Source organism: Ictalurus furcatus, chromosome 29 (genome assembly GCF_023375685.1).
Source record: "Ictalurus furcatus strain D&B chromosome 29, Billie_1.0, whole genome shotgun sequence".
Lineage (NCBI taxonomy): Eukaryota > Metazoa > Chordata > Actinopteri > Siluriformes > Ictaluridae > Ictalurus > Ictalurus furcatus.
Genome location: NC_071283.1, coordinates 4,282,634 through 4,420,342, shown reverse-complemented (window position 1 = coordinate 4,420,342; position 137,709 = coordinate 4,282,634). Strand labels below are relative to the sequence as shown.

Below are 137,709 nucleotides of genomic sequence, written 5' to 3'. Positions count from 1 at the left end.
CATGTTACGATATACGAGTATCTTTCGTGGTGTTAAAGCTTAAGGAGAATATACACTTCGTAGTGTTCAGTGTTCAATGTTTTCCTGAAGACGAGATGGCGTGATTGTAGTCCTCTCCCGCGTCGTAACTGAACCAGAGGACAAGGACCAAGTTTTCTCAAGGACGCAACTTTTCACCAAGAGCCAAAGCTCCAGATGAGTTGAATATTTTTTTTTTTTTTTTTTTTTCGGCTCCATGTTTGCCATTATTAAACTTTAAAAAAAAAAAAAAAAAAAAAAAAAAAAAAACGAAATGCAATTGCAAAAACTCTAAACATCAGCCTAACGTGTCAATTCCGCAGATTTTATTTGCATATTTCTAATCTCCTCCTGCTTAGATTAACCCCCCACCCCCTCCCCACCCCCGTCTTCCATGCAGTGCCAGGAACGTGAACAGTCCATACGCGGGCCTTTTTGATGTTTCATGTAGAGATGAATCACTTCCGCAGTGTGTTTCATCATGTGATAATGACCAAATATCCATTTTTATTGCTTTTTCTTTTTGACTTTGTAAGAAGTTGATGTGAGAGTTTCTGCGATTCGATCCATCCAGTCGACGTGAGCACAAGTGAGGCCTGTCTTCTGTTATTTACCTCTTATTTTGTAGTAAATGTAAATATTTTAGAGAAATAATCTTATGCTTTTTTATTTTCTTACTTTTGTCGTGAGGGGAAAAAAAATAAAAAATGTCTTGTGAGAATACAGGGGTATTTGTGGAACGTTTTTTTTGTTTTGTTTTGTTACAAATAAACTGGCAACAAATGTGTAAGTGTCTTTGTTTTGTTTTTACGTACAGTTGGCGGAGAAGAAATTCATTCCTTCATCTTCAGTAAGAGCTTTATCTTTGGTCGGGACCTTAGACAGTCCTCCTCCGGGAACATCTTCAGGAGGAAACTCACATGGACACGCGGAGAACGGTGCAGGATTATTCAAACTAATTAACCATTGCACCTTTAAATCGCAGACCATCCCATCTGCCTAAGATTAATAAAATAAAAAAATTATTTTTAAACTACTGACCTGCTTAAAAACTGACCATTTTTAACAACAACAACAAAAAAGTTCCAGCTAAGTCATTTTTGTAGTTAAAAATGTCATTGTCTCTGCTTTTTGGCACCATTTATTTATTTATTTATTTATTTGCTGTATTTTAAATATTGAGTCACCACGCCCTCGCTCCAAAACACACACACACACACTGAGCAGCGGTTTCAGAATAATAGTCATGTTTACTATGACACTAATGCAGGCGGCAGGTATAAAGACCATTACTCAATCACAAAAACATCAGGCACAGATGAGAAACCATTATATATGAAATACAGCTGCATTCCCATCATCATCATCATCATCATCATCACCACAGCAACTCGACAGCTCGCCCCTTCCCGCCCTCGCGCGCCTCCTCTTTCCCTGACGCCGTCCGTCCATGCAAGAGTTTCGTTTTAGAAACGATCATAATATACAGACACCGCTTTATAGTGAATTTGAGATATCCCATAATATTCGTAATAGCAGTCAACATCGGGTAAAAATGCTATGTGTAGCTCTATAAATATTTCCTCCCACATTCGTGTTTTATTTTTATTTCTTTTCGTCACTGCACGAGTTTAAAACTGAACGAGAAGGCATTGTGAGGAACTGCTCCGAGTAATCGCGAGCGGATTACAAAACGACTTTCGTACTCGTCGCATTCGTCTTTTTCTCTTTTCTCGGCCTGTTGCTGATGCGCAAATCAAATCGAAATGGCTGCCGTTTTTGATTTGTCGTGTCGTGATGACTCGTCGTCGCGTTGTCTGAACCTGCGCTCCGATACAGCTTTAACACGCCCTGGTCGACTTCTGACGATCGCTCGGAAGGGTTTCGAATAAATTCGGTGCTGCTGAATTCTGGCTTCTGATTCGTCAGAAAGTGTTGATTCAATACGCAATAGCGCCGGCTGCAAGACCGATCGCAGGTGTATGTTGATGCGCGGGACACCACACCAGGCGCCACGTGAGCGGAGACTAATAACGAAGTAAAAACGTGTCGTTATTTGACAAAGAACGGCGTGTAACAGTTTTCTGAAAACGTTTACAGAAGGAGTCTCCAGTGTCGGCGCTTTGTAACAGTCAGTAAGTTTTGCGCTCTTGGTTAACGTGACGATCCGCGTTGGCTACGTGGCTGGCGGAGGAACGACTGTTTACAGCTGCTATAACGTGTGTGCTAACAGGGAGAACGGATTAAACGTACAGTATAACACGCCGCTCGTTAAGAAATGAGAACATTTCCGAATCGCTGCGGTATAAGAGGAATAAAACAGTTCTGGACATGCGCTTGTGTCCAGCACCGAGTGTTTTCATTCCCTACGTGTTACACGAGTGTGTAGCGATCGGCGAGCTGGCTTAGCTTCCTGTCTAACCAGGACGTAGATTTAAAGGGATTGCCCCTAAAAGGTGAAGGGAAGCTGACACGGGCGTGTTTAAGAAAGCGTATTGGAACACAGCCTCTCCAATTTAATGAATACTATTAATATGTTCTGGTCATTATTAGAACTGAATAACATCCCGAATTAGCAGGTTTCACGTACAACCCAAAATGTAGTTTTGGCGCTCTAATGGTCAGAGGAAACCCGGACAAAATCAGTCAGCAACAGGCATTCTGGTTTCAAAACAAACAAACAAACAAACAAAAAAACCAACATAATTGTTGATAGACATTCTTCTTTAACTCCCAAAAGCTCGACAGCAAAGTAACATGTTTCCAGAAGTGGCATGAAATCAAAGTCAGTCAGGTGATTTAGTTAGCTTATCAAATTCAAACATTTTGTTTTCTTCTTCGGCCGTACCGACACACGGATCTCAAATACTGCTGAAGTTGTACAGACATAAATAAAATAAAAAAATGTAAAAGAAACACAAAAAAAAACCCGGACTATAATACAGGCTGTTGTACGATACAAACAAACTGCTGAATGAAAAATATGACGAACTGCCAGAACAGAATAATAATAATAATAATAATAATAATAAAAATAATTGACACCAGGACAACAGCAAATATACCCCTGAGATTATCGAATATAATCCTCGTACGCGTGTACGTACGAACGTACGCAGGATGCAGTTCTGCTCTTGGAACGAGATTCGCTTGCGATACTTGAAAGCTTGAAGGCACAAATTAAACCCCGGGCTCTCTCCGAGCCCCGGGACTTCACACCGCACGACCGCCGGCTCCGTCCCAATCCGCCTGCACCTCAGGGTAAGAGTCCGTAAACTTCCACCGTGATGGTAACGCAGGACGTCAGACTGACACGAGGCCGTGCTTTAGGGAGGAGGAAACGAGCAGGAAGAAGGGTCCAATTACAATTCAGCACTTTTTTTTTTTCTTTTTCTTTTTTAACAGGCAGTGATACGAAGTTTAAAGGCCACTATTTCCCAAGTCGTCTAAGAACGAGGAGATCGGATCACGACGATGATACTTCGCATGAAATGTGTAGTTTGTCATTTAAAAGAAAAAAAAAAAGAAAAAAACGTGATTCGAGACCTGTAATAAGCATCGTTTTCAGAAAATAAAATAAATAAATAAACATGTAATGGATCTGGCTAGTTTCTTCATTTCTGCTTCTGGTGATATTTATTTTGGCCCCTAAAATAATTTCAATCTAATGATCTAATCTTAATCTATTCAGTACATGCATGTCCATGCATTTCACACCTTTTTTTTTTTTTTTTTTTTAAGGTTCTTCAGGTTGTAACACACATTTTCACATTTCAAACCTTAGAAGTTTCCTTTAAACATATTCACTTTTGGGTTGTTTTTTTTTTTTATATATATATATATATATATAAGGAATACACCGCACATTGACCTTTGATATCAACAACAAGATTCGGGTTAACCAGACAGAACCTATTTTTAAAAAAATAATAATAATAATAATCATTTTTAAATCTCCTATTCCTGGTCACTTTGAGAACATGAGCCCTGGATTCAAGGCCGATCGAGTGATAGTCATCAAGTAGAGAAATGAAAAGGATGAAAATATGCAGGACTGGAAGTAGCGTGATGATATTCTAATCTCTTCATCTTATTCTTCTTCCCCAACATACATCTATACATATATTCATTTTTATATATATATATATATATATATATATATATATATATATATACATACATACACATACATACATATACATATACACACATATACATATATGTATATATATACACATACATACATATACACACATATACATATATGTATATATATATATATATACACATACATACATATACACACATATACATATATGTATATACATTATATATATATATATATATATATTTTTTTTTTTTCTAAATAACATCGAGTATTATATTAAAACAAGATTTTTTCCCAAAGATTATTATGCACAATATATAAATGTATCTTACAAGACTATACAAGGTTGAAGTCACAATGATCATTACAGGTACATCCAAGCATTCGACGCGTTACCTTTGGTTTGAAGGTTAGTTTTCGATAAACGTAAGAATGATAATAAAGGGGGGAAAAAAAAAATAAACGGACCCAGTTCGCACGCAACTTACCATGGTGCTGTGATGGAGAGAGAAAGAAAAGATGAATCAAGTTTGAACACTTTCACACTATAAGTGTGAGACAAACCCCCGAGTTACACGAGACCGATATCAGAATATTTCTGACGTCTGGACTGAGAGAAGGGGAGAAATAAACGGGGCAAGCTGCGGAATAGTTCAAGTTTCTCGTTCGCTGTGTGAAAGTCGGTTATTTTTTTGCGACAGCTCATGCACCAAGCCACGCCTCGCTGAAGGGGATCGCAAAGTGGCAGGTCGAGTGAATCCTCATCTCTGCTCCTTTTCTCTTACTTCTCCCTGCCTTTTTTTTATATATATATATATATATCTTCTTCCCAGTAAGGGGACAAAAAAAAAAAAGGCGAGTAGGAAAGCGGCGCTCCACCTGCGCACACGTGCCTTCTGGACCAAAAAAAAAAAAAGAGAGAGAGAGAGAGCATGAAACTCTCTCGTTTTCTTTTGGCACCTTGATTCTTACGCTCTCGGTCACTCGCTGTCCGTCTCCAGCTCTGTGTCGGACCACTCGACAGGTGCCAGGCGTCCTGTTTGTTGTGCGTACTCGATCACGGCTCGGTAGCAGAAATAATACTGGTCCCACGTCTGGATGCTGAAGGCACGCTGAGTGCGCATGCGCCGCACCGTCTGCTTCACGTCCACCGTGGCGATGTCCTCAAGGCGCGAGAGACAAATGTCCAGCGTGCAGAAGGTACCTGAGAAAAAGAGTTGCAGGTTAAATGACGGATGAACAAAACTTCAAAAGAAGTTAAAAGAAGCTAAGATTTACATGACCCGTGCTGTTGCTCTGTATATGAGCATGTATACACGGCTGTTGATGAACCTACCCGTCCTTCCAATTCCAGCACTGCAGTGCACGACTATCGGAGGACCTCCGGGAGGTCCCGTCCAATCAGGAAATATCGTCCGCAACGCCAGATCCTGCCTCTGCTTCACCTCTGCCCGGAAATCCAACATGGCCGACGCAGATTTTGGAACCCCGAAATCCGGCCAGCTCATGTACAGGTAATGAGACACCTCTCTACACTCACCGGTCTGTGTGTGTGAGACAGGACAAAAGATGGAAAATGTCAAAAAGGCACAAAGCTTAATAAGGAATAAGACGCTCAGGGCGTGGTGAAGGGGCGGTGCAACACGGCCAGATGCCACGCGGCCAGACGCCACGCGGCCAGACGCCACACCAAGTTACTGTTAGTGTCCCACGTTCACATTCTACAAAAGCACATCCTGAAATGTTTCATTCCTCTTGAACCAAAGCAATTAGTCTAAGCTAAAAGTTTAGATTCATTTAAAACCAACAGGTTATACGTATGATCCACGTAGTTAGTTAGTTGTAGGTAGGTATATAGGTAGGTAAATAGTTAGGTAGGTATGTAGGTAGGTAGTTAGGTAAATAGGTAGGTATGTAGGTAAAGAAGAGATGGTAGGTAGGTAGTTAGGTAAATAGTTAGGTAGGTAAAGACGAGATGGTAGCTAGGTAGTTAGGTAAATAGTTACGTAGGTATGTAAGTAGGTAGTTAGGTAAATAGGTAGGTATGTAGGGAAAGAAGAGATGGTAGGTAGGTAGTTAGGTAAATAGCTAGGTAGGTATGTAGGTAGGTAGTTAGGTAAATAGGTAGGTATGTAGGTAGGTAGTTAGGTAAATAGCTAGGTAGGTAAAGACGAGATGGTAGGTAGGTAGTTAGGTAAATAGGTAGGTAGGTATGTAGGTAGGTAGTTAGGTAAATAGGTAGGTAGGTATGTAGGTAGGTAGTTAGGTAAATAGGTAGGTATGTAGGTAGGTAGTTAGGTAAATAGCTAGGTAGGTAAAGACGAGATGGTAGGTAGGTAGTTAGGTAAATAGGTAGGTAGGTATGTAGGTAAAGAAGAGATGGTAGGTAGGTAGTTAGGTAAATAGCTAGGTAGGTATGTAGGTAGGTAGTTAGGTAAATAGGTAGGTAGGTATGTAGGTAGGTAGTTAGGTAAGTAGGTAGGTAGGTAGGTATGTAGGTAGGTAGTTAGGTAAATAGGTAGGTAGGTATGTAGGTAGGTAGTTAGGTAAATAGTTAGGCAGGTAGTTAGGTAAATAGGTAGGTATGTAGGTAGGTAGTTAGGTAAATAGTTACATAGGTATGTAAGTAGGTAGTTAGGTAAATAGGTAGGTATGTAGTTAGGTAAATAGGTAGGTATGTAGGTAGGTAGTTAGGTAGGTAAGTAGGTCAAGAAGAGATGGTAGGTAGGTAGGTAAATAGGTAGGTAGGTAGTTAGGTAAATAGGTAGGTAGGTAGTTAGGTAAATAGGTAGGTAAAGAAGAGATGGTAGGTAGGTAGGTAGGTAAATAGTTAGGTAGGTATGTAGGTAAAGAAGAGATGGTAGGTAGGTAGGTAGGTAAATAGTTAGGTAGGTATGTAGGTAAAGAAGAGATGGTAGGTAGGTAGTTAGGTAAATAGTTAGGTAAGTAAATAGGTAGGTATGTAGGTAGGTAGTTAGGTAAATAGTTAGGTAGGTATATAGGTAGGTATGTAGGTAGGTAGTTAGGTAAATAGTTAGGTAGGTATGTAGGGAAAGAAGGGATGGTAGGTAGGTAGTTAGGTAAATAGTTAGGTAAGTAAATAGGTAGGTATGTAGGTAGGTAGTTAGGTAAATAGTTAGGTAGGTATGTAGGGAAAGAAGGGATGGTAGGTAGGTAGTTAGGTAAATAGTTAGATAGGTATGTAGGTAGGTAGTTAGGTAGGTATGTAAGTAGGTAGTTAGGTAGGTATGTAGGGAAAGAAGAGATGGGTAGTTAGATAAATAGTTAAGCAGGTAAATAGGCAGGTACTTTACTGATCCTGGAGGGAATGTAGTTACATTTAATGTTTAATGGAATATTTGTAAAAACAAGTTAATTCCTGTTATCAGTTGTTACAGCAGATATGGACAGTCTTTCCCTCTCTAGCTTCTCCTTTTCTTCTTCTAGAAGTTAATAAGAGAATAAATGCTCATCATGTTACTGAGAACATCAACACTTTTTAAATACCGCATTATCTAATTATTCACTCAGCGTGTTTTCTGATTAGCAATGAGTGGGATTTGTTCTGTTGTGGGCTGCTTTTGTTGTTGTTGTTGTTGTGTTATGCAGTAACGGTTGTGTATCTCTGGATTAATGGGCTAAATCTACAGATTAATGAATTATCAACATAGTTGATAGTCACACAACTATTCACAGCTACACACAACTGGGAGAAGATACAGAGACAGACAGACAGACAACCAGAAAACATAATGCCTCCATCACCTGGTGGAGGACGTATACAAAAGAGAAAGTATGTACGTACCTGACTATTATAGAGCTCCAGATGTGAAAGTTTAAAATCTTGAAAGATCTCAATGTGGACGTTCCTCACCAGGAAGTACCCATACTCCTCTGTGCGGCCTGCTTCCAGAGGCCAGTACTGTCCGCACTTCACTCTGCCTCGTTCCACAACTCTGTGTGTGTGTGAGAGAGAGAGGGGGAGGGAGAGAGAGACAGAGAGAGAGAGAGATGTAAAGATATTTCTCAGAGATAAGTGTGGGAAATAAGGGAATAGCATAAACAGTACAATGTGTGAACGTTGGAAAGGAAGATGAGAGGTGTTTCAGCCATATTTACCTTGTCGTCATGACGATGATTAACACCACTTGCTCCCATACCATTCGCCAGAAATCGCCAAATGTTTTTGGCAAAGGCCCTGAAACCGCAAACGTAAAACTCATCATTAGGGCAAACACTATAACGTTCACCATCACTTACTGATACCAAGCACTTCAATATCTACGACGTCTTAAAATATACGTCCTCTTCATAAGCCATAATGTCCGTATAGGGAAACTAAGCTTCAAGCAGAGTCCCCGAATTCCTCATCGTTGTGATGCCACTACCATGAACAGATGTGCACATGATGATGTGGGAATAAAGGCTAAGTGTTGTGCAGTTCCAGCCTGACACGAAGCGAAAAGAAAAAGCCAAAAAACGTTTCCAAAAGATCTAGATATTAACAAGGAAGTGTATCTCTCCCCCCACCCTATGTCCCTGAAAAAGACCCCTGAAGAAGCAAAGACTGCTTTTTTGGATGAGGCGTAATATAATTCAGACTTTGTCCAAAAAAACATGAATGCTGAAGAACAGACTGCAGATGGAATGAGGATGATAAAGAGTGGTTTCTTACCCTGAGTGGCAATGTACGCGTTCGTCATCTTGTAGCCGTCCATGAAACTCGCGTTAATGTAGTCTGATGTCTGGAAGGAGAGAAAAAAAAAAAGTCAAAAAAATTTTTTCAGACAGACAAAGAGCAGTTGTGCACATTTGAAAGAATTATGTTAAGATAATAATAATGATGATAAAAATAAAGCACATCTACAAAATACAGGCGGGAATCGAACCCCCAACCCCAGAGGTACAAGGCGAGCATGCTAACCACTAAACCACCGTGCCCTTCTTCACGTTATTAACAGACCCAGCTCGTCTTAACACACACCCCGAATATCTGATCTTTCACATAACTTGGCAGAAAGTTCCTCAGTTATTAAGAGGCTGCGAGAACTCTCTTTTCACTGAAATATACTTACTGGGAAAATCAAATAATCAATTCATATATGGTAAATGTTGAAGATGCCGCTGACCTCATCGTCGTCGTCGTTGAACGGGCAAAGTCGGACACGGGATTCGTCCAAGCAGAGCACGTCGCTGTAGCGGTTTTTGACCTGGTTCGCTGGGTTCCTGTTCAGACAAACATCACACGGTTATTCGAGCTGTTTACACGCATCCAACACTGGGGGGAAAAAACTGCAATTACCTGGCAACATAAACAATCACCCGCATCTCATTGTTTTAACCGTTCTAATGCGCCCGTCGCCCCTGCTCCGACCCGCCTGTCCCATCGCCCCCGTTCTGACGCGCCCGTCGCTACTATCCTAAACATTCATCACTAACGTACTAATGCACTCATCACTAACATCTTTAATGCACTCATCATCATCATCACGCCTGTGTTTAAATGGCATTAATGTAAAAGATGCTTCCAGTATCCTTATGTCTTGGTTTTATTTATTATTTATTTACATTACTTTCTGATTTTTCATTCCTTACTTTCAATAATTTTCAATATTTATTTCAATATTAATGAAGTTTATCTTATTCCAATCTACTCATAATAATCCTAACGTAGGCCTCCTCATAATCCTCATCATCGCATTACTATACCCGTCACCGAGTGGTAACTCATCATCACGACTGACCTAATGTACTCGTCATCATCAATCCAATTTATTCATACTCATCATCATCATCATCATCATCCTCACTTGGAGTAATCAAAGGTTCCAGCAGGTGGCTCTTTCCGGATCTCCTCGTACTCCTGGTAGATGCCTTTCTTCTTTTTGGTTTTGACGTGCTGCACCAGCTCCTGCACCGTCATTCCCCCTGGCTCAGCTGTATGTACCGACGCCGTTCCAAGTGGCCAGCTTGTCTCGTGGGCTGGGCTACGCGACAGGGGTGTCGGCCTCGACGACTTCTGAGGAAGGGGCGGGACCCCATCTCTTGCTTCCGCTTCCTCGCCAAGAAAGTCAGCTTCCTGCTCCGCGCCGTTGCCGTCTCGCCGGCAGTCATTCAGGCCTCCCTTTGGTGCGGACGGTGTTTCTGTATTGTTTTTGTGGTGCAGGGGCGTGTCCGGGGGCGTGTCTGACTGAGGGGGTGGAGCCTGACGGCCATTGGCGATGTTGGCGTTCGAGCCAAGTGGTGTCAGGCCATTCCAATGGGTGTGCCGGTGGTTCTGAGGATTAGCGTTGCCGTCGTCAAGACTGTTCCCGAGCAACGTGGCACCTGGGTTTGCGTTGGCTGTCTGGTTTTGGTCCTGGCAGTAGGAGCGCAGCAGACCATCCAAGCAGTCTGTGTTGCCATCAGTGGAGTTGTTCAGGGTGGAATTAACACATGACTGGATCCAGGCCATGTGGCTGTACTGTGATGAGCCACCCAGGTGCTCTGGGAGCGAGCTCACCGGGATGTGATTGGCCAGTTCATGACCTTTTACTGTACACACCTTAGATGAAGAAAAACACACACCAGCAACCAAGTGGCCATGGTAAATAATATTGGCACAGAGTATTAGCATAACATTAACTAGTCCCAGAAAAAAAGTTACATTACTTTTATATTATTATAACTATTGTAGTGTATCTTTATGAACTTTATATCTGCCACACACGTGCCATATAAAGTTTATTATTATAATTTATTTGCATTTTCTTACCCGTTATGCCTTCCTTCACAGCTCATTTGATGAACCATTTTTTTAAATCCTCTAATTAGAGAGTTATTCAAGCAGGGTGCGAATACTTACCCTCTCTCGGAGTTTCTCTCGCACAAAAAGCCGCAGTACGGCGAACGGCGCTCGAAACCAGAGTGGCGACGACACGATGAACACGCACTTTAACCTGGCAGGAAACGCTCCCTGGATCAAACGGACAGAGTCAGTGTCGGTATCGACGATCAAACAATACAGACAGCTTGCTCTTCTTCGCTGGACAGAAGACGCTGTCAGTTGTTATGCGCTGTGAGTGCAGGTGAACACCGAGGCACTTACCTTGAGAAGGTTTAAAATTTTGACACAGAGTTCGTAGTCGAAGTTGGCGTAGGTGGAGTTTGTCATGTCGTAGATGAATATAAGACCATCTCTCTGAGTCTGCAGGCTAAAGAGAAAAAAGGGGGAGGGGCAGTAATCATAAGACCATGAAGAGAATGATTTAAAAGGGTTGTATTATGCTTTTTAATCTTTTCCTTTTGTATCTGCTTGTGCATGTATAAGATCTACAAAGCTCAGAGTCTCCCACAAAGCGATTTATTCAACCTAACAGAGAACACTGCTCCAGACCCGCCTAAAACGCCTCCATCCAAGTCCAGATGTTACTTCCATCGACATCTACGTCACAATTTGAAATATCAGCGTAACGCCGCCGTGATTTTTACATTTTTAATTAATAATTTTTTTTAAACTGTATTTTATGTTGTCACTTCAGGACATAAAGGTTGTTTCAGTGAAGAAGACAAATTAACGTCGTATCTGAAAGGTAAGAGAGTTACAAAATAAAAACTTACCGCTGTGAAACGTTCTGCTCGAGTCGCGCTCGCAAAGTTGCGTCCGATCGATCTGCTCGATCGTCCGCGTTTTCAGAATCTGACTCGGGCTCGAGTAAAACCCGCGAGGTTCGTTTAGAATTGCTTTATTGTTCAGCCTTCGGAAGCTGAAGCTCGCGATTAAGTAACGCTAAGGGGCGTTACATTTTTCCGACAAGCGCTTGAGGTTTTCAGCCAGTCACGACGCAGTGGGTCAGCTGGCCAATCAGAGCAACTCTGGGCTTTTCGGAAGGCGGGGCTTTGGAGAAACCGGAGCGTTTCAGACAGACTGGGAATAGAGGTACTGCAATAACGTACAGTATGTGAAAAAATAACGTGGTTTTTTTCAACATTAAAGCATGTTAACCGATTCCATTACACCCAACAAAGAAAATAATGCACTTTTAAAATAGCATCATATGACCCCTTTAACCGAGTGCTTTAAATAACCGGTTTAATGATCTGTCTGGTGACCTGTTTAATAACTCCACAGTTATTTACGACCTCTTTCGAAACGGAATACGCGGACAAAAATGTCGCAACGACCGAGACGGAATCGGATCGATGTTTTAAACGGGGCACGGTCCGATTCACCCCGAGTTTCAATACTTAATCTGATCACCTGCTACACTTCTGATAAATACTGATAAGTAGCTTATTTGTTGGTGCAGCATAATCCCTATCCCATAATATCCCACTTGTCCTAGCTGAGAGATGCATCCACACCTTTTTCAGGAAATGCAGTCATCAAAAATGGCTGATTATTCCCCTACAAGTTCCCCTCCATTTTAAACATTTGGCTTATTTTTTTTTCCTTCCTTCAAAACGTCTTCGGTAAACAAGTTAGTTTGCTTGTTTACTGGAAGGAAAGAAAAAAAAATTAAGCTCTGTGCAACTTTATTTCTAGTGCACTGAAAACAGTTTCAGTCTCTACCTCTCTATGGCTTTGTCCAGCTGATAGATGATGGCTTGAAGAACAGCCTTATGGGTAGTGAAGTCAGGACGGTGGAGACGAGCAGTGAAGAGCGCCAAGGCTGCACCCTTAGCGTCACGCCCTGGCTGCAAGTGCACACACACACACACACACGAGCGCGCTTATAAACACAGGACCACGCTGCAGCTGTTTACTCATAATGCACATGAACTGGAAAGATGAACACAAACACGTACAGCATGAACCGAACAAACGCTTCTGCTGTACATGACAACACCATTAAACTGCAAACAATAACAATAACTCAAACTCAACATGCATCAAACGTTCAACCGAAACATCACAACGAACACTTTATGACTTTGGTGCGTTCGCTTATTAACGATGTAAGAAAGCAAGGTGAATTTCATTTTCAGTTTAATTTCGACAGACAAGAATCGCTAGTCACAAACGACTCACCAGGACCGTAAATTTGCCACTCAATAACTCCGTCCTCAAAGGTTCTTCATGTGGGTTAATATTGTAGATACCTTCCTTTATCCTAGTATTCTGAAGAGACAGATATGACACACACACACACACTCCAGTTTGTCCTGCTGCATTTGTATTTAGAAAACGATATCAGATACGTTGTGTATAATCTACGACAGTCTATTTATATTCAACAGTAAATAACGTCTGGAACAATCACACACATGTTGGAGCAGCGTTTTCCATCTTGGGATTTTTTTTTTTTATATCCATTTTTAGACCGGCTGGCATTCACACTGTTTGGCCCAAAATAAACCGCGGGATTAAATTACTCCGAGCCGCCGGAACGCTGTCCTGAACGCCACAATTCACAGAATTCGTGTTTAGTTAGTGTTACTAGTAGGACATCAGCCATTTTAGGAAGCGTTTCCAGGCTGCTGAATCCAGTGAAAGGATTCTTAATAGGATTTCCATATTCTGTCATCTCGGTTGGCATCCAAGGGACTACCCACAATGCACAAAGAAACCCTATCCCCATGATTTTTTGTGTTCCCCGCCTTACCCACTGAGTCTGATGGGTATTTTCGCCAACTGGTTTGCACAAACAAATCTTCTAAATAAACAAATAGGGAAATGTTTGGTGTGAAAAGGCACTGAAGCTGTTTTATTACCCCAGGAAAGAGCAACGAACATGTTTTCTTTTAAAAATAAATAAATAAATAAATAAATAAATAAATAAATAAATAAGCTGCATTACCAGCAACACTCGTACTCCGTACGGAGCGAACCACTAATGATGTCTAAGTCTTGTATAACTCTGCCATCAGGGATGCAACTCTACACTAAAACCTGTAGACCGACACCGTGAGTAGGACTTTACCTTGTAAGCCTGGAAGAGGTCTATGGCTCTGGAGACGTCGAACTTTCGTGCCATGAGAAACTTGACGGCAGTGATCTGACTGACGAGGGTGGCGTTCTGCGACTGTTCCCTGCATCTTAATTCAGCCAGGAACTCCTCCACCGCCTGACACACACACACAATATTCAAATATGTTCATGACGTGCCGTGATGCCATTCATGACCAGCAGTGTTAATGTGAGTGATGTGCTGTCCCGTTTCGTTACTGTGTTAGTCCATGTGCTGTGAAAAAGACAGCGGGAGAATCCTGAGAACCAATCCCGGTATGTGTATTAGACGTCGACTGATTAATCGGCACTGATAACCGATCACTGGAACTATTGTTTATCCGCAAAAATCCACACCAACAGTTTTTCCCCAGTTGCGTCCGTTGCGGAGCGGCTGAAAAGCGTCCTCTGTCATTATTATACGGTACGAGAGCGGCCTCTAGAGGCGAAATAAAAACCATCGCTGACTAATTTTGTTGTGTTATTTGAAGTGTTTTTTTCATTCATTTTGGATCTCTACTTTTATTTGTTATATGGAGTGTTACTTTTTGGTTCAGTTTGGATGTATATCTTTTATTTATTTAAATATTTATTAATATTTATTTGATATATATTAATATTTATTTCGTTTAAAAAAAAAGTACAGTACATTTTCACAGTACTGTCAGTACTGTTTATTTCTGTAATAAAGTTCAGCAATATTTTATTTTGAGTGTTATGTTTACATTCAGCATCAGTTTGAAAATCTATCGGTTGATTAATCGGTTATCGGCAGGTTGGTACCGCCCGACTCCGTTATCGGTAAAGTCCGCCTCTAACGTGCAACGTTTCAAGGGAACACGTTCCAAAAACGACTACATTCTTAATCAAAAGGCTTTCATTTTGACGTTACGAAAAGCACAAATTTAACACAGTAGTAGTGAAGGAGAAGCACAGTTTGTATTTTGTAAATCCCTGTGCATTTTCAATACCACTTATAACTGAGTTTCATTTCTAAAGCCTAAGAATGTAATCAAGTGCTTATAGCAACTAAATGAGACGTCAGTCTGTACATTTCAGACCGGTTCTGCTGCAACTAGATATCTGACCTGCATTTCAAGCCCTGATTCGTCCGATTCGAACCAGACAGATTCTAAACAAAGGCAAAAAAAACAAAACACCACCACCACCCGATTCATTTTGCTTGCTGTGTGTGTGTGTGCACGAGGTGAACCGTTTTCCGTATGACAAATCGGCTCCAACCAAAGCTTTGGGGCCGACTCATAATTTTTTAACTCCCTGGAATCAGTGACTCTTTTTCAGGACGTGAACCGAAAGTCATCGAGTCTCCATCGGACTTGACGACCTGACCCACAAAATATATTCAAATGATATAATGGTTGAGTCAAATGAAAACCTTTTTTTTTGGTTTGTTTTGATTTTGCAGTGTTTATTACGAAAAGGTGTCAGAAAAGTGCTTCAAGGTGTTCCAGCGCTTAATAAGAGTTTTGGTTCAACTCGCGCTCATACACTGTGTACGCTAAAGCTAAACAACGGACCATTGATCAATACATCTCACAGACTAACCGTTCGTTTCAGACCATGTTCATTTTCAAGTCATCAGACTGTCGCACAAAGGACAGAACTGTTTGGCCAAAGGACCTACAGGAGAGCTAGAAACCGCTAGAGAAGTTGGGAAAATGAACACACAGCAGGTAGTAAGAATGATTATGGGACAAACAGAGGTATTGACTTCCTCCGTTTCCTCACATTCCCACATCAAATGATCATAAACTGGAATATGACGTGGCACGTCATGACGCCAGCAGCGTAGTGTAATATGAAGAGTTTCCACACTTCAGAGGAGCTTGTGGATTCAAATCTGATCAAAATAATACAAAAACAATCCCGTGTAAAGCTATTATAACTAAACCGTCAGAGCAGCAGATCCGTCCGCTTTTTCTTTCACGACGTCTCATTAGGAGAAACCGGGGATTCCTGTTGCTGGGAAAGATACACGCCGTGCCTTAGAAGACGATCCTCATCATACCGACTTCAAATACAGGAGCTAGGAACTGTATATAGGAACTGAGCAAAAAAACTCAAGTCCGACGCAAAGCCGTCGTATAACTCGTGGTTCTGCCGATGAGAAAATAAAGACGCTGATCAGACTCGAATCTTTTGCGTGCAATGCGAGAACAGCATACGCCACCACGTCTCCTGGCCACTGACGGTGCGGACGTGATCATGCACTCTTAACTAGCTCGCCATATGTTGAAGGCAAGCTGAAGATAAGGAGGATAAGGGGAAGTGATCGCTCGGTAGTTACGAAATTAACGCCGCATTTACACTACATGGTTCCAGTGACCCGATTCTGATTTTTTCCTCCCATGTGGCGTAGATCAGATATGACCCATGAACGTGTGAGCAGGGGAAAAAAAGCACACGGATTCCGATATTCTCCGATCCGTTTCAGGCATCGTTTATACGTGGAAATAAATCTGATACGTGAACCGGATACGTGCGTTTGCGTCTGCCATGTAAGCGGACAGATCGGATATTCCTCCGTCAACTGCTTGACGCCATGGCGTCCGATGCGTGTAAATACGTGTATCTCTCCTACTATACAGTAGGTAAGTACGCGGTTTCGGACGCAGCTGTTCTCTCTCGTTTGCCGTCAAACGGTCGAGCGCTGCAGTGTGTGTACGTGTCCTGTCGCAAAATGCGGTGAAAACTCTCACACGACGTTAATAGTGTGATTAAGGTGTTTACATGTCAGTAACGCACGTCGATAATGCGACTAAAACAGGAATTACTCCACGTGTCTTAATTCCGTTTGTGTTTACTTCGAGTAGGACTTTAACCGGATTAAGGTCATCAGTAATCTCTGTTTACATGCTAGTTTCTTAAGCAGAGTATCGTCTTAATATCGGATAATCGTTGTCCGTGTAAACGTACTGAATAAGTCTGTTTGTCGTGTGCTTTGATTTTTTGACTCTTTGCAGACTTCATATATATCTATCTATATATTTTCTAGTCAGTATTGTATAGGTACGTCCCTAATTATTTCTCAGGAATAGAACATAAACCTTGTGCACCCTTCTCTCAAACTGAAAACATAAATATGTGCCATGAATATCGTGATGAATTGTAGAACCGAGTATCAGGACAGAACCCTTTATTAAAGAGAACCAACCAAATAAATAAATAAATAACAGTGAATTCTCAGGTACTGAGCAGAGGAATTACACAGCATTCATTAAACAACTACACGAGATTTGCAAGAACAGCACTGCTAGCCTGTTTTAATCTTCTATCCCTGGACGTTAATGACAAATGAAGCGTTATAACCGGCTGATGTGCTGTACAGACGAGTATACATGAGTGAAACATATTTATAAATAAACACTATAACTGAATCATTAGCAGGAATGTTCATGACTAACACGCAGCCTCCGGTCTCCATCCCTGACTCAGGGTCAATCCTGATCCGCCTTGTGTTCGATGTGTAGTGCACTAGATGAGACGTACTTAGCGTTACTTTACACCCTATTTAGTAAACCTACACAGGGTGTAGAGAGGCATTTGGGATTCAGCCTTACTAATGCAGACACGCTAACAGGCTAATTAGCTGTTAGCTGGTCCAGGAGAGTTACATAGGTCTCACTTTTGAGAGCACGTTTTGCGTCTTAAATCAGAGGAATATTATATCTGCGTGTCGAGAATTATTTAACAGCTTAACTATCAAATATATGAGCGTGCTATTCATAGGAGAGTAGTTAGCCTTGTAGCAGGCGCGCTGCCGAACACAGGTAGCTAGGCTAATGTTAACGTTACCGTTACCGTTAACAGCTAGAAAACAGCAGCTGGGCCGCGTCGTTCACTACAAACTATGAACCCCGTGAAGGAAACAGTTAGCCGTCGTACTGGTCAGTTACAGTGCGACTTAAAAACGCTGATGAACCGTAACCGCAGAGCACGACGGATGCATAAAGCGTGCATGGAAAAAAAACGTGAAGGTGTCTTACCACCTCTTCTTGGGTTGTCAGGGCTTCCGCCATCTTGAAGCCTGAGCAACGTTTACGGGCGCGCCCTCGACTGTCGTGAACGCGCCGCCTTCGTGTGCTGTCAAGTGAACGCGCCGCTCACTCCCGAGGAAAAAAAAAGGAGCGCGCCTAATTCATCCAAATCAAAAATTACTACAAATACACACAGAATACGAATTCAACTAAACGCTGTTTCAGTACCAGAGCATCCCTTTATTAAATGTTAGCGCGAATATGCGAATTTTTAGGTCGTGTGTTTTTATATACTGATATAATGAACGTGTTAACGGCCGGTTAGCTCAGTTGGTTAGAGCGTGGTGCTAATAACGCCAAGGTCGCGGGTTCGATCCCCGTACGGGCCATGAGCTTTTTTTTTTAATTATTATTTTTAAAAAATAATTATAATAAACTTTCTTTCGTCCTAAGTAGCACTTTTACAGAGCGGACCTAAAGAACATTCTGAACAAATTTGGGCCAAGTGCTGCCAACACTCTAGCGCCACCATTGGGTCAAATTTGGGCCTAGGTCATAAACCCCACCCTCTCCATGTAACCTAATGGGACGTGAGACAAACTAAACAATCAAATTACACTTCAAAATTTTTTTTCCAAAGACGGTTTCTGTCATTTTAAGTCGTTTTTATCACGCTGATGCAAGTTCAAGTGTTTGTTTTGTTAAATAAGTTTGATTTTAGTGAGTTATTTGATGCTATAAAAACAGGGCCCAGATAGCATCCGGATCTGGGCCACTTCAGGCAGTGATGCAGCACTGCTGGCCTTCTTCTGGCCTGGACAAAATGGATACGAGCCTGAGGTGGCCCCCATGTGAAATAGCAAATATGGCCCAAATATCCCAACTCACAAGTGGGACTTTTTAGGCAATGATGCGGTGCTCATTGGTCCAAATATCACAAAACAAATGTGGGCCACCTTTGGCAAAAATGTTGCATATGTGACATTCCTATGGCATGCTTGTGGCCCTAATCTGGCAAACAGGAGCAGACCGCCCAAATGCAATCATTCCACACGGTATGTGGGCCAGATGAAAGTCTCAGATGTGGGCCGGATCTGGGCCACAGAAATTTTGTTGTCTGGGGGGTGTGATGTCATGATTGACAGCTTGTCTGAGCAAAGTAGTCACTGAGGCACCGATGTACTTTTTTCAGGATCTTCGGGAGGAGATTTGAGCTTTAATCTTAATTTCTACATTTCCATAACTGTTTATTTCACACTGACATAATGAGTCGGAAAAGTTCAGTGCTTGCGATTGATTCTGCGGGAGTGTGAGCGGGACCTTGATACCGCAGCTCGACTTCACGCTCATTACTGTGCAGACTCAGGCTCCAAGATGTCAGCGTCATATTGGGACACTGGCGGCTTCACTTTTCTACAATGGAAGAGTGAAGGTACAGCCTCATTAGAATTCCCCCCATCTTGGATTTTTTCAAAAACTGAATTTTTTTTTCATTATTCCTCCTACAAATTTTGTCCAATCTGATTTGAGGCTATGTAACAAATTTCATGACACCGCCACCTACTGGGCAAAATTTACAATAACATGCTAAAAATGCTTACATCTAACTGGAATTTTTTTATTATTCCTCCTCCAAATTTTTCCCAATCTGCACCAAATTTGGCTCACATCATCTTGAGACCTGTCTGAACAAACCTATCAAAGGAACCTTGATATTCAAAACCGTTCTCTTGTAAGAAAAAAAAAAACAGGATCTGAAGGTGTATCTCAGCAATGCATCTACATTAAACTTGATGAGTAACTTCAGGACCATGTCCTGCACGAACCCAAGATGTTTCGTGACTGTGCCACCTTGTGGTCAAGAACTGTAACAACTTTCATTTGTTCCTCTTAAACTGTCTGAAGAACTTTGTGAAATTCCCAGGTCATTTTTCCTATAATTCCCTGGAGTATGCTGAAGTGCACACACCCCAACATCTGAAATCCAAGTGTACTTCCTGTCGACCATCTTGGATATTTTCAAAAACTTTGTTGTTTCCCCCCCCCACTAGCCCTCCTACAAATTATGTCCAATCATCACCAGATTTGGCATACAACGTCGTGAGACCTGTCTAAACAAATGTTATCAAAGGAACTCTGATATTCAAAAACATTCTCCCATAACAGACTGGCAAATGTGTGGAAACTAAAAGTCTTGAATCCCTTTGCCTATGGTTATGGCTCTGCTTTCCTGTCATTGCTTATGCAACAATTGTAGTGCGTCTGTGAAAGTTCGGCTCACCGTGTCTGGGCACGTGGCATATTTAATAATTAAATATATTTTATTATTATTGTTATTATTATTGCTCTAACATTTGTTATTGACAGTATTCAGATACATTTCCAGTGTATTATGTTTGTGTTCCCCAAAGCAAAACCATCCCGCATACAGTGAATCAAACAGTTTTAATTAAAAAAAAAAGGAAACATTTATTTAACTCTTAATGTTTTGATACACAAGAAACGATCAATTTGATCAGTCTAGAAGATACTGAAGAGAAAGCCAGCTTCTTGTTGTTATTCTTGAGTTCCTGAGAGGCTGGAAACACTGAGTTGGAATCTAAGAGGTTACAAACACGGGGAACGGGCTTCTTTCTTTCAGTTTTCCTCTTCAGGCTTACGAGCGTTTGCTTCTGGATTTTGTGTGAAAGAAAACAAATTCATTAGTTTACACTTAAAATGAGCACTTGAAAATATATCCACCTCAGAATTTCTGACCTCCAACTAGGTATAACTAAAGAAAACACCCCCTTCGAATTGGAATGTCAACATGGCCACTCATACCATAAAGAGTAAATAAAAGATCGCTTCACTACTTTATATTACTGTGGATGAGGATTAAATTGTACATTAGTTGGTTAAATATATAACACTGAAATATAGTTCACTTTGTAGGTCGATATCGCAGAGTTTGACAACGATGTAATTACCACTTTGAATTTTCACCGGAATGCAGCGTTCGTACCAGAATCCCATTTAATGTGTTTCAGGGTGGAGGTTTTCTTTTAATATAGTGTAACAGACGGACATATCCTACTGAACTGAAGGCAAACTGTATACTTACTGGCCTGCTTGATTCAAAATCACAACTTCTTCTTCTTCACTGTCTGAGATGACCATCACTTCATCTGCAAGACAAAACAAACACTAAGGTATACAGAATAAATAAAAACATTAAGTCGGTTCTGGACTGTCTTGTACTGCGGTCTTTTAGAAATTTCAGCAATACTGAAATAAAATAAAAGACTGGGCATTCATTCAACACCATTGTTTCCACACAGAGTACGAGTACATGTATTTTGGTGTTTGTCAATATCAAAATAATACTGATATCAAAAGAAGTCAAACGAGTGCACAAGAAAGGACATGTGCACATACACCAATCATATATAGACATAACATTAAAACCACTGACGGGTGAAGTGAATAGCATTGATTATCTCGTTACAATGATACCTGCCAAGGGGTGGGATATATTAGGTTGATGTGTTGGAAGCAGGAAAAGTGGGCAAGTGTAAGGACTTGAGCGACTTTGGCAAGGGCCAAATTGTGCTGGTTAGACGACCGGGTCAGAGCATCTCCGAAACAGCAGGTCTTGTGGGGTGTTCCCAACATGCACTGATTAGTACCTACCAAAAGTGGTCCAAGGAAGGACAACTGGTGAACCAGCGACAGAACCAGGTCATGGGCGCTCAAGGCTCATTGATGTGGAGAGAGAAGGCTAGAGAGAGGACACCTGGTCGGATCCCACAGAAGAGCTACTGTAGCACAAATTGGTGAAAAAGTTCATGCTGGCTCTGACAGAAAGGAGTCAGAACACACAGTGCATCACAGTTTGCTGTGTGTGGAGCTGCGTAGCTGCAGAATGGTCAGAGTGCCCATGCTGACCCCTGTCAATCTCCAAAAGCCTCTACAAGGGGCACGTGAGCATCAGAACTGGACCATGGAAGCAATGGACGAAGGTGGCTTGTCCGATGAATCACGTTTTCTTTTACATCATGTGGAGGCTGTGTGTGTGTGTGTGTGTGTGTGTGTGTGTGTGTCGGTTACTAGGGGAAGAGAGGTCACCAGGATGCACTATGGGAAGAAGGCGAGCCAGCGATGGAAGTGTGATTCTCTGGGTAATGTTCTGCTGGGAAACCTTGAGTCCTGGCATTCATGTGGATGTTACTTTGACACGTACCACCTACCTAAACATTGTTGCAGACCAAGTACATCCCTTCATGTCAACGGTATTCCCTAATGGCAGTGGCCTCTTTCAGCAGGATAATGCGCCTGTTACACTCCAAAAAATTTGTTCAGGAACGGTTTGAGGAACATGACAAAGAGTTCAAGGTGGCCTCCGAATTCCCAGATCTCAATCCGATCGAGCGTCTGTAAGATGTTCTGGACAAACAAGTCCGATCCATTGTGGCCCGACCTCGTAAATTACAGGACTTAAAAGATCTGCTGCTAACGTCTTGGTGCCAGATACCACAGCACACCTTCAGAGGTCTTGTGGAGTCTCGACAGGGCAGAGTTGTTTTGGTGGCACAAGAGGAACCTACGTAATATTAGGCAGGTGGTTTTAATGTTATGGCTGATCTGTGTACAAGTGCTCTCTGCATGCTAATTTCACTTCCCTACACGTATGAATACGTTTCTTTCACTCATTTTTAACGACCATACTCACGAACACTGCTTTGCACGCTTAGATCGGCCTTCCTCGTACACTTTATTAAGGATGATGTTTAAAATGTTATAAGATGTTTTATCAGGTTAGCTGTATTGTAAGTTTTCAGAATGCTTTGCTTCGACCCCTAATCAAGCAATCACGGTCAATTCCTGTCGTCTGTTCATTAGCAAGGCAACATATACTGGGCTTAAATCGTACGGTATCACATGGTATCGAATGGTGGGATCAGCACAGTTTTATGAAAGTTGCTATGATACCTGTGTCTGTATCGCTGCATCCCTAATATGGATCGTCCGTCACTCTGCTAGTTTGATTAGCTTATAACAGATGTACCTTATAACAGACACAGTACCTTTCTTCTTCTCTCGCTCAGTTAGATCAGACATTTCCTCTTCCTCGTCGTCATCGTCTTCCAAACCCCACGTGTTCTGTAGCCCCTCCCCCACTTGCCCAGTTCCCGTGGCAACAATGACAGGGGAGGGCACACTGATCAAAGTGTCAAGGAGACTAGACACTTCAGTCAATCAAACGATAAGATAAACTGCTTCCGTCTTTGCTATTCGTTGTTTTTTTTGTTTTGTTTTTTTAAATAACCCAAAAGAAGATTCTCTGATTCAGTCTATAAATCTGATAAAGATACACTTCAGGAGGAGCGTCCGCTTTGCTGATGATTTCATCAGCCGTCGCCTGGACGTCCGTCATCTCCAGCGGAGCTTCCTCTCTCGTCAGGACCGTGATTCGCTCCTTAGCTACGGACTCCGCGAAGCCGAACTTCCCGCCTTCTTTCCTATTGGTTAAAAAGAGAACGAAAATTAGGATTCGAATCTTTAACTTTCAATGCGTTCAACAAGCAGGGCTTAGTTTAGTTTAGTTCAGTACAAATGCAAGCGGGAAAATCGTGCAGGTGACTGTCGGCTTACTATTTATTTATTTATTGACTTATTTTTAATTAAGATATGAGAAATGGAACAGTTTGGGGCATGCTGTTGTTGGAAAATCATCAACAAGGGTGGCAGAAAGGGTTTTATTGCTCATATACCACCCTGCGATTTCCAACCATTACAATTTTGTTCAATTAAAGAATGACACCTCCGATCGCTACCAGCTATAAACAGACGTCCTCTCGCCAGACTCTCGTTTTTTCCTCTCTCTTGAAGCGAGGAAAATAAATCACAGCTTGTCACAGAATGGTGTCGAACAACAAGTTGAACAAAAGGCAAATTGAAAATGACACATTGTCAGTTCTCGCAAACAGCGATTATAGGAGGTGGTGGATTCCTGTACTCAAATAGCAGGTTATAACAGCCTCTCACTCACACACACACACACACACACACACACCTTTACTTTACCTGACTCGTCTGTCATTTTCCAAGGCTTTAGAGATGAGCTCAGTGATTTCTGACACTTTCACACTGGCTATTTTGCTGCACCTCAGAACCTACATACACACACACACACACACAATTTCAAAGCCTAAACTAGGTATCAAAACCATATATTAAGTTAATAGTCTCAAACATTCAAACATTTGTCCCTCTCTCCCTCCATCCATTCCTCTTTCTCCCTCAGTCTGTCTCTCTCTCTCTCGGTCTGTCCATCCGTCCATCCATCCGTCCCTCCCTCCCTCTCTCTGTCAGTCAGTTTTCCCTCTCTCTCTGTCAGTCAGTCCCCCTCCCTCTCTCTGTCAATCAGTTCTCCCGCCCTCCCTCTCTCTCCCTCTGTCCATCCATCTTTCTCTCTCCCTTTATCTCTGTCAGTCAATATTCCCTCCCTCTCTCCCCGTCTGTCCATCTGTCCCTCTCTCGCTCTCTGTTCATCCTTCCCTCTCTCACTCTGTCATTTTGGTCCCCCCTGTTCATCTATCTCTCAGTTCATCTGTCCTTACCTCCATATCTCTTTCTCTCTCTATCTCTCACACTCACACTCCACACACACACACACACACACACACACACACACACACACACACACCCCTCCTCTACCTGGTCTTTGAGTAGCATGATGCCTCCGCTGGACTGAATGAAGCAGATCTCTCTGTGTTTGTTCATGGCTATGACCAACAGACCGTCCATGACCTGCTCCTCTTTCTCACACGGATCCACCAGCAGATACGTGCTGCAGGACAAAACGGCAAGGACGAGGACATGTTTAACCATCTGCACATCTACACGATACAGATTGAAACGTCTATAAATTCTTACGTGTGATGAAAACACTAGGAAGAAAAATACAAAGTTACAATTTATCGTGACCAAAAACACAGAAATCTTTTTTTTTTTTACCCCTGCTGGAAGAACGCGAAGCTCACACAAATGGGCATGTGGTAAACACTCAGCGGAACTGGATCCCGCTCTTCCGGACTGAACTAAACACACACACAACATCTCAGTCATCCAGTGTAACAGCAGTAAGACTCATCTTGACGTGTCGCTACTTCTCTCAGACATCGCAGGTGTTTATTACACAGTGTTGAAATGCTGAGAAAGTTCAGCAGATACTGAAGAAGCTTCTCCGATGACTTTATGGTATTATGAAGCGTTATAAAATATTGCAGTCCTGACTGGTTAAATATATACTCAACCGATTCGACAATTTCTTATAAAACTAGAATACGTTCACACTCACCACAGTGACGTCTCGGCCCTGGATGGCGACCTCTGGCCTTTTGAAGTGACTCAGGGCCGATATGGCCGCAACGCTCGCTGCGTCCATCAAATTCCCGTCATGGTTCAGAACGTGAACGTCCACTCGAATCTGCCACACCTGCCGATCGAATCGAGAACATGACGATCGCGGTTAACCAACGTCGACCGATCGGGACCACGCTTTCGACAGGGTTCAACGTGCCATGATACACCGTAGTGTCAATGTGAAATACGTGAAGACGGCCCTGACCGAAATAAAATCGCTGCACGCGTCACCTTTTCTCCTGAGATGACGCACAGAGACTCCGTGTCGATGCATCTGGAGTTCCTGAGACATCTCTCCAGCTGCCTGTTCAGTGTCACTAACAACTCCGACTGCCTACAAGAGACGACACAATGGTGAGCGCCAAACATGCAGCTGCAATCGAAATGATTCAACCCCCATTGCAAATCGGGTTTATTGTCAAAATGTACAGACTTTCGGCTGTTTGCAACGAACAAACAAAAGCAAATGAAATAGTTCAACACAACTATTGTTCAAGTGATTTCCCCAAATTCAACTGAAAAGCAACTTATAATGATCATATACTTATAATCAACTCTACGACATTTCTACAAGAACGAACGCAGTTTAGGATACATTTACGAGCATGCGCGCGTAGTCATTTTCATGCTGAAGTGACGTACCGGTTGGACTGAAAGCCGGGCGACGCCATTGGAGAAAGCTCCAAGTTAAAAAACATGAGGCCCTCGGTGGGACGTGCATCTTTTGGTGGGACCAACTCACATGACACCTGAGCCAACACTCTGAGGGGAGACACACACACAAATACACACAAAAATACAGTTGAAGTCATAAGTTTATATGCCAAATAAAGAGCAATCATAAAAATGTATGCATTTAGTTTTTTTTATTATTATTATTTAGCTCTGTTCTGAAAAAGCGATTTCACATAATAGATGTTTACATACTGTATAGTCCACAAGACACAATAATAACTGAATTTACACAAATGAACCAGTTCAGATATTTACATACGCTCGATTCTTAATCCTGTGTGTTGTTACCTGGATGATCAACGACTGTTCTTATGTTTTGTGAGAGTTGTTCATGAGTCCCTTGTTTGTCCTGAGCAGTTAAACTGCCCACTGTTCTTCAGAAAAATCCTCCAGGTCCTGCACTTTCTTTACTTTTCCAGCATCTTCTGCATGTTTGAGCCCTTTCCAACAGCGGCTTTATAATATCCAGATCCGTCTTTTCACACTGAGGCCGACTGAAGGATTCGTACACGACTATTACAAAAGGTGCAAACGTTCACTGATGCTCATGAAGGCAACACGGTACACTAAGGGCCAGGGAGGTGTAAACTTTAACAGGATGATCGCTGTAAATTTTTATTTTGTTTAAAGATCTTATTCCCCCCCCCCCTTTTTTAGTACTGAAGGGGGTCAAATATGCAGAACCTGGTGGATTTTTCTGAAGAACAGACACACATTAAGAATCAAGCGTATGTATGTAAACTTTTGAACTGGTTCATGTGTAAATTCAGTTATTATTGCACCTTGTGGACTATACAGTATGTTAAAGTGTTATGTCAAATAGCTTATTCAGGGCAGTACTAAAGAAAAAAAAAACAAAATGCTATTTTTATGATTGCACTTAGTATTTAAAAAAAATGATTAACATTTTACAGATTCTGCAAGACATGTAAACTTATGACCTCAACTGTACATGCATCAACGCTCTTTATACACCATATACAGAGATATAAACGGACTGTAGCTACTCGGTTGTTGTATATAGTTCACAAGCAAATGTCTGCCGCAGTACATCACCTCGTTTTCCCCAGACAGACCGTACAGCAGCCGTAGTCTGTCCCAAATGTGATTTTTATATTGCGGTAGTCGTAGGTTTGCCTTCCATCCAAGCGCTAAATCCAGACCAAAATAAATAAATAAATAAAATTTTACTGACTTTTTCATTCATTCGCATTTTGGTGTATTTTTTTTTTTCCATAAAGACGATTTACAAAGTAAGTCAATTTACAACATTTTTATATTCAGGGACCCCATTCACTCTAATATAAACAAAAACAAATAAAAAATTTACAGAATGTAAAAATGTTAAAAACTTTTTTTTAATTTAATTTTTTAATTTTTTTTACAAACAAACTACTCAAAAATTAGGTATATTACTTAAACGTGTACAATAATATCTGTACACAATTTTTTTTTTTTTTTTTTACATTTCTCAACTTTAATTGAAATAAAATTCAATAAAGTAAAACTGTTGATATTGTTCATAAGCCATCATAAGTTCATAACTTTGATAATAGTTACAAAACAATTTAACAAAATTAGACAATCACAAAACTTTCTGAAAACCATTACTCTTGTCTATTATAAACAGAATCTCAATCGACTCCCCATTGAACACCTAGGGCACTAAACAGAGTGTGAAAGCTGTTATTTCATGCCCTATGTAGTGCGCTTATATAGGGAGCACGAGGCCATTTGGGACTAGGTTTATGTTCAGAGCTAAGCCGGTTAGCTAGCGAGAAAATTCCGTTAACTGCTGTCACTATGCGAAAACCCACGCAAAGTTGTATTGTATTCATTTATTTTTTACCTTTTTTGCCTCGATAGATTTAAGAAGAAAGACTCTCTCGCAGTTTGATAAAGGAGTTTCTCGCATATTTGCGGCTCGAATGAAGCAAATGTATATATCGTTTATAAAATATGTCGCTTACGTCCCTCTACTAAGCATGAGTAGCCTCCTGCGCGATTTAATGACGACAGCAAGGCAAAACAATGGCGCGCAGTAATGACGTCAGTTCAGGCGTCTGCTTTCTTTTAGCCCAAGAATCCCTCATTATATATTATAAGAGCCCACATTCGGATCGTTATTTGTTAAAACGTATTACACCTATAGCGTATTGTAATAGCAGAGATGTGTCATATTAATACGACGGTTTGTTTGACTGAAAGACGCTGAGCTGTGAAATGTGTGATTTCAGGGAGCCATAACAGTTTGATCCATGATGGAAAACATTGACGGAATTAACATGGCCCCTAAAAATGTATAGCATATTTTGCTGTACATGCAGACTTGCTGCATTAAATATGAACTGAATAAACATGGCGTCTCAAAAGATGATTTTAATTCATGGAGCTTTTCTGAGTCTGTATACAACCAAAGCATATAGATGAATAAATCATTATTGTCAATTATAACCATTATAGCTACTTATATAGTGCTTCTATATTGTAGGTACTTACAGTCAATGTAGAGCATTTTCCAAAGGGAAAAATCAGACAAACCCGATTTATGTATAATTCATTGTTTATAATCAGACATCATTAATCACCAGCCTGCAGGTTATTTTCATGAATCATAACCTCAGTTTATGAGCTGAATGGAAAGGCACAACATTATCTTTTTATCCATTCATGTTGTTTTATGACCTCTGATTGTCCGTGGGCAGAATTAGCATTTAGGCAGATGTCCTTTTTAAACCAGACTCCAGCCTCCGGTTTTACACCTCACAATGGTGGTTATTGTGAGCTTTATAACGCCCAGCTCGAGCCTCTCATATGAGCGTTATGATGGATAACATGGCCGGATGCAGGCACTTTGAGGTCAATCATCAATCATCTTAATTGACTGTTTAGTATCATTCATCTTACATATAGCAAACAGCTGAAATAAAAAATATGGATAGAAAAAAAACATAGCTAATAATTAAGATACAACATATAAATATATTTATACTAAACGAGAAGTAGGCTTGAAATATAATGTGTGCATGTCACATTAATAAATATATAGTTATATACACAAATAATTGTGTGTGTGTGTGTGTGTGTGTGTGTGTGTGTGTACTGTATAGTCTTTTACACTTCAGCAATTTACCCGAGACTCACCATAAGCATTTCATTGTACATACAGTTCTGTGAAAACAAATTAGGCACACTGTTATTTATTTATTTATTTGTTTGTTTGCTTGTTTGTTTGTTTGTAGATTTGTTATAGATGCTCATTTTATGACTTCTACATTATTGAGTCAGTACAAAAACATTTTATATTTCCGTTGCATCACAAAATGAAATGTTAAGGAAAAATGTTTGTATGTCAGTAAAGAAAGCGACATATTACATTTTTATGACAAAAAAAAAAAACAACAACAATTTTGCATAAAAAACTGCTGGGTTTTTTATGCAAAGAAGAAGAAGAAGAAGAAGAAGAAGAAGAAGAAGAAGAAGAAGAAGAAGAGGAGGCAAATGTGACAGTCAGAATCTGCAGAAGAACTGTGGCAGATTCTCCAAGACGCTCAGTAAAACTTACTAGCTTTATAAGCTTTACTTAAAACTTTATAAGTTCTTTATAAAACTGCACAAATTGTACCTGAGACTACTGATAATATTTTTTAACAAAAGGTTGTCACACCAAATATTGGCTTTGCTTATTTTAATTTAGAAACATTTATATATAATTTTTGAAGGCATCATTGCCTCACAGCACTTCTTTGTATGTGCCAAGACTTTTGCACAGTACTGTATGTCTCAACATGCAAAATGCAAAATGTAGTTGAGTTGGTCATTAAATTACTACTACTACTACTACTACTAATAATAATAATAATAATAATAATAATAATCAATTCATCCATCTTCTATACCGCTTATCCTACAGAGTCACGGTGAACCTGGAGCCTATCCCAGGGAGCAGCGGGTACAAGGCGGGGTACACCCAGGACAGGGTGCCAATCCATCGCAGGGTACTACTACTACTACTACTACTACTAATAATAATAATAATAATAATAATAACAATAATAATAATAACAACAACAACAATACTACTACTACTACTACTACTACTACTAATAATAATAATAATAATAATAATAATAATAATAATAATAACAACAATACTACTACTAATACTACTAGTACTACTACTAATAATAATCCATTCATCCATCTTCTATACCGCTTATCCTACAGAGTCACGGTGAACCTGGAGCCTATCCCAGGGAGCAGCGGGTACAAGGCGGGGTACACCCTGGACAGGGTGCCAATCCATCGCAGGGTACTACTACTACTACTGCTACTACTACTACTACTACTACTAATAATAATAATAATAATAATAATAACAACAACAATACTGCTACTACTACTACTACTACTACTAATAATAATAATAATAAAAGTCTCATTTCAGTATCCATAGCTGCCAATCTGATCGACCATTCAAGGTCACAATAAATCACAATACATATAAATATTAAATTATAGTGAAGGACAGTGCCATGAGTCTTGATGTAACAAAAAAGGGTCTTACTAATAAGTAAGAAGACATTTTTGATTAGTTTCCCGCAGTGATGGAGAAGGCTGGTTGCTGCTGTGAGCTTTTTGTCATGCAAACACTGTGCTGGAAGGAAGGGGGGGGGGGTCACAAAGCAGGTGACATTTAAAAGCACCACTCTAAACCAAAGGAGCAGAAAGTGTGTGACTTTCCCTCTACGATGGATTTCTCCTGCTTGGACTCTGCAGCCTGTGAGCCACAGCACCTGATGGGTACGGCCAGCTTCGCTTCGGACCTCGGTTCTTCCAGTCATCCCTTTGGAGTTCAGGTCAAGTTTATCCAGAGCAGCGCTTTTCCTATTCTTCCACCATATCCTTGCATCCTGGACGATCCGAGAGATCGATCAAACTCCCTCTGCGTAATAGGTAAAATCACCTAACTGCTAAAAAATATCCACAAAGTTAATAAACAACGATCACTGCAAGAGTTAATTCAACACTGTACATATGCATTCAGCACTGGAAATGTACTATTTTTTGTATTTTGTTTATTATTTATTCAAGTTAAGTGTTTGATTTGTTGTGCATACTGAAATGCTTTTCTGTTCACCGCGGTTGTAAAGAGTCGTTATTTGACTTACTGTAGCCTTCCTGTCAGTTTGAACCAATCTGGTCATTCTCCTATAATCTCTCTCATCGACAAGGCGTAGGGAAGCATATCTGTCTGTTGATGTATATAGCTATTGTTTCATTTTGAGGGCATTTTAAGAGAGGCCCGGGCTTCCCATGTATAGTCTGTGGTGTGCAGTTGTTTCATAAAGCCTATATGCTATTATATGCATTATGTATATTATGTGTATTTTATGTATTTTGTGTTTGTATGCGCAATTCTTCCATTGTGCTTTTGACTTCCCATTGTTTTGGCAAACCTCTACTCTGCACTTTTCCTCCTGGTCTCAAAGAGACCAAAAATTATTTTTATTCATTTTATTTCACGCCTTGTTTCAAATAATCATTAAAAAAAGGTAATGTCACATTTGAGAAAACGCCATGTCGCTGATTCGATGTTACCCCTTCTTTCCTAACCTCCCTGATGCTGCAGATGTTGGCAGGAGGCCCAAGTGCAGACGCATACGCACCACCTTCACGCACACGCAGCTTCTGCAACTGGAGCGCGTGTTTGCTGAGACTCAGTACCCTGACATCTGCATGCGCGAGGAGCTCGCCCGCAGGATCGACCTAGCCGAGGCTCGCATCCAGGTAACATGTTATTTTATTATATGTGACTCTATATCAGGTTGGGCAACATAACACTTTTTATGATATAAAAATTTCAAAGCAACTACTGATATCATTGTACACTGCATTACTAAATTCACCCCTAATATCCCTCACAAGACATTTAATTTCACTAGAAGCCTTGAGCTGGTATGGATCAAGATGATGTCAATGCTCATTGAAATAGTAATTCACCTCTAAGGCAGCAGAGGGGTCTAAAATTGTTGAAAAAAAAGTGCTTTTTTAAAGCATAATGCACTGTTTCTCAGTCGGTTGTATGGGTTTTCTTTCAGGTTTGGTTTCAGAACAGGCGTGCTAAAGTGCGCAGGCAAGATCGCGCAGCCAGTGGGACTCGAGCACCAACTAAAGAAGAGAAAAATCTGGTGGAAAGGTCCAATTCACATGCTTCATCATCATTAGTGAAGCTTGGCGAGTTCTGCTCAACCACTGAAGCCACATGTAGTCCTCTACCGAAAAGCAATGGATGGCATGTGGAAAAGTTTTCGCTCTAAGGTTGTTCACAACCCAACCCACTCACGTAGCTTATGTACCCCTCTTTATTTGTGTATTATTGGTTCCTGGAACAATTTCTTTGACATGATCTATAAATAGTTCATCTACCTCTTTAAATATAAGCCTAGTCATATTGTGATGACAATGAAATGTCTTGACTATTATTTAATAATAAAAAAAAAAACAATAGCAGCACTTAGCACTGTATGTTGTTGTGTATATATGATCGTATAATAAAAACCTGAAGCTAATGTTAATACTGTCATCTCATTTTGAAGCAGTAAGCAATAATGTAAAATTTGTAACTGCCTCATGTAAACAGCGTAAACAATAGTTCATACTGCTCACATTTCAGTCCTTTCAGGATTTTGTGATTCCACGATCGACGACAAAATCAAGCAAACTCCGCAAGATTCGGAGGAGCTCGCGATTCTTCTAAATTAACGCAGGTTTTCCGCAGGTTTGGGCCGAGACACGTCACGTGACGTCATCACGACGCGCAATTCAGTCAAAACCGTCTTCGATTCACGTGCGTCGAACACGAGTACAGCTAAAAGATCTCGTTTACCAACAAACATCACTGCGAAAGACCGTGCGATACAATTTTGCACAAACGCGATTTCGCCAATTCAAGTAGTTTTCTCTGCAAACTGCACCGCAGATTTTGAAAAAAATCCACAACAAAAGCAAACATTTTTGGCAGCAAAGATCACAAAGAAAACCCTCCTCTGAAATCCTGTACAAACTGATATTTATTTTCACCACATCAGGATATTATATTAACACTTAGGGGTGTGTTATTACTGTATTGTAATGCAATGTGTATTGTAAGCAAACTTTTTGTAGCCAAGGAACCCGTTTAACTGTAAAATAAATTCCAGAAGTTCCATTCTGACCCCCTCGGTATGGATTTATTTCATTCACATTATTGAAAATGTTCAAATAATATATATTTTTGGAGCCGTAGTGCTTTCTATTCCTTAACTTTCCATCAACAGGACACATTAGGTCTGAGTTGACTTTGGTGCTTGGCCCCTTAAATATAATAACTTTGATGATTTTCACCACTGTAACAAAATCCCCCCAAAAGGTTATGGACTAGGCTTACACATTATGTATATTATATAGAATACAAATGCAAGTGGTTAGCACGTTCGCCTCACACCTCTAGGGTCGGGGGTTCGATTCCCACCGTGGCCCTGTGTGTTCGGAGTTTGCATGTTCTCCCCGTGCTGCGGGGGTTTACTCCGGGTACTCCGGTTTCCTCCCCCAGTCCAAAGACATGCATGGTAGGCTGATTGGTATGTCCAAAGTGTCCGTAGTGTATGAATGGGTGTGTGAGTGTGTATGTGATTGTGCCCTGCGATGGATTGGCACCCTGTCCAGGGTGTACCCCACCTTGTGTCCGATGCTCCCTGGGATAGGCTCCAGGTTTCCCCGTGACCCTGAAGGAAGGATAAGCGGTATAGAAGATGGATGGATGGATGGATATAGAATACAAGTGAAAACACTTCACTTTTCATCTTAAAACATAAGCGTACTTTTTATTTCTGAGAAATGTGACAAAGGGGAATTTAATTTCTTGATCACTCATAGTTCTTTCCTAAACCGTGTTTATATTCTAATGAAAAAACATCATTCTAATGTCATGCACGAGAATAAGTGTAGAAATGAAAGAATGGAGTTTCTGCATGACACAGGAACAAATTTACTTGTTTACAAATTTAGTTTTGTTTAGAAATTCCAGCTTGCTTTTTATTATTAATAACATTTCAAACAAGCAATTATGAACCTTTTCATAGACTTTCTTTGTATTTATTTTGAGCAACTGTAAATCTTTTTATTCATATTATTAAATCTATTGAAATTGAATTCATATAGTGACACTGAGATGATGTTTAATATTTGTTTTTAGCAACTGTGGAGTTTTTATATTTAATTTTTATTTTAGAATTAATTCTAAAATAATTCGAAAATTAATTCTAATGATTCATGTTTCATTTTTATTATTCATTTGCAGCTATTTATGACTGCTATTTTCAGTTCACGACTTCGTATATATTTATATGACTTATTTTTTATTTTTTTGTAGTAATTGTGACGATTGTAATTAATTTCGTAACGTTTCACGCATTAAAACATTCTGAATAGCTGGGATTTGGAAATCATGTATCATGCACAACATACAGAACTGATTAAGTTAATAAAGAATAGAAAATACCCCCCCCCCACCCCCAAACAAACACACACACGGAAGTACATTTAAAATAGTTTATTTATATAAACATACACTTGCTATAAAACCCACTGCTTATGGAGGGTTTGTCGAGTTCGTTAGGTCGTCCTAAGATGATCAAATAAATATAGAGCCTTTCACCAGCAACTCAATTCCTCTCTGAGTAACAAAACCGTATCAGCTACATGATCCTGCTAATAACCTACTCGTTATATCGTAATTAGAGATTAGCAAAGCAAATAAACAGCAGACATGATAGACGTGGAAACAGTCCGTGTCCCAAACACTAGGATTTATGTCTAGTCAGCGTTCGTACTAGAAACAGCTCAAATCCTCACGCTGTTCAGCACTCATACGGTGGCTCAAGGCAAGTTTGCTTACGAATATTCAAACAGTTTCAAATTAGCTATATTATTTAAAAAACATAGAGGTCAAGGTCACATTTGTTTATCTTTTCCATCTTCCCTCAGTAAGGATTAGCTAAACCTGCTTCATCATTTCTGTAGATATCTCTTTAACCGCTCATTATGTGATTAGCTAGCTGATCTTGATAGCTAAAAATGACTCTTCGTTGTGTTTCAAATGACATTTTAATATTCGTGATGGATTCTAATAAGAACTCTACAATCAATTCCTAGTGTTTGGGACACATGCTGATTTTAGACTTGTTTTCAGTCTCAAAATAGAACAGAAGGTGAAGTAATGAAGGCTATGAAGGTTATTTAAACTTGTATTTGCACAGCAAGTGAGGACCAAGTGTTACGATTTGTAAAAATTGTGGAAAAATCAGGAGCCCAGGTGCCTGGGACTAGGGTTTTTTTTTTTTAATTCGTAGTTGCCCAGTACAGATACTAGCAAAACAAACGTTTTCAGTTGTACACAACACGCTTCACGGTGGTGCGTTACTTCGATGCTATAACTACAGTGTGTGTAACTCGTTCCAAATCCCACCTCCTGCCGCACTACACACATCGACTAGATGGATTAATTAGTGTGCATGGATACCAGACAGTCTTTTTGGAATCAGGAATACGCATGTCTGTGAAAACACTGACGAGATCAAGGAAAATAAAGTGTAGCACAAAAGTCGGCATATCCCTTTACTGCATGGTGTTGCCATATGGCAACACTGAATTTATCTCCAATTTTTTTGATGGGCAATAATACAAAACTAGTGTTTTTCTTTGTAACTGGACAAAGAGGGCTTGACCCTCAACATAATAAAAAAGATGCCATATTAGATGACCAGGGAGTGCTGTTTGCACTCCCTTTTCTGCAGTCACATGGCATGGTTAAGGCCATCCTTGAAGGGCAATAAAATGTTATTATTTATTATTATTATTATGATTATTATTATTATTATTATTATTTCAATATAAATATTGACATTGGCTAAACTAATTAAAGGGAAAAAAACGAAACACTATCCGAGTTAACGTTTATTGATTTTTTTGTCATATAAACAAGTTTATATATTTTTAATATTTTGTTAAATGGTAAAATGCAAACGTTGCCATACAGCAACAACAGGTGATAACGGAACTGTCGTATGTGAGTTCATGAATTGAAACAGTCCTACATAGCAAAAAAAGAAAAAAGTCAGTGCGCTTCTTTAATAGTATATTTATATTTTTTCACATTCAAAGCAAGAAAAACTGTTGCAATTTTGCAATTGTACCTTATGTTCTAAATATTATGTTTCATCAGAAAGAATTAAGAATTCAAAAGAAAGATTTAAAAAGATACTTCACCCAAAATATATTTGGATCAAAATTATTTTTAATGTATTTTGAATAAGTAAATCCATCCACATATTATTACAACTGTAATTCCTTTCTAGAAGATATAACTTTGACATGCTTACTCGGTGGCAAAAAAACAAAACAAAACAAAACCCTGCAACTTATAGTCTGGAAAATGCAGTAATTGGAATTGAAATCTCATATATTTTGTGTTATTTTTGACTATATGATATTTTCCACCATTGCACATTGTTGCCATATGGCAACAATTTACCAACTACCTTCCACTCTTGAACTAATTCAAGTAATAAAAAATCCATAAGAACATTTTTTTTTTTTAATGTAAATGTAATAATTCATGCAGTAGAGGGATATAACTCTCCTGCTTACTACACACAGGTACGTCGTGGTTCAACACACAAAGAGAGAAATGTTATACGTGAAAAGCAAGGACGGAATACCACGTCTCGTACACAAACACGCTGGCTAATGACTTTTTGTCGAGGGTGCAAACATTATGTGCTACATTACACGTTTTGTTCAATGAGGATAAAGTTCCCTTTCATCCGTATATTAAGTCACTTGACAAGCTAAGTAGCTCGCCATACGTTATTACACTATGCTAGCGTCTGCTTTTTCAAATAGTCTGATTCTGGGCAACAAAAACATGAAGGTTTTTCTTGCCTAGTAGGCTAGCTCATAGATTTATGGTTTGTCCAACCACGTAAACAACGCTAACTTTAAAAAGTAATGTAAAAACGTAGGCTTACGAACTCCGAGACTGTTGAATTAAACCTTGCTGTGTAAACTACCATGTACGTTAACATGTGAATCTTCTTCAATGTGTAAAGTCCAGCTGGACACCCAATACCTTCAGAGTTAACCCAACACTATGATTTTTGCCATGTACACGGTTTACGAACAAAACACAATGGGATTAGGAGAGAATTTTGCTCAGTGTATAGCACAGTACGTAAGTGCAAAATGAAAACGAAATAGCTCTACAAAGCTCTGGATGTTGCATACACGTACACGACCACGCGAGTGTGCAGTCATATTTAAGGCACAGCATGGAAATAAGATATGACCGACAGCTGTCTGGAAAAATAGAAAACATTCTCCAAAACAAAAAAAAACAAAAAAAACACGACAAATCTTGTTCCTTCTCAAGCGACTGACGGTGAAAACGAAACGAACTGAAGCGGCCGGAACAACCCGATGGACATCATCGATATTCATCCAGTATTTAAGAGACTTCAAACGTCATGCATTTAAAAAAAAATAAACAAACAAACAAACAAACCCAGCAAACTAACATTTGATCAAAATGAGATGATAAAAGAGAACATAAATAGGGGGGAAAAAAATCAAGAGGAAATACTCAAAAACAGTCCAACACTACAGTTAACTTAAAACCAAGAAATTGTTTTTTTTTTTAAAAAACCATTCAAGTCTCTGGCTGAATCCTAAAAGGCTTTCCAATACCTATATAAGTGCACTACATAGGGTATAGGATAAGGATATAGGGTATGACATACTGGCTTCTACACCTTTTGTAGTGCTTTATGTTCTTTAAGGAGATATTCGGGATTTTTCCTTTTTTATTCATTCACAGAATAATGCAGCATATGGTGCCTACGATTATGGCGATATAAAGCAAAATAAACTCAAATTTGCACAGAAAAATAAAAATAAAATCTGAAATTAACCCCAAATAACTCACTATTTGCTTTACAAGTGTACGTTATAATCTATAAGTTAACATCTACATGCTTGATAGTGCACCATGTGCAATAGGGAGCCATTTGGGACAAAAATTTCAAGGTGCATTTTAAATGAGCTCCTACTTCCGTAAGTGCACTACACTTTTAGGTCATATAAAAGGGTGTAGATAGTGCACTCGAGGTCTGAAAGGAAGCCAAGTAGGTTTGACAGATGCTCGGACTTTCTACATTTCCAAGCGAAACAGATACATTTTTGAAATAATCATTGCTTATCACGCTTATCTTTGTGTTTCTTCCCAACTGTTTGTCGTCAGTGGCTGAAGGTTTGTAGATGAAAAAGTCTAAAGTGCAAAAACCGCCGATGGAAATACGCAACAGCCATGTCGCTCAGCTAACGTCTCGGTCACTCGCTTAGATAATGGGATTTAGTTTAAAAAACAAACAAACAAACAAACAAAAAAAACAGGTCAGTGTTTTATTCGCTAATTTATCTACCCAAGTTCCGCGAGTGGAACGCGCCACTTTGTACAATAAGCTAGCGACTTTTAAAGGTTTGTTAACCGCGGTGCATGCTCATGCATGTGGTGATTAAAATTATTGCCATTAGAAAGATTTTTTTTTTCTTCGTTTTTTTTCCACAGAAATATTACAGGTGGTTTTTTTTTCTTTTCTTTTTTTCAATTGCTGACATGTATTGGTCCAAACGGAAGTCACGTTGTCGCAACTGTTCACACGGTCAGCGAAACAGAAGCGCATGCGGACCAAACCGTCGTTTGTTTGTCGTTTTTCATCGCTTTCACACAAAATGCATTCGGTGACCACGTTCTCCGAAATCCGTGAACTCGTTTCTCATTCATACTCCACCACCTGCAAAACTAGACATTTACATCCAGTACGTTTTCCAACGCCAACACACTGCTCCCAAAACTGTTAAAAACGCGTTCAAATCGTGCAGTTCTGCAGTAACCAGAATGAAATCTATAGAAAATCTTAGCAGAATACTGAATCATTCCAAACATAATTGATTGTAATTTCAGCTGAAAGCCTACCTCAGTGTCCTGTTTTTGGTCTCGTTACCAAACAGATAAAGCTGGATGAACCTGGCGAGAACACGCCGCAGGGGAAGAAATGTGATTGGACGGAGAGCATCCGTGGAGCGAGCTAACATCATAATGTGTGCAGCACTGTCCAGTGATGGTTTGCTGTTACACAGATCACTCATTGGGCCCTACAATACAGACAGGCTCATTTCTTTTCTGGATGTCCTGCATAATCGACTTGGGCCAGCGGAGGAACGAGGGGGAAGAAACTCCCCTACCTTCATTGCTGTGTGGTATAATGTGGAACTCCACCACTCCGCTGCAGTCACATACTGGTTTGCTGCACATCCTAGCATGTCAGTACTATTCCTGCCTCTATACTCCCCCTTATTAAACCCCACAGAGGAGTTTCTCTCTGCATTGAGGTGGAAAGTTCATGACCACCATCCACATGACATGACCAGATTGACATCCTTACTGGATGCCATGAATGCAGGGTGTGGAGACACTTCTCCTGACGACTGCCAGGGTTGGATTTGACATTCCAGAAGATACTTTCCAAGATGCATCGCCGGAGAAGATATAAGATGTGATGTTGATGAGAACTAGAACCCTCACAGTACTGTACAGTATGACTGATTATACTATACATGTTGTTGATTATTTATTATTATTATTTATTATTGCAGCCCTGGAATTTCAGGAATTTGTTTGTTTTTTTAATATAAAAAAAACCTTTTTAGTTTTCACAAGTAAGTTACTATATGCAAAGATATCTAAAGAATAAAGGATATTGAAGCTGCATTTCTGATTTCATTCTTTACTTTAGTACAGTCAATAAAGTGAAAAGGTGTTATTCTTATTCTGAAATAAAATACTGATTTATGTGAGAAAGCATTCAAACGTCAAAGATAAAAGTTCGTCATTTATGTAACGCTCCCTGTTAGTGTTTTTTAGGTCAGTGTGTTATGGTCGAACGAGCTTCTACTGAGACATGTATGAAGGCTTTTGGTGGTTTGAGTGAGTTTTGGAGCTGAGATGAACTGTTTGGCCAAGATGCATGTCGGTAATGCGGACTATATGAAGAGTTTTGAAAAAGTGGCTTCAGTACTGACCGATGCTTTTCAGCAATTGAAAAAAACCCCGTAAGCTTCACACAGAAATATCATCCAAATACCCCACGACGTTCCAGTTTTATCTCTTTGTGTCAAAAGGCGATTTGTGCTTATTTTTTTTTGTTGTTGTTTTTTTTTTTAAATGTTATGAAATAGAATTATGTGTAATTAAGTGTTCATCGTGAAGATGGCCCAGGTTTCTGCGGGATTGGCAAATATTTCAGTTCCTCTTCAATTCGGGTGCAAAAACACTTTATAACATGGTGGGTTGACCAGCAGCTGTGGGGAATAAAAGTTTCATACAGTTTAGTAATAGTAATAATAATAATAATAATAATAATAATAATAATAATAATAATAATAATAATAATAATCATCATCATCATCATCATCATCATCATCTAAAGAATATATGGTATGATAACTGTATCAGAGTCATTTTTATTTTTAATTTAATTTAATAATGGCACTTTTTTTTAAACTTACATTCCAAATAATACATTTCAACATGACATATTGCAGTTACATCAAACTGTCAGATGGTGTCGCTGGATTCAATACTGCTCCTCATTCAAGCCGTGATTGCACAAAAAAAAATGACTAAAGGACAGAATAATGGGTAATTTTACCAAACTCCGCCCAATCCTCACAAATCATGCATCTGTAGCTGTTCACATCTGTAGATCAGTAAGAACCCTTCACTTCGCACGTGTAACTCAACTCTGAATATGGCCCGACAAGTCCGACAAGTCCAACACGTCCAAATGCACGTGATCATCGCACAGCAAAATGCCCAGTGTCCAAGTTCACAGTGGCAGTGTTGAATTAGTGAATATAATACTGATTAGACATATTCAAACTGTTTTCCTCCTCATGAGGCCAGGATTTTAGAGAACGTGTGCCCCCGGAGCAAATTTCGTTCTCCCTTCATCTTGACAGAAAGCGAGAGCGCCACATTCGCCTATCTTTCAAGCACCGTAAGCATGGGCTAAAACTTTACTAGTGTGAAATTGGGGGGACGGGGCGGGGCTTCCAGAGAGCATCAGTTATAATCAGAGAGTTCAAAACACCTGCACACATGCTGTTTTTAGTCTGAAATAAGACCGCTCTTTTGGCATATTTTGGAGCACTCCGATGTTAAATGTGGCAAAACGCGTAAAGGCTGGAAGGTTTCACCGTATTTTTTGTAACTGTATTGTATTGCCACTACATCTACAACCGAGAGACATCTCACTGACTGAAAGAATAAATAATTTTTGCATATTCATTACTGTTAAAGTTTGTGTTCGCTTGTAGTGTTGGATTAACAACTACAGCTATGAATAAACTATTACAGGGTAGAAAGGTCACCTAAAGTACTGGAGTCCCTGTTAAACAACACAGTGACTACATATACATATACATACATAATAAATACACCTCACTGTCTTGTCCCCATTACATGATGAACCACAATGATAAATATGAAATGAACGTTAATTATAATCCACATAAAACAATAGAACATGCCGGAATTAAACTACTCACCACGAGATTTCATGTAGCACGAATGACAGTTGAGAACACCGTTCCGGATCCGGACATCGGTTCCTGTACTCGTGTCACCAAGCAGCCCTTTACACACACCGCACTGGGACACACGGGTGACTCAGAGTACATATTTGAACGTAAAAATGGGTAATTCAGAGTAGCTTGCATGTGCAAACTCAGCTATACATACACGCATGTATCTTACCTTAAAACACTGGATGTGGAAGTAAAGGCCCAAAGTGTCGATGATCATAGCAGCTCCTTTCCCCAGAGGCTGTGCGCAGCTGGAGCACAGCTTCTTCGCGCTCACTGACCTGCAATGAATGAATTAGGCATAATTTAAAAATAAATAAATCGCCAGATATTTAAAGAATAACTTCAAAGAAACACTCTGTTTGTCTAACTGTTCTGAAAACCCTCATATTAACTACAGTATATTGTAGATCACTATCTAATAAGAAAAATGACTTTGAAAAAAAAATGTTTTATGATTGTACTTATATACAGTGCTGTGAAAAAGTATTTGCTTGAGTTCTTCTGTCAAGTATTTGCCCCATCCTGATTTCTACAGACAAGCATGGTGGTGGAAGTGTGATGGTGTGGGGATGTTTTGCTGCTTCAGCACCTGGGCAACTTACAATAATTGAGGGAAACATAAATTCTGCTCTCTAAAAGAAAATCCTAAAGGAGAATGTCCGGTCTTCAGTCCGTAAGTTGAAACTCAGGTGCAACTGGATCATGCAGCAAGACAACGATCCAAAGTCCTAGTCCTAGAAGTAAGTGAAAGACTGATCTCCAGTGATCAGAAGCGTTTGGTTGCAGGTATTGCTGCTAAAGGTGGCACAACCAGATTTTTAAACCAAGTTTAAAGGGGCAATTAGTTTTCACATGGGTGATAGGTGTTGGATAACTCCCCAGACCCCCCCCCCCCCCCCCTTAAAATAAATAAGTAAATAAATAAAAAGGGTTAAAATTGTGTGTTTACTCAGGTTGCCTTCGTTTTATGTTGTATTTCGTTTGAAGATCTAAAACTATTCAGTATGCGATATACACAAACACAGAAGGAATCAGGATGGGGGCAAATACTTTTTCACAGCACTGTAGTAATTGTTTACTTTTAAAACAATACTTCATATGTATTCTCTTTAATAATATCTCGTTCAAGAATGCCTCCATTAAAGTATTACACTTGATTCATGTAAGGATTTTTATACAGCTTATAATGACGTCAAATCCCGTATCAGTTTTCTAATGAATGATGAATTTAACCCCTTAAACATCCAGGTCAGTCAATGGGTCCAGACGTAAACCCTGTTCTCTTCTAACTGTGTGTGTTAATGAATGATTGAATAATAAGCCAGGGGTTTAAGGGATTAAAAATGTTTTTTTTTTGTTGTTTTTTTGGCAATGGACTCAAACTTCTGCTGTATATTAAATAGAATTATACCACAGCGCTGTTAAATTCTCTGATCTGCTTGGTCAGAAGGTGTCGATAAATTTTCTGTAACATCAGCTCTGATAATAGCTCCGGGGCAAGGTTTATAATAACGTGTTCTTTCGAACGCATTAAAAAATAATGCTATGTTATTCTTCAATAAATGGAATCTGTAATTGCTGTGGTATAAGAGAAATAAAACACTTCAGGATGCGCTGTTATAGGAAAATAATCCACTTTGGGAAGGTAACAGTCACCCCACTTCGCATTGGGCCACATCACACCACCCTGTCGTTGATTATTTCCCTGTAACAGCACACATCCAAGTGTTTTATTCCTTGAAGAACTTAAATACAATACAATACGATAAATAAATAAATAAGCACTTGATAGAATAACTCAATAACTGAATAATTTTGTATTGCGTGTTGTCTTGAAGTGGAGGAAACATTACGTTGTATTTGGAAGCATCATGTAGGCTCATTTGGTCTAGATTTCTCATCATAATACTCATGTGTTTTATTTATTTTACACTGTGAACGTTTATGCCGTTCATCTACCACATACCTACCCAACGTATCAGGAGTCTTATATGGCACTATATGGAATACTAATCACTACGTGTGATACCTCACATCACTGAACCACACCTAAGCAACCACAACAAGAACAACTACTAATTGAAGAACAAGCAAACAAACAAACGAACAAAACCAGAGCCAGAGCCTTCTCACTGCAGCTCTCGGCTGGGTTCCCACTGAAGCTAGGCATCTACCAGGTTGAGTCTGGCCCAGTACCTGGATGGGAGAACTCCTGGGGAAAACTAAGGTTGCTGCTGGAAGTGGTATTAGTGAGGCCAGCAGGGGGCGCTCACCCTGTGGTCTGTGTGGGGGCTAATACCCCAGTATAATGACATGGACACTATCCTGTTGTAATTCCCCCATTAGCCCTTCTGTATCATGGCCCCCTAATAATCCCCATTTCTGAACTGGCTACATCACTCTCTCTGATCCACTAATAGCTGGTGTGTGTGGAGTTCTGGAGCACTATGGCTGCCGTCACATCATCCAGGTGGATGCTACACACTAGTGGTGGTTGAGGAGATTCCACCCCCCCATACTTTTTGATGGAAACTGAGACACTTCAACAGGCATTTTCTCAGTTTTATACCATGGCCACTGAGCATCGGACAAAAGAACAGCTTGTGTGCATGTCTGCCTACGCTTAATGAATGATATTTTGATTCTGATTGGTCGGAAATTCCTTCCTTGGACCACTTTTTCTAGGTACTAATCACCGCATCTTATGGGAACATGCTCTGATCCTGTCGTCTAGCCATCACAATTTGGCCGTTGTCAAAGTCGCTCGGATCCTTACTGTACACTTGCCCACTTTTCCTGCTTCCAACACATCAACTTCGAGAACGAACTGTTCACTTACTGCCAGATAAATATATCAAACCCCTTGACAGGTGCCTCAGCAGCAATCTGGTACAGTTAACATTTTGTGCAAATTCGCTAACATTTCGCATTCACTCTTCCCCCCCCCCCCCCCCCCCCCATCATGCTAGTTAACCAATACCTTATTGTGATATTAAGTCAGCTACGTTTGTAATACAGGATATTTTGTAGGAAACATTAAGATTAAAGTAGTATAACCAAGAGATACCACGCCCACTGAGCAGCGGATAAAAGAACAGACTGTGTACACGTCTGCTTACTCATAATGAATATCTCGTTTCTGATTGGTCGGAAGTTGTTCACAAATCTTCTAGAATTATCCGCAGCCCTGAAAGTAGTCCTTGTTCGAATATGTTATCATTTCTATAGCAACAACTTGTATGGCAGACGCTCCATCTGGTCTAATCCTAATAACAAACTTAACAAAGAAATAACCTCTAATCGTTGATATGGTAACGTTTTCTTCAGACAGACATTTATTTAAGATTTACGCAAGGAGTCTAAGGTGTAAGCGCTCTGTAACCGTCAGTAGGTTTTTCCACTACGGGAAAAGTCACTCTACGGTTTCTCAGTGGCGAAACAAGTTGCGTTGGTCTGTCTTATTAACTTCAAGAAAGAAAAGAAAAGAAAGGCAGGCGAGGGAACGACTGTTTATAGCTGTTATAATGGAAGTGAATTGCTTCGTGGAGATTCCGTAACATTTGATATAACTATAAATGGATAAAAAGTGCAATGCGTCGTTCATTAATAAATTCAAAATGGTAATCGTTAGGCACATCGCTACGGTATTAATTTGCACAGACAGGGGGTATAATTACTTATGGATTTCAGCTGGTTCCTTGCCTTACCTTGCCTTGGAGAACTGCTTTTTCTTAGCGTGTTCATCACTTTTTTCCCCGTGTCATTCCACTTCATTCTACATAACTTCATTTATGGATTTTAACGTTGTGAATTCTTTATATTTCCGCATTTCTTGAGTTAATACCAAAGTCTGGTGAAAATTTCACGTGAATAGCCTCATCGGAAATATATTTAATGAAAAAAAATGTTGACGTGTCCAATACTTATTCCCCCCACTGTATATGAAGAAGAAAAGACACTTCTGTATGTGTACATGGTAACAGTAACGTCCTGATGTGGATTATTTTCCTGTAGCAGTACACCCCCAAGTGTTTTTTTCATTCCTTACACAGCATTGTTAATCCGTATTATTTTTAAATTTTAGCCCTCCACACTCACAGGTTAACCTTCTACAACTGTCGACAAATCCACACGCTCTAGTAGTTTAGTTTCAACGTTACGATTAGTTTCCGAAATAAAATAAAAAATTGCAATCCAATACGATCATGTTACTCCTGCACACATTCTTGTAGGGTTCAGGCTGCTAAGGTTTATCAAGCTTGGGCATTTGAAGTCTTGAGAGTGACGTGAAATTTCTGTTAAGTGATGAAATAAAAGCAGTTTTGCTGGTGGAGTCGACCGGTCATGAATTATACCACATATATAAGAGCATGACAAAAACAAAAAAGAAGTGCATATACATATCCATAACTGCATGCAAGAACAAGCATTGCCTAATGACATGATAGGAAATGCCTCGCATGCACTTTACTGGATGGTGCAAGCAATGGTGTGGGGGGGTGTGTGTGTGTGTGTGTGTGTGTGTGTGTGTGTGTGTGTGTGTGTGTGTGTGTGTCCTACCTGTCTGAAGATGAGGGTGATGTGTCTTGTGATGATGGAGATGTGTGTATCCCTAAAATGTTTTCGTACGACCCAGACCTGACCACATCAACACGCAGACACACACACATACACAAACGTACACACATACATACACATGAGAAAGCAAGCAGTATTTTTTTTTTTTTTTTTTTTTTTGTTGCTGGCTTGCTTTCATTTTTCAGCACATCATATAAGTTTTTAATAGCATCACGAATATGTCTGAAGGTCTTAAAGATTATGACATGAATAAAAAAATAAATAATAATAAAAAAAAGCAACTGAACAAATCGGGGGATTTTTTTTTTCAGTTAAAAGGCCTTGGAATAACTTCAAAATAAAAGTTCAAGCACAAATGGACGCTGTGCGAATCAGAGACAAGCTGATCCATATCCATAGGCGTTACGCATGCCCACATGCATGTCACACACACGTGTACACACACCTCCTCATCCTCGGAGGCTGACTCTGTGAAGGGCTCACATTCCGGTCCAGGGAGGCGGTTTTTTTCCACTCCTGTCTGCTCTCTGATTTGCAGCGCCAAGAACCATCTGTATTGACACACATGTTAACCGAGTATATTTGTGTGTGTGTGTGTGTGTGTGTATTTCTGTGCAAAAATTAAAAAAAGATGAAAGATCCTTTCCTTCCACAGACCCACAGTGAATGAATCAGCCGCAGTGCTACACCGTGTGTAAACCAAAGAAGGTGAGCATTTTACGTTTATGACGCTTTATGTTTTTGGCCAAAATAGTCAAAATCTTGCCTCAGAAACGTTACCGTGTTTCACCTCAGGACTTTTCCATCGCGAGTTTCACAGACGACCTTAAAGCACGGCATTCTCTTATTCATCTCGCGTAAAAATAATTCTATATTCTACATAATATATACTTTTATTTATTGGTTTTGTGGAATAATATCCAATAAATAAGTGACTTGATGATAATGTGCATTTTTTTTTTTTTAAATATACTGTATGCAGGGTTTTTTTTATTAAGCAATAATTAGTTAAACATTAATTTAAATATAAATAACGAATCTCTAAAAGCGCAAAGAAGTAAAATAAATGAGTAAAGTAAAATCGAGTGATGTAATTTATTCAACATTACAAGAGATAAATAATAACAGTCAAAAATTATTATTATTCCATTTTATTGGTTTTTGGGGAAAAAAATATTTATTTATTTATTTTATTTTTTTTAGACACTGTCTGTCATTGCTATTTAGCTATATTTCCTTTTTTTTAATTTTCATTAAAAACCCACCTGCTGGGCCAAATCTTCCTATTCTTTAAATATGCTCATTACACAGGGTATTAAATATTAATATTAGAACTAATACAAGGCTTTTTGAGATTTCTCCACAGACAAAGCTTGACTCCAATGACTGTGTGTTCGAACGTGTTAAATATTTACATGTAATATCACTCTTAGTACGGCATTCTTTGTTTATTTATACATTTAATTAGAAAATGTCCACATGATTAATATAATAAAGTATGGCACAAATTACATACATACGCTACACTAATATGCCCTCCACTAATATTGGCACTCTGGGCAAATATGAGACAAATTGTCTTTATTGTTTTGATCTTTTGTTCAAAAAATTCACAAAAATTCTCTGCCTGTGTGTTACCTCATATTTCTACCCCTGTGAAACAGGAAGTCATGGTTGAACCATTTTCTGTTCCTAGTCACCCAGTGACTGAATTTAAAACATCAATGGGAATATACCTCAAATATATTTTTCTCATATGAATTCATAGGGGTGCCAATAATTGTTGCACACACATTTAACAAAGTTTTTTTTTTTTTTTTAAGATGAACCTGTGTTGTGTTTGCAATTGTTTGATATTCATGAGAGCAGAGTATTTCTGTGATTTTTTTTTTTTAACAAAAGATCAAAAGCTTAAAGAATAAAGACAAAATTTTCACAGCCTTCTTTGCTCATATTTACCAAGGGTGCCAATATTAATGGAGGGCGCTGTATATTTATAGCCCTGTTTCTATGTCAAGAAAATCTGTTGTTAATCAAGTAAACATAGAACATCTGAAACATTCGACAGTCGATTAGTTTTTGCGTTAGTCATACTGTACGTCAGCGTTTCATTCGGACCGCCCACCCTGTATGAACTGCAGCTGTGGTGTAGCTGACTGACTTTCTTGAAGTTCTGCTCCCTGGTCATTCTGTTGTGGAGGTGACACCACTTCTGTCTGGTCAGATCTGTGTGTGGACATAAATCACAGATAATACTTTATTTGGAAAGTAGACACTAGTTGATGTTTAAGCCTTTCTAGTGACACGCTCCAGCGTCAGTGCGTCGTAACAATCAGAGGTAAAGCAAGACGTTTTCCGACACAGGTGCATCCTCAGGACGGAGAGCTTTATGGTTCCTCTGCAACATGACAGGCTGCATTTTTTTTTTTTGTCTTAACTTCAGAAGAGAAAAAGAAGGCTGGGGAAGAATAACAGGAACGTAAGTGATAACAGGAACTAACTTGTTTATTGTAGACATTCCATAAAATTAAACGCAACTATAAATGGATACAAGGTATCACGTTCTTTAGTTGATTATAAAAAATGATCATCGATAATCAACTTCGGGGTGGTAAAAGGTTTCCTACAGCGTCCACATTCAACCGTCTTTCAAATAAAGTGTTAACAAATGATATATTTGAGACCCGTGATCATTTTCCTCTTTGTATTTCTCTACGCTATAAAACAAATCATACAGCCGGCTGGAAAGGTCCAGCGCGATAAAGGTTCTAATCCGACCCAAAATATGCATTTACAATCCGTGGTCTAAATTAAACCCGTTTTGTGGACTGAAATTGAATTGAATTTACTCTGTTAGTCCACTAGGGGGCAAAATAAAGCAAAAACAAACAAACAAAAAAAACCCCTTCAGGGTCATGAACACATCTACCACCAAAATGTGCTAATGAAATGTAATTCTTCATTAGAAGGCTGAAAAATTGACATGTAATCCCAATTAGATCCATTTCATTTAGAGGGTGTAACATGACAAAATGCGGAACAGTTCAAGAAAGGGGGAGTGAATACTTATGCATGGGTCTGTATGGTAAAACCATAATTTGGAACATTTGTTTTCTTGGTAATTAATTGAAGTCTATTCATCTGTTTTGTACATGTTCAATCCATTGGGTATTCAGAATGTACCTTGTACATAGCACTCTAGATAAACAAACCCACAGAAGACAGGATGTTGACGTGTTATTGGGCTAATAAATGTTTTGTTTTTGGTTTTTTTTTTGGTCCAGCCCACTTGACACTGGACTAAGTACAATGAGTTTCCTGCTGTAAAATGACTGTACTGTCGATATTCACTCTCTCACCTGTGCTCTAAACCATTTCTCTGGTTCATCTTTGCCTCTTTCTCCAGCATTTCCTGTTTCCTCTCCCAGTCAGCCAATGACAGCACAATGGTGTCGTGAGGGGTTGTGGAAGCGGGCGGAGCTTCCGTCACACCAGAGGACGAGTGCGGGGTCAGCGGGGCCACCGTTTCCTCCAAGATCCGTCGCTCCTGTTCAGAATCAATCACTCGTCGGTTATGTATGATAACGTGGAACAAATCAGCACCGGTACATCGTTATCGTAGCGGGGTGTCTGAGAAATGGAGCGTTGACGAGATGTACCTCTTCGTGGTGTTTCCGTTCCTCTTCTTCTACCTCCCTCTGAGCTTTCTCCCACTCCTGCTTCAGTCTCTGCTGCTCCTGCTCATACTTCTCCTACAGGGAGCGCAGACAGGTGTTTTAAATCTCCTCATTGACTTCCCTTGCAACTGAGTGATTGATATTTTACCCTGAAATAATATTAGACTTATTACCTAGAGCTCCAGACACCATTGATGTCGCTCACAATTCTAAGGATTTGTGCCAAAACGTAAATCCCTAATTAATCCGCTGTTTAAGAATGACAAATTGTACATCACGGCGCCGCTGAATTGTTCATTTTGGGGTTTTCGGTTTCTTCGGAACACGACAGGTTCCGATATGCATATTTTTATGACTTATTTTACTTCAAGAGGGAAAAAAAAGCTTGTTTTGTGGACGTTCCACTACATTAAACATAACTATGGCTCCTGACAGAAAGCTTGTACGACTGTATGTTGTCATTGTTAAATAACAACTTTCCTCAATCTGTTTATTAGTAGCCTTAGCTGTTACTATAGTAACAACAACGTATGAGAACATGCACATTAATATATGTAATATACCCATCATTTTATGTTACAGCTAAAACTACTGTCAGAAATCACAGGTTTATATTAATGCGCTCGTTCTAATACGTTACACAACAGGCCGCTGAATAATAATCAGCTTCGCATCACACTATCCTGTTGTTGATTATTTTCCTATAATGGCAAGCCCCAGCAGGTTTTCATTCTTTACTCGTACATGTTCGCTGTGTCTAGGAGTATACGCTATTCTGCTGTTATATAAACCTCTTCTAGCAGGTTTTAGGAACACAAATAGGCCTGGAAACGAATCTTCATCAGAGACTTATGCAATCTTGTGTTGCATAATAACAATAATTATGCAATCTGGCTTCGAGTCTCGTCATTGTGTAGGTCTACAGCCGTATGCGATTATATTATACTTTGCGTAATGGATAAATTATATCTGAGAGTTTAAGAGACAGAAAAAAAAGAGATAGAATAGAAACGGTGAAATGAGATGAGACGGGAACAGAAGACCACCAGCTCTTAGTGGGGGAAAAACAAAACAAAAAAACAACAACAACCGGCTACAAGGACAGTGAGTGCAGCTCTGGACCTCGAGATTTAAAAAAAAAAAATTAAAAAAACCAAAAAAAAAAAACAACTCGGTACTTAATCCCAAATCCAAAATGTCTACTGCAATCGATCTACGCAATCATTACAAGCCTCTTCTTACATCTTATGGATGTCCAGTACAGTTAGAGCTGCGCTTCCACATCTTTTAGCTGTGGAAGGTCACAGGTCAATGTGACACACCTGTGACCTTCCGATGTACCTGTAGCAGGCGCTCCTGCTCCTGCTGCCACCTCTCCTGCCGTTTACGCTCTTCGTTAGGGTCCCACGTCCAGTGATTGACCCTCTTTGCAAGGTTCAAGATTGGGGTTTCGATCTGACGCACACAATTAAACACAGCGAGAAATAAAAATAATAATAAAAAAAAAAAATACAGGGAAAGAGGAGGAAAAGGGAAATGACAGGACAGCTTCTACTTGGTGTAAAGGAAACAAAAACAAGACAGCAAAGGAGAGGAAGACGGTGAGAGTGCATGATCGGAGGTACTCACACATTCGCTGGTGAAGTCGAATCCATCTGTGGAAAATGAAAGAGGAAAAGAGAGAGGAGGTAGTTTACACGCTGGAATATATAGAGAGAACACGCTCATTCCAAACACATGGCTGCTTGTTGCTCTATGACAAGCTAATGAAGACATAAAAACAGTGTAGAACAGGACAATAATGAAAGAACATGGAAAGAGCATCTTCAAAACTTGTTCCAACAAAGCGCCATGGAGGATGCTGTAAAAGAGTACAGTTTATAAGGAACGCAATCATCAGGAACTCATCGTGTATGTTCCACTACTGTAGTTCCATGATTCTCTATCATTTTTTGACACACCCTTGTCAACGTCTTCTTACTATTAGGAAGAACGTATACAAAACACCTCTGAAAGTTGGTTCTTTTTTTTTTATTTTTTTTTTATTCGTTACGATTTCTAGTATGTTGTCACATAATAAATTGTGTAATTTGAGCCCACGATTTAATAAGTTCTGGGCACATTCTACTTATTACATAATTACTTCCAGTTAATTATTTTGCAGAAACGGGTGAAATTCGTTACATGACACATTAAAAGTAAATGTTTTGTGGCCAAAATGGTCAAATTCAACTGGAATGTGTCACTCATTTTAAAACGGGAATGAGTATATACGGGAATGTGGAAAATAGCACAGGAAGATTGCTAGGGTGTGTTAAAAATGGTTCCTGCCTGGTTCTTACTACGGAAGCCTAGTGAGGACAAAATGGAGCAGGTTATTTACAGTACTGTGCAAAAAGTCTTAGGCATATGCCTTTCTATATTAAAAAAAGTACTATAAAGAGCAGTAAACAGTAATAAATGAAACAAAGTCAACATTTGGCTTGCTTTAAAAAAATATATATTAGTGGTCTTGGGTGTGCAATTTTATAAGGAAATCAGCTGGTAAGTTTTACTGAGCATCTTACAGAACCAGCCACAGTTCTTCTGGAGACTTTAAAGTGGCCTTATACTGGTCTCTGATCAGGGTTGTGTCTCCCTGCATGTGTTGCTTGAACTTAGTGAAGCTTTTAATACTACTGATCATACTATTCTCCTCGATAGAATAGAAAATGTCAGAGTTGAGGGAACGGCCCTGTCTTGGCTCAGGTCTTTTTTGACTGATCGTTATCAGTTCATGGATGTAAATGATGACTTCTCTATGCATACTGAGGTAAAGTTTGGTGTCCCTCAAGGTAGGCCCACTTCTCATTTCTTTATATATGCTACCTCTGGGTCAAATTATTCGTAAACATGGTGCTAGTTTCTACTGTTTTGCTGATGACACACAGCTACAGTATATGTTTCAGCAAAGACATGTGTAAAGGACATCAGACACTCGATGCTTCTTTTTACTCAATCCTGACAAGCCAGAAGTACGTATACTAGGACCACATGCAGCTAGAAGCAAGCTGTCTGATTACAGAGTAACTCTGTGATAATGTGATAATGAATTTCCTGGTTATGTAACTGCACTATTTGATCATGTAGTACACAGTTATAGAAGGGATTTATTTATAACCACACTATCTGGTGTCACCCAGATGAGGATGGGTTCCCTTTTGAGTCTGGTTCCTCTCAAGGTTCCTTCCTCATGGGAGGACCTCCTCAGAGAGTTTTTCCTCGTCACCGTTGACTCTGGCTTGCTCATTAGGGATGAAGTCATACATTTAAAATCTATATCCCGAATTCATATATATATCTGTAAAGCTGCTTTGGGAGAATGTCCATTGTTAAAAGTGCTAAACAAATAAAATTGAACTGAAATTGAATTGAACTTTGACTGTCGCACTTGCTTCTTATTTTTGCAGCAAAACCCTGAAAAGTGCCATGTAAACATTTTTCTGTAACGTTTAATTTTGTGCTGGAAAACTAATGTTGGGAAATCGAACATGTTTTTGTACTGACTCGATAAGGCAGAAATAATAAAAGAGAAAATCTAGAACAAAGCTTGGACAAACAAATTGAGTGCCTAAGACTTCTACACAGTACTGTGTGTATATATGCAGCGCTGTGAAAAATGATACTGTTATTTATTGAAGCAAAAAAGTTAAGTTAAAGCCTGTGTGAAAATGTATTTGCCCCCATAGCTTCTAATTCCCCAAATCTATGAAACTGCATTCATAATGGGGTTCAGCTGGACTAGACACAACCAGGCCTGATTACTGCAAACCCTGTTCAATCAAATCAATACTTAAATAGAACTTTTTCAACAACATGAAGTTGGTTAAAAGGTCTTACTCAGTAACACACTATGCCAGAATTGAAAGAAATTCCAGAAAGGATGAGGAAGAAGGTGATTGAAATATATCAGTCTGGGAAGGGTTACAGAGCTATTTCAAAGGCTCTGGGACTCCAGAGGACCACAGTGAGAGCCGTTATCTACAAATGGAAAAACTCGGTACAGTAGTGAACCTTCCCAGAAGTGTCCGACCTTCCAAAATTCCTCCAAGAGCACAGCAACGACTCATCCAGGAAGTCACAAACATAAAAGGACCTACATGCCTCTGTTCCATCAATAAAGGTCACTGCTCATGACTCCACTATCAGAAAGACACTGGGCAAAAATGGAATAAATCCAGGAGTAAATCCACCTCTGAATGGCTCAAAAAAAGCTAAATTAAAGTTTTAGAGTGGCCAAGCCAAAGTCCTGACTTGAACCAATTGAGATGCTGTGACAGGACCTTGCTCGAAAACCCTCCAGTGTGGCTGAACTAAAGCAGTCCCGCAACGAAGAGTGGGCCAAAATACCACCACAGCGCTGTGAAAGACTGATCTCTAGTTATTTGAAGCGTTTGGTTGCAGTTATTGCTGCTAAAGGTCGCAAAACCAGATTTTCAGTTTAAGGGGGCAATTAGTTTTTCACATGGGTGATAGGTGTTGGATAACTCTTTTTTTTTTTTTGCTTCAATAAAAAAAAATATATATATCTAATATTTTAGTATTGTGTGTTTACTCAGGTTGCCTTTGTTTTATGGTTTATGCATTTTGTTTGAAAATCTAAAACTATTAATACGAGATATACTGTACACAAAAACAGAAGACACCAGAAACAAAAGGAAATACTTTTTCACAGCACTGTGTATATATATATATCAATGCCTATCAGTTGTAAAAGATCCCTTCATGCCCTCAACAGGTTGCAATGTGTAAACGTGTAAAACATTTCAGAATGGACGGATCAACAAGGACCGGACCCTGACGAAGGACAAGATGCGACAGAAAAGTAGGTGGATGAATGCGCCCTCCTTCTCCACTCTGACCAGTTTTACCTGCAGGCGCGAAGAATTCCCAGCGTAACCTAGAGCTACTGGAGGAGTGTGTGGGATCTGACGCACACACATATATAAGGACACACAATAAAATACATTTTTAAAAAAACAGCCATAGAGGGAAAAGATGGGTTTAAAAAATAAACACAGAGGCAGAAAATGAACAGAGAGAAAAGTAGAAACAGGGATAAAGCATACAGAGTGAGGAATATAATTCAAAATTTGAAGGGAAATCCAAAGTAAATTCCAATTTTTTAAGAGAGTTGATAATGAGGAGAGTTTAAATGGTTAGCAAAGCAAGGAACTGTGGGTAATATGTTACCTGACAGAGTAAGTGAGTAGGAGGTAACGTCAGCGTTTCTGGACTCAGTGAAGGAAATCTCATCAGATTTCTGGCCTAATCCGTCTGAACAGCTCATCTAAACATCGGGGAAACGTGACATCATTTCACGGTTCAGAAGCATTCACATTAACACACATTCAGAATAATATCTAATCTCAGTTTATTAATCCTAATGTTATGTACCATATTTATTTCTTTTATAGCAATACAATTGTAAAATGTATTTTAAAATACCCAGTACGTCTGATGATCATTTTTATTCTTACCCATAAAACCAAAATTGCTGGAAATCCTACCAGTTATAATTGGTTCTTCCTACTTTAACTCAACACAATAATCCCCCCCCCCCCCCCCCCCGCAATTTTTCCAGTTTTCCTAGAACACATATCCTGCAGTGTTTTATTCCTCTTGTACCACAGCTCTCACAATGTTTCTGTCATCAGATGCTGTTGTTTTCCTTGGCCGACCAATTCGGTGTCTGTTGCTCAGTACACCAGTGGTTTCTTTCTTTCTCAGCACATTCCAAATTGTTGTATTGGCTATACCCAATGTTTGTGCAGTGCCTCTGATTGATTTTCCCGCTTTTCTCAGCTTCAAAACGGCTTGCTTTTCTCCCATAGACAGCTCTCTGATCTTCATGTTGGTTTATCCTTTTTAACAACAAACGCAGTCTTCACAGGTGAAACTGAAGGCTAAAACCAAGAGTAGACATTCAGAGCTATTTATTGTTCAAACAATCACTCTAACAGGACACACCTGGGTTACAAGAAAGACCGGTCAGGCAAATGTTCTAATATTTTTGCTCGCCTACAAATTGGGTGGTCTGATACAAAATGTGCTATGTCGTTTAACACGTCTACAAAACCAATAACTACCAGGAAATAAAAGCTGAAATTCTAAACTCTTTTCTCATATTCATCTTTTGATCTCAAACCCAAATGTCTTCGGTCTAAAAAAAAAAAAAAAAAGAACTGGCCTTGCAGTTCCGATAGTTTCGGCGGGGACTATACATAATTTCCACACCTCTATTCATATGAAATGTTACAAAGGTAAAGGTTAAGTCTACGGTAGATGTTATTGCTCATACTTTTTCCTTTCCACTACATTTTGTAATCCATCCGCCTAAATATCCTATGTTCTGCTTTAAAGCCCGGGTATTCTAGTGTCTTTACAATACATGCACTTTTAATAATATGTTTAATAAATGAATTAGTCTGACAGTTTAAAGGCCACCAAAATTAGGGAGCTAACTTAGACACACCCCCTGCTAAAGAGGATTTTTTGCATTAGTCCAAATGAAAAGTATCAGCTATACCTGGTCAGCAATAGGAGCGTCTGTTGTGGGGAGCGAGTGTGTTTCTCTAAGCTCCGTCACGATGGTCGTCTTCACCACACAGTTGAGCTTCACTGCTGGAGCAGGGACGGTCTGCTTTCCTATGACAAGCAAGAAACGACACACTGAGCCACTGGAACCTGGAGCCGATCCCAGGGAGCATTGGGAACAAGGCACGGTACACCCTGGACAGGGTGCCAATCCATCGCAGGGCACACTCACATACACACTCACTCAGCCATTCATACACTTTGGACACACTGTGATGACGATTAGAGCGTACACAGATGAAATGAAACAACACAAACTTAGCCAAAGAGCAGAAACGTCTCCAACCTGTTAGTTCAGAATCTGTGAGAGTTTTGGAAGTCTTGTCCTCTGTACTCTTTGTAACTGGACTGCTGTGACTGTCATTCTCTTCTTTAACATGTTCGCTTTTTTGAATGGGTATGGTCCGAGTGCACTCCTGAGCTGTGGTTTCACTTCCTGCTGAGATTTCTGACGAACGCTGAGGACACGGACTTGGTTTCGGTGGTGTTGGGGTGAAGGAAACGGGTCTCACTGGGCTCTCTCTTGTGTCCTCTACAATGGAGTCACCATTCACACGCACCAGTCCATCATTCTGGCCAAAATAAAACAAAGCGAACATAAAAACACAATAAGTGAAGGAATAACCTATAAACGAATATACAATAAGGTCCGAAAGCTTACCGACAAGCATTTATGGCATCCCTAGTAACTGCCTGTTCAGGGTTTAAATTAGTTTATTTATATTCTGGGAAATAAAACTGACTAAATTATTTAGAATATATCGCAGGCATATACAAACAAAAATACTAACTAACTGTCAGAACCAGACTTCACAGACTGCTGGCATTTTCAGTTTTTCTCAGTGTTTTGTGGAGGAGTTCATATTTTAAAAACAATAACGCAAATGTTCTGTTTAGGCTACGCCCACTTCAGGCTTAAATACCGTAAAAAATTTGGATAGTAACTGCATCACAGCCCCAGTGCTTTTGAACCCTACTGTTTATATTTAAAAAAAAAAGAAAAAAAAGAATATGTTTTACCTTAACTTGCTTATAAGAAGGCTGATTAAATTTGGGCTGGCTGTATGGTTTTGGTGTGAGTAATGGCACAGGTCTGGACGGCACAGGGGGTATCCGAACAGGCGAGAGAGGGAATTCAGGTGTTTTGGTTGTTCTGATCTGAGAAAGAGGGGCTTCTAAGGTTTTGAAATCAAGGGAAGGTGAGAGGGAGACGTCTGGAGTTTTGGAGTCTCGGACTGGAGAAAGTTGGACTTCTGATGATTTGGAATCTCGGACTGGAGAAAGTTGGACTTCTGGCGATTTGGAGTCTCGGACTGGAGAAAGTTGGACTTCTGATGATTTGGAGTCTCGGACTGGAGAAAGTTGGACTTCTGATGATTTGGAATCTCTGACTGGAGAGAGTTGGACTTCTGGCAATTTGGAGTCTCGGACTGGAGAAAGTTGGACTTCTGGCAATTTGGAGTCTCGGACTGGAGAAAGTTGGACTTCTGGCAATTTGGAGTCTCGGACTGGAGAAAGTTGGACTTCTGGCGATTTGGAATCTCTGACTGGAGAAAGTTGGACTTCTGGCAATTTGGAGTCTCGGACTGGAGAAAGTTGGACTTCTGGCAATTTGGAGTCTCGGACTGGAGAAAGTTGGACTTCCGGCGAGTTGGAGTCTCGGACTGGAGAAAGTTGGACTGCTGGCGATTTGGAGTCTCGGACTGGAGAAAGTTGGACTGCCGGCGATTTGGCGTCTCGGACTGGAGAATGTTGGACTTCTGCCGATTTGGAGTCTCGGAGTGGAGAAAGTTGGACTGCCGGCGATTTGGAGTCTCGGACTGGAGAAAGTTGGACTTCTGCCGATTTGGAGTCTCGGACTGGAGAAAGTTGGACTTCTGCCGTTTTGGAGTCTCGGACTACTGAGAGGGGGATATCTGAATAAAGTGGGACTTCTGGAGTTCTAGAGTATTGGATAGGTGTCAAATCTGGAGTGTTGAGGTGGCTGTGCATAATAGGGTGTGTGATTTGTTTAAAGTACTGGTCGCTAGAATCTGTTTCTATTTCAGTGAATGTCTGAGACTCTGGACGTTCGGCTTCTTCGTTCAGTGCGTATGCCGATTGGAGTGTTGCGACAGATGGGAGTTTTGGAAGCTGGAGTTTCTCCAATATGGCGTCGCTGATGGTGAAGCGGAGGGCATAGCGCTGTAATATGGCTGCTTTCTCTTCGGGAGTCGAGGCTTGGCAGTATAACTCGTGCAGCTCCTGCTCTCGACGCTCCCTAGAGCAAGTGTAGAGAGAGAGATAAAAAAAAAAAAGGCACAAATAATTATAACACTTAATAAATAACAAGACTTTGATATTCATGCTTTATACACGATGCAGGTTGAACGAGAATCCAAGGACATGAAAACATGATGAAATATCTTGCAATATCATGCTTTTGAAGGTCAATCAGGACTCACAGCACACAGCAGGCCCACTTTTAGTCGTCCCCCCCATGTTCTTTATAGGGAAATGCTGCAGTCCCAAAAATCTTATTTTATACATATTTTTAAAATAAGTATGAATAAGTAGGAAAGATTGAGGGTAAGACATCATGCAGAGAAAAAAACAGACAGAAACACAGAAAAAAAGAGAGAGAGAGGATTATAGTGACGGTTCCTCACTTCTCCTCCACAATCTCTTTGTAAGTTTTGATGCTCTTCTTGCGATGAGAACGTCCCTCCGACGTCATCAGTTTCTCAATCATCTTCCTCTCCTCCTCTTTCCTGATCAGGTCCTGAGATGCACTGCGCCTTCGATTCTTCCACCGCGCCAAGTCCTGTATGCATGCAGACACACAAACAGACGGATAAGCCTTCAGGATGGAGGGCGTTGTGCTTTCTGGATAACATGGATAGATTGCATCACACTAATCCATCTCTGATTATTTTCTTATAACAGCATGTCTGTGTCATGTTACTTATATAAAACAAGGAGATAATGTATGAAGTTTTGTCCACACGCAAATGTGTGAACAGATATGTCTGCATCATATGGACTTTTTATTTTCCTTCATACTGTTACACGGAGCATTCATTCAGATGTGACTCACATCCTGCCACTGGTCCTCCTCCTCTTTGAGTTTGTTGTACTGGTTGTGCAGCCTCTCATGTCGTGTTTGTCTGTGTGGTGACAGCGAGTCCACATCCTCCTCTTCGTCACGCATGTCAGTCAAACTGATGCTCCTGTAAACAACAAAAGAAGTGGAACAAACATCTGTTAACAGCGTACACACAAGTCCAAGGCCGTGGACCTTGAGCCGAGGTTTAAAGGTTAAAACCCAGTGCAGGATGCAGAGAGAAAAGGGAAATGAAGTAATGAAACGAGGCCAACGTCAGTCAATTAGGAAAGGATCTTTAAAATACATTCTCAACACCATCATACTACTGTGTATGCTAGAGTGTGTAAAACCTAGTGTGCATGCTAGTGTGTGTTCCACTACAGTAAACTTATCTAGACTAGAGATTAGATCGGAACGTCTCTTTTTGGATGCATGAGTGAAAGAAGTTACAGTAGTTACATGCAAAAACTGCTATTCTTCAGCAGGTCACAGAGAAGGAAAAGATCAACAGTAAAAACGGATAACAAAAAACAAACAAACAGGCACTTACTCGGTTTCATCAGAAACACTAGAAGCCTTGTGACTGAATCTAAAACATTAAAAATTAAAGGAAGAAGATGGTGAGCTTTCAATAATAATAATAATAATAATAATAATAATAATAATAATAATAATAAAAGGGTTCCAGCAATTGCAGTGCTCGGACCCCTAATGAGATCAACAGTGGTAATATAACCCCAATTCCAAAAAGTTGGGACGCGGTGTAAAATGTAAATGAAAACAGAATGCGATGATTTGCACATCGCATGAACCCATATGTTATTCGCAATAGAACATAGAAAACATATCACGTGTTTAAACTGAGGAAATGTACCGTTTTAAGGAAAAAAATAAGGTCATTTTGAATTTGATGGCCATAACACGTCTCAAAAAAGTTGGGACGGGGCAACAAAAAAAAAAAAAAGGAAAAATAAGTGTTAGTAAAAAGAAACAACTGGAGGGACATTTTGCAACTAATTAGGTTAATTGGCTACAGGTCAGTAATGTGATTGGGTATAAAAAGAGTATCTTAGAGAGATAGTGTCTTTCAGAAGTAAAGATGGGATGGAATCTGGCTTCTTCTTTGCATGATAGAGCTTTAACCAGCGTTTGTGGATGGCACGGCAAACTGTTCACAGACAATGAGTTCTGGAGGTGTTTCTGATCCCATGCAGTGATTTCCATTACAGAATCAGGCCTGTTTTTAATGCAGTGGCTCCTGAGGACCCGAAGATCATGGGCATGCAATATTGATTTTCACCCTTGTCCCTTGCGCACAGAGATTTCTCCAGATTCTCTGAATCTTTCGATGATATTATGTACTGTAGGTGATGAGATATTCATAGTCTTCGCAATTTTACGTTTGGGAACATCATTCTGAAATTGTTCCACAAATTATACACGCAGTTTTTCGCAGATTGGTGAACCTCTTACTTCTGAAAGACTCTGTCTCTCTAAGATACTCTTTTTATACCCAGTCATGTTACTGACCTGTTCCCAATTACCCTCCAGCTGTTTCTTTTTACTAACACTTACTTTTCCAGCCTTTGGTTGCCCCCGTCCCAACTTTTCTGTGACGTGTTGCTGCCATCAAATTCAAAATGACCTTATTGTTTTCTTAAAATGTTACATTTCCTCAGTTCAAACATTTGATATGTTTTCTACGTTCTACTGCGAATAACATATGGGTTTATGAAATTTGCAAATTATTGCATTCTGTTTTTATTCGCATTTTACACACCGTCCCCACTTTTTTGGAATTGCGGCTGTAATTCCATCGTATAACACAAGCTGAAAATCCAAATGCTTTTCTAGATCACTTCTATGAGAAGTACTTTGATTCTCCTACGTCAATTCAAGCACACATGATTTACGATCTGCAGGAAACAAGACTGATATCGGTAATCCTTTGAGAATGATGTCACATAACATGCAAATGAGTACCTGCTTTAGTTTAGCAGAGTGCACAGTCCAGAAGTCTGATTCCACTACAAATAACTATTTTGATTTCATGACTTATCCAAAAGTAATATAATAATTACAAATTGTATTTAAATTGCATAAGAATAACATTTTTTTTTTTTTTTTGGTACTATAGGTCTAAAAATAATTGTGCTCTTATTTATTGAAAGCAGTGGTAACGATGACATTTAACACAAAGTACTGCAGTAACTGACCTTCTAATTGTACACACCACACTTTAATTCAATTAAATCTCATCGCAAAATCAAAACAAAGCAAACACACTTACATTTCTGTGTATACTTTAAAGTGACATAATAATTTGAAACTATATTTCAACTGTTACCAGAGTATTTATTTTAGATGCGTAATTGCACTTTCACTTAAGTAAAGAATTTGGGGACTTTGACTACATCTGTGAGCCACTATATAGCATTTTTAAATACTTTTTTTAATACTACTAAATAGAACTACTAATTTCAGATAGCATAGCAATGGTGTTTTCAGTGTTCTATACTATAGTATAGAACGGAGTACATTTATGTATACATTTTTGATAATGAAATAAAAACAGTTCATGGTACTGGACTCAGACTTCTATTCAGACCCTATAGGATTTAAATGTGATAAAACTGGTTGTTATTGGATTGTTGGCTGCTTGGGTTCAGACAGTTAATGTACAAGGAGGAAAATATCTAGGTTTTTTATAGGTGTGTGTGTGTGTGTGTGTGTGTGTGTGTGTGTGTTTGAGAGGGTTAAGGAGCTCCTCACGTCACAGGGAAAACTTCATCATCCAGGCAAAACGTGTGCCGTGCATCAGGGTCAGATAAAAGTAAAGGTCTTTGTGCCTGGGCCCCGCCCACAACATCAATTTCCCCGCCCATCATGCCCATTGTATCTGCTTTCTCCCCATCCGGAATTTGAGGGCATTTTCTGGGCATGTCATCAACATCTGCTGGGGGCGGGGTCACAGATCTAGGGGTGGGGCTGAGATTGTAGCCATGGTTACTGAAGCAAAAGATAGGAAGGGAAATAACATTGTGAAGAAGCAGCATTCGGTACTGTAGTTCAAGTTCAAACAAACCATAGAAGCTGACGGTTATTTGGACAGGCACATAAGAAAAAAAGAAAAAGACCTCAGATTAGTCACAACAGAACATGTAAGCTCTAGTTTACTTAAAAACTTCATTGCCATGCCTTGAAAACAAACTTTACCAAGAGGTTAACAAAACTCTTATCCATGATTAGGGCAGCCTAAAATTAAAGCATTTATTACATAGTATTATCCAAAATCACTTACATTTGAGGCAAAATACAATCCAAGCACCTAAGAGCCCAAAGCCTTTTCCACTGCACATATTACAAAAACTTTTCGCACAAGAAAACTGAATTTTTTTTTTCCCACAGGTTACTAGTCCTGTACCAAATACTCAATTTATAGTCTTTTTGTACCAACAGGAACAAATGGCACTTGGGGCCAATACTACACCAGATTGTGATAGTAGATCTTGTTTGTGCTCTTCCTCTGTTCATGTACTTCACCCAGAGAATCTGTGACTCCTGCAGAATGACCAGACCAAGAGAACTCAGAAGGTGCAGGGCCAGTTCATCATCAGACTCCTAACCAGCGGTGTGGAGTGGGGACCAACCATAGATGCTGAAGGACCAACCATAGATACTGCTTTTGCACCAACAGGAAGAAACGGCACTTGGGGTGGGGTTGTTCTGTTCATTGCTCAATGTAGCATGTTGTAAGATGTGATATATAGGTATCAAAATAGCTATGATAATGATGCAAAGTGAAGAAGAAGCAGAGTCCTCTTGCCCAAGACATCCAGTCCCTTGTGGCACTGCTGGAGCGACAGTCCTCAGCCTGTAAATCTAATAACCGGACACATTTGCTAAAATTCTGGAGTCATAAGCTGCTGGCATTGCCATTTTGAACAGCCCTCAACTCCATATGTGAGCACTGTCACCCTGGCCAATATGGCACATTTGGTTGAAGTTGAGACATACCGGGATAGAGCGCTGCCTCGGCATTAGGCTGACTCATGTTTTTGTTCGTAGTTTGCCACCTGAGAACTAGCTTTAAGGAGGGCTGTGTTTGAGTGGGTTGGCCTACATTGAAGTCACCGTAGGCGATGCTTCTGTGAGACACTAGAAGAGGGTGGGGGGGTCGGGAGGGTTGGGGGGCACCCTTTCACCTTCACCTGTAACAAACTCAGTGTCTGTATTCTCGTACTTCACCCAGAGAATCCTTGACTCCTGCAGAATGACATAGACCATGAGAACTCAGACGAGGTGCTAGAGCAGTTCATCATCAGCCTCCAAACCTGCAGTGTGCAGTGGGTCCAGTGCCACCAACCCAACACTCTGACTGACGGCATACAGATGGTAAGAGGACCACAAACTCAGGGACACGACATGTCAACATTGTTTTTTCATCTTGGCACCCTGTAAGAAGAGGCCACCACAGCCAGCTGTACGATGCCCAGGAAAAAAGACGCCAATATGAGAGATGGTTTAAAAGATCAGCAACCCAATCCACTATTCCTCTGGAGAATACATGTCTGGAGACAGTCTTTTAAAACTTGGCACAAGAATTGTGGTAAAAATGAGCACATAAAAAGCTACGCCCACAGTCCTCCAAATTTCCAGTCTGTGCACTTTTAACATCCAGAGGAGCAACAATGTCTCGAGAGCCTTCCAAACTGATGTTTAACCGAAACATTTTTGCCTTGTTTTTACTGCATGTAATCTGTAACAGGTGACACACAGATACATACTTAGCTGGTGTTTTATTTTCTAACCTTTCATTCAATCCGACTTATATCCATGGCACTGTATGCATGTCGTCATTCGCCACCCCTACTTTGAGCTCCACCTTCACAGAGTTGTGAAGGCGGATTGAAATTTGCCACTGAGCTTGTTCCTCTCTACGTTCTCACCCCTTCTTAAGTGAAACTTTCTCACTGCCGTCTCCGGAATTATAATCATATTAGAGATCAAGTCTATCCTTGCAAGTCAAGAAATAAAGTTTACAGAGTGAGACTAGACACTCAAGACACTGTGATGCACATGTTCGCTCCAAAAAGCTGCATGGAAATGCTTTTCATTAGAATCCCATGGCTGGTCACTTAGGGGGAAATAAAACGCAGAACTTGAGGCCTACTTATGGTCTAAGATCAAAAAGGTGAGACAGTTCCTGGGGCTGGCTGGATGATGTTGAAGGTTTGTTCCTAGCTTTTAGGTTCTCGCCAGTCTGCTGACTGATCTCAATAAGAACGAAGCATTAGATCCAGTTCAGTGGCAATGGACCATCGTACCGTACCTGGGTCTCTTACTTCACTTACCTTATTTTACCCTCTCCTTTGTGTTGCAGACTAATAGATTGGACAGAAGGCCAAGCACCTCTGCATTGGCTCCACAACATGATCACATTGGTATCTGGTGGTACAACCTTTTAAATTCGCAGTCCAAAGGTTGGGACCACAGATGGTAGAAGCAGAGTTACTTTCCCGTTCCTGTTTGCTCAGTTTCTTTTTAGTTTTATTAGTGTGCAGTGGAAAATGCCTCGTGTTTGACTAGAAACAAGTGCAAGACAACTGTATTAAGAGCAATACCTAACTAAACACAAAAGCTGGAATAAAAACTAGTAGTTAAGAGTGCTACATACTGTACACAAGTCATAAAACAAGCCAAAGCAATAGAGCCACCAGTAAATCATGCAACCACAATCAAACTAAATCCACAACGTCTACCGTATAAAGCAAACCCATGGAAATATAGTTAGAGTATAGAGTCATTGTGAAGAGGGTTTAAGAAATCCAAGGTACAAGCAATTTCACCACAAGTTAGCCAAACAGAATCACAACCAATGAGATCTTGCTGTGATACTACAGTCTAAGCCATCACATTCAACCGCAATATTAATCTCAGTTTCAGAAAGTACTGCAATTCAATTGTTATCCATAGATACATTTTTGCATATAAAATAAGGCCACAGGACTTGCATGAAAAGCACATTCATGCACACGCCTCTCCTTCAAGCGCCTAACCTCTCCTGAGTATTTTTCTTTTCTTGTCCGCTGGTTTTGACGTTTGACCGGTACTGCCCACTCAAAGACTTCTTTTTGCCGTCGACACCGCCAGGTTTAGGCAGAAAGGCGTTAAACTGATTCCCACTTGGATTTTGGTATGATCCTGTCCTCCTTGCAAGCATGTCATCTTTCTCCGGGTTAGGGAGGGGACTTCTGTCATTATAGTCCTCATCATTAACAGGGTAATTGAAACTGCCGCAATGAACCTCGGCACGAGTCGAAGTTGAGCCAAGAACTTCTGTGTCCTTTTGAGCAGCAGGTGATGGTACGTTTGACTCGGGTTTCACCTGTTCAACTCTGTTAAAAGGGTGCTTAGTCTTAAACACAAATACACAAAGAGCACACAACTCAAAAATCTAAATCTCATGATGTTAGATAAAAACTCAAAGACAAATCAGATTTGGGTCAACTCACAAATGTGTCAGCTCGGGCCTAGAATTTCAGATAGCGTATATTAGTACATCCATCGAGTGTTAGATGACACCAGCCACTCAAACACAAGGCTGTGAAGCTGCTATTTATGAGTATGTAGTGTATGCATGAACGAACTGCAGAACATATTCCATCCATCCACTTTCCATACCGTTTATCCTACACAGGGTCACGGGTAGCCTGGAGACTATCCCAGGGAACTCGGGGTACAAGGCAGGGGCCACCCTGGACGGGGTGCCAACCCGTAGTAGGGCACAATCGCACACCCATTCACACACTACGGAAAATTTGGAAATGCCGATCAGCCTACAGCACAAGTCTTTGGACTGGGGGAGGAAACCGGAGTACCCGGAGGAAGCCCCTGAAGCACGGGTAGAGCATGCAAGCTCTGTACACACAGTCCGGAGGCAGGGTTTGAGCCTATGAGACTCGCAGTGCGAGGCAAACGTGCTAACCACTAAGCCACCATGCTGCCGTCTACACAACATATTATAATGGACAATTCCAAATATTGTCACATGATTAACATTCATACTGTATTTGTGCTTGTAGGTGGCGAGAAGTAAATCAAGGTTGAATGTATGAAATTTAATACAAATCCAGTGTAACCTGCTAGCTAGCATTAGTTAGTCAGCTAGTTAATCAGCTCACTCATCAATACGTTGTTTAAAAAAGAAATGAATGTTAACAAACATGCACGGCGTGACAGAAGTTGTTGTAAAACCAAACCAAATGTTTATAGCAATTTGTTAACCTAAGGTTAGACAATTTACTAAGCCGCACGCCCCACACCATGCGAGCCCACCTTTGTCCCATTTTGAATCGCTTCGTTTTTATGTTTCTATCCAAAAGTGGATCTCTGGATGCACTCTTGCTGTCTTTCTGAACCGAATCCGCTGGACATGTTTCTTTCTTAGAGCCAGGCAACGGGAGGAACTGGTAATACACTTTTCCACTTGCTTTCTGAAACTGTCCAGTTCTTCGAGCCATCATGTCATCCTTCTTTACATCAGGCTGTCTTTCTTTCTCTTCCTCCTCCTCCTCTTCCTCATACTCCTTCTCATCCCTCACTTTCTCAGCCAGCCTCAGCTCAAGATCCTCACGCTCCGCAAGGGTCAAAGAGTGTTTGGGGTCAGAAATAAAGGGTTGCGCGGACTTGAGGGGTGAGGTCGGGGTGCTCGAGCCTCCACTGAGCGGATATGTTTATGATAACGGCGAATATAGAGGGGAAAATGGAGAGAAAGGATGAGTACAGAGACACACAGAAGCGTGTTTTTACTCCCTCAAGACAAATACATGCAAAGTGCATGGCATCATTTTATTGAGATTGCAGTCAAAACTATAGTACGATCAATCTTAATCCTCCGGCATATTTCAAACTAATCTCCAAGCGCTGCATCTATAGTGTATGCGATTATCACAGGAAAACATCTTCACACGTTTTACGGGCTAAGAGAGGAACAGAAAATTCATGTCGCGTGCATCTTTCGAGCAATAGAAATAAACACAAATCCACGGCACGATCTTTAACAAAAGATAAAGGTTTTCTGTAGGTTTATTTAACGTTAACGGAAGGAGTCTCCAGGGTCAGGAAATTTTAAGGACGGACGGTTTCTCGGTTCAGAGAGTTCAAAATGAACTTCGACACCCCATCGTGCTTCAAGGAGCTTCAAGGAGACAGGATCTTGATTTCAGACGATATTTCTCTTGAGGACTCCATTTTATATGGCGCATTAATGGCAGCGAAGCCTGTAATCGTAGCCGACCGCTTGGTCAGCTTGTCCTCATGTTTTCTTTAGAGGAGTGCAGAAATGAATTAAAGCGTGGACATAATTGTTCAATTTGAGAACGTAAAATAGCAAATTAATCACACAAAAAACACGACCCTGATTTAGTATCTAACGGCTATGTTAAAAACTAAATTGCTCACTCTGTTTAAAAATAAAATATGATAAAAACCTAAAGGAAAAAAAATCGTTTTATGGCCAATAAACGTGGGAGAAACCTAATGTTTAGTTTATCATGCGAAACATAAACCTTTCTGTCCAATCGTCATTGAACATTCTCAGTTACATGTAAAACAAGCCACGTCGTCAGTTCACTAATCAGACCAAAGAAGGTAAATGAAATTTTAAATAAATCTTTGAAAGCCTGAGAAAACGCTAATCTTTCCGACTTTCTGGCGCTGTAGCTAGTCTCTGATGTGACGAGTTGTCTTCAGTGCAATAACTGACGTAAATACATGCGACAGACCGCAACAGCGGATGCGCTAGACAGGCTGTACTGGTTTTTTAAGGAAACAGGAGTTGATGAATTACGAACGTTTTTTTTTTCTTCTCCAGACTTTTATTAATTGGCTCTACAGTATTTGTTCGAGTGTTCAGTTTGGCGATCTGAAATACTGAGTCGAGCACAAGTCAGGCCCGTCACGATAACGGCGTTATCGACTTATCGCACGATATTTGGAACGTAACCTTGATCGTCATTGCTGACGTCGATATCGCCCGTTGTGCTTACACGCGTGTTTGTTTACATAAGAACGAACGTCACCGACGTTTTAGCCGTTCGCGCCGCTCCGGTCCTCTCGTCTGCTCTCGCGCGGTCGAATTCCGTCGCATTTCAGATAAAAACGCACATCCGAATGCAAAAAAACTGCGTGCGTTCGAATTTAAGACGTGTAGCCTGCACTAGCACCGATTTGGATTCAAACGTACTGTTGAAAAACGGTCACGCCAGGGATTAACAATGCACTGGCAAGGTTTTTTTTTTGAAGAAGAACAATCTAGAAAGAACAGTTCTAGCGTTCCGTATAATCCGGATCGAACGAACGCACACGGGTAAACTGTAGCGCTTTACTCGCGGGGTAATTAACTCACCCAAACGCATCCTGTACGCATTAATCAGACACATACACAACATACACACAATATCACAACTGCACTAAATGACACGAACGCACACGTGAGCTTGAGTTTCATTTAGGCGCTCGGTAGAACGATAAGTCACGTCGGGAATACGCTCTTTCCGTAACGACGCACTGAAACACGCACAATGAATAACTAAAGCGTAAAGAATTCACAATACTGGATTACAGTACAGTTTATTCATTGTTTTGATTGGGCGTTTTATTTATTTATTTACGTTATTTCATTTTTTTTTTTTTGACATTTCAATTCCTATGTCTGAAAATTCTTAAGAATTAAAAGTTCATTGCGCTTTGAAAGGGTGTACTTGCATTATTATGCCATTATATTATCATTATTATCATCAGTGCCATAAAACGGTCTTAAAATGACAAATCGATTATCGCAATTATTTCTGGGACGATATATCGTCTGACAAAAGCAGTTATCGCGACAGGACTAACGCAGGTTGTCAACCCCTACACTAGACTAATCAGATATTTTCCGATTCATCTTACTCTGAACACCACAATGACTCTAGAAGTAATGTGCCACTTCAACATGTTTGGTAAAGTTTGGGAAAGCGCTGCGTTTTGTACTTTTAGATGTTTCCCACACAAAGCAGATGAACAGTACAGTACTGAACAATGAAAACTAAAGAAACTACAAACCAGCCCCATGCCTGCACAAGCACTAAACCTAAATCAATCATCAATTCCAAAGCATTAAGCAAGCAGTGAGATGTGTGTGTGTGTGTGTGTGTGTGTGTGTGTGTGTGAGTGTGTGTGTGCAATGAAAGCCATTCAGCAAGCAAAGTATGTTGTGTGTGCCATAGTGTGTGTCTGGTTTGTCTGAAAACTCTGTCTATATGCACGAGTGTGTCTACGAGCATGCGTGCGTATCCTACGCTCTCTCTCGCCCTGAGCTCATCCCAGCGGTGGGCATGGCAACAGTTGCTGAGGAGAAGAGGCGTCGCAGCATCTCTGACTCATCCTTCCCACCCTCTTTCCTCCACTCTTCTTCCTGTCTTTCCTCTTCCCAGGAAAAGCTCTCCATCTTAGTCACGCCCCCGAACGTCACAACGTGCTTGCGGTCACCGCGGGAACGCCCCTGGCAACGAGCCGGGTCGCTGTGGGCAACCTTCACTGACGAGGCAGCGAGGCAGGACTGACACAGAGGGGGCGAGTCACTGCACCACACACACACACACACACACACACACACACACACACACACACACACGGTACACGAAGAGACACAAGCAAACACACCCCCACACACAGACACATTATACACATCACATGCACACAGGCACAAAGAAACACAGGTCCACACACACATATGGAGAGGCAAGTAAGAGAAAACATGAAAAATGAATTAGAGGTAAGAAGGTAGAGAAAATATGGCAAATGAAAACAGTTAAATGTTGAAAGAAAACTATTTTAGGTCACAAGAGAACAGAATAAAAGAAACAAACTTATAGACGTATATGTCTTATAGTAGATAGTTAAACACACACGAAATCTTTCTCACATAAATTTAGTCCATTGTATCTTATAGGAAGCAGAGGCATGCATCATAAATAAGTCCTCATCGAACGCACCTCTCCCTCCCTCCCTCCCTCCCTCCCTCCCTCTCATCCACCCACACACAGAGTTTTATCTCTGTTCAGGCACTTCCTGTGGAGCTACACACTTTGCCTGACAGTTTAGTTTCCTATAGCCATCTCTCAGTTCATCACAGGACACTCGAACGCCATTATACTCTATATGCAACATCTACACAATAAAAAAAACGCTCAAAATCCACTTATAGACGTAACATTCACAACAACAACAACAACAACAACCAGTTCCCAAAAACAAGCCTAATCTTTCTGTGAAGATCTTTTTCTGTGAAGGTAATATCTAAAAACTGCTAACAAGAAAATCCTAGCGTACGTCGGTGGACGAGATAGCTAATGTTTTATTTATTTATTTATTTATTTATTTACATGTGCAAGAAATGACGGGGGAAAAAAACCCTTTAAAAATAAGCAGCTGCTCCATTCACTTTTTTTTTCCCCACTGTCCATAGAAAGCACATTCCCGCCCACTTGGGGTTTTTTTTTACTGACTGACAAGTTAGAAGTTCATGAATTCACAGTTTAACTTGAAAATTCACCTTGATAATATTCATTGAAAAAGAAACTGCACCTAGAAGCAAATTTTACATCCCACATCCTTTCCCCTTCACTCGGTTGGCTTTTCCACACGGGAAGTTTATTTGCGTTCGTTCTAACCGCTGCGGAAAGCCGTACTTTTCAGGGGTGTCCTGTATCGGTGTAGCAAGGTGTCAAAAAATAAATAATAATCACAAACGCTTTGGCTAAACTGTAGATGGTACCACATTTGTAAGTCCATCATTGTGTCCGCGGCACAAAAAAGGCGGCACAACAGAAACAAACTCTCAAAATGGTGATCGTATTAAAATGGTGAATGCATAAGGAAAGCCCCATGCTTTAATAAAAAAGAGCCAGGAGTCTTATAAATCTCTTACTTTTACACAAGCATGAATACCAGGTAAGCCCGTTTTTGCATTAACGAAAAGATTTGGCTGAGCATAAGGGCAACTAGCATTCTCGATACAATCCCAGCTGTTGGACAAATCCTAAATGGCACCCTACTGGCCGTCTAGGGCACTACACAGGAAGCACACTTGTGCAGGTCAAACCTACAGACAGGTCAGGCACCTGTTCTCTGTGCTCATCTGCAGTCTCTGCCACTTCTCCAGGTCTGACTGAGTCATGGACGTCTGAGCCAATGACTGCTGATGATCCCGAAGTGGGAGGGCCCCAGTCTGACCCCGCCTCCTAGCCAGATCATCTTTCTGTATATTAGGCAAAGCGGCCTGTCCGCCTCCCTCTGTCTCTCTCTCATCATCCTCATCATTCTCTTTCTCCCTTGCTTTCTCGGGGCTCAGGAAGGGGTTCTCCTTACGAGTTATGATCGACACTGCAACTGGAGCGGCCTCACTGTGGAACAACACAACTACAATAAAATTATAATATAATAAGCTGTATATCAGTACTTACAATATTCTGCTATATTATTACGTTTGTTTGTCGTTTTTTTCATGGTTGAGTTTCACTGCCGGTGTTTATTTTGTGTTAATAAACCTTCGAATGATCATCCTTTATTGTTATTTCTATTGCTTTATGTATTTCTGTTCTCACTTTTTATTGTTCTGTTGTTACTCATTTTTATTGCTTTATTTTACTATTGTGTAAATCTACTTGAACTACATTAAATGCATGAAATGTGCTATATGAATAAGGTTAGTATAGTCTTCCGCTTATTATTATTATTATTATTATTATTATTATTATTATTAATGACATATGGCTGTTAAATGCTCTAATCTTATTGGTCAGAAGGTGTTTCATTTCTCTATTAACAGCTGTTCTGACAGTAGTTCCAGCTGCAAGGGAAATCACAGGTTTGTATTAATGAGCTTCTTCTAATATGTGATTGTTTCTACAGTTACATGTAGATTAATAGCTGCTCTAACAGAAGTGATAAACAGGAACAGGTTTGCTTTTTTCGTGGACATTCCACAGGCTTAAATGTGATTATAAATGGATAAAAAGTACGATGCGTCGTTCTTTAATAAATAAAAACATTGTTAGCATTGGCAACTTGCTTTGCTATAAAAGAAAAACAAAATGCACCCTAGTCTTGTTCACCCTCCGTTAAATAATAAGCCTTTTAAATAATAATTTTGTGACATTTGTGTCCCCAGTGGTTTTCCACATTCGTAATGTTGTTGGTAGTGTAGATGCTTAAAGTCCCCATGAATTCACAATGAAAGTTTTGTGGCGTTTAGTATGAACATGTAAGCCTTAAAAAGTTATCTATAATCTAGTGCGCTCCAAAACAAAAATTCGCATTTACAAGATACATACGTTCAAAATTTACAGACTCTCTCTACCACCGATATGGATCGACAATTTTGATGACATCATTCTGCACTTCAGATGTTCTGTCCAATCAAACGCTCGCTAGAATCTGAAGTGTCCCACCCCCAACGTTATAAAAATCCACGGTACTAATTGTCAAGTACGGCTCAGCCCGGGCTGTGAGGTAAGATAAACGCTACTGGCTGTTTAAAATGGGTGAGGAGCAACTTGACGACCATTTTTAATTATTTCACTGTTGAGAGTGAAAGAGACTAGGATGTATTCTGTATATTAGTGCCTGTGTGTATCGTGAACTTTTGTATATATGGTTTTAAGGCACCTGTTCTCGATGGTCATTGAAAGTCTCTGCCACTTCTCAAGGTCCGACTGAGTGATACTAGTCTGGGCCAATGACTGACGAGGACCCTTTTGTGGGAGGGACCCGATACGAGTTCGCCTTCTGGCAAGATCGTCCTTCTGTACGTTTGGGACAACTGACCGCCCCTTGTCCTCCTCATCACTCTCTTCCTCTTCGGCTTTCTGTTTGCCATGAGGACTTAGGAAGGGATTGTCCTTGCGAGTTACAATTGGTACCTCAGTGGAGGTGGTGTCAGATTCACTGTGGTGGAGTGTGCCAATGGCACACATTAGGAAGTTCCAGCGCACAATCCACGCACAGACGGAACAGAGGAAACATCAGCACCAACACACATTTTCAACACAGAAAGACAGAAAAGAAGAAGACAGCCGAAATGAATGGATGCATGAATGCAGAGGACAGACCCTATATTTTCCAAATATACTACACACTATAGGCATGTTCCCACTAAGGACCTAAAACCTTCTGAGGAAATAATGAATTCTGAAACTACCCTGGACGAGAACTACACAGCTCCTGATCGAGGTCCTGGTTTAAATTTCCACTGCTATGTACAGATCTTAATAATTATGTAGAATAAAAAAAGAAGTGAAACAATCGATGTGACGTCTTTCAGCAGCTGGCAAGATCACAGCAACACAGCAGACATGGAGGATGCTGAAGATAAAGTTGTGCTGTTGTTCATTGTTTTTGCTTTAATTGTACGTTAACTACACTCATTTATTTTTTAAATGTCATGTGAGATGGAAATTTTATGGAGCTTGTCTTTGACCAATTAGTTCCAGGTCCACAGAAAATGACCTACTATAGAGAAGAAGCTGAACAGCCCAGGAACTAAAATTAGCCCTGATTACTCTGGTGGAAAAATGCTGTAGCAAAGTTCCTGAAAAAGTTCCTGTTGTCTAACATCTAAATATAAAGCTATATCGTAGAAAAAAAAAAAACACTGACATGCATCATGTCTAAGTATCTTGCTATTGTATTTCTGCCACATCGATTTGCCCCTGCTCCCGCTTCATCTCCTCCCCTTCTCTCACACCACGCACCTCTTCTTCTCCTGCTCCATTTTCTCCAACATCTCCAGCACAGCGTGCTGGGAGGAAAGCCGGATTCCCTCCCAACGCTCGCGGTCCTTACTGCTGCACGAGCTTGGCAGGAACTGATGCGCGACACTGGGTTTTGGTCGGTTCATGCGCGCCCTCCTGGACGCAAGGTCGTCCTTTTGGATATCTGGGACCTTTCTATCTCTTTCTTTGCCCTCATCATCATCATCATCGTCGTCCTCGTCCCACTCGTGTGTTTGTTCGCCCCGCAGGAAGTTGTTATCGCATCGACGGATGATGTCAGGAGACGGAGATTTAGCCTGCTCGGGCTCTACGGCAGTCACCTTAGGACTGATGGAAGGTTGGTGTCAACAGCACAAGCAGGAATGCGCTGTGACGAAGTTAATATCTTACAGCTTGCATCCAGATGACGCAACACACCTTCATTTCAGACAAAGGTTACAGTTCAACCCAAAATCAATGCAGCAATGCTCTCTAGTACCATGCTGATGGGAAAACTGGATGGCAAAAGACTTTACACAACCATCATTGCAAAATAAACCTCCATGCAAAAGATATGGGTCAGCATCATATCCATTCCAAAAACAAGGATCCAGATGTTTCAGATTATTAAAACACAACTCAAAAGGCTCAATCGCATGTCCACGCAACGTCTATACACACTACAAGCTACAAGACAGTCCTGTGAATCTCTGCATGTACTTTAATTAGTGGAGTACGACACACAAACCCTCATACCATTAGTCCAGTTAGTCAGGAAATCAGTCACTGTGATGTCCTTCTAACCTGCTGTATCGCGCAGAAGCAGGCAACACTTTAATACCCGCCTTCTCTAACTTTCTCATCTTCTTATGTTCTACCTCATCCAGCTGAGGCTCCGCCCCTCCCTCAACTGCCCAGGTCACAGTTTTCTGGGAGTGGAGGGCAAGAGGCATCTCGCTTGAAATACCAACACACTCCTCTCTGCGAGAGATGAGACACACACACACACTTTCAGTAAATGAGAAAACCATGAGGATGAAACTGTGCTTTCTGGTAGGTGTGTATATGCGTGTGTGTGTGTGTGTGTGTGTGTGTGTGTGTGTGTGTGTGTGTTTTTATGTGTGCGCTCTGATGAGTGGTAGACCACTGTCAATGTTTTTTCCTTTCGCTCCACCCATGGTTGTGACAACAAGTCTTAAGTCTTAAGAAATTTAGGATTTTTTTAAAAATCAATGCTTATCAAAGTTACCTAATGGGGGAGGTGGAGTTGCTGCCGCTCCTGCGTTCTTCATCACGTTCGCTCCTCCTCTTCTTCAGCTGAGCAGGCATGAACGTGCTTTGATTACTCTTGTTGGGGAGGTACTGGTTAAACGGCAGCGCAGCACGGGGCTCTTTATAGGAGACACGGCGGGCAGACATGTCGTCCTTTAGCACGTCTGGCAGCTTCCTGTGATCTCCCTCCAAATCTGAGAAACAGAGAGAGAGAGAGAGAGAGAGAGAGAGAGAGAGAGAGAAGTGCTTTTACAAATTCATCCAATTACATTTCAAAAGTGATAAACATACTCTTTGTTAATGTTTTACAATGCTCCCACACTCAAAGTTTAAAAACGCAACCAGTAGGAGACGTAACGGAACGAAAGAAACATGCAGACACACAGACGAAACCAAAACACAACAACAATTTGAGACTGGTACAGCCTCGTCTCCATTCAGACCATTCAGATCTGTTATGACCGTGTGTGTATGCGTGTGTGTTTGTATATGCGTGTTTTATGTCGTAGTGGGGACCAAATGTCCCCACTAAAATAGAAATATCTGACAGTTTAGACCTTGAGGGGACATTCGTCTGGTCCCCACGAGGAAAACTGCTGCTTAAAATGAAAATATATATATATATATATATAAATAAATAAAATAAGAAAAGCCAAAAGGCTTCCTTACAAGTATAGTGTGTATATGTGACAAGCCTGTTCGATTTACCACGAATTCACGCGTACGCAAACAATCCTCTGTCCGCCCAACTGTGTGAGATCACACAAAGTTTACACTTCTCATGTGTCACGTGCGAATCTTCTCATACACTCTGTGACATATCGGCAGTCACAAAGCTGGGTGTGTAATGTCTGTCTATAGCGCTGACAGCTGCACTCTCTTGCTCTCACTGTATGTGTGTGTGTGTGTGTGTGTGTGTGTGTGTGTATAAAATTAACCAAGTATGCAATCTAAAAGTGATATTACACTGCGTAGGTGCTACAAGATCATCATGTCATATACACAGGAAGCCTTTTGGGATAAATAAATAAAAAGTATTCCAAAAAAGCAACATTACGATAAACTTATATTATTGCCTTTTCATAAGATCTAGGTAATAAAAGCACGAAATGCAGCCATGTTAGGCATGTTAACGGGTATTGGAATACCCAGGTAACTGACTGAGGTGCCGTTATTTGAATACTGAACACTATTTGTTATACATAATGTCCACAAGTGCCTCGACTCAGCGTTTGCTTTATTACAGGAAATCTGAAAATCATTGTCATAGGCCTCAGCAGGGGTCAGATCACAGGTGGGCAATATCGCACAAGGGTCATCCGTGATCAGAAATCAACACGCAAGCAAGGGTCAAACAACCAGGAAACAGGAAGCCAAATAACACAAACGCATGATGAGACTCCGTAGTGAAGCGAAGAAACAGCTGGGTATATATAGATGAACCAATCAAAAGGGAGACACAGAACAGGTGAACACAATCAGGTAACACACTCAGGTGAACCGGACAAAAGTACAGGTGATTACGTGCGTGTGTCTCACCATCGCAGTTAGGACGGAGCACAGTATCGGGGGAAGGTGTGGGCTGTGATTGCGAGCTGAAGGAGTCCAGGCTGTCAAAGGAATCCTCACGTCTATGCCTCGGAGATGACAACGAATCGGAAAGCTCCGATTCCCAGTTGTCCACACATCCACTGTCTCGTACACTGCGCTTAGGGGAGTCAGGCTCCTCGTTCACACACTCCTGCACACACAAATCACATTATTATAAACATTGGAGTAAACCAGTCTGTTAATCGTTAGCTCAACGAGAGCAGTCTATATTTTATATATATATATAAATATATTTAATGTGTTCCACTTATTAATCAGGTCTTTCTTTACCTTCCTCATCATGGACAAAAGGCCTTCAAACTCTTTTAGGTCAAGCGTTGGACCACAATATGACGCACAACCGTTTACAGTTTTGCCCAGCCAGTAAATAGTGATCAGTACCTACAGTAGCATAACACACGCAAAAATACACACACACACACACAGAGAGAAAATGAAAGTGAGTTGACAGCAATCATATATAAGAAAATACACACAAAAAAATAGCGAATGCATATAACTCTACTGTACTTACATTCTTCAGCTTCCGACTGCAATCTGAACCCCTACAAGAGAGTCACGCTCAGTTTTAGCCTAAGATTAAACATTGTAAAATACTGCACACACACACACACACACACACACACACACACACACACACACACACTGACACGAACTAGCACAAATGCAACAACAAAGATTGTTTCTTCTCATATAAACATTGCTGTGAGACAGGCACTACAATGCACTAGAGATGGCACAATACCACTATTATTTTTTCAATACCAATAATGAAACCTTAGAACTGAAAAGAATGACTTGCATATCAGTATTTATAACCATTTATAACCATAATGCAGAATTTTGACTATATTCTGGCAACATTTCGTGGTTGCATTCCTGATAAATATAATACTGATCTTAACGACGTACCTGAGTAATGTTAGATAAGTCAGATATACTTCCTTGATAACTTTCGTGTCAATAATAAACATTCCCAATTTACCTCGACAGAACGTAAAGGTGCATCTTTCAAGCACTTTAAATCTAATGTGACTAATGTGAGATAGTGGGGGGGAGTGGGCGGGGCTTCCAGGGTGTCAGTTAATATTGGCGTGTTTGAAAAAATTCTACGTTAAAATGTGTAAAAGTGGTTATGTTTGAGTTCCCTGAATTTTTTTCCTCCTATTAAATAGCACTGTATCTGCACTTGCAATGTCTGTCTGTGAATTCAGAGCGCCACACAACCGCTAACTTCTTCCGCTAACCGCTAACAGTAAAACTACACCAGAACAGCACCTGAAATTGCTCAGACGCTCGACTACCCCATAGGAAGAAACACACGGTCATGGAAATGACTTGGTTTGCACGCATTATAGTCTGCCATTTTGTTTTTCTCCTTATTTAGCGTGAAGTATTTCCACACTGCTGAAGTGATAGCAATTCCCACGTGTGCTTTGCTAGCTAACAGCTAGCTAGCTACTGGCTGTTGTTTTGGTAACTTCACGTTTTACAACGCGCTACGAGAAACCCTGTGATGATATTTCAGGCCAGATTTGTTTCAGAATTGGATCAGGTTTGTTCTGTTCACACACTGACACGCAATTGACACACACACACACACACACACACACACACACACACACACACACACACACACACACAACAAAGAAAGGAATGGCGCCATTTCATCACCATGGCAAGAGCTTGAGCAACTGACTTTATAATCACGATCGCCGTTAAAATAAGACACGAGTTCAGCAGGGGTTTTAAAGATTATTGTTGAATAATGTGCATCAGTAGTCTGAGAAGAAAAACCAAACATTTTACTGGCAATTGCAAAGAAAAGAATAGATCATAGTTATTACACTGGTAATATTATTAAACTGGTGAAAACATGGGCCGGTTCTTTAAACTGTTCCCTAAAGAAGCACAATCAAAGTTTGTAACACCCACCCACACACACACACACACACACACACACACACACACACACACACACACACACACACACACACACACACAGATGCATACGTTAGGTTGGCACGTATAGACATGTCCTGCAGGTCTCCTGGGTCGAACAGTTGTGATCCCTTTAGTCCTAACTCCTCACATCCCCGCAGGAACACGGTGAGATTATCCTAGGAGAGCAAAATACAACACACACACACACACACACACGGCCATCATAGACTGCATCATAGAGAGTTTACTGTATGTAGCTGTATGGAGATTTTTACTAAAGCAGTTTTTTTAACAATACAGTACTGTATGTATGTGTGTTAAAAACATTTCTACTAGAGATGTATTGGTACCATTTTTTTTTTCCAGACCAAATACAAGCACAGGTAAATTTCTGGAGTTCACCAAACACCAGTACCAACACCGAAATGAGTAACATAAAGTAACAAATAAGCACCTAGCTCACGAGCTACCAAAATCCCCTGACAACCACACCCCCCTCTCAGCCAAACTGTCATTAGGCCCGTCACTATAATTACATTATCGACTTATTGTACGATATCTGGACACGACCGCGATCATTTTTGCTAGCCTCGACATTGCCCATTGTGTTTACATAAGAATGAACGTCACCAACATTTTAGTTATTCGCGCTGCTTCGGTCAAATTAAAATTCGAACTCCGAATATTTTTAGAATTCGATATAAAAATGTGCATCCGAATGAAATAAAACCGTGCATTCGAATTTAACATGTGTCGCAAGCACTAGCGCTGATTTGAATGAAAACATACTATTGGGAAAAAAATGACACGGAGATATTAACAATGCACTAACACTGACTACGTTTACATGGACAGCAGTAATCTAATTATTGACCTTAATCTGAGTAAGATAATAATGTGATTAAGGTGTTTACATGAGTCGCTTTTAGAATACTCCTGTCATGTTCCCGTTTTACATGTTTTAGAACATAATTAGATTAACAGCCTGCGTCATTACGTCACCGCGCCACGCCGTCCGACGTCCCTCCAGAATTTCACGAATCAACATACAGTTCGTCTTCGTTATGGGACCGTATACAGTTTTGGGTGTTTTTATTTTTTATTTTTTTTACGAACGCTTTAAGTGCAGTTAATTATTTGTCATGCTGTACGTGCTAATAGACGACTGCTTGAAGCGGTGGGTGTGTCCCAAATCGCGTAGTTACCATCTATATAGTAGCCGAGATACATGTATTTTTCCCCACTACAGGCCTATAGTAGGCAAGTATGCGATTTGGGACACAGCCGAACTCGCCGTAAAACGTAAAACTGCCGTGTGTGATCGTGTCCTGTCGCAAAATGCGGTGAAAACTCCCACACGACGTTCATAATGTGATTAAGGTGTTTACATGTCACTACTACACGTCCATAATGCGACTAAAACAGGAGTACTCCACCTGTCTTAATTCGATTATTGCTTACTTCGATTATGACCTTAATTAGATTAAGGCAAGTAAAAATTGCTGTTTACATGGTAGTTTCTTAATTAGAGTATGATCTTAATCGGATTAAGAGTGGATTATTGTTGTCCATGTAAACGCAGCTAATGTTTTTTGAAGAAGAATAATCCAGAATATTCTTAAGAATTAAACGTTCATTGCTCTTTGAAAGGGTGTACTTGCATTGTAATGCCATTATATTATCATTATAGCAGTGGCATAAAATGGTCTTAAAATGACAATAATATCGTTTATCGCAATTATTTCTGGGACAATATATAGTTATTGTGACAGGTCTAACTGTCACGAATAGGGCACGGATATGATAGACTAAATGTAAATCATTGTATAAACAAAAGAAGAAGAGCTTGCTTGTTCTTCAGTCTTAATTACTAAGCCTATTGTGTCTGTAGCGATCCACCAGCTGTAATTACAAAAACACGAAGACGTGACATGAGTCAACGAATAACAGCTTGAAAACAGCTTGAGAAATTGAAGTCATTTTCACAATTGCCATTAAAATAAAACATAAGACTTTGCAGGGATTTTAAAGATTCCATCCATTCATCTTCTATACCGCTTTATCCTTTTCAGGGTCACGGGGAAACCTGGAGCCTATCCCAGGGAGCATCGGGCACAAGGCGGGGTACACCCTGGACAGGGTGCCAATCCATCGCAGGGCACACTCACATACACACTCACACACCCATTCATACACTACGAACACTTTATACACACCAATCAGCCTACCATGCATGTCTTTGGACTGGGGGAGGAAACCGGAGTACCCGGAGGAAACCCCCACAGCACGGGGAGAACATGCAAACTCCACACACACACACACACAGGGCCACGGTGGGAGTCGAACCCCCGACCCTGGAGGTGTGAGGCGAACGTGCTAACCAGTAAGCCACTGTGCGATTTTAAAGATTATTGTGGACGATATTCCGTAATAATGTTGAAAACTTTTCAAATGTTCTTCATTGTTCAGATGAAAATATTTGACTTGCAAATGCAACATAACATATAGGAGCTTCAGTAATATTATTATCACTGTACACCTTTAATTAAAGTATGTTTTATGGTTTTCTTTGCATCAGAATCCCTGAAGAATTCCGGTCTAATAATCGATAGTGGCCGATCATCAAGAACAACGTACTGGGTAAGCGATGTTATTTTCTCTCACCTAGCGTTGTCTGTAGATATTTCTCTCACCAATGTTTGCGGCGTTGTTTGGTTCGGTTACTGCTGTGTGCTGCTAGCAATGAAATCCACATGCTGAGTTTTATGTTGCGGAAAGACGTTTATCCTACAGTACTGTACACTAGACTTGTTGCACGTAGTATAACGTGGTATTAGATGTAGGTATCAAGTAAATGTGCAGGGTATCAGTTTCGATGCATCGCTAGATTCTACTCACCAGTCCTGCAATGGGGGTCGGGAGTCTGTTAATCTTCTTCACAAGTCCTGGTTTGATGGAACTCAGCAACCTACAATTGATGGGCATTGATTAAAAGCATCGTTGTGATTAAAAGTGATAAAACACACATATATACACACCACACATCTTGTACCTGTGATTTCTTATACCTGTGAAGTCAATCAATGCAAAGAACTGTTGTTGACTGTAACCTATAACATGGTTATACATCATGTTGCAACAAATCGATAGTTACCTACGGTTCAACGAGAACTGCAGGGATGACTTCTTGTTCACATGACTGCCGAGACCTGTCGACATTCACATAGTGAACTATGATGCAGTATTTGCAACGAATACTGCACTCATACAGCCTTCTTTTCCCGAATAACAAGGGAACAAGGGGCAGTAAGAATCGGTTGGATCCCATATGCCAACAATGTCATGAGCAACAGGACTCACCTGTGACTAACCTAAAACTTGTTCAGAAATGACCAGAGCACTCACAGCACTGGAAGTCCACCATCTACTGGGTCTGCATCTGCTTAGACATGAGAGATGCCCCCCCCCTTTTTTTTTCTTTGTAACAGCTGAACAGTTGGTCTAAATGGTTCTGTGGTACTGACATGCGCACCAGGTCTTAAGAAATAGTGACAAATGGAGGTGCCTCACGCCTTTCATTGGAGCTGCTGTGGTGCACAGCGATGGGTGTCAACACACACCTATCGCATAAAGAGGACTTGCTACTGTTTAGCAGTCTGTTATTTGGGACTAGGGCAAGTCAAGGATGCAGCAGATGGGGTATATACTGTACCATTCCCGGAACACAGGCACTCAAGACCCTTGTACTAGGGGCTCTTGCATTCAGCACTGTTTCCTGCATTCAGGAGTGTTACCTCAGTTGGCAATTCAGTCAGAGAAGTCAAGCCCACAGGCAGAAGTGAACAGGGTTAAGGGTACCAAATCTCTTCGTCCATTTGGGACAACAGACCTGCATGGGAAGGAAGCTGCCAGAGTGTTCTGACCACTAACAAGGCAGTAGAGGTAACCAGAAAACACGGGACCACATAAAGATCTCTGTGGCCTAGTTTCTAAATTCTGTGCAATGTAGGAAGAATCAGTGAGAAAAGTGGGAAAGCATATAGTAGATTGTGGAGCTCTCCTTTATAAGACAGAGAGAAACAATTGGATTCTTGCTGGATGGATGGTTGATGTCGCTGAACGTCATAATATTGTCTGTGCAAACCACAAGGCAACATCTCAGAACCGGTAAGTAGAACTCGAGAGCTGGATACACCAACCTTAATTCCAGCGGGTTGATGTGTTCTGGTCTTATACCAGTGGGCCTTGGGCACCCAGGACCCTGTCGGGGGTTCACAAGTTGTTCTTCCTTGGACTACTTTTGGTAGGTACTAACCACTGCATATCGGGAACACCCCACGAGACCTGCTGTTTTGGAGAGGCTCTGACCCAGTCGTCGAATCATCACAATTTGGCCCTTGTCAAAGTCACTCAGATCCTTGGGCTTGCCCATTTTTCCGGCTTCCAACACATCAACTTTGAGAACTGACTGTTCACTTGCTGCCTAATAAATATATCCCACCCCTTGACAGGTGCCACTGTACGAGATAATCAACGCTATTCACTTCACTGGTCAATGGTTTTAATATTAGGGATGATCAGTGTATAATGAAATAGACACACAAAATCACAATGCTTTGGAATTCTCCTATTTTCAGCATACAAGCTAGAACAATTTTTTGAGTAGAAAACCATGTTTAAAAGCCTATGAAAATCTGTGGGTTTTTAACTGTGTCTGTATTTGCCATCTAGACAAATTAATTACAGGGAAAAGGAGGGAAAATGAAACATTTGGTACAAAATATGTTGAGCAACAGTGTTGGAGTAACAGTAGTATGTAACAGTAACAGTATATGTTTGAACTTGGTACGTGGACTTAGGCTACTGATGACCGTCATAATATTGAAAGAAAAAAACAAGTATGTTCTCTTAGAAAGAATTGAAAATAAGTCACTTTCACCCAAATAACAGTTAATCGACTACTCAAGTTTGGTCCAATTTCTAATTCAGTGTAGCTTTATGTTATTCAGGTCCAAGAAAGTGATTGCTTTAATATTTTGAGCAGTTTTCAAGTAATGTATTGGTAAAAAGACTCACTCGCACAGTAGAATGCCATTCTCCAGGCTGCTCCTGAAGTCCTTCTCACCAAACGTTCTCCCCGTCACTGCCTACAAATTGGAAATACAGAATATTTGTCTCTAAGCTGTGTTGTTTCTTATCATTTCATTTTTATATCAAATCAAGCAACATGTTCTTTTTCACTGTTAGGACGACGTTATTCTGAAATGTCCACGATAACAAAACTCCTGTATGGTGAATAGCTCAGTATACAGTATATACCACGGCGCTGTCGAATGCATGATTCTGATTGGATTTTTTATATATATTTTTTTTTTAACAAAGTGTAATTGTTGATATGAAATTTGTAATTTTTTTTTGTGAGGAGATGCTTATTTAGCATTTTTAGAAGGAGTCGCCGGTGTCAGCGCTATTCAACCTCAAAGGCAAAGCTGTAACTTTAAAGTTTTCAGGACAGAGAGCTTTGTGATTTCTCTGGAACATGACAATACACATTTGTTTTCTAATTATTAACTTCAAGAGTAAATTAAAAAAAAAAAAAAAAAAAGAGAGGCTGGTGAGGAAAAGATTGCATATAGCTGGTATAATGTTGTTTCACGGATGTTTCATAAGTTTATACATATCTATAAACTGATAAAAATACACGTTCTTTAATTAATAAAATAAGTCATCATTGGCAAAGTAAGAGGTATAAAAGGAATAAAACACGGGACATGCTGTTATTTGGGAAATAATCAATTTCAGGGTGGGAACAGTAACTCCACATCAGATCTCCACGTCATTGATTATTTTCCTGAAATGGCACATCCAGTCATCTATTATTGCTTTCATAACATATAATCTATTTATCTATATCTAATATATCTATATCTAACTCCTAACCCAAAACCTAACCTCTATAACAAGAAAAATCTTTTGTTCTTGTTTAGAAAATAAAGAATATTTTGTGAGAACCAGTAAAGCGGCCTCACAATCTTATTTCTATTGTTATGGGGACATCCTCACAAAGACCTTAAAACCTCACACACTCTCACACACATTCTCACACACACACACACACTCTCACACAAGTTTGATGAGTTTGTACTTCTTTGATGAAGTTTCTAATGGGTTTGATGTTTTTGTAACTAATTAATGAAGAACGTTTAGTAGCTATTAAACAGATTTTAAATGTTGAGAATGTTTCTAAACTTTTAATTTTTTTGAAAGAAGAATTTGAGAATATATATTTTTATAAAAGCGCAGCACGGACACACACGTATCAACCTAATCTACCTCAATCAACATATGAATGAAATGCCCTTGAGTGAACATGCATTGATCAGTAATGTGTCTCAGAGGGTCAGGATTGAACAGTATGTGGAATGTGTGTGTGTGTGTGTGTGTGTGTGGTTTTTGTATGCGAAATACATATTTTATAACGATATACTTATCACAAAAAGCTAAATGAAGCATTCTGAGCTAGAATCTGAGCTTTTCAATGATGAAGTTATTTTCTCTTTGTTGTAAATATAGAGCTTTGAGGAAGACACACAGACACGTGCACTTCCTCTCAGAGTGTGAAACAGCTGAGGTCTATTTCAAGCACTAAAAGGTCACTTATTGTCTCGTGTCCTTCAACTAGCCCCAGGAGCAGATGTGTGTGTGTGTGTGTGTGTGTGTGTGTGTGTGTGTGTGTGTGTGTGTGTCCATCCTCACCTTTCTATACTTGTAAGTACCAGATGCACTCACTATAATAGCAGAATTTTAATGTGAGGTCATTCTGACAGTCCACAGTCAAAACATATACTTGTTTGTGTCTCAGTTGTGATGATTGTTGGGAGCACGAAATGATTTATTTACATCACTATCACAAGACAATAAATATTGCTTTCCGGAGACAACAGGAAACTTTTGTTGACATTTCGACACAACATACATCTCAACCAGGATGAAAACAAGGGTTCATTTTGAGATCATAGCAGTCATAACAATTAATATGAACTGACCTAGCGCTTTTAACAATAGACATTGACACGAAGGGGTTTTTACAGAAACGCGGATGTAGATTTACGTCCTTAATGAGCAAACCAGGGGGCGACAAAACCTCCTTGAGACGACACAAGAAAGAAACCTTGAGAGGAACCTGATTAAAAGGGAACCCGTTCTCTTCTGAGTGACACTGGAGAGTTAGGATTATAAATCATTACTGTACACATATAGAGACTTGAGAAAAGACAAACAGTACTAAGAAGAAGAAGAAGAAGAAGAAGAAGCAGAAGAATCCTGAGATGAGCAACAGGATAGTCTGTACGATTACAGCAGAAGTTTCATCTCTATGAGTAAAATGACATGCAGTTAAAAATAAATAAATAAATAAATAAATAAATAAATAAGCACAATGTAAATTAGGAATAATTTAAACATTTATGAATAGCTATGTGTTTATATAAAGATGCAATGATTTTGTTATGCAGCTATTTTTCAAATCAAGCGTCATGCCTATTCTAAATGTGTGTGAATACAATATAGAATTAAACAGTTTCATATTACAGTGTGTAATGATCTCAGGAAAATAAAAAAAGTTTGAGAATATTACCCTGTTACTTCAGGAAAATTACATTTATTATCTTGTGATAATGACAACCAGAGATCACAGGAAAACCAATGACATGAATGAATATAATATATGAACGCACGGGCTTTTATCAGTCCGTTCAGGATTTCGCGGAGTGATTGAGGCGGCCAAAAAATGCTTGATTTCAAAATCTGCGATGCAACATGCTGAGTTGGTTTTTTTGTTGTTTTTTTATCGCAGCGAGGTTTGTTGGTAAATGAGACCTTTTAGCTGCGCTCATTTTCGGTGCACGTGAATCGAAGGGGGCTTTGGCTGAATGCATGTTTTGATGAAGTCAGATGACGTCTCCTGGTCCAAATCTGTGGTAATAACTGCGAATATTGCAGAGTTTGCTTGATTTTGCGCTCACTTCTGCGATCGCAAAATCGCAAAGTCCTGGAGGAACTGCTTTATGACGTTCCTTGGAACTGTTCTCAAAATGGGTGACGTTCTAGTAAGATCATGAACTATACAAGAAGCTTTTGGCACAGAGCCAAAGCCTTTAATGCCATGGTAATGAGCTGATTAGTTGAGTCAGATGGTTTAGTAGTTGTAGAGGATAAAATGTGCAGCACGGAGCCGGGAATGATAAACTCATAAGAATTAAGAGAATTTAGGATTACTGTCGTTTAAGAGCATTACTGACAAAGTACGAATGAAATGCTTCCAAATATAGTAGTATTACAAATCCGTGTACGAGTGTACAGCATGCGTGCGTGCAAATTTTGAGCAAAGGACGTCTACGTGAAAACGGATTCTGGAAGTCTAAAACATACTGATAAATATATACAGTATTGTAGACTAATATACGGTATGTAATGTAATCATCTGACAAACACGCACCACATGCTCTCAGGGAACTAGGCAAATCGGCGCTGTGAATTTTTACACAGGTTTATGCAAAGAGGAAAGGTTACAGATTTAAAACCTGAAACTGGACGAGCTTAAAAAAAAAATCCTGATGTGCAATTCAATATGTACGTCTTCGTTTTTGTTGTTAATTTCACACGCACAGGTTTTTTTTTTTTTTTAATGAAAATGGTCAGAAATGAATGTGCTGTTGCTCTTTGGTAGAAATATGTGTATTCAGAAAAACAGTTACATGGAAAGCAAAGTCAAACAGCACAGAAGAAAGAATGCATAGACACAAACACACACGTCTCACTGCAAAGAATACCCTATTGTTCTTTCATATAGCACAATATCCGTTGAGCAGATTTGTCTACCCACACGTCTCGTTTCTCTTTATCCGTTCAATCTTCGTCTCAACCTTTCTTGTCTGCGTCCGATGAAAGGAGGACGTTCGAAGCTTTTCAAAGTGTTGTCTTATCTAGGTTAATTGTAATTTCAATTCAATTACATTTTAGTTGTATAGCGCTTTTAACAACGGACGTTGTCTCAAAGCAGCTTTACAGAAATATATAAACACAGGATAGAGATTTTAAGTTTGCGAGTTTATCCCTATTGAGCGAGCCGGCGGTGACGGTGGCGAGGAAAAACTCCCTAAGATGATATGAGGAAGAAACCCTGAGAGGAACAAGACTCAGAAGGGAACCCGTCCTCATCTGGGTAATAACGGATAGTGTGAAAGTAAGAGAAAGTTCATTATGGTTTTTATATGAAGTCTGTTTTGTTGAACTAGTCCACTGTTCACTAAAGGAGACCTGAGTGCAAAACTGTATGTGGTAATTAAAGTCCTAAGGCCATCGCAGCAACCGCAGTCCCAGCAACCACAGCGAGAATGTCCATGTGGAATTGAGGTCCAAAACGATTTCCATGGTACTTCAAGCGGTACCGTCCTAAGCAATCTCCAGGCTGTAACCTCCAGTTGATGAGAGCTCCATCCGGAAGTAGGGCACCATGATGGATCAAGCAGGTCCGGAGAACAGAAAGGGTCAGGATCACTGGCATCTCCATAAAATCATGTGTGGCTTGACAGAAGGAGAGAGGATGCTGTAAGGATGCTTAGCTTGCTAGCTTAGACAACTCAATAGTTAAGTAAGAATGCTTGTCAGTGTTTTTAGTGCAGTTGTTGTAGGGGGCTTAAAATGAAAAAGTGCTTCTAGAATATTGTTTTTCCGGAAAAATGCAAATGGTTATCAAATATTCCATGTATTTTCCCATTTGTATAAATGGAAATAATTACAAATTTGTGTACATCGTCTGCCAAACAAGTCCCTGTGAACAAGATATTCCTATCTAACGTATTAGAATGAGCACGTTAATATAACCCAGGGATCTGAGTCGAGTAAATGGAACTGCTGTCAGAGCTCCTGTTATAAAAAATTAAATCATTGGTGTTGTGGGATAAAAAACATTTAACATTTTACATCTCTAACAGTCACAGTGGAAAACATTCTGCACGTTTTATGTTGCAAATAAAGTAAAACAGAAAGTGAAGTAAGAATGAAAGCAGATAAGTGCTTCATTGTTAACTGATCTTTTGTGGAACTGAAAAAAAGATCCTTGTTGTTATTATGGATTTTAGTTTGATAAGCAAAATGTGGCATCGTGCCAATGTATAACCTCATACCGTCACTGTATTTGAAGGCAGAAAACCAAATATCAAACCTGTAATACAGTACAGATTCTTATAAAATTTACTACTGAGCACCAGTCGATGAAACGCTTTTTCCACTGGGTGTTTTGTTGATAATGATTCTCCCATTCTCTCTGCAGATGGACTGAGATCAAGTGCCTGAGAGAAAGTTTGCATGTGATTTGCATTTGACAAAAGTTCAGTCACTCAACCACCCAAACTCTGGAGGATGTCGAGAGTACAATTCCCGACGTGATTCAAGAAATCCTGATCTGCCGGGTTAGTACACCAACATGAATTTGTCTGCATTTGTCTGCCTAATTTTATACTTGGTTTAAACATCAACTGCACAAAGTCAACAGTAGTTTTCTCTTTTTGTTTTGGCTTTGATACCTATATACACACACACACACACACACACACACACACACACACATATCTAAACATATCTATCTATCTATCTATCTCTCTCTCTCTCTCTCTCTATATGTATATATATATATATATGTATATATATATATATATATATATATATATATATATATATACACACACATATACACACACACATACATATACATATATATACATACATGTGTGTGTGTGTGTATATATGTGTATATATATATATATATATATATATATATATATATATATATATATATATATATATATATATATATATATATATATATATATACATACACACACACATACACACATACATACACATATATACATATATGTGTAGAACTTTTGTTTACCATAAAACCAGTGTAACCTGGCAACCCAAAATACATTTTTTTTCTTCTACACATGGACATTATTGTTAGACACGTTTATTGTTAACATACCTTACTTTTTCCTTTTGTAAATTTCAGTATGCCACATAAGTTTTCGTCTTTCTTTGCTCAGTTGCATCTACAGTAACTCAAATAACCACTCTATACAGCCATGGTGAGCAGAAAAGCATTCCAGACTGTGCAACACGTTAAACCTTAAGGCGGATGAGCTATAACAGCAGAACACCGCTACAGAGGGCACGGACTCACCAACACAGGACAGCTGAAGACTGGAGTTGGATAAAACATCCAGTTTTCTCCAGTTTTGAACTGCTGACACATGATTGACTTATAGGATAATTGGTTAAATGTGCAGGGGGTACAAGTGTTCCTATTTAATATACTGTATATATACACTGCTAATTAATTATCAGTCATAAGTCACTATTCCATTAATAATATCGGCTTCATATGGATCGTATTCCACATTAATTTCATACAGGCTTCGTTCAGACTTTGTTAATGCGGAGGTTTATATAAGCCTCGGTCTGGGAGTCATTTCCTGGTGTGTAGGTTGGCAGCTGCTGACTGTGCTAAGCACTAACACTCGATTCTAGCGCTGGAATCAGGTCATTTTCTTTTCTATCACCCAGAGAAGAGAGAGTTGGGAATTAATATATTGGAGGGAAACCAGGGCTAAAACGGAAATTAGGTCTCTGCTCACACACACACACACACACACACACACACACACACACACACACACAGAGGCCTACACATACATGTACTCACAGACAGACATACAAAAAAGAAACATCTCCAACACTGACTTTTCCAAAACACACTCACACACACACACACACACACACACACACACACACACACACACACACACACACACACACAGTCTGGATTACAGTTAAGTGCTTTGTGGTAAGTGGTCATGAGGTCAGACATAACTTGTAGGCATTCCGATATTTATTTTACATCAAACAAAGCCAAAAACTAATGAAAATTGTAAGTAGGTCAGCAAAATCACTCCCTCTCTCACACACACACACACACACACACACACACACACACACACACACACACATAGCTAAATGACAACTATACGACTACATGTAATGTGACTTGAAGTGAAACAGGAAGAAACAAAAAAAAAATTCTGGTGCCAGCCAAAGTTGTTAATACCATGAAGGCAAGCTTGCACAGCTGCTGCTGACAATCCAACACACACACACACACACACACACACACACAAACACACGTGCACTAGCAACTGCTCTAGATGTTATAATTGGTCTAGTTATTCATACCACAGTGCTGTTGAATGCTCAGTTCTGATTGGTTGACTCGTTTCCCAGGATTTATATGAACAAACTTGTTCTAATATTATTATTTCTATAGTAACAACGTATATAGGGACAGGTACAGCGGATGATCCACATAAACAGGTTTAATAAACGTGTGCGATCGTTGATATGATGAAGTTTTCCGTGACGTTTATGGAAGGAGTCTCCAGTATCGGAGCTTTGTAACAGTCAGAGGTAAAGCTGTACGTTCTCCCACACAAGTCTTCTTGGTAACATGACAACCTTTCTAATAACTTTCGAGAGAGAGAGAGAGAGAGAGAGAGAGAGAAAAAAGAGAAAGTCTGCTGAGGGAAAGATGTTTATCGCTGTTATATCTGTTTATAATGTTCCAAGACATTAACTACAAATATAACAATAAGGAGAGGAAAAGGTTGACAAGGTGTTGGATTAGGGTTAAATGGGCTTGGCTACTTGGCAAAAGAGCTAGCTTTTTATGCATTTGCATAGCTGGTTTATTCTGACCCTCCACTCAGTGCTTCACCACCAACATCTCAGCGTCCTCTACTTTCACATTCATTGGGCACGTAACGAGGAAGCTCTGGACTGAACTGGAGCTTGGGGAAATAACATTGACACTGGACTCCTCTTCCTTGTGTGCCAGGGGTCTCACCGGGGACAACTGTATCCTTCAGGCTGGCAACAACTCTGCTGCCCGTCAGCCCGCATCACTCCAACCTGTCACTGATTATATTATATTATATTTATATTACCAGATCTGCCAACCTTTACGCATTTTGTATAGGAGCTCTGATGTTTATCACTGAAGTATGCCAGTATGACTCATCACTCAAAAATACACCAAAAGAGCAGCATTTTCTTCTCACTAAAACGTCAGACTAGCCAACTGACATATTACTCTGGAATTATTTGCATAGGTGCTTAAAGTTGTTTCCCCCCTTATTTACTTTACATAATGTACAGCTCAGTTTTCACAATTGCCACTGCCAGCAAGCAGTCCCCGACTGCACAACTGACAATATTATTACACCTGGAAGGGTGGAAATGCTCCTTATCCTGTCTTTTTTAGGCTATCGGTTCTGGACATAGACATCCGAATAGATCATCGCAACCTTTTTTTTAAAGCAGTATACGTTAAGCAGGGAAAAATCATATCGCACAAACCTAACCACAATCACTTCAGTTACTTTTTTACGTCAACACTTCACATTAAGCTTACCTTAACTAACATCACTTACTGCATTAGTTAACATAACTTCAGCATTAATAAACCACAAGTAAAGTAAACATTGTATGTTAACGCATGTATTTTCCTAAAACTGCACTGGTTTAGGTTCTGTGGGTTGAAGGTTCAGGAATATAACGCTCTAACAGACCCAATATGTTTACATTTATATAATACTGATTATAGCAAACAATTCAAGGTGAACGTTAAATGCTTGGCTCATGGTGGTTTAAAGGCAGTGCCATGACTGAACTCATTATTTTGCGATAACTAAAATTGTACCCACTGAGCTTCCAATAAATAAATATGATTATACATATAAGCCAAATTTTTTTTATATCTTTATATCTGAATCACTGGATTATGTTTAAACAAATAGAACCAACGCATGAATGAAGATGCCTCCACCAAAACTCCAAAACAGGAAGCTGTCAGGCCTGGAGTTACTAGCAGAATAGGATATTTAGACTAAATATAACACTTAAACATGGCATGTGGGTTCTGACCGTCTCTGACGTGATTCTTATATCAGCCTGGCTATAAAATGCACAGCTGCTTGGCCCCGAATACTATAATCCATGTTTAGTTATTGTTATTAATAGAACATCAGCCTTATTAAGACATGTCTCAAACGTGATGGACATTATCTTGAGTGTCCCTACGGTGTGGTTAGTATTAATCGATTAGCTAGCAAGCAACGAAAGCACAACGCTTTTCAAGTTCTTTTTTTCTAGTGACTTTTTTTCTATGCCCACTGTTCCAAACACCATCTTTCCTTAATGGTTTTTTTTTTAATGACTGTTATTTGTTAAACGGAATGTTATAAGAGAACATTAGTGTTTGGAACACACCCAGGTGAGTGAGAGGGTCTCTGCTGTGTCTTAAAATACAACTGAAAAATAGGCCATGTGACCTGGATTAAGTCAAACAGACAAAATCATAGACACATTCAGAGACTACAATAAACACTGGAGCTTATAATAAATTAACATAATTAATATGGAATAATATATCTGTATGTTAGACTTGGCTAACATTACACAAGGGTGAGTCCATCTCAAGTGGTCCAATAATTGTAAAGCTGGTTGCTTGGCTGTGCTTAATTTTCCCCCCAAAAATTGAGTGATTAATACGTATTGACATTGCAAAAACACAATTTTTTTTTTTTTTTTAATTATTTTACTTTGTTTAACTACACTGGCCATCTTTGTGTCATGGCACACAACAAATTTTGGTTATACAGCTGCTTACAGAAACCTCAGTATCTTGGCTCAGGATGGTCCTAACTTCTTGTAACAAAAACATTAAGCACATTCTTCTTACTTAGACTTAGAACTTAAGCCCAAATGTAATGCTCAAGATTGCTCACAGTTCCACTTTTATAGTAAATTTATCATGGGAAAGGTTCAAGTCTCAGTCTTAATTTGTTTAGGGGGTACCTAAAAGTATAGTGTGTATGCAAAACATTTCAGTTTTGAGACGTTTCTTTTTTATGGGGGTGGAAAAGGCAATTTTTAAAAAAACATTGCCCTCAATTTCAGGTTGAATACCTCTGGTGAGGGACCAGATACAAACCTGAAATTTTCACAGAAAAAAGTCCTCTATTGTAGCATTATACTGTAAAAAAATTTATGTCTGAGATTCCACTGGTTACAGAGCTTGGGCTAGTAGAAATCTAGGGAAAAGCTTTCTTTATTTATGCATCTTGAGAAATGAACAGATATAATATAAGCATAACAAATAATACAAAATGTACAGTATTTTACAGTAATTATATTTATGATTGACGTACAATAGCTTATGCTTTTCAGTGAGGTCTAAAATATTACTACATTTGATATTGGTAACAGTGAAGCATGATCTATCTCAGGGTTCTTCACATCTGCAGAGTTTAGCTCCAACCTCCAAACTCATCTGCCTGTAATTTTCTAGCAATCCTGAAAACCTTGGTTAGCTTGTTCAGGTGTGTTTGATTAGGGGTGGAGCTAAACTCTGCAGCTCAGTAGACCTCAGGGGCCAGATTTAAAAGAACCCTGACAGCAAGCAATTCCCGACTGCAAAAGGTTCCCGACGAATAGTGGAAATTGTCCTTTTCGTGTCTTGGTTCTGGACAGTTAAATAGTTTACGGCATTTTAAAAAAAAAAATGGTATATGGCAAGCAGGGAAAAGCACTGTACAAGCATAATCACAATCACTACACCCACTTTATTATGTTAATACTTTACAGTAAGCTTACCTTAACTAACATCATTTACTGCATTAGTTAACATAATTTCAGCATTTGAAAACCTTGACGCTTAAATGTTGACAAAATACATCTACATTAATTATTTATTCAATCCATGACTATGCATAAACCCACATAAATTAACAAAAAAATTACATCATGTTCCTAAATGTTAATCATAAATTCTGAACTCTTGTCTCAAGGTGTGTGTGTGTGTAATATATATATATATATATATATATATATATATATATATATATATATATATATATATATATATATATATATATATATATATGTTGAACTCCGTTCTGGATTTTGCCAGTTAACAATCACAAACATGCTCAGTATTCTCGATTCTGATTGGCTGACAGACGTTCTGAGGTGTGCACTTATTTATCAATACACGCACAGCTAAAGTAGTTCCAGTTTGAGCCATTGATATGCATTTATTGGAGAGAGAGAGAGAGCGAGAGAGAGAGAGAGAGCACGTGTGATTGCAGTAATGAGACAGAAAAGTCGGTGAACAAGTATCAATATTCATTTATTTATTCGCTGTATTTTCTGCAGTAATTAAAAAAAAAAAAAAGAAGCCCTGTGAGCAAGTAGGCCTATTGATATTTATTTATTTTTTGGTTCCATTTTTATATTATCAGCATGAAATGGAAAAAACCCTGTGAACTCTCCCTCTCGTTACTAGTTCTAAAATGACTGTTTCTAATTAGCAACGGAGGCTTACGATGGGATGCATAATAAATTAGTTCTGATAGATAAATAAAGTGTTCCTGATTAAATGGCTTATTTTATCGTGAGCCGTGTAAAATACAGTATAACGCTCTGTCAGGCTAAGGACACACAACCACACACACACACGGTTATTTGACTTCATACCAGAAGGCATTTAAATGCTAAATCTCCTAGTTGTCACAGTCAAGAAGGCACATGTGACTCAGTTACAATTCAGAGGTTTGTGTAGGCATGAGTGTGTGTGGTGGGAACCAAATGTCCCCACAAGGATAGGAACATCTGACAACTGACCTTGTGGGGACATTTGGCTGGTCTCTGTAAGGAAAAACTGTTTTTGGTGGTTGTTGTTTTTTTTACACTTCAACTTTTATTATTTTAAAAAAAACTTAAAAAAAAAAAAGTTTCCATTTGGTTACTGAGGTAAAGTTTAGGGTTCAATTTTGGCATAGATTTTAGCATAGCATTAAAAATGAGCTGCATTAATAAAGGAAGGTCCTCACAAGTATAGTAAGACAAGTGTGTGTGTTTTGTATTGCACCAGTTGCTTAGACACCTATTATAGTGTATCCTTTAACATGAGCCACTTCAGAGTACAGGCAAACGAAAGAAAAAAACAAAAACAAACCTAAAAAGACTCTCTCTCTCTCTCTCTCTCTCTCTCTCTCACACACACACACACTTATCATAATTACATAAGCAATTACATAAGTGCATAAGTTCCAGTCCCACTTAATATTCTAACACACACACGCACACGCACACACACACACACACACACACACACACGCACGCACCCTTGGAATACTATCCTCACTGGCTATTTCCTCCAAGTTGTGTATTACAGTGCTGATATAATGCTTCACCTAGCCCTAAAAAGCACTGCTCTTAATGAAGACCAGACACAATGTCAAACTATCCAGCATTCCCATATTTAGTTGGTCCCCAAATAGCTAAAATGCATGCCCCCCCACACACACACAGGGTTGCCAGGTAACACGCCTGGAACAATGTACTTCGAAAGTATGTGGAACCCCCCTCCAAACAAATTACCAAACACTGCTCCTCTTTCTTTCTGTCTTTCGCCACATTCTCACCCCCCTCTCCTCTCAACCTCCCTCAGCAGGACCTCTGTTCTCTCACCCCGTCTTTCTCTCTCACTATCGCTACTGTGCTAGGAAACAAAATGAGTAAGAGCTACACATTTTACGCCAAAGCAGTGCCTTCTTGGAGACATGAACACCCCGGAGACATGTGACGCCCACCCTCTCCCGCTCTCTCACTTTCTTTCTCATCTGTAAAACTTAAGAGCAGGCTAATGGACTTACCAGATCACAACATACTTATGCAAGTGTACTTTCAGGATTGTGTGACAGCGAATGCTGAACGTGCAACTTTTAAAATAAGCATGTGTGTATCTATGTGTGTGTGTGTGTGTGTGTGTGTGTGTGTGGTCTTAGTATGACCTGTCTCTTGTTCCAGTAGGAGACCAAATCATTTAAGCTCTAGACTTCCTGGGGCCATTTTCTGTGCTCTCCAAAATAGAGACGCTAAACTAAGATCAATGCTTTTTCCAGGTCAGTAACAGATATGTTACTTGTTACTTGTTTAAGCGTGGGCAGATGACAGTGGCAGCAGGAATTCGGCACAAAAACAGAGGCATGAAATGTATGCACTCAAAAAGTCCCACCAATCCATAAAGGTATATTATTATTATTATTATTATTATTATTATTATTATTGATATACCATGGTGTTCTTGAATTCTCAAATCAAATTGGTCAGAAGGTGGGGATTCATTTTCTCTAACGTCAGCTCTGACAGCTCATGTTATGGCTCCAAATTTTGGCTCCAAGGCAAATCACAGGTTAATATTGTCAAAACACATTTCCTTATGTTTAAGTGATGAAATAAATGCATGTCATTCATGGCATACTTTATATCAGGGCTGCAATTAGGGATTATTTTGATAATCGATTAATCTATTGATTTTTTTTAAATTAATTGATTAATTGGAGGGGGAGCACTTTTGCCTCGTACCTGTCAGGTTGGCGGCTTGAATCCCGCATCTGCCCTTTGTGTATGTTTGCATGTTCCCCCTGTGCTTTGCAGGTTTATTTATTTATTATTTATTTATTTGTTTATTACTATTTTATTATTATTTATTTTTATTTATTATGTATTACCGCATTTATATATTATATATACGGTGCCCTCCGGTAATATTGGCACCCATGGTAAATATGAGAAATATGAAATGTGAAAAACTGTCTTTATTGCTTAACCTTTTGAACTTTTGTTCAAAAAAATCACAGAAATACTCTGCTCTCATGGATATCAAACAACTGAAAACACAAGACAGGTTTATAAAAAACAAACAAACCAACAAAAAAAAAATCTTGGTTAAATATAGGTGTGCAATAATTATTGGCACCCCTATGAGTTCATATGAGAAAAATATATTTGAAGTATATTCCCATTGATATTTAAAATCTTGTCTTGGGGTCAGAAACTTCAAATGGGATCGGGTTCTATGGTCAGATGAAACCAAAATAGAGCTTTTGGGCAATAAATACCAGAGGTGGCTTTGGCGCATATTGAGAGGTAGCCATATGGAAAAGTACCTCATGCCCACAGTTAAATATGGGGGTGGCTTTAATGTTCTGGGGCTGTTTTTCTGCCAGAGGACCTGGATATTTTGTTAGGATACATGGCATCATGGACTCTATCAAATATCAACAGATATTAAATGAAAACTGACTACCTCTGACAGAAAGATTAAAATGGGCCGTGGTTGGATCTTCCAGCAGGGCATTGATCCAAAACATGCATCACAATCAACACAAAAATGGTTTACAGACCACAAAATCAAGGTCCTGCCATGAACATCCCAGTCCCATGACCTGAACCCCATAGAAAACCCGTGGGGTGAACTGAAGAGGAGAGTCCACCAGCATAGACCTTGAAATGTGAAGGATCTGGAGAGATTCTGTATGGAGGAACGGTCTCAGATCCCTCGGCATGTATTCTCAAACCTCATCAGGCATTATAGGAGAAGACTCAGAGCTGTTATCTTGGCAAAGGGAGGTAGCACAAAGTACTGACTAAAAAGGGTGCCAATAATTGCCGCACACCTATATTTAACAAAGATATTTGTATTTTGGAAAATCCTGTGTTTTGTTTGCAACTGTTTGATATCCATGAGAGCAGAGTATTTTTGTGATTTTTTTTTAACAAAAGATCAAAAGGTTCAACAATACTTCACAGCCTTCTTTGCTCATATTTACCAAGGGTGCCAATATTAATGGAGGGCACTGTGTATGTATTCTATTTATTCCAAAAAGACTTCAATGCAATAATTTACACCCAGGCCCCCTGGCAGTTCTTTACCCTGGTTAGTCAATTCCGCTGATTTACCTGTGTGTACATACTTTTGTAGTTTCCTGTATGTTCTCTAGGACATTTCAGTTTACCGGACATCTTTGTTCTTTCACCCTGAATTATTTCGACCGCACCATTCAACATTTTTGTAAATTCTACACGACTGAATGAATCAAGTGTACCAATTTCATTAGTGTTGCTTGATCCATATAAGAGCTTTTGGTCTAAAGGTTTATCAAAGGGAGGTGAAATGCAGGGGCATGTACTAAACTTGATTTACATGATATTTACATTTATTCATGTGGCAGGTGCTTTTACCCAAAGTGACCTACAGTCAGAGACTATTTGCAATCAGGGCTAAAGACAACTTTCCTTCAAAGAGAAAAGGATATTAAATATAAGGTTTGCCTTTTGGCAGATTATTTGCTTAAAAGTGGATTATTTTGGACTTTTTTTTTTGTTGTCATATAAAAAAAATGCAGAATGGTATGAAGCAGTCAGTGCGTTTACATGGACAACAACAATCCACTATTAACCCGATTAAGACAATACTTTGATTAAGAAACTAGCATGTAAAATTTTTAATTACCTTAATCTGATTAAGGTCATACTCGAAGTAAACGCAAATCGAATTAAGACGTGTGGGGTATTCCTGTTTTAGTCGCATTATCGAAGTGTATTACAGACATGTACACACCTTAATCACACTATTAATGTCGTGTGGGAGTTTTCACCGCATTTTGTGACAGGACACGTACACACACGGCAGTGCTCAACCGTTTTACGCCAAACAAGAAAGAATGGCTGCGTCCCAAACCGCATATTTGCCTACTATAAGCCTGTAGTAGAAGAAATACATGCATCTTGGCTACTATATAGACGGTAAGTACACGGTTTGGGACTGGGGCTGATTTCTGCTCAGTGACAGTAGTATCAGGTGTTTACATAGACTCCAATTGGGAGGATATTTTTTTAAAGACATATCCGTAACACGTCAACAGCAACGATTGAGAAGGTGCGTGTGAAAACCAGTGGTGAACGAGGTGGATTATCTTCTCTACCATCCTTTTTTTCCCCTAGAAATGCCTTAGGAGCAGAAACAAAATAGATAGACTAAGCACACATTGTCCATTCAGGACAAATTACACACAATGTTTGGTAGGAACATTTCATGAAAATTGCCATCGATAAAACCTTATAAGCGATATAATACCTTGATCAACATAGGAGCGGGCGTGATGATTAAAATGTCTCCACGATGTCTCCTGTTTTTACAGACACAGCATGTGCACCGTGACAAACACATTTTTTCATTTGCGCTGAAAACGCTCAGACATAGCACAACCCATGTGGTCTTATGAACCAGATTTGACTTTATTCGCTAGTCCAGCTCGCATTCTCTCGGACAGACAACCCAATAATAGTCTGCAGAGAGTAGGCGGTTCCTTAGCTTGCGTTTCCTACTCGTTTTGCTTGGCAACAAAACAGCATGCTGACGACATGGAGGAGTTGGCGCCTAAAAAAAATAAATAACCAGAGTTTATATGGAACTGCTGGATTTTACACAATGGACATAGAGCAAACAACGGTTGTTTGCAAAATATGCAAAGGCAAGACTGACACGTTGAGGAAACAGGATGAACCTGTTTAACAACCAAGAAAGCTCCCCAAAGAGTGTGTGGAAAGCCGGATAGCACGTGGAGCACACGGGAACAGCACCACAGCCAGAAACATGGCTGAAGTCAACAAAGGTGTTTGAAAAAGGCATTACTAATGAGAAAACAAGTAAGTGCTGGAAAAATATCATTGATGCTGTGACATTTTACCTGGTCAAGGATATAATACCAATCAAAACAATTGAAAACGAAGGTTTTAAGTGACTTCTAAAAATAGTTCACCCTTCTTATGACTTACGCTATGACTGGCTAAAGTTTCAAACGTGACACTAACAATAAATGTCGTAGGATAAGACTGACATGAGAGAAAGTCTTACCAAATCTGTTCTTATGTAGCATCATCCAAATATCCAATATCCATACACTATAGAGTAAAATGGGAATCCGGTTAAAGCATCTTAATAGGTTTTCTGGCATCTGTGCATGATCAGACCAACACAATTAGGGTTAGGCTTGTGGGTTAGATTCAAGCTTGGGTTAGGGGGTAGGGTTAGGCTTGGGGGTTAGATTCAAGCTTGGGTTAGGGGGTAGGGTTAGGCTTGTGGGTTAGATTCAAACTTGGGTTAGGGGGTAGGGTTAGGCTTGGAGGTTAGATTCAAGCTTGGGTTGGGGGTAGGGTTAGGTTTGGGAGTTAGGTTAAATGGTGGGTTAGGGGGTAGGGTTAGGGGTTGGGGTTAAGTTAAAGCTTGGGTTAGGGGGTAGGGTTGGGCTTGGGGGTTAGGTTAAAGCTTGGGTTAGGGGGTAGGGTTAGGCTTGGGGGTTAGATTCAAGCTTGGGTTAGGGGGTAGGGTTAGGCTTGTGGGTTAGATTCAAACTTGGGTTAGGGGGTAGGGTTAGGCTTGGAGGTTAGATTCAAGCTTGGGTTAGGGGGTAGGGTTAGGCTTGGGGGTTAGGTTAAAGCTAGGGTTAGGCTTAGGGGTTAGGTTAAAGCTTGTGTTAGGGGCTAGATTTAAGGTTGGGGGTTGGGGTTAGGTTAAAGCTAGGGTTAGGGGGTAGGGTTAGGTTTGTGGGTTAGATTCAAGCTTGGGTTAGGGGGTAGGGTTAGGCTTGGGGGTTAGATTCAAGCTTGGGTTAGGGGGTAGGGTTAGGCTTGGGGGTTAGATTCAAGCTTGGGTTAGGGGGTAGGGTTAGGCTTGTGGGTTAGATTCAAACTTGGGTTAGGGGGTAGGGTTAGGCTTGGAGGTTAGATTCAAGCTTGGGTTGGGGGTAGGGTTAGGTTTGGGAGTTAGGTTAAATGGTGGGTTAGGGGGTAGGGTTAGGGGTTGGGGTTAAGTTAAAGCTTGCGTTAGGGGGTAGGGTTGGGCTTGGGGGTTAGGTTAAAGCTTGGGTTAGGGGGTAGGGTTAGGCTTGGGGGTTAGGTTAAAGCTAGGGTTAGGCTTAGGGGTTAGGTTAAAGCTTGTGTTAGGGGCTAGATTTAAGGTTGGGGGTTGGGGTTAGGTTAAAGCTAGGGTTAGGGGGTAGGGTTAGGCTTGTGGGTTAGATTCAAGCTTGGGTTAGGGGGTAGGGTTAGGCTTGGGGGTTAGAGTCAAGCTTGGGTTAGGGGGGTAGGGTTAGGCTTGGGGGTTAGATTCAAGCTTGGGTTGGGGGTAGGGTTAGGTTTGGGAGTTAGGTTAAATGGTGGGTTAGGGGGTGGGGTTAGGGGTTGGGGTTAAGTTAAAGCTTGGGTTAGGGGGTAGGGTTGGGCTTGGGGGTTAGGTTAAAGCTTGGGTTAGGGGGTAGGGTTGGGCTTGGGGGTTAGGTTAAAGCTAGGGTTAGGCTTAGGGGTTAGGTTAAAGCTTGTGTTAGGGGCTAGATTTAAGGTTGGGGGTTGGGGTTAGGTTAAAGCTAGGGTTAGGGGGTAGGGTTAGGTTTGTGGGTTAGATTCAAGCTTGGGTTAGGGGGTAGGGTTAGGCTTGGGGGTTAGATTCAAGCTTGGGTTAGGGGGTAGGGTTAGGCTTGGGGGTTAGATTCAAGCTTGGGTTAGGGGGTAGGGTTAGGCTTGTGGGTTAGATTCAAACTTGGGTTAGGGGGTAGGGTTAGGCTTGGAGGTTAGATTCAAGCTTGGGTTGGGGGTAGGGTTAGGTTTGGGAGTTAGGTTAAATGGTGGGTTAGGGGGTAGGGTTAGGGGTTGGGGTTAAGTTAAAGCTTGCGTTAGGGGGTAGGGTTGGGCTTGGGGGTTAGGTTAAAGCTTGGGTTAGGGGGTAGGGTTAGGCTTGGGGGTTAGGTTAAAGCTAGGGTTAGGCTTAGGGGTTAGGTTAAAGCTTGTGTTAGGGGCTAGATTTAAGGTTGGGGGTTGGGGTTAGGTTAAAGCTAGGGTTAGGGGGTAGGGTTAGGCTTGTGGGTTAGATTCAAGCTTGGGTTAGGGGGTAGGGTTAGGCTTGGGGGTTAGAGTCAAGCTTGGGTTAGGGGGGTAGGGTTAGGCTTGGGGGTTAGATTCAAGCTTGGGTTGGGGGTAGGGTTAGGTTTGGGAGTTAGGTTAAATGGTGGGTTAGGGGGTGGGGTTAGGGGTTGGGGTTAAGTTAAAGCTTGGGTTAGGGGGTAGGGTTGGGCTTGGGGGTTAGGTTAAAGCTTGGGTTAGGGGGTAGGGTTGGGCTTGGGGGTTAGGTTAAAGCTAGGGTTAGGCTTAGGGGTTAGGTTAAAGCTTGTGTTAGGGGCTAGATTTAAGGTTGGGGGTTGGGGTTAGGTTAAAGCTAGGGTTAGGGGGTAGGGTTAGGCTTGTGGGTTAGATTCAAGCTTGGGTTAGGGGGTAGGGTTAGGCTTGGGGGTTAGAGTCAAGCTTGGGTTAGGGGGGTAGGGTTAGGCTTGGGGGTTAGATTCAAGCTTGGGTTGGGGGTAGGGTTAGGTTTGGGAGTTAGGTTAAATGGTGGGTTAGGGGGTGGGGTTAGGGGTTGGGGTTAAGTTAAAGCTTGGGTTAGGGGGTAGGGTTGGGCTTGGGGGTTAGGTTAAAGCTTGGGTTAGGGGGTAGGGTAGGTTAAAGCTAGGGTTAGGCTTAGGGGTTAGGTTAAAGCTTGTGTTAGGGGCTAGATTTAAGGTTGGGGGTTGGGGTTAGGTTAAAGCTAGGGTTAGGGGGTAGGGTTAGGCTTGTGGGTTAGATTCAAGCTTGGGTTAGGGGGTAGGGTTAGGCTTGGGGGTTAGAGTCAAGCTTGGGTTAGGGGGGTAGGGTTAGGCTTGGGGGTTAGATTCAAGCTTGGGTTGGGGGTAGGGTTAGGTTTGGGAGTTAGGTTAAATGGTGGGTTAGGGGGTGGGGTTAGGGGTTGGGGTTAAGTTAAAGCTTGGGTTAGGGGGTAGGGTTGGGCTTGGGGGTTAGGTTAAAGCTTGGGTTAGGGGGTAGGGTTAGGCTTGGGGGTTAGGTTAAAGCTAGGGTTAGGCTTGGGGGTTAGGTTAAAGCTTGTGTTAGGGGCTAGATTTAAGGTTGGGGGTTGGGGTTAGGTTAAAGCTAGGGTTAGGGGGTAGGGTTAGGCTTGTGGGTTAGATTCAAGCTTGGGTTAGGGGGTAGGGTTAGGCTTGGGGGTTAGATTCAAGCTTGGGTTAGGGGGGTAGGGTTAGGTGGTAAACAGAGATTAGATTAGATTGAAAAATGGAAGTATTCCTGTCCCACCATTCAGCTGCTGAAATAAGACAAGGGATGTCCTCTTGTCTTGTGCATATTCATTATTATTTTTTCTTTTATTGTAGCTGCATGTGAACTAATCTAACTTTTAGTAGACTAGAGTGAGTGACTGAGTGAGTGACTCTTAGTATTATTAAAGGATGTTTTCCTGCTGATGACTGAAGGACTGGAACATATGGATCTGCAACGCCGTGTCAGCACTGTGCTGCCCCTTTCTAGCATTTCCCATTGCAACAGCTGTGCCCTTTAATCCGTGTATGTTTGTGTGTGTGTGTGTGTGTGTGTGTGCGCGTGTGTGTGGTAGAGAGAAACAGAAGCTTTATGTCATATCTTAGCAAGATTACGGCATCTGCGTTGATCTATACAGTATCAGCTCTTCTCTCTCTCAACATACTCACTCACACACCAGGCATTACAGCCCTACAGAGCAGACTGATGCGTGATCAAAATGCATCATTACCTCCTGCATCCCGTGCTTCATCTCTAACCCGACTTCTCTGGCTATCAAACACTATGAATTATATAAAGAACAAGTTAGAAACACTGTGAAACCTGATAGGCTGAAAGAGAAGAACCTCAGGGCTCCGGTAACGTGATAAGCCAACGCAACGTGGCGGAGCCGAAACGTGATCGGTGGGGACTGTTCATTTCAGACAAGGGCAGCTGCTTGGAGCATTTTCATGTCAAAATATATGGACAATGTCACACCCAAGCCCTTTCTCATACACCTGTGAGGATCTGATGAGGTTAACTAGATTCGGTTTCCCATAATTCCACTTCCTGCGTTACATGATCCATCTAGAGACATAACCACCACAAAAATTTTAACCCCTATCCAAAAGCTACATTCTATCTGCTATGAGGAAGTCACCCCAGTGTGTGTGTGTGTGTGTGTGTGTGTGTGTGTGTGTGTGTTCATTCTAACACTGTCAAAGCTCTTTGGAAGCAGTAGGGTGCTGGGTTATTTCAGCCTGGCTATTTATGAAGCACTCCCCATCACAGCTGCTTCTGCATTTACCACTGACATACCTTCACAGAGGCGGTTTCTAACACACACACACACACACACACACACACACACATACACATCATATTATACTTCTGATGACCTTCCACTGACAATTATTACACACAGCTAATTAATGCTATGCTACACCAAAACCTAACCCCAAGCAATAGTTTACGGGTGACAGACTTCCATTATTTGTTAGGAACATTAACACTGTAGCTCCATGACAAAGCTAAAAAAGCACCAGATTTATTTTGGCTGATCGACTACATTCTTCTTCTTCTTTTTTTTTGTTGGGCTAAGTTATTCCTTTGTCCATTTACAGGAAAAAAAAAAAAAAGAGAGAAAATTTCTACGAAACAGATGTGTGTACACTTAGGTGGACCTGCAAAAATACCTCACACAGACACGCACAGATAAAGAGAACCCACTGCACGAGAGAGAGGGAGAAAGAGAAAGAGAAAGAAAGTGATGATAGAAGCCATACTGACAAACGAAAGAATTAGGGTCAGGGTTTCAGGGAGCGAGAGACAAAAAAACTGGAATGGAAATTGATATGGTCTACTTTCTGCTCAGTAGCCTGACAGGACATGTTGTTCAGACAGAGAGAGAGAGAGAGAGAGAGAGAGAGAGAGAAACCTCTCATGACTCATTCTGACCAGAAAAAAAGAAAAATCAATGTCAACGTCAACATTAAGAACGCATGCTGCCATACTAAGTAGACTGGCAGTAGTAAAATAGGTGGCGAGCTACATATAGTGCACTGTTTAGTACGGTAGTATGTAGCTCAGATGTAGGCGATCTACAACTTCACAGAAAATAGGTCAGAGTATTAATATCGAGGCCTACATCTTGAACATCTCCTACCCTTGAGATAAGAAAAAGAGAAACTTTCAATCAGAAACTATAAATAGAGCACACTGACACATCTGAGTGAACAGGAGTTAACTGTAGAGCATTCGCAGCACTGTGACCGAGTGTTCGCATGGCAACACAAATCACCTGGTGAAGGGGAAGACAAGTCCTTTTTAACCCTATACTACAAATATAATTTTCTGTGTCCATTAATGAATAATGCATCACAGTTCCATTAATGTGCATTTAGAATGTCTTTATGACTTCGGTGTTAAGTGACTAGTGTAGACGGTGGCAAGTAAGTAGCAATTCTATACGCCTTTATTCTGAATCTGCATTTCAGGGTAAGGTTGGGTGATAGGGGAAAAAAAAAATCATATCATGATACTTGAGGACATTTCTACCACACACGATGCGCATCGTGATATATAATTGAGCTAAGGAACTGTAGTAAACGGTAGTAAAATAAAAATAAAAACATTCAACTGAGTTTGACGATACTTTTCTTTAATGCCTACAAACACAAAGTAGATTAAGTTAAATTTTTTTTAAAAAATTACGTTAAATAAACGGCATCTATTGCATACCATTTCATTTTTATTATTAAAAACGTAAAATATGCATCACCATACCAACGATATCTCGGAAAAGTGTATTGCATAATCGTTTATCATGATAGCGATATTATATCGATATATATCGTCCAGCTTTATTTCAGGGGTGGAAAAATTAGATGCCCAGGGCAAGCAGATTTAATCATTTTTTTAATTTATTCGTAGCTGTGAACAGATACGTAGGCTTAACAAGCTCAAAAAGCTTGCCATGTGAAATCCATGCAAATGTGTCATGTTTTCAGCTGTATAGTAAATAAATCATGCAGTTACTAGACCAAAAGGCAAACAGTGTATCATCAACACGGAACCTGTTTGCAAAGCAGGCTAATTAGCATCGCTAATGATGGTGGTGGACAAAATGCTTTTGGAGGTTATAATATAATATAATAAATCTAGGCTACTTGTGAAAAAATCAAGCTAGTTTATTAGCAGTTTGCTACTTATAACCACTTATATACTTATAACCGCTCTTTGTAGCCGTGGTGAGAAGAAAAGCATCTCAAGACACACAACCTTGAGGAGGATGGGCTGCAAGAGCAGAAGACCCCATCGAGTTCCACTGCTGTGCATTAAAAAGTACATTTTAAGCAATTTATTGTTCTAAATATGTCGTTTTTTTTTTTTAGTAGCGACGGATCTGGAGGTTTGTATTTGGCCTTAAGATTGACGGCACATTTGGGCTGAGTATTTATTCAATAATGCATTACATTTTATTATTATTATTATTATTATTGACTAAATACGTCACATGAATGAAATTCCTGGAGGAGTTTATTTTCTGTGCATCTCCATCCTACTTGATTGCTGCCTATGGAAAGCCAAATGGGTCATTATCTGCGAGCATCGTTATGCTGTTTTAAGTTTTAAACGCTGTTTTCTAATCGCCGTCAGGCGTTAAGATAGCACTGCTAGGTTAATGCCACACACTGTTTAATAGGCGCATTGATTTGCTCATTACAAAGCTCCCACTCTACGGTGTTTGAGTAATCTACGGCAAGTCGGATCATTCAATCGGCAAAACACCAAAAATGGTGAGAAGGAACTTTGTTTTAACAGACAATAAATGACTGCACCGACTTCTGTGGTCTGATAATCCCGGACCTGATGTCCTTCACTCATTATTAAATAATGGCTGTGTCCGAAATCGCATACTATGACAGTACGTACTGCGATGCCATTGAAACAGTAAGTACTAATCGTTATGTGTGTGTGTATGTGTGTGTATTATGACTATAATCCCGGACGTACTACATCCTCCACGTTAGCATTGTCATGTGACCTTCGACGTCATCATAAACACAAAAATCTTAAACAAGTTAACAGTATATTTGGGTATTGTTAAACAAGTCCTGTTTAATCAAGGTTTAATACTTAAAAAGAGCCGATAATGTCTTCCGCGTATTCTTTTTTCTGAGTTCGTCCGCACCAATCCCGTTGCATTGTGGGATTGTTTGACTCGCGTAATCTGCATCGGTCGCATACTGCAAAATCTCACCGGAAGCAGTACGCCATCCGGGTATTTCTCGCCTACTTACGATTCGGACATATTACCCCTCTGGCGTACTGCTTTTCGCCTACTATACAGGCTAGTACAGGGGTTCCCAAACTTTTCCAGGGCAAGGCCTCCTTGTCTGAGAGTGAGGAAGAGAAAACATACATTTAATTATTTTTCACACCAAATTGTTGAGGCCCGCCGGGCGCCCCCTGGCGGCCCCCACTTTGAAAACCACTGGGCTAGTAGGTAAGTATGCGGTTTTGGACGCAGTCAATGAATAATATTTATGGGCAGCAGAGACAAAATCCTTACCTAACAAAGTTCCTTCTCTTTGCTTTGAGTGTGACGCTAATTTAATACCTGGTGGCGATTAGAAAACCGCGTTTTTAAACTTAAAACGGCGTGACAATGCACATAAATAATAACCCATTTGGCTTTCCATAGCCGCCGCCGTAACCCGACACACGCGCTCACTGGCACTGGAAGGCCATCCACCACACGCGCACGCACACACACGCACGTATACAACAGGTGACGGTACAATATTTATAGCCCGCAAGCATTCATGCCATTAACCCTGATCCACCGTCACGCTTATGATAAAATCCCACGAGCGAAATACTCATGAAGTGCCCTGAAGGAAGCGCGCGAGACACATGTGTGATGCCTGACTGACCTCTATCCATTTCTGCGCCTCCTGAAAAGCTGGTCCCGAGCTGCACTCGGTGGCTTCGTGGTGAACCGACCGGGAACTGGAGCCCTCGTCAGCACTGGCCATGTCCAGAGAAAGTCCTCGGCGTTGTCCCGATTCCCCACCGCACTGCCTCGGCGCTCGCGCAGCTGCGCGTGACTGCGTCCAATCCGTATAGCTTGGATGCTGACGATGAACGGGGGAGACGAGGTGCTGCAATTTCCACCCCGAGCACCAGCACTGCACTGCTCACCACGGTCCGACCTAAAAATACTAAAGCAGAGACGCAGGCGCTCGGAGTTCAGCTCTGCGCTCAGCCAATGCGCGAGGCGGACGGAGCGCCCCGCTGTGAGGACAGGAATGTGCACGAAAACAATGGAGGAGTTCCGTTATCGCTCCGATTCTCTCTTACTCCTGGTGCCAAATGCATCTCCATTGGACATGTCGTGCACTACGTAGGATGTACAAGCCTCTAGTTCACACCCTACGCAGTGCATTTATGTAGGGGGTGGGAATGTATTTGGGAATCGGCCCTCCTCTCGCGCGCGCTCCTGTGTGGATCCTTGGTTTAGAAAACGCTGCGTTGTTTTTATGATTTTTTTATGATCAATACACTGATCACAGGATACTCTATCAGTTGGAGCTTGCACGATTTACCACCTTATCCAATATCACATTCATGCATTTACATTACTGCAATTATAATTTAAAAAAAAAAATCATTCACATTTATGACAGATGCATTCAAATTATTCATCCGTTTTCACCACTAACACTGCACACTTTCCTCAAATGTCAGGTTGTTAAAGGTGCAGTTTGTAATGTTTTCAAGGTTTTTGTTTATAGACCTGTAGACCTACTAATTATAGCCTATAATTTATAAATAAAGATGATCTAGAACAACGTTACATAATGGATCAGGATAGTTTTTCGACCATAGTACTGCATTCATTCCCCCCCCCCTCCGGGTCTGGAAATTAAACTTCTGCCCCAGCTGGAACAGCTACCCCTAGTTTTACCCTTTTATCTTATAGAGGCAGCTCACAGGTATTCCAAGTTTGAACACAGAGCGAGGCATGTGAAAGTTTGGGGCAGGAAAAAGGCTTGTTAGTGTTTTCAGAGCAATTGTAAATACACTAAAAATTCTTCTTTAACTTCAAGTTCAAGAGTTCAACAGGGTTGTGATATAATTTCAAATAAGCCACAATTTCACTTGTCAAATGGATCCGGAGGATATCCTGGGTAAGGTAGGAATACATCCTGGATGGGACAGCAGGCAAGCCCAAGACACCAGGCACACACAAAATTTGGAGGCCCCGTTCCATCAACAAGCACGTATTTAGGAGGAGGGAGAAAACCAGAAAACACCCATACAGAGACATGAACATGCTAAACTCCCCACAGACAGAAAACCAAACCTCACACTAAAAAAAAAAAAAAAAAAGCCACTGGGTTAAAAACAATCCAAACTGGGTTAGTTGTAGCCCAACGGCTGGCAAAATATAGGACAGAACACACTTTAGGTTAAACTAACCCAGGTTGTTAATTTTAACCTAGGAAATGGGTTGTTTAACCCAAAGGACGGTTTAATTTTTACAGAAAAAAAAATTAAAGCTGGGTTAATTTTATTTCATAAATAGGTTAATACTTTCAGGGCTATTTTTACCCTTTGTAAAATGTCAAATATACCACATCATAAACAAATGTCAACATTGTATCCTTCATTTCTACACAAGGTGTTCAGAAGCGTATTGCTAGAGCTGCTAAAGTGGTGTGTGATTATCTATATATAGATAGATATAAATTACTCAGTCATATGTTTAAGATGTAAACATCAGAAAACCTGGAACTTCTGATCCAGCGGGCATTAAAAAACAAGTAAGCCAAAGCGAACAAAGACAGTGGTGCATTTAATGTCAAACTGGGCTGTTCTAGCACATTTTTGCTTTTTCTAGTGCACAGTAAATGGTTTTATGGATAAATATTGATACAAACCTCGTTTCTCCAAATAAATTGAACAGTCAGTCCGTGTGAAAACCGCTACCTCCACCTGAGGTGATTTCAGACAGGCTGCATGGAGTTGACTTGACCCAAGGAGCTGGGCTGAGGTATCAGGGCACGGGAGATACATTGATTCAACAGTCAGTAAAAATGACCCAGTGCTTGGGTTACATAAAACTACCCAAGACTGAGAAATTGACCCAAATGGCTAAACCTAGCATTTGGGTAGAAAAAGTAACCCAATAAATTTTAAGCGTACAGGATTGAACTGTTGGAGATGGAACTGTAAGGTACATTAGAGAAACTACCTGCTGCACCACCATGTTACCCTGAAAAAGGAGTAAGGGGGTCAAAAATTAAACACAGCCAACAAATTGTTTTTGCATTCATTTATTTAAACTACATTAGCAGTAACCACAATAACAAGAGATTCCCCTCTTAGCAACAATGGGAAACATTTGTGCTGAACAGCATCGCTGAGTCACTGAAACCCCTCTCCAGTGTCCCCCATTCTTCACTTACAGATAGGTTAGCATAGCACTACACCAGATTACACAACTTTCCTGGTGAAGAGTACATCCGAAATCCAAACCAATCAGCATTAAGAGCACGCGCTGAACTGATTTCAAACTGAACTGAGCCGATCACAAGAACGTGTCAATTAGGTACAAGTGCAACTACTACAAATAAGTTAAACAGAACATAAGCCTGGCAGTGGTGAAGAAAGGCAGATAGAGAAAAGAACGAACAGTGTATGATATTCATAAGCAGGCAGCTTGTGTGAACTGTGCAGGATTGATGGGCTCTGGCCTGAAAGGGAGGGGGAAGTTTTTGGTCACAGTCGTGGGGCACAGCTCCTCTTCAGGCCTTACAGAGCGCCACAGCAGAGAAGCGCATTTCCCCTTTCTCTCGCTCTATAAATTCACGACACACCTTTGCTGCATCCTACCGAAGGAGAAACATTCCATTGTTAATACTATAATTTTGCAATTTGAATTATTGTTTCAGTTCAACAGAAGATACACTACCATGACAAAGCTGTCTGGATTTGTTGCACCATGGTTCACAGGCCCTTTCATTCTGCCATCTGCAAACACAGACACGCTCACTAATAGAATACATGCTGGACTACTGCTTAGAATTTAGTTCAACATGGGCTGTATAAGGGGGGGAGGAGGGGTGAGAGGAAATAAATAAAAAAGGTAGTTCATGTGCCTTCTTTCCACTTACCATTGTAGGATTTTTGACTAAATAACCTGTTCCTCAATGTATGAAAATGGCTTCCAAAAAATTTTCACTATGCTCTCTACGTTAAATTTTTTTATTCATTCATTTATTTATTTTACATACATTTTGAACAGCACAACACAGGTGCTCTAGATGAGAGATCACAATCAAGCACTCAGCACTTACTGGAGTCTTTTTCCTGTTAGCTCATGCTAAAAGTTTTGGTATTGCCACATGATTTTCTTTGCTTTAAGAACTATTTTCACCTTTCTTGATGAATCAGATATAAAGGCATAGTGTAGCACTATTGCTGATGCTCATTCTTACAATAGTAATAGCCCATGTCAGTCCATGTAATAGCCAAATACACATATTTAAATTAATTCCTACTCAAATAGAACTGAAGTTTAAAAAAACAGAACAAAAAAAAAAAAAAAAAAATACACCCAAACACATAAGATGGTCCTAATACAGATCATTAAAGATTAAAATGTTCCTTATTCGTAAACAGGATTTAAATGGGCAAAAAGACATCTCTCACTTAACACAAATAGATGTGTGATACCTAGAGTATTCAATAATTGAATTATTAAATAACCTGAATCAGTGATGGAGTGTAAAATAATTATTTCAAGTACAAATTTGCATTTACTTAGGACACATTGTCTATTCTGGTCATGCTTCCCCCTCTATTATGTCCAAATCTTTGAAGACCCACTTTTATTCTCTCTTTAAATCCAGTCTGAGGGTGTAAGATTTGTCCACTGGTATTAAAATGTTTGTTTATAAATCTGTTTTATACTACTTGCACAGCACTTTGGTTCCAGCACTTCTGTTTTTAAATGTGCTTTATAAATAAAACAAACTAAACGTATTGAGCAAGCCACATTTCATTAGCTGAAAGTGAGTAATACGGCACGTCGCACAGTGTAATGCCGGCGACAACCTACCAAGTTCATGAACCTGATCATTTACGTTGACGAAGGTGATGAAGTGGAAGTTCACGTTGTCGGCTTCTGGCTGTTTCCAAAGGGGTACAAAAGTCATTAAAATTAAACTATTAAATTTAAAATTCAGTATTAAACAATTAAGCAGGAATATTCTCCGTGCGTGTCCGAGTATACGTTTCTTACACGACACTGTCCCTCAGCAGCAACTTCATCATGAGCTGCCTGGATAGCCTGCAAAGTAGGACAGTTTTATTTAAATTCTGTCCCCCACCAAAAAAAACCCCACCCAACCCATACACTAACCTAAAGCCATTTATAGATCTTGCCTGCTATAATCACAATACAGTAAGATATGTCATAACTGTAGATTCAAGACAATTAAAGTAAAAGTCAATTAAAGCTGTATTTTAATTAAAAGGTAGAGCTGCATAATACTGCACTCTTAAAAAGAAAAAAAAAAAAGAAAAAAGGTAACCCACATACAAAATGGTGCGCATCTACAGCACTTGCTTGATGATTATGATCCATTGTGTGGGATTCAAGCCCCATCTACTGTAAGAGCCACATATTGCAAAGGACAAACAGGGTGGAAAGACTTTCTAATCCAATATGAATTAGAAAGCACTTATCCAGCCTCCTGGTGTCAATGTTCAGTTTTTCAATTTCACTGCTGTAGTACCTTATTTTGCTCCAGCTTTTCGGCTCGTTCATCAGCGGACAGTCCGGCGGTTTCTTCTAGAAATTTCTTCAAGGTAGAGTCACCCTCTGTGTGCCGACAAAATATTGGTGTTTAACTTATTTTTGTGTTTCTCATCATGGGATTTCTTCCCTGCCAAAACTGCACCACAAAAGTAGTCATATTACATGCTGTAAATAGTGCCATTCCAAATGCTCCATTTTTAGCAAATCTGGGCATCAGAAATTAATTTTAAAAGAATTAACAGTGTTTAGAATACACTGCTAGATTTCCATGGAGAATAGACAGGCCTGATTACATTCCAACCACACACACACACACACACACACACACACAACCCCCCCCCCCCCCCCCACCCACCCCACCCACCCTGCAGGCATCTAATAAAATGCAGTTGGTACTCGATTTTAAAAATGAAAGAGTAGACTTAAGTTTAATATACAAAGTAATCATACAAGTCTGAATAAAATTACCAACCAAAACTGAGTTTCTCCTGATTGTTGGCCACGGCATGCAGCAATCCAATAGTACCACAGGAGTTTACCACCGTCTGACTCAAAAAGTAGACGTCCTTGCATGGGTCAACCGACTGCTTGGAGCGAAACTCCTCATGCTGAGAAGGAACATTAATAAATTTCACCAAAGTCATTTATTTTATACATTTAAAGGCCATCAAATCTGACTGCAGACATATAGGAGGAGGTGACAAAACACCAACATCACCACTCTATTGAGAGAGAGAGAGAGAGAGAGAGAGAGAGAGAACCTGTTGTGTCAATGGGAAGAGAAGCATCAGGGCGCAGCAGGGCGTGGGCACCCCAGCTATGGCATCATCCTCAAAGCCCAACACATCCACAAAGCACCAGTCTGACTTCACACCCAGCTTACTCAGCACCTACACACACACACACACACACACACACACACACACACACACACACACACACCACGGACGCTCTAGTTACCGACACCACCAGTAAAAATCAACAATATCAGCATCATTGAATCACAGACATCACTGCATTATCGGGCCACAGCTTCAGGCATCAGGCCATGATGTAATGTCAATTAGGAGACATCACAGTTAATCCAACGCTCATATATTTTCCAAATAATACCAGTATCAATACACCAATAAAACCCAATCCTGTGGTAAAGCTAGTCAGAGATGACGATTTAATTCAACCAATCTGGTAGTTTTACCGTTTTGTAACGGAGCAGGTGGCTAAAGCCGAGCCTACGCCCGTTCACTGAGGAACATTAGTTTTCGGTCAAACGCCTCACAGACAAGCTTTGACCATGATTCAGCAGACTCACCTTATTCAGCATCTGCAACGACAACAACAAAAACAACAAATATCTGTTAGCAGTTTGTCCAGAAAAAGTGAAAGCGTCATAAGAAACCAAGTCACGATAAAAAACCAATAACTACAAACCTCAGGGTTTATTTCCATCGGTTTCCACTCCATCGTCGCGGTTGACTGCTTTTATTTTATTTATTTATTTATTCGTTTGTTTGTTTGTTTTTCTTCTTTTTTCTTCCCTCAACAAGCTAACTAATCAAACGTAACAGTCAAGATTTTTTTTTTTTTTTTTTAAATATAAACCGTGCACGCGGCTGATATGCGACCGGTCACATTCCATTTTCTCCAGACGGAGGGGTGTGCGTTTCCAAATTCGTTAGTTTGAACTGGGTTTTGACGTGTCTCAACCCCGCAACTCTGATTTAAACACGATTTCAGGGGGTGTGTTGCTGTTACATTGCTTCAATTCATATAAAAATAAATCGCTGGGCGAGAAAAACAAAAATAAAAATAACATCTCGCTCGCAGTGAAAATAGAACAGTCCGCGGTCAGATGATTCTAGAAACTACCAGTAACGTCCAGGAGCTACTGAATCGATCCATCTAATCTAAGCAATAATTATCTATACTCATCTGTTTAAAAGGCTGAATAAAAAATGACTCTCAAAATAATGCGTTTGTATCATTTTGTGACTTTAACATGCGTTCTTTCAAAATTCACTTGTGCATTTTAATTTGTTGGTGTATGCTTTGAATGTCAGCCTTGAATATTAAAGATGGGCCTTGTGAGAGAATAGTGTTGTTCAGGGGGATGATATGGTACAATTACAACAATAACGCTGTCTGTACGCATTGAATGGCAGATAGCACACAATAACATACTCCAGTGATGCACAAGACTGCAAAACAACTTTGGAGAAAACATTCCGAACCAGTTTTGCCCTCTGTATTATTAATAGCAAGTAATAAATAAGTCAATCTGGTAAAAAAAAAAAAAAAACAACAACAAAAAAAACATTTTGATTTGGCCATAAAGTCCTTCTGAGCAGGTAACCCACATCAAATTAAAAGTTAGAAGTCAAATGTTCAGATATTTAAATAAGAAAGTTGGTTTAAGACTTTAAAATGTGCTTTTTGCATAATTCTACTTTTGTTATTATTATTATTACTATTAGTAGTAGTAGTACTCGGTATATTGGGCTTGTCATGGACGACACAACTGATCTGATCTAATTCACAGAAGGATGGGAGAATATTATTTCTAAATATTACACGACAGCGACATCTACTGGAGGGATGGTGTTCAGTAAACCGTTTCTTACTGGGACAAGAATGGTTACAGTCAAATTGACCATTTTATTCGATCTTTAAAAGAGTTAGATACCTATCTATCTATCTATCTATCTATCTATCTATCTATCTACAGTACCTCTATTAATATTGGCAACCTTGGTAAATATGAGCAAAGAAGGCTGTGAAAAATTGCCTTTATTGTTTAACCTTTTGATCTTTTGTTTTAAAAAAAAAAAAATCCCAAAAATACTCTGCTCTCATGGATCTCAAACAATTATGAATACAACACAGGTTTATCAAACATATCTTTGTTAAATATAGGTGTGCAACAATTATTGGCACCCCATGAATTCACATTAGAAAAACATATTTGAAGTATATTCCCACTGATATTTTATATATATATATATATATATATATATATATATATATATATATATATATATATATATATATATATATATATATATTAGTGCAACTGGGTGACTAGGACTAGGACAGGGGTATAAATATGAGGTAACACATAGGCCAAATTCCCTTAGTCATACATAGCAATGGGTAAGATCAAGGAATATAGCTGTGGTGTGCAGCGAAAGGTTGTTGAGCTTCACAAAATGGGAAGTGGCTATAAGGAAATAGCACAATCATTGAAAATGCCCATTTCCACCATCAGGGCAAAAATTAAGACGTTCCAGTAAACTGGAAATGTTATGAATCAACCTGGAATTGGACATGTGTCTGTATTATCTCGAGGCACTGTGAAGAGGATGGTTTGAGTGGCCAAAAGTTCATCAAGGAGGACAATTGGAGAATTGCAAAATTTAGTTGCGTCTTGGGGTCAGAAAGTCTCCAAAACTACAACCTGAAGTCACCTACATCACCACAAGTTGTTTGGAAGGGTTTCAAGAAAAAAAGCCTCTACTCGCATCCAAAAACAAACTCAAGCATGTTCAGTTTGCCAGACACTACTGGAACTTCAAATGGGATCGGGTTCTGTGGTCAGATGAAACCAAAATAGAGTTTTAGGCAATAAACACCAGTATGGTGGTTTTGGCATACACAGAGAGGTAGCCATATGGAAAGTACCTCATGCCCATGGTTAAATATGGTGGTGGCTCTTTAATATTTTGGAGCTGTTTTTCTGCCAGAGGATCTGGACATTTTGTTAGGATACATGGCATCATGGACTCTATCAAATATCAACAGATATTAAATGAAAACCTGTCTGCCTCTGTCAGAAAGCTTTAAATGGGCCATGGTAGGATCTTCCAGCAGGACAATGATCCAAAACATACATCAAAATCAACACAAATATGGTTTACTGACCACAAAATCAAGGTCCCGCCATGGCCAGCCCAGTCTCCTGACTTGAAACCCATAGAAAACCTATGGGGTGACCTGAAGAGGAGAGTCCATCAGACCTCGAAATTTGAAGGATCTGGAGAGATTCCGTATGTAAGAATGGTCTCAGATGCCTTGCTAGGTGTCAGGCATTAACTGCAGAAGACTCAGAGCTGTTATCTTAGCAAAGGGAGGTAGCACAGAGTATTGACTAAAACGGTGCCAATAACTGTTGTATGTAATGGATTTGACCACCACAATGGATTTGAAATGAAGCAATCAAGTTATGATTGAAGTATAGACTTGGCATTAACCATTTAGGAATTACAGTCATTTTATACAGTGTCCCTCCATTTTCACAGGTTCAAACATAATTGGACAGTTGCCTGATAAGCAGTTTCATGGCCAGTTGTGGCCTGTTTCCTCGTTACTTCACGATAATTTAAGGAGATAAAATGTCTGGAGTTGATCCAAGTGTTGAATTTAGATTTGGTAGCTGTTCATGGGAATTCTCAATGTGCAGTCCAAAGAGGTGTTGATGCAACTGAAGGAGGCCATCATTAGTCTGAAAAAAACGAAAAACAGACCTATTAGCAAGATAGCAGAACTTCAGGAGTGGCCAAACCAACTATTTGGTACATTCTTAAAAAGAAGGAAGACACTGGTGAGCTCAGCAACACAGAAAGGCCTGGAAGACCACAGAAGACGTAACACCATGGAAAACAAAGAGGCCACTGCCATTAGGGAATACCGTTGCCATAAAGAGGTGTACTTGGCCTGCAACAATATTTAGGTAGGTGGTAGGTGTCAAAGTAACATCCAGATGAATGCCAGATCCTGAGGTTTCAAAGCAGAACACTGCCCATCACACTTCCTCCACTGGCTTGCCTTCTTCCCATAGTGCATCCTGGTGCATCTCTTTCCCAGGGAAGCAACACATATGCATCTGGCCATCCAACATGATGTAAAAGAAACCATGATTCATCAAACAAAGCCACCTTCTTCCATTGTTCTATGGTTTAGTTTTGATGGTCACGGGCCCATTGTAGGTGCTTTCAGTGGACAGGGGTCAGCATAGGCACTCTGACCGGTCCATGGCTATGCAGCCCCAGACACAGCAAGCTGTAATGCACTGTGTATTCTGACACCTTTCTATCATAGCCAGCATTTACGTTTTCAGCAATTTGTGCTACAATAGCTGTTCTATAGGATCGGACCAAATGGGCTAGCCTTCGCTCTCCACACACATCAGTGAGCTTTGGGTGCCCATGACCCTGTCGCCGGTTCACCAGTTGTCCTTCCTTGGACCACTTTTGGTAAGTTCTAACCACTGCATACCAGGAACACCCCACAAGACCTGCTGTTTAAGAGATACTTGGACCCAGTCATCTAGCCATCAGAATTTGGCCTTTGTCAAAGTGGCCAAGATCCTTACGCTTTCCCAGTTTTTCTGCTTCTAACACATCAACTTCGAGAACTGATTGTTCACTCACTGCCTGGTATATTTCACTCCTCGACAAGTAGCAACAAAATGATCAATGTTATTCAGTTTCTTCTTAATTTAGCACTCTTCGCACCGGCCGGTTAGCTCAGTTGGTTAGAGCGTGGTGCTAATAACGCCAAGGTCGCGGGTTCGATCCCCGTACGGGCCATATATATTTTCCTGCCAGGGCATTTTTGTCATATATATATATATATATATCGTACAAGTAAGCATTTTTGACATACATATTAGAGAAGGAAATCCTACATTAAATGAGGAATAATACATAATTTTACAGGAATTTCTAAACTAGTAAATAATCAGTTATTAAATCTATAACCTAGCAACCTATACACACACAGCTCTAGACTCTACGTCACAAATTTATGTTAATCCAATATGGCTCCCGGGTTGATATATCATCCAGTATAAAGGATTTAAAAGCCATTATTTCTAGCCACATATCGAGAGTAGTCATTTCAGATTCTGCAGTTGTTAGATATCTAATGTATGTGTTTCTAATCAAGGTAGAAAAATAAATCCGCTTCACTGGATTCTCCAACGCCGACTTGTGGGGAGTTGTTATGGAAACGTCACAGTCTTTACAAGCGTTACGACCGTAAACTACTTTACGGTCCTGCAGTATGAAATGAAACGCCGTTATGCTGTTTGTTTTGTATTGTTTGTATTTTTCCGCTATACACTTAGTTATCTATAACAAGGAATAGGCATTTCCGCCTTAACTGTACAAGCAAAACCTTAATATTGTTAAACAACCACTAAGGTTATTCTAAGGTTACATTTTATGGGATTTTTTTAGCAAATTACAGTGCTTCTGCAATCTTCTTTCCCTGTCTGGAATTACTAAAGATAAACAAATATAGCTTTATACACACGTCCAACATCACTATTACGGTAATGTAGGTCACTATAACCGTCATGTACGTAGTAATTTCAGGGGGTGCGCACTGGCCGGTTAGCTCAGTTGGTTAGAGCGTGGTGCTAATAACGCCAAGGTCGCGGGTTCGATCCCCGTACGGGCCACATGTAATTTTCTGCCCGGGCATTTTTGTCTGAATGCAAATGATGATTGTTGCACTGGATATAAAGGAGTTAAATCCTCTCAGCTGTCAGACTGTTTCTTGCTAGTACAAGTACGGTATTGCACGCCAGTAATGTCTGGTTCTCCGTAGGCCTCTTTTCCACTTCTTGAGAATGCTACCTTTTCAGTCCAGGGCCCTTAAGCTCCTCCTCCACCTATAGGGGCCCTGGGTAGTCAGTTCCCCTTTAACATCTGCAGTGATGACACTGTAAATTGACTCAGATATACCTGGCCATGCGTAAAATAATAAAAGGGAATAAAATAATAATAATATTTTTAAAAGATTTCCAAAGGTTTCCCCAGCTGAAAGGCACCACAGCTCCCTAGCATTGTTACAAAAATTCTCAGTAAATAATAAATAATAATTTATGAATAAATTCATAAAGCTCCCATTCATTGTTAAATGAGCTGCCATTGTAGTTGTACTGACCTAACTACCTGAAACTTCACTAACATCTTAGCTATAAGATGTAGCTATATTCATACTTTTTTGCAAAATTGCAGAAGTTCTTTGGATTGGATGGGATGGTTGGCAAACAGCAATTTGCTTGCAAGTCTTGCCATAGATTCTCAACTGGATTGAGGTCTGAGCCATTCAAAGACCTTCAGGTTGGCTTTGTCAGTATGCTTCTTCTCCATTTTGCTGTCATCCCTGACCAGTTTCCAAGTCTCTGCTGATGAAAAGCATCCTCACAACATGAGGCCACCAACATCATGATTCACTGTGTGGATGGTGTTGAGAACTTTTTTCCAACATGCCTTTTTGCAAACTCCAAATGGGATTGGGGTTTTATTTTATAACCAAACCCTTATTGATACATTAAAACACAAAAAAAGGTCTCACACTTTTTTTTTTTGGTAGCTACTTGGTATGTTATACTGAGACCATGTGAGACTTTAATTGCACCAAGGTGGACTATTTATGTGAATTCTGATGGCAACTTGTTGCACCAGAACTAATTTAATGGTATCAGGGGGGACTATGTATACAATCCTAAGTTTTACAATTGTATGAAACAGTACACAATATAAAATTTAAAAAAGTTAATGGAAGTTGAATACTTAATCCAGCCAGTGTAAAATGAAAACGAGTTGTACTTTTCTAAAAGTTACAGATGGATTCCAGCTCTAATTGTAAAGCACTGAGCTGTGAAACTCAGATGCATCTAAAGCCTAGTTAAACAAGTTAGGTCACCTACGCCACAATGAATTTGGAGATGACATCTGAGGAGTGGATCTGGGTATACCTGATCTACTAATGCAGATTTGTGAACTGTGCTAAGGAACTCACTTTGCTAGTTATTAATCATTGTTTGTAGACAATCAGGATGTCCTGCTTAAGCCCTCGTAAGTCTCAGGGGTCACTGAAACAAAAATTTGAAAGTAAGTTACCTCAGAAAAGCACAATCTCTAAATAAGATCTTTTAATATAGAGATGAAGCCATTAATATGTGGTGGTCACCTTTAGATGCATCAATTTTAATTTCAGCACACAGGTCTCAGAAATAATCAGAGAGCATCACAAAAGAGGAGGGGAATATTATATAGGTTAACATTCATGAAAAACATTTTTTTTTATTGTTTTACAAATGTCTTATCTGTAACATCTTGGTTTGCATTATTCCATGATTCCATCCGACTCTCAGAGAGTTTTAGAACTACAGGTTGCCTTTCAGCAAAAACTACACTACCCATAATCCCCAGCAACTCGTGGAGTGAACAGGGTGCGGCTCTGTTTAAAGAGCTTTTCCTCTTCTCCTGCCTTCACTCTCACTCTCTCTCCTGCAGCACGGGAAACTTCTTTTGGTAAGTATATTTATTTTCAATCTACTTTCTATTCTGTTCTGTAACACGTTCTTGAACTATTGTGATAAGTCGTGCAGGTGAGCCTTTACCTGTTGTTAGGATCATTATGACGTGGCTGTCTTTCAATGTGTGTCATTTGACACAATTATTTAATTCATTATGCACTTTTTCCCCCCTCTTAGAGCTGACTTGTCAAGCAGAAATCCAAAAAAAAAACAAAACCATGGTGAGTCAAAAATAGTGATGTTTTGCTTGTATTATCCCACTGCACAAAGAGAAGTAATGCTTTTAATGATTGAATTGGCTGCTCCTGAATTACCTTACATACTGTTCTTTCTTCTTCTTTTCTTTTTTTTTTTTTTAGAGTTCCTATTGTCACTGTAACAACATTGGTTCTTTGCTCTTATGCAGTATTTTAAACACTTTTTGCACTTTTTGTTCAAAATCATATAGAAAGTGTAGGTAAATGATTGCACTTTTGAGTTCATTACTGAGATTCTTCACAACCACTATTTGTTCAGAACCTGGTGCTTGTCAAATGCAGCTCAAACATCCCACCATGCTGGTTTGACAGTTAAGAAAGGGCGATGCCTGTACATTCCAATTCAGCACACAATCATTGTACACTCCCATGAGTGTGACATTTTTTTTTTTTTTTAATCCTACAAGTCTGTTTTCTCACTTCTTTCATTCTTACCGTCAAATTTGTCTTCTGTCTGTCAGCCAGCAGTCTCTCAGGTTAGATCGTGTGTGTAATTTGGTCCATCAGCTTACCAAAGTGTCTTTATATGACATGTTATTAAGCATAATGTGAGGTTAAATCTGGTTGCCAAAATAATATTTTAAGCTTTTAAAGGTTCCCTTTTTGGTCACTTGTGACTCACTCTTGGCTGTCGTGGGTGAGCCGAGATGGATATCCTTGAAGATTTCCACAAACATTCATTTTCCTCCTTGATTCACTGGATATTAACACCAGGATACTGTAGATTTGTAACTAACAACTGCTGCTGTAATCACAAAGACTGTGCTGTGCTCAACCCAGGCCTCTGATTGACAATCTGCTCATATCGAACATTTCGACACACGTACTAAGGCCTACTGTTTGACTCTATAGTGAACAGTTGTGGAAGAGAAATGATTTATAATCCCATAAGTGGACTGGTTCCCTTTTGAGTCTGGTTTCGCCTCAGGGAGTTTTTCCGGATTTCTGTAAAGCTGTTTTGTGACAATTTTAACAAGTGCTAAATGTGCTATGCAAATAAAATGTAATACTTTTTTTTTTTTTTTTTTACTTTGAACTTTGAAAAAGTTGACCAGACACATGACGATATAGGAGCTTTACTTTAGTGGGAAAACTTAGTCATCTAAAGTATCCAGAGAGTGGAAAAGAGGTCTTGGTTGTAGTAAAATATGAGCTGAGATGTAGAGAAAAGTTTTCCAATCTTTTCTTCTTCAGACGCTGATGACTCATACTGCATGTGTGCACTCCTAGCAGGGCGGGTTTTTCCTCTCTCTCTCTCTCTCTCTCTCTCTCAAATATCACTTCCATCTGCTGTGGTTTCAAGGGTGGAGTTGTGTTTGCATAGATGCATGCACAAACCTTGATAAACATTAATAATCCCTTTCAAACAAATTAAACGACCATGGATCCTGGACTGTAAACATAATGCTTGCGTTCTCACAGGCAGGAAGAGTTTGATATGAGAACAGCGCTGAAAGAAGCGAGCTCATTTGTATCTGTCTATGTTTGCTTGTCTGAGACTGTTTTTGTCTGATGCAAGCATTGGATGTTGATCCTTAAAATTGTTGCGAGATTTGTGGATGTTTTCTTGATGAGCAAAACAACTGGCAATGTCACTCATGCACATTTCACATGCAGCACTATATGATGTGTTGAGTTATTAAAGGCAGGTTAGTGATAGTTCTGATTTCACCATGGTACGTACAGTATTTGTACTGTATGTGTACATGTACAGTATGTGAACGCTAAAACCGCGTTCAAGTGCAAGTGAGCATGCCATATTAAAAAAAGATATATTGACTTCTTACAGATTTGTTCATGCATAACAAATAATGTTTATATAATCTTCAAATTAATAGCAAAGACTGTTTATTGAGCTAATAAAGCCAGTGGCATTTGAGCCATGACTCTGGGGTGTCTGAAGTGATGAAATCTGTGCTATTGTCCTCAGTTCTAAAAGACTAAGTTTTTCTACCCATCATGCCTTGATCAGACAGGAATGCTGTTGTTTTGGATTTGGATTTGTACAAGCAGGCACAACAGGAACTGAAGATTCGACTCGTTTAAGCATATTATGAGAGCCAGAACTTCCAGACAAACCCGAACACAGTATTTAATGCTGCAAGACAATGTCACATTAAAATTCTTCATTTACATGATGCTATTTTGGTGCATATTTAATACAAACTCGTTCCAGAAAAGTCTGATTCATGAAGTTTCGAGGTCGCAATTGAAAATGAATCATCCTGTCCTAAACGTATTCCACCTGAAATCTTGAAGCCCAGCTTTTAACCAGAAACCCCACAGTGGTGTACTTTTATAATAATGTATTATTAGTGTGTTTAGTCAGATGTTCCTGCCACACTGTATTTAACCCCACGGCAAAAGACATAATCCATTAATTTTCCAGCTCTGTCAATGTTTTGGGTTTGATCAAGATTAATTATTCAGAGAGATTGAATAGCATGGCAATAGAACAGATTGCAGAATATCAGATTACTATGAAGTATTAGCTTCACAGTTGTATACCTCTAACGCTACAACAATGGCTGAAATCAACGTGAGGTGGACTTAAGTAGTTCTACCTATACGAATTGTTCAGTAGTAATAGATCTGTCAGAGATGTGACTTGAGGTTGGAGTTGCATTTGGGGCGGCAAGACTTATTTCAAAGGTGGCAGCTGCCATCCCGTACCACCCATGTGACCATACCTGTACCTGTTTGTAGTTAAGTTGCAAATGCTTAGCTCTGTAGCACTTGTATCACTGGCGACTCCTTTAACAGCTCTGTGCTTGTGCATGTTGGTGAGGACCAAATGTCTCCACAAGGATAGGAGTACCTGACAGTTTTGATGTAATGGGGACATTTGCTATAGGGACAAGCTAAACTGCCCCCCCCCCTTTTTTTATTTAAATTACAAAAACTGCTGCTTTTATTTAAAACACTTCAAGAGTCCAAACATTTCCTTTTGGTTACAGAGGTTAAGGTTCAGGCACATCATTATGTAACTGTATTAATAATTGAGTCAGTGGAAGGTCCTTACAAGGATAATATGTGTATGTGTGTGTGTGTGTGTGTGTGTGTGTGTGTGTTGTGGAAAACGTATCATGACAACTTGGTTGTCACCAAGTTACTGCTTGCATGCGTGTGTGGGCGTGTACGTAATTAAGTACAGGTCCTACTCATGTGGTTATTTACGAAACACTTTTAGTCTCGCACAAACACACGCACAAATAGAACTGAACAGTAAACCTGCATAATATGGATAAAATACTAGCCGTTAGAGAAACAGGAACATTACACTGCTAGTTATTAAATAGTTAAAAAAAAGGAAGAAAAAAAAGCCCTCATGTGACATGGCCTAGATGATGCTCACTGATTACTCATGTGGCACATCAGTATTACAAAAGCCAGTATTGCAGTACCATTGATATAACATTTCTGCACAGACCTAGAGCTAGACATTTGATGTATTCTTGTGTCAGTGCTGATTTGATTGACTAATATTTGTCGTGATATGAAACTCCAACATCAGGGCATGCTGAGATTATATAAACTTGAAAACGAAGAACACAAAGCTCTACCTCTGACAGACTTCTGTATCTTGTTATTCTGACTTGTTATCTTAATTGTAAGGCCAAAGAGGAAGTCCCACACCATCATAACAACATCTGAGGGGAAGCAAAAGTAAAAGTGATCAGAAATAATTGTAACTTGTATGCAGTCGCTGGTCTGCTCTTGTTGAGTTAAATGGCACTCTTTTTAACCAAAGTGAATTGTAAGGGATGGGATTTAAGAAGATGGCGCAACATCTCCAGTCCCTGTCGTCCTTACTTCCTTCTGTCAAGAGGCTTGTGACAGTTGTGGGTTGTACGTTTGCACACATCACATGGACTGTAAGAGTAACTCTTATGACTCATATTAAGGCTGGGACTGTAGATCAATATAATGGCCTACTCTACTTTACTTAGGAAGTGTGAAGTTGTCAAATTATTAATGTTAAGATGCACCGCTATAGATAATCATATACTTCTATACTGGTGCGGTGGATTTTAAAATATGCTAAAGGTTTTGAATACAGGGTAGCGTACTTTTTAAATGCCACATTTCGGCATAGTTTTGAAAAACGTCTGAAGAAGAAAAGTAACAAGTGTGTTATAAAACAGATTCCAACATTGTCCCAATCCAAATATTTGAATATTTAGTAGTACAGTACGTCAGTAAACTCTATGATGTAGGTTCTGAAAACCACATTAATTGGGTTGTATATGTATGATACACAAAATGTATACGCCTAGCTATTCCAATAGTAATAATGGCATGTGCTCGGTAAATGTTAATGATTCGTAAAGGATTCTTTGCAAACTCATTTACTAATAAGTGTGAGAGTGTATACTTGAAAATAATATGAGAATGACAGTATTTAAAAGCTTCATGGGCTTTTAAGCTCGTGTACTATTGCATAAGATTTCATTTCTGTCTTAGCCAGTGTCTGACTCATAAACCCAGTTCATCCCCGCCCCTCGCTCTCTCGCTCTCTCTCTCTCTCTCTCTCTTACTTTTTTCCCCCTCGTCCCACACATTAGTTGCTCAGTCAAAAATTCCTTGTGGAAAACTACTCAGCTGACCTGCATTAGTTTTTAAACGGACAGGCAGCACAAAAAGGCAAAATGGTATAGAGTTGGTGATGCATATTATTAATGTGTTAACTTTATTTGTAGATTCTTTAAAACTGTTTTATTTCATTTTTTTTTTTTTTTTAGCTTTACAGTAATCTATAAGATTGTAGTGAAGAGCTACAGTTTTAAACTCCAGAGAAGAAACACTGAAAAATAAATGTATGTTTACATTTTTTTTTTCCCCCTCTGCCCAGGCTGGAAGAGGAACCATCAAGGCTCAGAGCGGATTCAACGCCAACGCTGATGCCGAGGCTCTTTACAAGGCTATGAAAGGATTTGGTTAGTCACCGTGCACACAGCCACACATAGTTTTTGAAGAGCGTTTCAGTGCTCATAAGTCAACAGAGCACAATGCCAGAAATCAAATCATTAATATCAGGCGGTTTTAGACGCTTCTGAGTGTAACACCAACGTGAGTAAAATACATTTGAGTATTCTAACAGTCTGAATCAGTCTTGAGGCACAAAATGAATGAGAAAAGTAAATAGAATTCAAAATGTGAAGGTTACACAGGAGTAGATCATAGGATACAAACAGATTGACTGGAGTCCACTGGTTTCGTCTGAATTGGGGATATAAGTACAAACATAGTTGAAGATTATCTTAAGTGTTATATAGTGTTACCATAAATAGTGTAGTGGAATGAGTGATTGATTTGTGCTGGATGGATGGCTGGAAAGGATAAATATATGAATAATACTATCACACAGGTGCAACCATTTTCCATCACGCTTTATGGAAATAACTGTTGCTTCCAACCAGCAATATGTACGTTGCCTTGCATTAGTATTCACCTCCCATGAACAATTCCACATTGTGTACATCATTTCTAAATTATTGAGCAATCTAAATGAGTTTTCCAATATTGCGATTAAATAATGAATTATATGATTAATGATGTCTCATCCCAGTTACTTCCAGGTTGTACAGTATTACTACAAAAAGTGGGAAAGTTCCTGGGGGTGAATACTTATGCAAGGTTGGGTACAGGTGAAGAAATGAAATGCAATATTTGTTACTTGTGTGCTCAGGCACCGATGAAGCAGCCATTCTGAATCTACTGACGGCTCGTAGTAACGCTCAGCGGCAGCAGATCAAAGCCGCCTTCAAGACCCTGCACGGCAAGGTAAAGACTTATACATTTTAAATTATTAATAAAATAAAAAGTTCATATTTTTAATTGGTTTCCCAACTTGTAGTATAACTATATAAACGTACCACAATTACATACAGTTATTCGGAAAAGTAAGTGAACTATGTAAGTCAGTTAAAAATATAATATTAAAAAAAGATTATAAATATATAAGTATTTTAGTATTTAAAAAAAAAATTCTTCAAAAAAATACTTAGAAATTCAGAAATGTTTATTCCAAGTCACTCTAGTGCCAATGATCAAGCTTTATTCCTACATTCGTTGTGTCTTTCCCTTTGTTCATTCACTCATGGGGTATAGTGACCATCAGTCATGTTAAAGCAAACAGTTAAAGCAAACATGTGAACAATGATGTGACCCAGCAGTGAGGGATTGCTTCAGACATACAGCTCAGCCATGTTTCCACGAGCTTTATTTAGAGTCAGACAAGTAAAACATCTGTCCTTAACAAAGACACGCTTTTGCAGAGAATGTGACTTGGAGAAATGTAATTGGAAAGCTCAAAGAGATGTAAAAGGAGTGGCAAAAATGCAGCTTGTTCAGTCATTTCTGAACTGTGTAGACCTTGAAAGCTAAGTAAGAAGACTGATATTAACCAAAATGTGTGGGACAGTGGTGTCTCATCCAGTGGGGCACACTGGACAATACAAATGAGTGGCCAACGGTTTAAAAACAATTGTTGCTGTTGATCATGCTGCCCAACATAGCTTCCATTGAATTATTATTGCACCTAGTGGACAAAACTGGGAACTGCAGCAAGCGCTAACAGAGGCCCATGGGGACAGGAATCACGCTGCCCCATGCTTAAGTCTTTAAATCTTTACATTGACTTTGTCCAGCCCTCATATATATATATATATATATATATATATATATATATATATATATATACATATACACACACACACACCCCCACCATATAACTTTCAAAAATATGTTCCTTCCTTCTCTCTCTCATTGTTACTCATTACTCTTGTTTTTTTTTTGTTTTTTTAATATTCTGCTCTTTCCCTTGATATTTGTCCTTGTACTTTTTCCCTTCTTCAATCCAATTTTTAGATTAGATTTTTAATTTTTAACAAAATGATCAATCTGTGAGAAAGTCTAGATTGTGTCTGCTGATAATCACAGTGATGAGCCAGTAAAGGTCTATAAATGATTCCGTTGTAAAAAAAAAAAGATTAGCGAACTGTAAGAGAGTGCAAACACAGGTTGGAAGATGAGGAGTAAATGAGTAGAGAACCTGAGATAAATTAAAAACAGAAGCCTTTTTTCACAGTTGATTACAACAGGAAAGGATAACGTCTGTATGGGTTTTTATCTCTTAGTAGTTTAATAGATAATATGTGTGAGTAATTTGAGTTTGTGAATTATTAATTCTTAATTAAATACTGTGTATAAACAGACCCATGTTCTATTGATTCATGGTTAACCAACCCTAATGATTAAGGTCATATAAAGCAATAAGGAACAGTTTTTCATTGTTGGGCACAAGGAAGGGAATTTGTCATTCCTGATCCAGCTCTTTCACGCCACAGAATTAACCCTTAAACGTCTGGGTGTTTTTGTAAAAACTTGTATCAAACACTTATTGAGCTACAAACTGCCATGATGATGTAAAAACCGACAAAACATTTTTAAACCCACCAAACATGACGATGCAACATGTATTTTATTCTATTAATCATTTATCTCGCGTTGACTGTGATACAAACGACACAGCAAAGTTCATAGCTACTTGTCGACAGATATTTTGACCAGGAAGTAAGTGATATATAAGGTTCAAGAATGAATTCTAAGGAGTAGGTTGATTTTTTTTTAGAGGTTTGTAGGATTTAATTTTGGCTCACACTGTAACTCACTGTAATAATTAAGTATGCAATTGTGAGTCTATGAACCCTGGATAACCGGCAGGGGCACATCACTGGATAACTTCTTGTGCACGCATGTTGAGACCTTCCACTGAGTGATAAATGAAGACACGTAGAGCACAGCATGTGTGAGATCTCAGATGATGGAAATGTTATGAGTGAAAGTGTAACATTCATACAGCAGTTGATATTTGATTCATTTCTGCTTGTGAATTGCTTTATGGAGTTATTTACAAACAATTCAGATGAGTTTTGAATACAGAAGCTTGGTTTAAAATTATAACTAACTTTAGAGAGTCATTCAGGAAGCAGAGATTGTCCTTATTTCTCCTGTCAGCTTCGTCCTCTTATCTAACTTCCTCGTTCCATTTATACCTGTAATCTGTGAATCCACCAGGTCTTTTTTTGAAAGAAAGTAGTAATTTCAGACCCCCACCCTCTCTCTCTCTCTCTCTCTCTCTCTCTCTCTCTCTCTCTCTCTCTCTCTCTCTCTCTAGGACTTGATGCAGGAACTGAAATCAGAGCTGACAGGGAAGTTTGAGACTTTGCTTCTAGCACTGTTGGAGACGCCTACAATGTATGATGTGAAGTGCCTGAAGCATGCCATTAAGGTATACACACTCCCCCACACACACACACACACTTATATGTCATTCTATCAATGTACACATACCCAGCTCCTCCTGTTACTCTGGTTTCCTCCCCCAGTCCAAAGACATGCTCTGTAGGCTGGTTGGCTTTTCCAAACTGCCCATTGTGTGTGATTGTGCCCTGCGATGGGTTGGTACCCCGTCCAGGGTGTCCCCCACCTTGCGTCCTAAGTCCCCTGGGATAGGCTCCGGATTCCCCGTGAACATGTGTAGGATAAGTGGTATGGAAAATGGGTGGATATACCCAGCTCAGTCTGAAGAATTGTCGTTGTTTTTTTTTTTTCCTCAGGGTGCTGGAACATCTGAAAAGGTTTTGATTCACATCCTGGCTTCAAGAACTTGCAATGAGATTCAAGAGATCAATAAGGCCTACAAGCAGGGTATGAGAATCTGGGGTTTTTACTTTTGTATGGGTTACAGATTGTAGTGCTGATTATTTGTATAATTGGTTTAAGGATCAGGGTTCGGGTTGGTTACTAGATGATAATTGTGTGTATGTGTGTGTGTTACAGAGTATGGTAAAAGCCTGGAGGATGATGTGACTGGTGACACTGATGGAGCCTTCAGGCAGATGCTGGTCATTTTGCTGCAGGTAATGTTACTAGTCAGCAGAACATGTGTGTGTGTGTGTGTGTGTGTGTGTGTGTGTGTGAGAGAGAGAGAGAGAATAATGTGTAATTCTTTTTTAAATAATAAAGTAATGATTGCATTATGTCAATATGGGGAATGGTATAAGTGTGTATAATAGTTATTGTTTTAATGAGAACTGTTTTGGTTGTAGGCAAGCAGACAGCAGGGTGTACAAGAGGCCTTGGTACAGACCGATGCGAAGGTATGGATGTATGTTAGACTAGCAAAATAAGACGAAATAAAACTATAACAGAATGGAAAGTACTGCCACCTAGTGGTCCAGATGTAGCAGATGAATGTTCATGTACTTCAGCAATTTGCAGTTAGTGTTATAGTGCCCCCTACTGATCTCTTTTAGAATGATGCCAAAAGAGCTACACAGTACAGTAGTTGATTTTCTGTAGAGTTTAGAAAAACACCTCTTGACAGACTTGTTCACTCTGAGTGTTTCTTGTTTTAGCCACCATCAATGTTACTTTATTTTAAAGAGCAACACCAATGCAATTATTGAAAAATATAACAAAAACACAAGTTTTCTTTTCTTTCTTTAAATTTATTTATTTATTTATTTGAATGATCTTTACCAGTATATCTTCCATAAAAATGAGGTAGCATTAGTCTAAAGCAGTGGTCACACCAGATCTCTCTTAAGTTTTAATGTGTGTGTGTGTGTGTGTGCGTGTGTGCGTGCGTGCGTGTGTGTGTGTGTGTGTGCATGCAGACCCTCTTTGAAGCAGGAGAAAAGAAATTTGGTACAGATGAAGAACAATTTGTGACTATTTTGGGGAACCGCAGTGCTGAACATCTTAGGAGAGGTATAGTTCTCTCTCTCTCTCTCTCTCTCGGATTATTAACATCCTTTATAAAAATTAACCCGCATACAAAGAAAAGTCATTCCCATGAGAACATTTTTACTCTCAACGACACATGTGGGGAAAATTTTACATCATTACCAAAAAATACACTGGTTTTAAATAGCTCGTAGTCCTTATGAACTCTGTAGTTGGCTCGATCATGTCCTGTTTCCGTGGGGTAATATATGGGGCCGTGCTCACCAACTGTCTTTGTTTTGTTTTGACAGTTAGTTGATCTTTTGTTAAGATGTATTTTCCAACCTCATCAGGTATTATAGGAGAAGATTCAGAGCTGTTATCTTGGCAAAGGGAGGTAGCACAAAGTATTGACTAAAAGGGTACCAATAATTCTTGCACACCTATATTTAACACAGAATTATTATTATTATTTTTTAAATAAACCTGTGTTTTGTTTTCAATTGTTTGATATCCATGAGAGCATTTCTGTGGATTTTTTGAACCAAAGATCAAAAGGTTAAACAATAAAGACCTTTTTTTTTTTTTTTTTTTTTTTAAACAGCCTTCTTAGCTCATATTCACCAAGGGTGCCAATATTAATGGAGGGCACTGTAGCTAGGTCTTGTTCTGTCCTCCTCATTGAGCACTGGATTGTGTTGCATTTTTGCAGTGTTTGCTGAGTATATGAAGCTGTCTGGATTTCAGATCGAAGAGAGTATTAAAAGAGAAACCTCTGGACACCTGCAAGAAGTGCTGCTGGCTGTGGGTAAGACACACACACACACACACACACACACACACACACACACACACACCATTGAAAACTATTAGTTCACATAGTAAAATACTCTCTTCCTTCTCTTCTCCCTTACTCCTTCTCTCTCATGTCTCATATTGTTTACTTTCGCTCTCTCTTTTGCATTTCTTCTCTCTTACAGTAACGTGTGCCAGAAGTGTTCCTACCTATTTAGCTGACTGTCTGCATAAAGCAATGAAGGTAAAAGTCTGGCTTTATCCCAAATGCTGAAATTCATGCTCAGATAACTATTACTACATCAACCATTTTAGGAAATATAACAAACGCTAAAGTCCTTGATATTTTAAGGTGTTTATACGGTGTAGTTTCAGTGCATGAGGGACTGTAGGGAGTAATGCATTCTGGGCATACAAATATATGCATTATATAAATGATTTGCTAACATATTCTACCTTAACCCCTTAACCTCCCAAGACTGGTTGTTCGATCCAGACATACAATCCTCACTCTTCTAACTATTCCTTTCCTGTTCCTTTCAGTGTTGTTACAGAATACTGAATCTTAAATGTGCTTTAAGTTGAATAACTGAATCGTTATTTGGGACTTTATATGGTTACTCGTAGCTTCATGAAAGATTTCTTTTTCAGAAACAGCCCTCACTTTTTTTTTCTTTTTCTTTCTGATGGTCTCAAGTTAACTTGACGATGTCTTCTTTTTAGCAATTCCATCTGGGATATACACTCTCTATTATGGCCCGACTGATGTAAATATTTTCTTACCATACATTATATTACCAATAATAATATAGTATTTAAAAAGCTATATGGCTTGAAAAAATTAGATAAGTTGTTTTTAAAAAAAAAACAAAAAACAAAACTATTTGAATGACTTAAATTTTCCAGTATAATTGTGCTGTCTTAATATTATCAGATTTTGTTTGGAAAAATCACTATATCAGTCAGGCCATACACTCTATGGGCCGTATTCAGAGTTTGCCAAAAACCGAGGCGCGACTGATGAGAATTTTGTTGCACGATATTGGCTCGAGCATTTACATTTACAGCATTTGGCAGACGCTTTTATCCAGAGTGACTTACGTCAGTCTCATTTATACAACGGAGCAGTTGAGGGTTAAGGGCCTTGCTCAAGGGCCCAACAGTGGTAGCTTGGCAGTGCTGGGGCTTGAACTCCTGACCTTCTCATCAGTAACCCAGAGCCTAAAACCACTGAGCCACCACTGCCCGAGGAAGTAGCAGTATTTAAGTCTATTGCCATTGGCTGACAGTTTGATGTAATACACCATGTTACGCTGAAATGTGTGGTTTTTGGACATCTGAGGAGGCAGCATCTTAATGTAGGACATGCCTTTCTCAAAATGACCCGAGTCATTTGTTTTAGATAAAATTATTAATGTTAACAAAAAAAGATGCAAAATAAAAGAATGTGCTGGATCAAGTGCTATTTGATAAGACGTTGAATAATGAATGTGGAAGCCATATGATTGAAATGAAACCAAATTTTCAGTGACATAATGTGATAATTAAACTAGGACTGTTCGTGCAGCAATATACTAGATTTCTAGATGTCCTATATATATATATATATATATATATATATATATATATATATATATATATATATATATATATATATATATATAATCTCTTCTCATTCATATATCATCGTATTAATCTTTATTTCAATTTTTAGAACATATTACGAACATTTCACGACAAAGGAAAAAATGAATGTAAACTGCCTTCTTCAGTCTGCATTTTCTATCCCTTCGATTTCCCCCCCCCTCAGCTTAAAGACAAGTGCTTGTGTTTAAAGACCCTCTTGAAAATCTCGTCTTGCACACTTCTACTCAAAAATAATCCCGTAACCTTGGAAACTGCACGCAAGTAACGTTAATATCTGTAAATCCACTCTTAATATGAGTAACTCTGTCTGCGTAAGTCGGCAGCTCTGAATACGGCCCTACGTGGAGTGTCAGTATATGAATGCTCATACGCTGTGTGCGGTGCTGAAATTCTATGCTTCATTGACGCAGGTTTTCTTCAAACGGTCTCCCTCCTATTTGTCTGTTAACCCAACCTGACTCGGAGTGATATCACTACTTTTGGTAGTTTCTGTTCGGTCTGATGTGGTGAAGGGCGTGAAGAAATGGGCCGAGCGCAAATCCTGTGTTCTTCCCAAACGAAACGCACCAGTGTGGTAAACACAACAGGGTTTGATTCAAACATTCTTAAAACTGCAGAAGTGAAAGAGGAAAACAGCCAGACCTCCTTTATTAGTCCTGTTAAGTCTGACCTATCAGACTGATCTTTTTTTTTTCCTAGTAAAAAAATCTATCTAAATTTTTAGATTTTGATTCCAAATAGCCACCTAAGGAAAGGAATTGTGTGTATATATTGTTGATATTTCAACATATATACCTCCTTAACAAGCAACAAGTTTTAAGCATGTTGCTGATGCAAATCAGCCGTGTCCACAGGGCGCAGGGACTGACGATAAGACGCTGATCGAGATCATGGTGTCCCGCAGTGAAATCGACATGCTGGATATACGTGCAGAGTTCAGAAGGATGTTTGCCACGTCTCTGTACAAAATGATTAAGGTATGTATTTTTTGTCTAAAAAAAAAAAACAAACTACAGTTTTTCATGTGATATTAAGAGATCTTGTTTAAATTGCAATACACCAGTGCATATAAACAATATATTTCCCTTGCTCTTGTTACTCTTTATTACAGGGTGATACTTCTGGTGATTATTCTAAAACCCTGCTTGTGTTGTGTGGCGGTGATGATGCCTAAATCCGCTCCTGGATCTACACTTCGATATTCTGGCAATTTCACACTTAACAAATTGCTGAAAATATATTTTTCGTTGTACATGTTACTAATAGTGATGCTCAGTAACTCATTACATTGATAATTCATAATAATGAAGTCGGTTTTAATATCACAGTTTTTTTTTTTCTCTTGCATGCTATTACATGCTTGTAATTGTGTATTGGTCCAAAATTTTGTAAAAGAAAGTAAATAAAAAGCAGGTCTCAGTCATGGTGCTACAAAACCAAAAGTTCAATGAAGTGGATAAATATTGCTATGTGATTTCTTTATACTGCTTTAATAAATAAATGTTATGGGCATTATAAAAATGGTATGAAGTGGGGAAACATCCTTTTTTTCCCTTTGGGTTAGGTGAAATAAACTGTTGATGTCCTTAATGTTTTCAAACTAATAGTTTCTGAGACAAGTGATGATTTATTTGTGAAGTAAATTAGTAATTAAAGACACATAAATGCCCGTCCTTTCAAATAATCACTCACAAATTGAGTTGAACTTTTTTTTTGTTGTTTTTTTTTCAAGCTACAAAAAAATTTAATTTTTAAAATTTATATTTATTATAATTATTATATTTTTAAGAAAAACAAGGACGAAACTAATGATTTTGTGTCCATTCCAATCAGAAAAGTCATGGGCTCAAGCTTCACATGCTGATGAAATTCATCCCTTTTTACAATTGCATTGTTCCACAAATCCAGATGGTAACCGCAGAGAACCTGTTTGACTTCTGTCCAAATCACAACCTTGAAAATATGTGTTGTTTTTTCAGCTGTACATTGATCATTTAATACTATTTTGACCCCAGCCAAAAGCCCAGAAGCTTACATTATCCTTAATGTTTCCTGAAGCTCACGGCATAGAGCATCAGACTTCCAAACCCTGTTTTTGTCCCTTTTGCAGAATTGATCTGTTCACCTTTGAAAGTCTGTTCACTTTTGGATGACTTTGCAAGTCCTTCTGAAATAATTAGGAATTTTGAATAATAAACACTGATAATGTTAGCAATATTGCATGAATGCTATGGTGCTTGGACCCCAATAATCACTGCTTGTGGCCATATTTACTACTATTATTATTATTATTATTATTATTATTATTATTTTATGTTACAGTATGCATGCACACAATAGTTCTGAAGGAATCTGGTCAACATCGAATTAAAATGAGTTTGGTATGACATTCTGCATATGAATGATACGATATTCTGCACATTCTGCATATTACTTCTGCATAAAGTACATAGGAGAAATAGACCTCTCAGAGACATGATTTGAGGTCAGACTTGTGAAGTTGATATGGAAAGGCCTATTTCAAGGGTCCTACACAAGAATGCAAGCTACTGCTCTCACTTGGGTCTCTCGGAGGTAAAAAACATACGATCAAAATATGACACAGTAAGTCAAAATTAAGTCAAATATATTATGATGACTTTCTATTTCATTGTGTGCATTTCATCACATCAGTAGATGGCGTGAGAGTACCAGATAAAGTGTATCAACAATCC

The 137,709-nt window shown here is 39.8% G+C and overlaps 6 protein-coding genes and 3 non-coding genes across 12 annotated transcripts; 5 read left to right on the top strand and 4 right to left on the bottom strand.

Annotated features, from left to right (window-relative positions):
• Nucleotides 1-4,368: 4,368 nt before the first annotated feature.
• ptpn9b (protein tyrosine phosphatase non-receptor type 9b) lies at nt 4,369-18,112 on the bottom strand. 2 transcript variants are annotated; one of them, XM_053619372.1, is made up of 13 exons: nt 18,062-18,112; nt 14,029-14,172; nt 13,137-13,226; nt 12,678-12,802; nt 11,214-11,319; nt 10,971-11,081; nt 9,937-10,670; nt 9,256-9,352; nt 8,802-8,871; nt 8,246-8,324; nt 7,932-8,082; nt 5,463-5,670; nt 4,369-5,330 (listed from the first exon to the last, which is right to left on the bottom strand). In XM_053619372.1, exons 1-13 carry the CDS (start codon nt 18,092-18,094, stop codon nt 5,107-5,109), a joined length of 2,172 nt encoding a protein of 723 aa, XP_053475347.1. In that variant the 5' UTR covers nt 18,095-18,112; the 3' UTR covers nt 4,369-5,106. The 2 variants fall into 2 exon arrangements, with proteins under 2 accessions (XP_053475347.1, XP_053475348.1); XM_053619373.1 differs by having other exon boundaries at nt 18,065-18,094.
• Nucleotides 18,113-18,367: 255 nt separating this feature from the next.
• Nucleotides 18,368-18,441, top strand: trnai-aau (transfer RNA isoleucine (anticodon AAU)). Its single transcript has one exon. It is a non-coding gene; the product is annotated as a tRNA-Ile (tRNA).
• Nucleotides 18,442-20,311: 1,870 nt separating this feature from the next.
• exosc9 (exosome component 9) lies at nt 20,312-28,196 on the bottom strand. Its single transcript, XM_053619595.1, has 12 exons — nt 28,044-28,196; nt 27,251-27,345; nt 26,102-26,221; nt 25,691-25,793; nt 25,395-25,532; nt 25,052-25,134; nt 24,752-24,884; nt 24,119-24,207; nt 23,407-23,553; nt 23,119-23,252; nt 21,156-21,219; nt 20,312-20,724 (listed from the first exon to the last, which is right to left on the bottom strand). The coding sequence occupies exons 1-12, from the start codon at nt 28,107-28,109 to the stop codon at nt 20,709-20,711; spliced, it is 1,188 nt and encodes a 395-aa protein (XP_053475570.1). The 5' UTR covers nt 28,110-28,196; the 3' UTR covers nt 20,312-20,708.
• A 3,014-nt stretch (nt 28,197-31,210) lies between these two features.
• Nucleotides 31,211-32,632, top strand: phox2ba (paired like homeobox 2Ba). The gene is made up of 2 exons (XM_053618754.1): nt 31,211-31,984; nt 32,296-32,632. Exons 1-2 carry the CDS (start codon nt 31,775-31,777, stop codon nt 32,512-32,514), a joined length of 429 nt encoding a protein of 142 aa, XP_053474729.1. The 5' UTR covers nt 31,211-31,774; the 3' UTR covers nt 32,515-32,632.
• A 7,442-nt stretch (nt 32,633-40,074) lies between these two features.
• limch1a (LIM and calponin homology domains 1a) lies at nt 40,075-111,007 on the bottom strand. The gene is made up of 33 exons (XM_053618784.1): nt 109,341-111,007; nt 84,616-84,686; nt 82,438-82,507; nt 79,609-79,715; nt 78,110-78,140; nt 77,866-77,976; nt 77,524-77,725; nt 75,962-76,178; nt 75,517-75,693; nt 74,713-75,060; nt 73,628-73,906; nt 72,082-72,363; nt 70,258-70,539; nt 67,253-67,636; nt 65,974-66,312; nt 62,687-62,923; nt 60,465-60,503; nt 59,906-60,038; nt 59,478-59,632; nt 57,850-59,089; nt 57,116-57,401; nt 56,762-56,880; nt 55,426-55,522; nt 51,823-51,848; nt 51,535-51,648; nt 50,176-50,268; nt 49,876-50,063; nt 48,642-48,742; nt 46,962-47,067; nt 46,499-46,576; nt 42,108-42,216; nt 41,900-42,002; nt 40,075-40,651 (listed from the first exon to the last, which is right to left on the bottom strand). The coding sequence occupies exons 1-33, from the start codon at nt 109,440-109,442 to the stop codon at nt 40,626-40,628; spliced, it is 6,252 nt and encodes a 2,083-aa protein (XP_053474759.1). The 5' UTR covers nt 109,443-111,007; the 3' UTR covers nt 40,075-40,625.
• A 704-nt stretch (nt 111,008-111,711) lies between these two features.
• uchl1 (ubiquitin carboxyl-terminal esterase L1 (ubiquitin thiolesterase)) lies at nt 111,712-115,844 on the bottom strand. The gene is made up of 9 exons (XM_053619596.1): nt 115,667-115,844; nt 115,548-115,559; nt 114,997-115,125; nt 114,708-114,843; nt 114,213-114,298; nt 113,717-113,764; nt 113,534-113,603; nt 112,385-112,443; nt 111,712-112,301 (listed from the first exon to the last, which is right to left on the bottom strand). Exons 1-9 carry the CDS (start codon nt 115,697-115,699, stop codon nt 112,218-112,220), a joined length of 657 nt encoding a protein of 218 aa, XP_053475571.1. The 5' UTR covers nt 115,700-115,844; the 3' UTR covers nt 111,712-112,217.
• Nucleotides 115,845-119,746: 3,902 nt separating this feature from the next.
• On the top strand, nt 119,747-119,820 carry trnai-aau (transfer RNA isoleucine (anticodon AAU)). The gene has a single exon. It is a non-coding gene; the product is annotated as a tRNA-Ile (tRNA).
• An 801-nt stretch (nt 119,821-120,621) lies between these two features.
• trnai-aau (transfer RNA isoleucine (anticodon AAU)) lies at nt 120,622-120,695 on the top strand. Its single transcript has one exon. It is a non-coding gene; the product is annotated as a tRNA-Ile (tRNA).
• A 1,771-nt stretch (nt 120,696-122,466) lies between these two features.
• anxa5b (annexin A5b) lies at nt 122,467-136,519 on the top strand. 3 transcript variants are annotated; one of them, XM_053619265.1, is made up of 13 exons: nt 122,467-122,559; nt 122,742-122,785; nt 127,674-127,758; nt 128,511-128,605; nt 131,001-131,114; nt 131,443-131,533; nt 131,666-131,745; nt 131,935-131,985; nt 132,505-132,598; nt 133,266-133,361; nt 133,534-133,592; nt 135,838-135,972; nt 136,107-136,519. In XM_053619265.1, exons 2-13 carry the CDS (start codon nt 122,783-122,785, stop codon nt 136,167-136,169), a joined length of 966 nt encoding a protein of 321 aa, XP_053475240.1. In that variant the 5' UTR covers nt 122,467-122,559; nt 122,742-122,782; the 3' UTR covers nt 136,170-136,519. The 3 variants fall into 3 exon arrangements, with proteins under 3 accessions (XP_053475240.1, XP_053475242.1, XP_053475241.1); XM_053619267.1 differs by having other exon boundaries at nt 122,505-122,559; nt 135,850-135,972; XM_053619266.1 differs by lacking the exons at nt 122,467-122,559; nt 122,742-122,785 and adding an exon at nt 127,377-127,473.
• Nucleotides 136,520-137,709: the final 1,190 nt, after the last annotated feature.

Bases quoted from the DNA above. Each gene is read 5' to 3' on its own strand.
- ptpn9b (XM_053619372.1), bottom strand. From the start codon at position 18,094: ATGGCGGAAGCCCTGACAACCCAAGAAGAGGTG. The intron at 14,173-18,061 runs GTAAGACACCTT...TGTGTGTGTCAG, and splicing joins TGACAACCCAAGAAGAGGTG to GCGGTGGAGGAGTTCCTGGC. The intron at 10,671-10,970 runs GTAAGTATTCGC...TCTTCATCTAAG, and splicing joins GAGAGAAACTCCGAGAGAGG to GTGTGTACAGTAAAAGGTCA.
- exosc9 (XM_053619595.1), bottom strand. From the start codon at position 28,109: ATGCGAGAAACTCCTTTATCAAACTGCGAGAGAGTCTTTCTTCTTAAA. The intron at 25,794-26,101 runs GTACGTCACTTC...CGTCTCTTGTAG, and splicing joins CCCGGCTTTCAGTCCAACCG to GCAGTCGGAGTTGTTAGTGA. The intron at 25,135-25,394 runs GTGAGTGTGAAC...GTGTGTGTTTAG, and splicing joins AGGGCCGAGACGTCACTGTG to TTCAGTCCGGAAGAGCGGGA.
- phox2ba (XM_053618754.1), top strand. From the start codon at position 31,775: ATGTCGCTGATTCGATGTTACCCCTTCTTTCCTAACCTCCCTGATGCT. The intron at 31,985-32,295 runs GTAACATGTTAT...GTTTTCTTTCAG, and splicing joins TAGCCGAGGCTCGCATCCAG to GTTTGGTTTCAGAACAGGCG.
- limch1a (XM_053618784.1), bottom strand. From the start codon at position 109,442: ATGGCCAGTGCTGACGAGGGCTCCAGTTCCCGGTCGGTTCACCACGAA. The intron at 79,716-82,437 runs GTGAGTAGAATC...TTGCTCTCCTAG, and splicing joins CGACCCCCATTGCAGGACTG to GATAATCTCACCGTGTTCCT. The intron at 50,064-50,175 runs GTACATCTCGTC...GATTCTGAACAG, and splicing joins AACGGAAACACCACGAAGAG to GAGCGACGGATCTTGGAGGA.
- uchl1 (XM_053619596.1), bottom strand. From the start codon at position 115,699: ATGGAGTGGAAACCGATGGAAATAAACCCTGAG. The intron at 113,765-114,212 runs GTACTACAGCAG...CCTACTTTGCAG, and splicing joins AAAAGCTGGAGCAAAATAAG to GCTATCCAGGCAGCTCATGA. The intron at 113,604-113,716 runs GTAAGAAACGTA...CTTTGGAAACAG, and splicing joins CTGCTGAGGGACAGTGTCGT to CCAGAAGCCGACAACGTGAA.
- anxa5b (XM_053619265.1), top strand. The intron at 127,759-128,510 runs GTTAGTCACCGT...TTGTGTGCTCAG, and splicing joins CAAGGCTATGAAAGGATTTG to GCACCGATGAAGCAGCCATT. The intron at 131,986-132,504 runs GTATGGATGTAT...GTGTGCATGCAG, and splicing joins TGGTACAGACCGATGCGAAG to ACCCTCTTTGAAGCAGGAGA.